The following is a 144,179-nucleotide window of genomic DNA, read 5'->3' as shown; positions in this document are numbered from 1 at the left end:
CTGTTTGCAATGGTAAGTTTGCCAATGCTGCCTGGATGTTCGGATGTGTGCATGCAGTGGAACAAACAGATGCATAGATAGATATAGATATGCCATTTATTGTCACTATACATGTACAGTGAAACTGAAAGCTGCTCGTACTCAGTGCATACATACAATTTAGCACAAAAAACAAGAAACAGAAAAACAAAAAACAGAAGGGAGAAGGGGGGGTGGGGGGGGGGGGGGGGGGGGGGGGGGGGGGGGGTAGGTGCACAATTCTGCGGCGCTACATACATATATACATATATACAGATGGAAGTCCGGTGTGTTGGGCTGTGTAGTCAGTGCATGTGTGAATTTGAATTAAGAGTAGTTATAATTCTCGGAAAGCAACTATTTCTGAGTCTATTTGTCCTGGATTTGATGCACCTATAGCGCCTTCCAGAGGGCAGCAGGTCGAACAGTCCAAACGCAGGATGGGAGCTATCTTTGATGATCTTCTTTGCCCTGCTAAGGCAGCGGGAGGTGTAGATGTCCATCAGGGAGGGGAGAGGGCAACCAATGATCTTCTGCGCTGTCCTAGTTACCCTCTGAAGCCTCTCCCTGTCTGCCATGGTGCAGCTGCCATACCATGCTGTAATGCAGTATGTCAGCAGGCTCTCGATGGACGATGGACATAGCATGGTAGCAGGACACCAAGGCCTCAACATCTCTTACAAGACCACCAACAATAAAGGAGGTAAAAGCAGGCATTCAAATGAATTCAAAAATGTTCCCAGCAAAGTGAAGTTCGCTTTTCACCTAATTCATAATGTGACTCGTGCTTGCTTGAATTATCCCAGCAACTTGTGCTTTGGATGAAGTCTAATCAAAGAAAAGGAAAGTCTTTTGGCGAATTCATGCACGCAGTTAAACGGACAAACGCAGACGTGAATTTCAATTAGAATCAAATTAACTCAACACTCATTTCGCACAAAGTCTCGTCGACAATCAGTTAAAAAACATGTTATTTCTTTTGTCATAAATATGAGAGAGAATTCCATCTTGCGGGAGCGCAGGGGGCTTTGTGTGGGTCGTGAAGAGGGATCAATGCTTTGGATAGACATAAAAAACTGTGGTAACTCAGCGGGTCACACCATAATTTAATGCGTGGTGGAATATTGTGTATTGGGCTTTTAATCTAAGAAAGGACGTACTTGTGTTGGACGGAACTACAGATGCTGGTTTACACTGAAGATAGATATGAAATGGTAGATTAACTCAGTGGGTCAGGCAGCATAGAAACATAGAAACATAGAAAATAAGTGCAGGAGTAGGCCATTCGGCCCTTCGAGCCTGCACCGCCATTCGATATGATCATGGATGATCATCCAACTCAGTATCCCATCCCTGCTTTCTCTCCATACCCCCTGATCCCTTTAGCCACAAGGGCCACATCTAACTCCCTCTTAAATATAGCCAATGAACTGGCCTCAACTACCATCTGTGGCAGAGAATTCCACAGATTCACCACTCTCTGTGTAAAAAACATTTTCCTTGTCTCGGTCCTAAAAGACTTCCCTCTTATCCTTAAACTGTGACCCCTAGTTCTGGACTTCCCCAACATCGGGAATAATCTTCCTGCATCTAGCCTGTCCAACCCCTTAATAATTTTGTAAGTTTCTATAAGATCCCCCCTCAATCTTCTGAATTCTAGCGAGTACAAGCCGAGTCTATCCAGTCTTTCTTCATATGAAAGTCCTGCCATCCCAGGAATCAGTCTGGTGAACCTTCTCTGTACTCCCTCTATGGCAACAATGTCTTTCCTCAGACGGGCAATTCAGCATCTCTGGAGAGAAGGAACGGGTGACGTTTTGGGTCGAGACCCTTCTTCAGACTGGAGCTAATTCTACTCCACCTGCCCCCATGTATGTTGGAGTGAAGGAAGTTGCTTCAGTCTAAGGCGTTGGGGAAGTGGATTAGCTATTAGTATTTAGGGATATCAACAGTAGTGCAAGAATTGGTATTGAGACTAGGGTTGCCAACGTTCTCACTCCCAAATAAGGGACAAACGGTCAAAATGCCGGACAATTTCCCGACGGCAATTCATTGACCTTCTCAGCCGTGGCTGGGTGAATGATGAGTTGACCCGGGAGCTGGACTGCACACAAAGCCCAGCCAGCGGGCCAGCTGAGGAGTTTTACCCCGGCCCACCACCCCATCCAACTCATAAACCGATGATCGGCCACGAGAAGGAGGGATGGTGGTGTCAGCGGTCAGCGAAGGTCCGAAGGTCGGACAGCTGGCCAGGCTGCCGACTGACGGGGGCCACGGGCGAGGCGTTGCCACAGCATCCCCACGGGCTGCGCTACGTCGGGACGGGTGAGGCGGTGTCGGACGCGGCGCTCTGACCCAACTGTCCCCTCGACCCGAGTAGTAGCCGACAAAGACGGGACAAAGGTGGTCCCGTACGGGACAAACCAATTTAGCCCAATATACAGGACAGTTGACAACCCTAATTGAGGCAGAGGGCTGGAGCAGGCTCATAGAGTCTGGCACCTTACTCCTGCTTTTATTTATACTTTAGACTTTAGAGATACAGTGCGGAAACAGGCCCTTTGGCCCACCGAGTCCGCGCTGACCAGTGATCACCTTGTACACTCGTGCTACCCTGCACGCTAGGGACAATTTTACAAATTTTAACCAAAGCCAATTAACCCGACAAACGTGTATGTCTTTATGTGGGAGGAAACCTGAGCACCTGAAGGAAACCCCACGAGGGTCACGGGGAGAACGTACAAACTCCGTGCGGACAGCGCCCGCAGTCAGGATCAAACCTGGGCTTCTGACGCTGTAAAGGGCCTGTCCCACCAGCATGCGACTGCATGCAGCGACTGCAACCAAACCTAAAGCGCGGGCTGCGCGGAGGTCCAGTGATCCCGTACGAGTTGACGTGAAGGTCGAGCAAAGTCCGCGGGAAGTTCGCGCTAGGCGTACGTGTCAAGGCGGTGCTTACGGCCTCAATGCGACTGCGGGCCGGCAGGCCGTTGCCGCGCGGAATTTTTGGACAGTGTCAGTTTTTTCGGAGCCCCGCGCGATGTCGGGACCAGCTCCGCACGACTCCATACGGCTCCGGCGATCGAAGTGGGACCGACCCCGCGAGGCCGTACGGCTCAAGCGACCACGTTAGGTCGCGCTTGCCGCATGCGACCGCTCGTGGGACCGGCCCTTAAGGCAGCAACTCTACCGCTGTGCCACTGCCCCACCATTTAAAAGCAGGTGGCAAAAAGAATTTGAGAACCAAAAATGAGGGAAAATATTACACGGTTGCCGTGTGTGCGTTTTGTGGGTGTTTTTAAATGGTGGAGAAGTTACAATGGAGGCAAGTGGAATGAACTCTGTCTGATTCAGAATTGATAGAGTGAGATCTAAAACGTCGTGTTGCCGATGGCAGAAACGTTTTATCAAAAGAGCAGAATACTGATTGAGGCAATGTCAAGCTCTACTCCACTTTGAAGGCAGGTGAAACTAAGCCAGGCAGCCCACACTTGTGAACAATGGCCCTTGTTTCACCAGCTACTGTGTACAACAAGGGCCGCAGCCTTTGATCACATTAACAAGTGACAGGTGACACAAAAGGTCTACCTTTCTTCAGCAGGAGATCAAAGAAAACTATAAAGCAGGTGAGAAGCCGATGATCCCGACTGTTCCCATGAGGGAATGACCTATTGCCAGATCCCTGGAACGAATCTTCATCTTATCGAGTCCACACATAGAAACATAGAAAATAGGTGCAGGAGTAGGCCATTCGGCCCTTCGAGCCTGCACCGCCATTCAATATGATCATGGCTGATCATCCAACTCAGTATCCCGTACCTGCCTTCTCTCCATACCCCCTGATCCCCTTAGCCACAAGGGCCACATCTAACTCCCTCTTAAATATAGCCAATGAACTGGCCTCAACTACTCTCTGTGGCAGAGAGTTCCAGAGATTCACCACTCTCTGTGTGAAAAAAGTTCTTCTCATCTCGGTTTTAAAGGATTTCCCCCTTATCCTTAAGCTGTGACCCCTTGTCCTGGACTTCCCCAACATCGGGAGCAATCTTCCTGCATCTAGCCTGTCCAACCCCTTAAGAAGAACACACAAGGTTAGAGGTTGTTCAGCCAGAGCTGAACACACGTCTCCGCATCTGCATACAATGGTGTCTGTCTTGTCGCATCCTGTACGTGGGGGTGCAAACAGGACCGCCACGTGTACGCTCTTTCCTTCACCCCCCCCCCCCCCCCCGAAACTAATAATGTTAGTGTAACCTGCAGCCTTGCATGACTTGAGTAGGAAGGAACTCCAGATGCCAGTTTACACCGAAGGTAGACAATAGACAATGGACAATAGGTGCAGGAGTAGGCCATTCGGCCCTTCGAGCTAGCACCGCCATTCAATGTGATCATGGCTGATCATCCCAATCAGTGGCCCGTTCCTGCCTTCTCCCCATATCCCCTGACTCCGCTATTTTTAAGAGCCCTATCTAGCTCTCTCTTGAAAGCATCCAGAGAACCTGCCTCCACCTCCCTCTGAGGCAGAGAATTCCACTCTCTGTGAGAAAAAGTGTTTTCTCGTCTCCGTTCTAAATGGCTTACTCCTTATTAACCATATAACAATTACAGCACGGAAACAGGCCATCTCGGCCCCACAAGTCCGTGCCGAACAACTTTTTTTCCCCTTAGTCCCACCTGCCTGCACTCATACCATAACCCTCCATTCCCTTCTCATCCATATGCCTATCCAATTTATTTTTAAATGATACCAATGAACCTTATGATACCAATGACATTCTTAATGCTGGAGCACAAAATGCTGGAGTAACTCAGCGGGACAGGCAGCATCTCTGGAGAGAAGGAATGGGTGACATTTAGGGTCGAGACCCTTCTTCTGACTCGAAGGGTATTAGCCTGAAACTTCACCAGTTCCTTCTCTCCAGAGATGTTGCCTAACCCGCAGAATTACTCTAGCATTTTGTGTCTATCTTCGGTGTAAACCAGCATCTGCAGATCCTTTCTACATAATCTTGGGGGACCTGGGCCGGCATGGGTGAGTTGGGCCGAAGGGCCTGTTTCCGTGCAGTATGACTCAATAACTCCCCACCCAGTTACACTGGAAGTGATTGGAAGCAGCAGTTAGTCTATCCACCCACATGTCTTTGGGATGTGGTTGAAAACCAATGCTCTCTGGGGGAGACACACATTAGAATCCTCAGATCCTGGTGAACTTCTACCGCTGCACCATCGAGAGCATCCTTACCAACTGCATCACAGTATGGTATGGCAACTGCTCTGTCTCCGACCGGAAGGCATTGCAGAGGGTGGTGAAAATTGCCCAACGCATCACCGGTTCCAAGCTCCCCTCCATTGAGTCTGTCCAAAGCAAGCGCTGTCTGCGGAGGGCGCTCAGCATCGCCAAGGACTGCTCTCACCCCAACCATGGACTGTTTACCCTCCTACCATCCGGGAGGCGCTACAGGTCTCTCCGTTGCCGAACCAGCAGGTCGAGGAACAGCTTCTCTCCGGCCGCTGTCACTCTACTCAACAAACGTACCTCGGTGACTGCCAAACCCCCCCCCCCCCCCCCCCCGGACACTTATTATTATTTTTTTTTATTCAAAATCGTTTGCTATGTCGCTCTTCAAAGGAGATGCTAAATGCATTTCGTTGTCTCTGTACTGTACACTGACAATGACAATTAAAATTGAATCTGAATCTGAATCTGAATGGGAAACGCGCACGCAGTTAGCATAGAGTCGCTCATCAGAACCCACCCAAAAGGTTTAAGGCGAAGGGGAAAAGATTTAATAGGAATCTGAGGGGTATGTTCTTTTCACAAAGGGTGGTGGGTGCATGGAACAAGCTGCCAGAGCAGGTAGTTGAGGCAGGGGCTATCCCAGTGTTTAAGAAACAGTTAGACAGGCACATTCTTCTTTTTGCGTCCATCATCTATGTGTCAAATGTTCGGCCAGACTCTTGCACAGTGGATGGCCTTCTAGTTTGCCACCGCTAAATGGGTACATTGATAGGACAGGTTTGGAGGGATATGGACCAAATGCAGGCAGGTGGGACTAGTGTAGCTGGGACATATTGGCAGGTGTGGGCAAGTTGGGCCGAAGGGCCTGTTTCAACGCTGTATCACTCTAAGACTCTAGTAGCAAGCAAGAAACACCTAAAAAGGGCACATTTCGTATTGACCTCATTCTTGCATTCATTGAAAGCAGGAAAAAAAAACCAGGAAACAATGCATCTGATCCAAATTTATCAACTTCAAACAGTTCGTAAATTGTATTATTTTTCAGCTTGGTCTAGTTCCACTGGCTTTTTCTAGAATGCGTAGCCTTAGGCAGAGAGGTTTGAGGCATTACGTAGTGTTTTGACTACTGAATTATTTAATAACCACACTACACTATCACAGGGACCCACTGCATTCAGGAAATCCCATGTCACCAGATACTCCTGGGTAAAGATCTTAAAAAGGAAAGAAAGTTAACACTATTTTTTCATTACTGTTTGCAGTCGTAAAGGTAATGTGTGGAAAATATTAGATGTGAGCATTTAGTTTGGAGTTACAGCGCAGAAACAGGCCCTTTGATCCACCGAGTCCGCGCCCGCCAGCGATATCCCGCACACTAACGCTATCCTACACGCGCCAAGGACAATTTACAAATATACAATTCGCCTACAAACCCGCAGGCCTTTGGAGTGTGGGAGGCAACCGGAGCACCCGGGGGAAACCCACGCAGGTCACGGGGAGGAGGACAGGATCGAACTCGGCTCTCTGGAGCTGTGAGGTAACAACTCTACCGCTGAGCCACCGTGCCGCTGCATTTCTGAAGTTTGTAAGGCATTCAACAATATCTCTTTGGATAGGCTCAAGATGCTGGAGTAACACAGCGGGTCAGGCAGCATCACTGGAGAGAAGGAATAGGCGACTGTTTCGGGTCGAGACCGTTCTTCAGACTGAGACTCAGGGGAGAGGGAATCTAGAGCTATGAAGATGAAGAGGGTCAAAGTACAAATGAATGAAAGGAATGCAAAAGGCCAAATCAAAGCCAGCAACGATGATCAAGGAAAGTTGGAGCCCACAATGGTCAATTGTTGGCTGTGGAGAAGGTGATAATGAATGAAACTAATAATGAGCGAAATAATGAAACTAAGCTGGGTGACAGTGAAACTAGTAGGATGACTAGGGTGGGGGAGGGGCAGAGAGTGAGGGAAAGCAAGGGTAACATGAAGTTGGAGCAATCAATTATTTCTCTTTGGTTATGTTTGGAGATACAGTATGGGAACAGGCCCTTCAGCCCACTGAGTCCACACTAACTATCGATCGCCCGTTCGCACTAATTCAATGTTATTGCACTCTCTCATGCACTCCCGACATACAAGGGCCTTCTATCCAGAGATGCTGCCTGTCCCGCTGAGTTACTCCGGCATTTTTGCGTCTATCCACCTATCACTTGCCAGCCAGCATCATCAGAGACCCACACCACCTGGCCACACGCTCATTTCACCCCTGCCATTGGCAAGAAGACGGAGGAGCCTGAAAAATGTAATGTCCAGGTTCAGGAACGGCTTCTTCTCTACAGACATCAGGCTATTAAACACTGCAACCTCCAAATAAGCTCTGTACTATATAGACGGGGACATTTGTTTTCCCACATAGACTCTGTGACTCCCATTGACAGTAAATACATTCCAAATCATAGCAACTCACAATGCGAAAAAAATCTCTTCTCATTGCTCCCCTGATTGCGTTGCTAATCATCTTAAATCCATGAGTTTAGATAATTGCGGCATAATTGTGGGCAGCACGGTGGCGCAGCGGTAGAGCAACTGCCTTACGGCGCCAGAGACCCGTGTTCGATCCCGACTACGGGTGCTGCCTGTACGGAGTTCGCACGTTCTCCCTGTGACCTGCGTGGGTTTTCTCCGGGTGCTCCGGTTTCCTCCCACACTCCAAAGACATACAGGTTTGTAGGTTCTTCCTCTTGCGTATGGCGTGCACAGCCTAAAGTTGAAGGACAACTTGTTCTATTCGATCTTATATGATTGTGCACGCCAGGTTGATTGCATTCGTCGAAACAGGGCGGACCGCGTGAAGGTTGCAATCTTCTTACCCCGTTTGTAGGTTAATTGGCTTGATGTAAATGTAAAATTGTCACTAGCGTGTGTAGGGTGGTGTTAATGTGCGGGGATCGCTGGTCGGCACGGACTCGATGGGCCGAAGGACCTGTTTCCGAGCCGTATCTCCAAAATAAACTAAGGTTTTAGAGATCTCTAATCTCTACACTAAAGTAAACTATCTGCTTTCTCTCCCTACCTACTCAGTGAAGAGGTGTCAACATTTTGGACACCTCTATAAAACCCTCCATGGAGGGGTAAAACAAGGGATTTAAGAATAAGGGGTAAGCCATTTAGAACGGAGACGAGGAAACACTTTTTCTCACAGAGAGGTCTGTGGAATTCTCTGCCTCAGAGGGCGGTGGAGGCCGGTTCTCTGGATACTTTCAAGAGAGAGCTAGATTGGGCTCTTAAAGATAGCGGAGTCAGGGGATAGGGGGAGAAGGCAGGAACGGGGTACTGATTGGGGATGATCAGCCATGATCACAGTCAATGGCGGTGCTGGCTCGAAGGGCCGAATGGCCTACTCCTGCACCTATTGTCTATTGTCTATAAATCACTAGTTCTCTATAAATTACTGATGATCCTCATCTCTGGGATTATTTTGGTACGTTTCCTTTGTGCTCTGTCTAAGGCTTCAATATCCTTCCTAATATAAGTTGCCAAGAACAGAACACAGAACACAGGCTTCCATTTGGATCGTAACTAACGGTGTATAAATGATTAGCAAAACTTCCTTGCTTGTGTACTCTTGGCCTCAGTGAGAAAGCACCAGGTTTAGTTCCCACCTTTTGTGCAGTGAGCTGAAACAGTGGTCAAATAACTACCCAGCGCCAGACAATGCCAACGGTCCCCAACCCAACCCTTAACCGTGACATATTGGGCGTCTTCCAAGCTGCAACCAGGGTGGCACGGTGTCACAGCGGTAGAGTTGCTGCCTTACAGCGCCGGAGACCCGGGTTCCATCCTGACTACGGGCGCTGTCTGTACGCAGTTTGTACGTTCCACCCGTGACCGCGCGGGGGGTTTTCCCACGGGCGCTCCGGTTTCCACCCACATTCCAAAGACCTAGAGGTTTGTAAGTTAAAGGTAGACAAAAATGCTGGAGAAACTCAGCGGGTGCAGCAGCATCTATGGAGCAAAGGAAATAGGCAACGTTTCTAAACGTCACTCAACAACATAACTCATTTCCAATCCTTACCCTTCCATTTTCTCAAGACTCCCTCTCCCCTGACTCTCAGTCGGGAGAAGGGTCTCGACCCGAAACATCACCCGTTCCTTCTCTCCGGAGATGCTGCCTGTCCCGCTGAGTTACTCATTCTGTGTCTATCTTGGGTAGGCAACTCATGGGTAGGATAGATCTAGTGTACAATTGATTGTTGGTTGGCATTGTCTCGGAGGGCTGAAGGGCCTGTTTCCACGCTGTAGGTGGCAAGATGCTGGAGAGAACGCCACAGGAGATCCTTCTTCCCTGTGGCTATCAACCTGTTCAACTCTTCTCCATTCTGTCGTGGGGTAGACTGACTCCCCCCCTCCCTCCCCCTTCTCCCCCCCTCCCACCCCCTCCTCCCCCCCTCCCCCCCCCTCCCCCCCCTCCCTTCCCCTCCTCCCCCATCCCCAATCTTTGCACACCCCTAAATCCCTTAATCCTTTCCGCTGGTCATTTCTATTTCACGTTCCATGTATTTTGCGTTTTGTATGACTGTTGGCAGACCAATTTACCCTGGGATAAATAAAGTTCTATCCTATAGTATCGTATCTCTCAAAACAAAATGGTAATACCCTCGTTAAATTAAAAAAAAAGTGGAAATAACAAAGGAGTTATGAAGTTTTTGCCCGGTTTTGAGCAGTTGATTTGCGGAGTGCTGAGGTCACAGCGCAGGGTGGAGGGTTTGGGCTTGGCTTAGTGTTGGGTGGAAGCACTGACCTCATGAGCGCAGGTACACTGTATGTATTGGAAACACAGTCTGGGTGCGGTTTCATAGATCTGACGATGTTTGTTCAGCGCTCCAGTAGTACAGGCTCCACACAAACGTCTCCACAGGAAGGCCATTTGTCAAAGGCTGATGCCAGCACATTATTGTCCTGATTTCTTACTTCCCTCCAAAAACAATCTAGAGAGGTTTTTGAAATGACTGATAACAGGAACTTCCAGATTACATTTATGGCTCAAATATATGGACATCTGGGACAATTCACCCGAACAAGACTCACTGCTCTGAGGAAAGGTCGCAAAATATGATTGAGGTCTTCGAATGCCCATAAATAAATTATTGCAACAAGATTTTGCTTCCAGCCATTCAGGCAACGTTGGATTACAAATGAATCTATGAATTCCCTGGTCAGTTGTCGGAACTAATGACACTCACGTTTGCATTGTGCGTGGGTCTATGATTCATTTTCCCCATAAAGTTAATCGGTCTTTATATCTGGGTTATGTAGAGAGGACACAAAGAGCTGGAGTAACTCAACAGTTCAGGCAGCATCTCTGGAGAAAAGGGATATGTGATGTGGTCTCGACCCCAGGGGTGGGGAACCTGCCTCCTTAAGGCTGCATGCCGCCTTCTAGGCCATTAAGTGCGGCCTTTTGAATGAATCCAAATTTTGAAGAACAAATCCTTTCATTTTCATTAATATGTTTTTGTTCGTCTTTTATTATTTAAATTTTAATCTTAAAATGAACGTATTTAAAATACCAAAGAGTGAAAGAAGATTCAACAAAATAATCCTCCCCGACTGACAGCCACAATTAAAACATTAGTAAGTCACGAGGGCTATTTTAACAAAATAATGTACATTTTGAAGTGTATGTAATTGAAGTTTCTTGGATGCGGCCTTATTGGATTACAGCTAACTTAATGCAGCATTCGAACATGAAAAGGTTCCCCACTGGTCTCTCCACAGATGCTGCCTGGCCCGCTGAGTTACCCCAGCTTTTTGTGTCTATTTTCGCATTGAGAAACCTTCTTCAGACTGAGAGTCAGGGGAGAGGGGAAACGAGAGATAGTGAAAAGGTGCAGCGCAAATCAGAGCCCGCAACAATCGCCAAGGAAAGGTGGAGCCCACAATGGTCCATTGTTGGCTGTAGGGAAGGTGTCACGTTCCCCGAAACGTCACCCGTCCTTTTTCTCCGGAGATGCTGCCTGACCCGCCGTGTTACTCCCGCACTTTGTGTCTATCTTGTACAGCTGGGTTGTCGAGGCATAAGAGGAAGAGTCATAAAAAGGAACTGCAGATGCTGGTTTATGCCGAAAAATAGACATGAAACGCTGGAGTAACTCAGCGGGTCAGGCAGCAACTCTGAAGAAAATGGATAGGTGAGGTTTCGGGTCGGGACAGTTCAGACTGGTTGTATGGGGGGGGGGGGGGGGGGAGAACTGGAAGAAAAAACCAGGGGCGGCAACAGATGACCTCAGGCGGGGAGGTTCTCTGATAGGCTAATTGTTAGCTTGAGATAGCGTGATCCCAAGATGGATGCATTGTTGTGAACTGTGGAACTGGTTAACCCACAGTTAGTGGAGGAGGAGGAGTGAGGGGGGGGGGGGGGGGGGAGAGAGTGAGGGGGGGGGGGGGGGGGGGGGAGAGAGGTGAGGGGGTGGGGAGGGGGGGGGGGGGGGGGAGGAGTGTTTGTAGGATTTACCTAAAATTAGAGAAGTCAACGTTGATGCTGCTTGGTTGTAAACCACCAAAGTGGAATATGAGGTGATGTTCCTCCAATTTGAGTGTGGCTTCACCCTGGCAATGGAGGAGGCCCAGGACAGAAAGGTCAATGTAGGAATGGGAAGGGGAGTTGAAATGGCTGGCAACCGGGAGATCCAGCAGACTTGGCCGAGAGCAAATGAGCAGCGAAACAAGAGGAAGAAGAAAGGCCGGGTCCCTCATTACAGGTAAATAGCCTGATTTTTACATCAATGCAATGAAGAAATGGAGAGAGGGCGAATCTCTGTTTGCTGCTGACACTGTTCAATGACACTGTAAGAAACATTGATGGGAGCAAGGAGATAATTCAGTTTAATTTAGCTTAGAGATACAGCATGGGAACAGGCCCAACGAGTCCACACTGACCCTCTATCACCCGATCATAGACACAAAATGCTGGAGTAACTCAGCGGGTCAGGCAGCATCTCTGGAGAGAAGGAATGGGTGATGTTGGAGCAGAAGTCCTTAATTCTCTTTAAGTGGGACATCTCGAGTTTGGGATTTAATTACGAGCAGTTTTTCATTTCCCTCAGTAATTGAACAGTTGCAAAGCTGTTTTGTCTTGAAGAGATGGCTCTGTAAATCTACGAATTAGGGCAGTAATAATCATATTTGGTATTCACTGAACCCAGACTGTGAGAAAGAAAGAGAGCTGTTCTCATTTCATTTGCCCCCCGATCAGTTCCGCTGTTATTCAAGTCACAGAGGCAGGGATCTGGTTAATTGCCTGCTTTAGTTCGACTGCCCTCAGACTGTGGGTTCAGAGGTGAAAGCCTTTGATTTTGGCAAATTAACTTAAGGCAGACTTTTAACAGTCACATGTTCAATCATTTAGTCTAGTTCAGCTCGGTTTAGTTTAGAGATACAGCGCGGAAACAGGCACTTCGGCCCACCGGGTCCGCGCCGACCAGCGATCCACGCACATTAACGCTATTCTCTACACACACACACTAGGGACAATTTACACATACACCAAGCCAATTAACCTACAAACCTGTACGTCTTTGGAGTGTGGGAGGAAACCGAAGATCTCTGAGAAAACCCACGCAGGTCACGGGGGGAATGTACAAACTCCGTACAGACAGCACCCATAGTCGGGATTGAACCGAGGTCTCCGGCGCTGCACCACCACTGCCAGCAGCGATACACTCTAAAAAAAAACACACAATACACAATAAAATTTACCGCAGACATCCACCACAGCATTCTTCACTGTGCTGGAAGGCAACAAAGTTCAGCCTTCCAACAAACCTCCTCCTTGTCCACCCTAGTGTGAACGGGTGATCGATGGTCAGGGTGGACATGGTGGGTTAGTGGGCCTATTCCCATGCTGCATTTCTATACTAAATTAAACTAAGCTACTCTAACTGAATTGAACTAAACTAAATTAAACCAAACTAAGTCCAAGACCTGACATCTGACAGCTGGTGATTTGCTACAGAACTGTCAGCTGTAAGTTGATTCATTTTGACTTAATGTATTTCCCTCCATGCATGAAGGGGACATTTCCTGACTTTGACTCCAGTACTTGTTCAATGACTAATGGGTGAACTTCATAGCAGCAGTCTATTTCTCAAAGTGAACACATCTTGTGTAGGATAAGGGCGGGTCAGGGCAGGTTAGAGTGTCACAGTGGCGCAGCGGTAGAGTAGCTACAGCGCCAGAGAGCCGAATTTGATCCCGACTACGGGTGCTGTCTGTGCGGAGTTTGTACGTTCTCCCCGTGACCGTGTGGGTTTTCTCCGGGTGCTCCGGTTTCCTCCCGCACTCCAATGACGTACAAGTTTGTAGGCTAATTGGCTTCGGTAAAAATTGTAAATTATCCCTAGTGTATGTAGGACAGTGCTTGTGCATGCTGGGGTGATCGCTAGTCGGTGCGGACTCAGTGGGCTGGGGGGGCCTGTTCCTGCCCTGTATCTTAAAGTCTAATCTTGGGGGGGGGGGGCAAATCAGACTTGGCCAGCATACCTCAATGTGTATTGCCGTTTACAAAAGGCTCAGAAAGAATAACAAAATTGTTTTCGGAAACACAAAAGTTGAGCAAGTTATTTGCTGCCAAAAGTTAATGGACAAATTGGCTGAGCTCAAGGGCTGTAGGGTGGCCTAACCTTCTGTGACCCTCTGATGAAACCGCATTGCCAAGACGCCGTCTCCACCATCATCTACAAGTCTCATGAAGTCATAAGGAATGAAGACGTAGACTATTTTCTAAATGGGGTGAGAATCCAGAAATCGGAGGTGCAAAGGGACTTGGGAGCACTGGTGCAGGATTCCCAAACAGTTAACCTGCAACTTGAATCGATAGTAAAGAAAGCAAACTCAATGCTAGCATTTATTTCCAAAGGGCTTATATACAAAAGCAGGGATGTAATGTTGAGGTCATAAGGTTAAGGTCATAATTGATAGGAGTAGAATTAGACCATTCGGCCCATCAGGTCTACTCTGCCATACAATCATGACTGATCTATCTCTCCCTCCTAACCCCATTCTCCTGCCTTCTCCCCATAACACCTGACATCCGTACTAATCAAGAATCTGTCGATCTCGGCCTCAAAAATATCCACTGACTTGGCCTCCACAGCCTTCTGTGGCAAGGGATTCCACAGATTCACCACCCTCTGACTAAAGAAATTTCTCCTCATCTCCTTCCTAAGGGAACATCCTTTAATTCTGAGGCTGTGACCTCTAGTCCTAGACTCTCCCACTAGTGGAAACATCCTCTCCACATCCATGTCTCCCATGTCTCTTTGTAAGATGTGCCATGTCACGTAAAATCTATTATCGTGCAGCTCGAGGGGAAACAGCATATTTCCATGTGTTGCTCGCACAGAAGACTTGATCAAATATCTTTTTTAAAAATATGTACCTGTTTGCCCAATAATCAGACGTTTGGACAGTTATCAAAGCAAAGACAGACACAAAAATCCGGAGCAACTCAGCGGGTCAGCCAGCATCTCTGGAGAAAAGGAATAGGCGATGTGAAGGGGTCGAGACCCTTCTTCAGTGTCTGAAGAAGGGTCTCGACCCGAAACGCCTCTTACTGTAAACCTTCTCTCCAGAGACATTGCCTGCCCTTATGTCTCTGGAGAGAAGGTTTACTCCAGCGTTTTGTGCCTGTCGAAACATAGAAGATAGGTGCAGGAGTAGGCCATTCGGCCCTTCGAGCCTGCACCGCCATTCAATACGATCATGGCTGATCATCCAACTCAGTATCCCGTACCTGCCTTCTCTCCATACCCCCTGATCCCTTTAGCCACAAGGGTCACATCTAACTCCCTCTTAAATATAGCCAATGAACTGGCCTCAACTACCCTCGGTGGCAGAGAGTTCCAGAGATTCACCACTCTCTGTGTGAAAAATGTTTTTCTCATCTCGGTCCTAAAGGATTTCCCCTCTATCCTTAAGCTGTGACCCCTTGTCCTGGACTTCCCCAACATCGGGAACAATCTTCCTGCATCTAGCCTGTCCAACCCTTTAAGAATTTTGTAAGTTTCTATAAGATCCCCCCTCAATCTTCTAAATTCTAGTGAGGACAAGCCGAGTCTATCCAGTCTTTCTTCATATGAAAGTCCTGACATCCCAGGAATCAGTCTGGTGAACCGTCTCTGCACTCCCTCTCTGGCAAGAATGTCTTTCCTCAGATTTGGAGACCAAAACTGTACGCAATACTCCAGGTGTGGTCTCACCAAGACCCTGTACAACTGTAGTAGAATCTCCCTGCTCCTATACTCACATCCTTTTGATATGAATGCTAACATACCATTCGCTTTCTTCACTGCCTGCTGCACCTGCATGCCTACTTTCAATGACTGGTGTACCATGACGCCCAGCTCTCGTTGCATCTCCCCTTTTCCTAATCGGCCACCATTTGGATAATAGTCTACTTTCCTGTTTTTGCCACCAAAGTTGATAACCTCACATTTATCCACATTATACTGCATATGCCATGCATTTGCCCACTCACCCAGCCTATCCAAGTCACCTTGCAGCCTCTTAACATCCTCCTCACAGCTAACACTGCCCCCCCCCAGCTTCGTGTCGTTGGTTTAAACCAGCATCTGCAGTTCCTCCGTACACAGTTATCAAATTAAACCCTTGCTCTTTCATCTGTCTTGGCCCAACTTTACAACATGCTGTGGTTGTATATTTGTCTTAATTGAAAGCCGGATTTGGATTTTACTGTTGCCGATGATTGTGTTCGACTTTTTTAAGACAGCTCTGTGTAAACATTAGAGATTTCACTGGGTCGCTCCCAAATATGGCCCTGTGCCAACTCCTTTGAGCCACATGCCGAGGCTGCCCAGAAACACAGCTCGTAAAGCTGTAGGAAGGACTGCAGGCGCTGGGTTTAAACCGAAGGCATTCTGAAGCAAAATGCCGGAGTAACTCAGCGGGTAAGGCCACGTCTCTGGAGAAAGGGAATGCCAAAGGGGTGACGTTTCGGGTCGAGACCCTTCTTCAGTCCGAGAGTCAGGGGGAAGGGAAACGAGAGATATAGATGGTGATACAGAGAGAGAAAGGACCAACGAATGAAAGGCATGGGAACAAAAAAGTAATAATGATAATGGAAACACGCTTTTGTGGTGCTAGGTGAAAACCAGTTGCCGACAATGAGACTCAACAGGACAACTTTGAAACGAGGGTACAACGACGGGTGGGGGAGGGACGGGGAGAGAGGGGATGCAAGGATTGGAGTTAGACAAATTAATATTCATACCACTGGGTTGAAAATCGTAGATGTCTTCAGCAGATGATGTGAATCTGGCAATCCAGCAATTATCTGTGATTCTGTCAGGAAAGGATATCAGCGATGGGTCACTTGGGACATACAGGAGGAGTAGAGGGCGAGGAAACTAATCAAGGTTCCTCCCCCGATTGTTCTCACAAGGAAATGTGTGTCTGCAGAGTCTAGGTGTGGACCGGATCAGGCCTGAATTAATGGGTTGAATTATACAATTATATTGATGGCCAATCCATCAGCACTCGCCAAAGTTAAATTAAATCACAATTAAATGAGGAAATCAGACATTAGAGTCATAGAGTCTTACAGCATGGAAACAGGCCCTTCAGCCCAACATCCCCACACCGGCCAACATGTCCCATCTACACTAGTCCCACCTGTGTGCGTTTGGCCCGTATCCCCCCAAATCTTTCCCATCCACGTCTACCTGTCGACCTGCCTCAACTACCTCCTCTGGCAGCTCGTTCCATACACCCACCACCACCCTTTGTGTGAAAAGGTTGCCACTCAGATCCCTATTAAATCTTTCCCCCCCCTCACCTTGAGCATCAGTCCTCTGGTTCTTGATTCCCATACTATGGGCAAGAGACTATGCGTCTACCCGATCTATTCCTCTCATGGTTTTATGCATTGTTGGAGTTCAGTAGAAACTGCAGGTGCTGGTTTCTACCGAAGATAGACACAAAGTGTTGGCGTAACTCGGAGGGTCATGCAAAGGATAGGTGACATCAATTGGAAAAACTAGAATTCTTGCCATAGGGAATGCCAGATCTTCATGGCCAATTGTCTACAAAAATCACATTAAGCGCTGCCCAGAATGAACACTCAAGGCCAAATTACTTTGGCTACAGAGTCTGTCAATGCTCATAGTTAGAGTGACCATTTGGATGAGGTGCTGGGTGGAGGCTAATGCATGTGGAACTTTTTAGTTTAGTTTAGAGATACAGCGCGGAAACAGGCCGTTCGGCCCACCGGGTCCGCGCTGACCAGTGAACCCCGCACATTAACGCTATCCTACACACACACACTAGGGACAATTTTTACATTTACACCAGGCCAATTAACCTGCAAACCTGTACGTCTTTGGAGTGTGGGAGGAAACCGAAGATTTCGGGAGACAACCCACGCACATCACGGGGAGACTGCGTAAAGACAGCACCCGTAGTCGGGATCGAACCCCGGGTCTGCGGCGATGCATTCGCCGTAAGGCAGCAACTCTACCGCTGCGCCACCGTGACCGCCCAAATTCTACCAACATCAACAAGAGTTAACAACGTCTGCACATGAGTAGGAAAGGAGAAGGGAGATCCCCCCCCCCCCATTCATCACCCCATTCTCCTTGTTTGAGAGGTCAACAAGCCGGGGGAAGTTCAGGATCAAAATGGAATCAAGGAAAATATTTTTTCGCTCAAAGAGCGGTGAAGGCATTATCCCTCACGACAGTTAAAGAAGTCAATGAATACCTGAAGGGTCGTAGCTTACAATGGAGCAGGAGCCTCACGTTGTAGGGGGCAGTACAACGGCGCAGCGGTAGAGTTGCTGACTTACTGCCTGCCTTACAGCACCAGAGACCCGGGTTCGATCCTGACCACGGGTGCTGTCTGTACAGAGTTTGCACGTTCTCCCCGCGACCACTTTGGTTTTTTCCGAATTGCTCCGGTTTCCCCCTCCAACACTCCAAAGATGTACAGGTTTGTAGGTTAATTGGCTTCGGTAAATTTGCAAATTGTCCCTCGTGTGTAGGATGGTGGTGGTGTACGGCTAATCGTTGGTCAGCGTGGACTCGGTGTGCCGAAGGGCCTGGTTCCGCGCTGTATCTCCAAAGTCTGAGGTCTAACGCTGACAAGGGACATCTATTTAAATGTTCTGGATTGGAAAATTGCTTCCAACTTTAGTTTTGTTGTCCCCGAGGTAGCATGGTCGGTGCGGTGGGCCGAAGGGCCTGTCTCCACGAAGTATCTCTAAGTCACACAAAACTAAATTTACAGACATGTTTGCACAAAAGCTGAGAGTGGTCTCTACATTCCCACACACAGCAGCAGCAGCAGCAGCAACAAGTTCCTAATTACAGCCATTTTCCATACTGGTGGCCCACTAAGGGTTATGAAAATGACACTGACCCTGAAAGGACACAATCATAAAATCTAGGCTGCAATGTGAAACACAAGGGTCACATACATTCATGGCATTGTAAATCAGCAGTATTTTAATCTATTAAAATGTTCAAAACACTTTTTCTCACAGAGAGTTGTGAGTGTGGAATTCTCTGCCTCAGAGGACAGTGGAGGCTGGTTAGAAACATAGAAACATAGAAAATAAGTGCAGGACTAGGCCATTCGGCCCTTCGAGTATCCAACTCAGTATCCCGTACCTGCCTTCTCTCCATACCCTCTGATCCCCTTAGCCACAAGGGCCACATCTAACTCCCTCTTAAATATAGCCAATGAACTGGCCTCGACTACCCTCTGTGGCAGAGAGTTCCAGAGATTCCCCACTCTCTGTGTGAAAAAAGTTCTTCTCATCTCGGTTTTAAAGGATTTCCCCCTTATCCTTAAACTGTGACCCCTTGTCCTGGAAGATACAGCATGGAAGCAGGTCCTTCAGCCCACCGATTCCGCGCCGACCAACAGCCACCCGTGTACTGAATCCTACACACACTAGGGACAATTTTACAGAAGAAAATTAACCCACCAACCTACAGGTGTGGGGTGGGGGGGAAACCAGAGCACCAGGAGAAAACCCACACGGTCACGATGAAAATGTGGAAACTCTGAACAGAGAACACCCATTGTCAGGATCGAACCCAGGTCACTGGTGCTACGAGGCAGCGGCCCTCCCACTGTACCACCGTGCCCCCCTCTCCTCTTCGGTTTGTGTTGAATCCACCAGAAATAGCTTTACTTTCAACGTTAAACTTTAGAGGTACATCAGGGAAGCACTTTGGCCCACCGAGTCCGCGCTGACCAACGATCGCCCCACACCCTGGCACTATCCTCCTACACACTAGGGACAATTTACAATTTTACTGAAGCCAATTAACCAACAAACCTGCACGTCTTTGGAGTGTGGGAGGAAACCGCAGCACCCGGAGAAAACCCACGCAGTCACAGGGAGAACGTGCAAACTCCGTACAGGCAGCACCCGTAGTCAGGATCGAACCTGGGTCTCCGGCGCTGTGAGGCGGCAACTCTACCGCTGCGCCACTGTGCCCCCCTGAATTGTATCCGGGCGACAGAGCCTGTTTCAGAACCAGAGACTTAAAATACATCTATTCAAATATTCCCCTATAAATGTCGGGATACTATTCATGGCCGATATCATCTAGCTGTTTTTAATAGGTTTCTACTATATTATTTATTGTTCTACTCGTTTCACTGAATGACAACTCAAATTATAAATAAATAGAAAAACTTTTAGACCATGTCTGGATGTGTAAACCTGTAGCCGGTCCGATTTCAGGAAGTCATCTGCAGATCTGTCAAATGATATTTATATTCTCGCTGCGGTTCTTTGACTCATTTCGGAGATGAACTGCCCGTGATGGTTCCTGAAAGAGTCAAGGCCAAAGGCAGGACTCTCCCTGTAAAAATGTTATCAGTGCCTTAAGCGCCTTTAATCAGGGAAAGAAAAACAATCTCCTCGCAAGATTTTCCAAATCCCGCCAGTGAAAGTTCAACCATTGTAGCACAGTGGAAAAAATGGCCAATCCCTGTTGGTCGGGTTAATTGCAATCATTTTCCTAGACCTCCGGGACTTGTCCCACCCAAGTTGGCATGAGATTGGCTGCAGTTCGGAGACATACCGGGTGCTTGACAGGAATTTTAGTTGTTAGACACAAAATGCTGGAGTAACTCGGCGGGAGAGGCAGCGTCTCTGGAGAGAAACATAGAAACATAGAAACATAGAAATTAGGTGCAGGAGTAGGCCATTCTCTTCGAGGTGCTGCACCGCCCATTCAATACTCATGGCTTTTCATCCAACTCAATTTAAACCAGTACCACAGTTCCTTCTCTCCATACCCCCTGATCCCCTTAGCCACAAGGGCCACATCTAACTCATCTAAAATATAGCCAATGAACTGGCCAAACACCCTCTGTGGCAGAGAGTTCCAGAGATTCACCACTCTCTGTCCGTGAAAAAACACTTCTCTCCCGGTTTTAAAGGATTTCCCCCTACCTGCGCTGTGACCCCTTGTTTAGAGATACCCTAACCAGAACCAGGCCCTTCGGCCCACCGAGTCCGTGCCGACCAGCGATCCCTGCATATTAACACTGGGGACAATTTACACTTAATACCATGGCAATTAACCGACAAACCTGTACGTCTTTGGAGTGTGGGAGGAAACTAAAGATCCCGGGGGAAACCCACACGGGTCATAGGGAGAGGGTGCAAACTCCATACAGACAGTACCCGCAGTCGTGATCGAACCCGGGTCTCTGGCAAAATTCACGTACACCTGCGTGGGTTTTCTCCGGGTGTCAAGTCAAGTCAAGTCAAGTCAAGTTTATTTGTCACATACACATACGAGATGTGCAGTGAAATGAAAGTGGCAATGCTCGCGGACTTTTGTGCAAAAGACAAACAACAAAACAACCAAACAAACTATAAACACAATCATAACACACATATTCTTTTACATAATAAATAATGGAAGGAAAAACGTTCAGTAGAGTTAGTCCCTGGTGAGATAGGCGTTTACAGTCCGAATGGCCTCTGGGAAGAAACTCCTTCTCAACCTCTCCGTTCTCACCACATGGCAACGGAGGCGTTTGCCTGACCGTAGCAGCTGGAACAGTCCATTGCAGGGGTGGAAGGGGTCTCTCATGATATTGTTGGCTCTGGAGTTGCACCTCCTGATGTATAGTTCCTGCAGGGGGGCAAATGAAGTTCCCATAGTGCTCTATGGATGCTCCGGTTTCCTCCCACACTCCAAAGACATGCAGGTTTGTAGGTCAATTGGCTTGGTAAAAATTGTCCCTAGTGTGTGTAGGATAGTACCGGGGTGCTCACTAGTCACGGAGGACTCGTTGGGCCGAAGGGCCTGCCTCTGCGCTGTATCTTTAAACTAAACTAAACTAAACTAAAATAAATGTGAAATAACTGTACACGTACTACCCAAAACCGCTGTGATTCGATGACTTATTCGAAAGATGCAGAGATGACGTATTTGTCCAGCACCCAGGGTACCAAGCTAAATGACCAGACCTGGATTAACAATCCAAAATAATCTCGGTTCAAATCCCGCCAAGGCAGCTATGGAAATAAATTCTGGTAATAATCAGGAACTAACGCAGTGATGGGAATACTAAGAAGTCTTGGCTTTGGTGGCTGGGTGGTTTTAAAACCCCTTCTCGTTCTTTAGTGACCTTTAGGGGAAGTAGATATGGCTACAAATGTCTCCCCACTCAGCCTAATGTGTTTGGATCTTAAATGCTGCCATAGTCATACAGCGTGGAAACAGGCCCTTAGGCCCGACTTGCACATCCCGACCAACATGCAGGCCCCGTCTACACCAGATGCCTCGTTGTCAAGCCTACACAAACCCATTTTGGGTTGTGTGTAGGAAAATGGTAGACAAAAATGTGGAGGAACTCAGCGGGTAGGCAGCATCTACGGAGAAAAGAAATATGCGACGTTTTGGGTTGAGAACCACCTTCAGTCTGAAGAAGGGTCTCGACCCGAAACTACGCCTAATTCTTCTCTCCGTCGATGCTGCCTCACCCGCTGAGTTCCTCCAGCATTTCTGTCTACCTTCGATTTTTCCAGCGTCTGCAGTTCTTCCTTCAACAACCAGTGTGGGGTGGAAGATTGCCACCTTCACGTGGCCCGCCCTGTCTCGACTAATGCAATCAACTCGACGTGCACAAACGGAAGATCAAATAGAACAAGTTGCCCAACAATGTTAGGCTGAGCACGCCACACAAAAGAAGAACAACTAGGGCCTGCTTGCATGCAGTGTCTCTAAAGTATGAAGTCTACAACCAGAGAAGCGTTATTGCCAAATTGAGAAATGAAAGGAGGTTAATTTAGAACCAAATGGAGCGAAATGCTTCATAAGGGGAGGCATTGATACTGATAGCAGCTTATTCCATGGTGATCTGTCATGCACTAACAATGTATAATGGTGTAAATATAACAGAGCAGGAAGCAGATGTTTGCTTATTAGAGGCAGGCAGTGGGTCTCTGCTCCTTTATTGTATCTCCATGCATCGAACACAAGGCTGATACTGTTGCTTGGAAGGCTACATTCCCCCGGTATTGTGCCAAGATTCTACACAGACCACAATAAATTCCATTTCACTCTGCAATCGTGGCCCAACAAAATATGTTACAGTGGTGCTCCCGCTCTTTATAGTGAATTAAATCTGGTTGCAGCGGCTGGCATCTGTACACGACACCGCTGTGCATTGTACTGCTGATATTGCTTGTCAGACATAATCAAATGCATGTTCCCTTTGATGCTGGAAGTTTGGTACTTAATTTACAGTTACCCACTCACTGTTTTAACAGCTTTTATCCCCAACTCTGTGTTCTACACAAGTCAAGGAGGGCAGATAACAGTCCCTGAAAATATTAAAGAATTATGTTGTGGATGGAAAATTAAATCATAGTTTTTAAATATCTTATCAACAATGCCAATAGAATCCAGCCTATAGAAACATAGAAAATAGGTGCAGGAGTAGGCCATTCGGCCCTTCGAGCCTGCACCGCCATTCAATATGATCATGGCTGATCATCCAACTCAGTATCCTGTACCTGCCTTCTCTCCATACCCCCTGATCCCTTTAGCCACAAGGGCCACATTTAACTCCCTCTTAAATATAGACAATGAACTATGGCCTCAACTACCTTCTGTGGCAGAGAATTCCACAGATTCACCACTCTCTGTGTAAAAAAATGATTTTCTCATCTCGGTCCTAAAAGATTTTCCCCTTATCCTTAAACTGTGACCCCTTGTTCTGGACTAACCCAACATCGGGAACAATCTTCCTGCATCTAGCCTGTCCAACCCCTTAAGAATTTTGTAAGTTTTTATAAGATCCCCCCTCAATCTTCTAAAATCTAGCGTGTACAAGCCGAGTCTATCCATTTTCCTGACATCCCAGGAATCAGTCTGGTGAACCTTCTCTGTACTCCCTCTATGTCTTTCCACAGATTAGGAGACCAAAACTGTACGCAATACTCCAGGTGTGGTCTCACCAAGACCCTGTACAACTATACTAACTGTTCGATTTTAGAGAATTATAATTTAAGTGTGGTTTTTCAAACGTATACTGAAAGGAGCTGGTATTTTTAGGCTGATGAAGGGAATGGAAAGCCGTCTACATTCCTTCCTCTGGCTTCACAATTCGCAGCTCTTCCATCCTTTTGTCTAACTCCATCCGTAGGGGATGGTAATGCTGAGGGTTTATAAGGCAATGGTCAGACCTCAGTTTTGGGCCCCATTTCTGAGGATGGATGTGCTGGCATTAGAGAGGGTGCAGGGGAGGTTTGCGAGAATGATGCCAGCAATGATTGGGTTAACGCTGAGCCGCTGGCCGCTGGAGTTTAGAAGGACGAGGGGGGGGGGGGGGGAACCTCAGTGAAACTTACCAAACAGCGAAAGGCCTGGATTGAATGGTACGGAGAGGATGTTTCCACAATCATGGGAGAATCAGAGGGCACAGCCTCAGAATAAAAGGATGTACATTTAGAAAAGAGACGAGGAGAAATTTCTTCAGTCAGTGGATGGTGAATCTGTGGAATTCATTGCCACAGATGACTGTGGAGGCCAATGGATATTTCAAAGGTCGAGATTAACTTGATTAGTAATAGCCCTGTCCCACAGTGCAAGTTAATTCCAAGAGCCCTCCCGAGTTTGCCCTGATTCCAACTCGGAGATTTACGTCGGTACTCGGGGCTCTCGTGGACATTTATCAATGTGTTGAAAAATCTTCGCGAGTCTTCCCGTGCTTACCTGCCGTTAGCGAGTCTTCCCGAGCTCCTGCCGTTAGCGTTACGAGCCGCTAAGAGACGTCCCCGAGCTCCGACGTACCCGCTACATTCATTCTCCGTGCTTACCACGAGTTTGATTTTTTTTTTAAACTCGGGAGAGCTCTTGGAATGAACTCGCACCGTGGGACAGGGCCATAAGGGGGTCAGGGGTCAGGGGTTACGAGGAGAAGGCAGGAGAATGGGGTTGAGAGGGAAAAAATAGATCAGTCATTATTGAACAGCAAACTTGATGGGGCCGAATGGCCTAATTCTGCACCTACAACCACCTGCCGAGTCCCTGGCCACGTAGTAAGGCAGCAACTCTACCGCGGCGCCACTGAGCCTACACAAACCCCCTCACTATTCCGCAAACTGGCTGCCAAAAAAAAAATTAGATTGCCATTTCCTGTAGGCTTTCCGATGAAGAAAATGACTGTCAATGCAGAGTCCAAAAGACACATTTATCTTCTTGCCGACAAATGGCTATGTGGGTGGAAAATGCTTTCTTTAGCCTGAGGTCAGAAATTCTAAGCCCTGGGTTTGACCTGTAGTACCTGCCCCTCGTTGAGATAAAACTAGGAAGACTGTAGAGCCCTGTGTAAGCACTGATAGCGGAGGCTTTGTCAATAGGACTTCCATGTGACAACCCCCCGAACAACACAAGCCGACCTCTTTTGCTTCCTTTCCTTTCCAGATGAGCTAATTGCTGTATACAATGGAGGAGATATTCACCCTATCAGTTTAAACTGCCCGGAGAAATAGCTGCCGACAATGGAGGTCGCTGGAGCTGACCGTCAGCCTGATGCAACCAAACCAAAAATAAAGCATGAAAGTGATAAGAAGGGTCCCAACCCAAAACATTACTTAAAGTCAGAGACTCATAGAGTGATACAGTGTGGAAACAGCCCCACCGACCCAACTTGCTCACGCCAGCCAACATGCTCCATCTACTCTAGCCCCACCTGTCCGTCTAAACCTGTCCTATTCATGCACCTGTCGAAATGTTTCTTGAACATTGTGATAGTACCTGCCTCAACTACTTCCTTACATCAGACAGTCCCTTTGTTCTCCCCGCCCCTCTCCCTTCTCTACCTGTTAAACGTTACACCGTTTATCCCGTATCCATACACTGTGCACGGCTGGATTGTAATCATGTGTAGTCTTTTCGCCGACTGGATGGCAGGCGATGAAAAAGCTTTTCACTGTGACAGTAAAAAACTAAACTAAACTAAACCCAGCGGGTCAGGCAGCATCTGTGGAGGCATAAATGTAATAGACATTAGTCCTGATGCAGTGTCTCGACCCGAAACGTCAACTGCTTTTGCCGTGCTGAGTTGCCCCAACAACTTGCTCCAGGTTCCAGCATCCGCAGTGTCTGGTGTGACACGAATCATTTAAAGTCACAAGATACAGATTTCCTGTATAGCCGATGGGGAATGTGGAATGAAACTTTTATTTAGCTATGGTTCAGAGCAGGTGACGGAGCACAGTTCCTGTCCACACATCTTGCCATCAGCTTTTATTCAGCATGTCCGCAGCCTGCTGTTGAGCTGAAGTGTGGCAGTGACGAGCTTTTTATTTCAGGTAAAACACTACTGGGCTGCACGGTGGCGCGGCGGTAGAGCTGCTGCCTTACAGCGCCGGAGACACGGGTTCGATCCTGACTACGGGTGCTGCCCCTACGGAGTTTGCACGTTTGCCCCAGGATCCTCGGTTTCCTCCCACACTCCAAAGACGTACAGGTTTGTAGGCTAATTGGCTGGGTATAAAATGTGTAAATGTAAAATGTCCCTAGTGTGTGTGAGTGTGGGATAGTGTTGATGTGCAGGAATCGCTGGTCGGTGCGGACTCATAGAAACATAGAAATAAGGTGCAGGAGTAGGCCATTCGGCCCTTCGAGCCTGCACCGCCATTCAATATGATCATGGCTGACTCGGTGGGCCGAAGGGCCTGTTTCGGTGCTGTATCTCTGGAACTAAAAACAAACTATAAAAGTAGTTAGTGTTTAAGAAGGAACTGCAGATGCTGGAAAATCGAAGGTACACAAAAAAGCTGGAGAAACTCAGCGGGTGCAGCAGCATCTATGGAGCGAAGGAAAAAGGCAACGTTTCGGGGCCGAAACCCTTCTTCAGGCTAGTTTAGATCTCAGCAGGAATACTGGATAAAACTTTGATCACCACATTACAGAAAAGGCATGAGATCACTGGAAAAGATGCAAAGGCGATCCGTAAAGTTGTGGTCACAACTGGGAGCTTGCAGCTGTGAGCAGGGGTTTCCTTGTACACTGAAAGGTGCAAGTACTCATGAGAATGAAAAATTAAGCTGCATTCATCAATACAACTGAGGTGTATAAAATTAGATTAATCAGGCTGGTAGACCTGCTGCCCCACAGCGGCATAGACCCGGGTTCGATCCTGACCTCGGGTGCTGTCTGTGCAGAGTTTGCACGTTCTCCCTGCAACCGCTGCGTGGGAATCCTCCGGGTGCTCCGGTTTCCTCCCACATCCCAGGGGCGTGTGGATTTGCAGGTTAATCTGCCCTCTGTAAATTGCCCTGGTGTGTACGGGGGGGGATGCGAAAGTGGGATAACATAGAACCAGTGGGAATGGCCGATCGATGGTCGGCATGGACTGGATGGGCTGAATGGCCTGATTCCTTGTGCAGGAAACATGTTTTTTTCCATCAGTGTACCAAGTTTGTGGCCTGGATATATTGGAAAAGATGGCATCCATCCAACAATTTGTTGCTAAAAAGGCCTCTTAATCAAATTTAGTCCTTTGGAACCAAAACATTAGCTCCTTTGATTTGCATCATGTGCTCTTTTGGCATTCCTGATTCATCCCAGTACATGGCCTATTTTATTCCACGCCTCCCCACTATCAATCTGAGATTACATCCATCATTTATTTAGTTTCAACTTTCAAGTTTTCTTTAATGCCCTTGATGCCTAGGGCAGCACTGTGGCGCAGCGGTAGAGTCGTTGTCTTACAGCGCCAGAGACCCAGGTTCGATCCTGACTACGGGTGCTGTCTGCACGGAGTTTGCACGTTCTCCCTGTGACCACGTGGGTTTTCTCCAGGTGCTCCGGTTTCCTTCCACATTACAAAGACGTGCAGGTTTGTAGGTAACATTGCCCCCTAGAGTGTAGGATAGAACTAGTGTCGGGGTGATTGTTGGTCAGCATGGCCTCGGTTCCACACTGTATCTCTAAACAGAACAAAACTAAGTATTTTGATATTCTAAGAGCATTACACTAGGTCTGGGTGGTTTCTGAGCTCAAGCATCCACAAACAAACAACAGGCTTCTAACTAAAGGGCCTGTCCCATCAGCATGCGATTGCATGTGTCTAGCGCGACCAAACGTGGTGGCTTGAGGCGTACGGCCTCGCGGGGCCGGTCCCACTTCCAACCGCGGAGCCGTCTGGAGTTGTGCGGGGCTGGTACCGACATCATACTCACCAATCAGCTGGGCAGGAGGCGGGACGACTGAATTTGGACGTCGCACGGCGCCGGGCGGTTACGTCATCGTGCAACGACACGCCAGGTGGTGATGTCATCGTGCAACGCCACGCGCTAGGTGTACACCGTCAAGATGCTGCGTACGGTGCCGAGACGCTGCGTACGCCCGTCGAAGCGCTGCGTACGGCTTTGATGCGGCTGCGGGCCGGCAGGCCGTTGCCGCGCGGAATTTTTAAACACGGTCAGTTTTTCGTAGCCCCGCGCGATGTCGGGACCAGCCCCGCTCAACTCCATACGGCTCCAGCGATCGAAGTGGGACCGGCCCCGCGAGGCCGTACGGCTCAAGCGACCACGTTAGGTCGCGCTCGCCACATGCAGTCGCATGGTCGTGGGACCGGCCCTTAAGGACAGCAACAAAGATTCAAATTGAGATAATAATTGAGCTGAATGGACACAGAGTGCTGGAGTAACTTAGCCGGTCAGGCAGTATCTCTGGAGAAAAAGGATGGGTGACCCTTCATTCGGTTCGGAACCCTTCTTCCGACCCATCCAGAAAAGTCACCCATCCTTTTTCCCCATAGACGCTGCCTGACCCGCTGTGTTACCCCAGCACCTTGTGTCTATCTTTGGTATAAACCAATATCTGCAATTCGTTTGTGCACACATTGAGTTAAATAAATGGATTAAAGCTAATGCCAAGTGCCGATGAAGCATCCATAATCGTTTCAAAGTACCTTTGATAAAAAGAAGCTCGTAAATCGGAACGACTGGCAAGTTGTTACTGATTTGACGAGACGTTCAAGGTTAGATATAATCGCGTTGGCTTTCCGGATGGATACACCTAATTCATCAGTATAATTAGCAGTGGGAATGCTTTGAATATGGAAGATGCATTGTTGAGTGAATCAGCTGAGGGAAATTTTCACTCATGCATTTAAAGGGAAAATTAAAAAAAACACTGTATGGGAGGAAAGTCGAATATAATGTTCCCCATTGTGATACAACATGATATCTCAACTAACTTATCCACTAACATTGGCAGAGTAGACTCAATGGGCCGAATATATATGTTTTAAAAACACATATATATATATATATTCTAAGGTCCCCTTCGGTCTCAGCTGACCATAGGTCTCCTGGGCGCTATTCCCTATATGGAGGACCCCTGTGCGTGATTTTGTTTAACATGGGGAGACTGGTGCACAGATGGTCCTTGGCAGATCTGGGTCAGGAGATTGTACACACACTGAACAGTTTTCCTCTCATTTATTATATTGTTTACAGTGTACTATGTTTACATATTCTGTTGTGCTGCTGCAAGTAAGAATGTCATTTTTCTATCTGGGACACATGACAATAAAACACTCTTGACTCTTGAGATTGGAAGTCGACCCAAACTACCCCGGTGAGCAGTGAAGATGATCAGGAAGACTGACAGGAAATGAGGCTAACAAACTCCTTCACTGAATGATATTAAATTTGACTCATCGGCGATGACTGATGAGATAGAAGGCTCACATGAATTATCACACAGAATTGTTTAATGGTTTAATCTCCGACCAGCCGGGCCGTCTCACTGACTTGCAAATTAAAAGCACGATGTGTCACAGGGAAAGCACAAGTTACATCAGGGGTAGGCGCGTTGACTAATATCTGTGGAATTTAGTACCAAGGAGGAACATGAAGGCAGACCACTCAATTAAAACTGAAAGCCCGACAGTGTTTAATGCTACAGTGGCTGGCTAACAAGATTGAGCAGTATTTATTGAAGTACTGAAATATCACAAATGTAGATTGTGTTTTAGGGGTGGATCTTACAGGGGAGACATTTAAGATGTTACAGGCCAGTGTTTTGAAAGGATGGGATTTGAAAGCCTTCAGTCTTATATAAGTAATCATCCTACCACAACTAGAGAGCAGCCCTGAACTACTATCCACCTCTTTGGAGACACTTGCTCGTACTAACACTAAACTTATTCCCTTATCATGTATCTGTACACTGTGAATGTCTCGGTTGTAATCGTGTATTGCCTTTCCACTGACTGGTTAGCACATGTCAATGGCATTTCGCTGATCCTCGGTACACGTGGCATTAAACTAAAACTGAAATTTATACGCATTCAGATTTCTGTCTTATTTTGCAGAAACAAGCAGCATTGGGCGGCACGGTGGTGCAGCGGTAGAATTGCTGCCTTACAGTGCCAGAGACCCAGGTTCGATGCTAACCGCGGGTGCTGTTTGTACACAGCTTGTACATTCTCCCCGTGACCGCGTGGGTTTACTCCGGGTGCTCCGGTTTCCTCCCACACTTCAGAGACGTACAAATCTGTAGGCTAATTAGCTTGGTGAAATTGTAAATTGTCCCTAGTGGGTGTGGGATAGTGTTAGTGAGCGGGGATCGCTGGTCGGTGGGCCAAAGGGCCTGAGTCCGTGCTGTACGTCTAAATTAAACTAAACTGAACTACAGACAGAATGAAACCAACATCCTTTGTGAGGACTGTGTGGGAAGGAACTGCAGATGATGGTTTACACCGAAAAAGGGCTCAACCCAAAACGTCACCCATTCCTTCCATCCAGAGATGCTGCCTGTCCTGAAGAGTTACTCCAGCACTTTGTATCTATCTTCCTTAGTAAAGACCGATGATTGTTGTTTACACAATCCAGGAGCTCATAGCACACTTTTTCTAGCCTAATCTTCTTAAGTAAATACCCTCATTATTAGTTTAGTTTAGAAAAACAGCTCGGAAACAAGCCCTTCAGCCCACTGAGTCCGCACCGCCCAGCGATCCCCACACATTAACACCGTCCTACACACATTAGGTACAATTTACAATTATACCAAGCCAATTAACCTCCAAACCTGTATGTTTTTGTGTTTAAGAAGGAACTGTAGATGCTGGAAAATCGAAGGTAGACAAAAATGCTGGAGAAACTCAGCGGGTGCAGCAGCATCTATGGAGCGAAGGGAATAGGCAACATTTCGGGCCGAAACCCTTCTTCAGACTGATGGGGGATGGGGGGGGGGGGGGGTTGGCGGGGGGGGGGTCGGGGGGGGGGGGGGGGGGGTGGGGGGGTGGGAGGAAACCGGACATCTCGGAGAAGATGCACATGGTCACGGGGAGAACGTGCAAACTCCGTACAGACAGCACCCGTAGTCGGGATCGAACCCATGTCACTGGCGCTGTAAGGCAGCAACTCTACCGCTGCGCCACCGTGTCGCCCTTGTGCAGATGAGTCACATCTACAGCATTCACACAAACAGATTCCCTGCCATATATCACTGTCAAGGGGTGAACGGTGTCAACCCGCTTGCAGGAAACTGTGAACTCACACACGTGAGGTGTCGTGGAGTCTTAATTACCACCCGGAGCTGCCACTGATAACACAGACTCACACCTCCTTAGCACTTGTGCCATTAAAGGGTAAATAGGTTGGAAGCAACTGCAGATGCTGGTTTAAACTGAAGATAGACACAAACATGCTGCAGTAACTCAGTCTCGGCGGCACAGGCAGCATCTCTGGAGAGAAGGAATGGGCGACGTTTTGGGTCGAGACCCTTCTTCAGGCAGAAAAGGTGCAATGGGTCAATGTTTCTTTATTGTCATGTATCATACATGTGACAGTGAAAAACGTGTCTTTGCACACAGCTCAGCAAGACTATCCCTGTACATAAGCACAATCACCTCAGTCGGTACAGTATGCACAGAACAGCCCAATGAGCCCACAATGGCTCGTTGCTGCCATCGCCTCCAGTTCCATGGTCCCGCGATCTGACGTCCCTCTCCTCAGTTAATTGGCTTGGTTAAATTGTAAATTATCACTAGTGTGTGTAAGATAGTTTAGTTCAGAGATACAGCGCGGAAACACCAGGTCCGCGCCGACCAGCGATCCCCATACATTAAAACCATCCAACACCCACCAGAGCCAATTTTTACATTTACCAAACCAATTAACCTATAAACCTGCACGTCTTTGGAGTGTGAGATGAAACCAAAGATCTCGGAGAAAACCAACGCAGGTCACGGGGAGAACGTACAAACTCCGTACAGACAGCACCCGTAGTCAGGATCGAACCCGGGTCTCGGGCGCTGCATTTGCTGTGAGGCAGCAACTCTACCGCTGCGCCACCGTGACCGGCCTGATGCTAGTGTAGGAAGAATGCCGGTCGGCGTGGACTAGTGAAAGGCCTGGATAGAGTGGACGCGGAGAGGATGTTTCCACTAACGGGAGAGTCCAGGACTAGAGGTCACAGCCTCAGAATTAAAGGATCTTCCTTTAGGAAGGAGATGAGGAGGAATTTCTTGAGTCAGAGGGTGGTGAATCTGTGGATTTCATTGCCACAGAAGGCCGTCAATGGATATTTTTTTACAGCAGAGATAGATAGATTCTTCCTTAGTATGTGGTGTCAGGGGTTATGGGGAGAAGGCAGGAGAATGGGGTTGGGAAGAAGAGATAGATCAGCCATGATTGAATGGCGGAGTAGACGACGGGCCGAATGGCCTAACTCAGCTCGTATGACTCATGGCCCGATGGACCGAAGGACCTGTTTCCACACTGCATCTCTAAACCAAACTTAACTGGATTAAAACTGACTCCATTGCAGTCCTTTCCACTGCATGTGTAATCCCTTTAGCACAATCTATCACTCATTTAGCAACATCTCCTCACCAGATAAAAGCTGTCCAGGGTCTGACCTCACCAGAGGAGCGTGGGTGAAGCCCAACAGGCTTGGTCCTGGAGTTGGGCGTTTCAATGCCAGCGTGTGGAGGTGGGGGCTCCCTCCGCCAGAGCCCAGCCTGAGAATGTGGAGCAGAACAACAGACAGCCAACCATGTCATCTCTGGGTGCCCCCTCTACCACCCACCAAATGGAGCTCAGGGTTTAAGAAGGAACTGCAGATGCTGGAGAATCGAAGGTACTATTTCCTTCGCTCCATAGATGCTGCTGCACCCGCTGAGTTTCTCCAGCTTTTTTGTGTACCTTCCAAATGGAGCTAAGGGCCTGGCAGACATTGACGCCAACAGAGGCAACAACCTGGCTGCCCAACACCCGGCTTGTGATCTAACTATTCCTTTGGTTGATGTTTCATTCGCAAGAAGAAGCACCATCTGAATGTTTTGTGAACGTTGCCCTTTCCAGTTGCGATGTTATCTGAAACGTATTGGGTCTTTACTGCTTTATTGACTATTGGCCCAAGTGATATTCTGCAGTTGCTAAATGTTCATTTATATTAAATGAAGGATTTAGTCATTGTCTGTGTGACTGGATGAGACTATTCTTGTATTGCAATGTGTTGTCATAGTTGTGTTTGGGATCAAGAAACACTGCCGTGTGTAAGAGCAGATCGTGGAAAAGATACCCATGAAAGGTGATTAGCAAAGAATGCGTTAATGTGCCGTAATACTGTTCCTGAACGTCGCCAGGATATACGGGCGCGATGCGTGGCCATCAAACAGAAGTGCGACTAATTGCCAGATATCAGATTGTCCAGAAAGGTTCGGTGAGCTTTTACACTCATTAAAAACTAACGACTTCAAAGCTGAAAGTTACCTCGTACCAAGTACGGCCTCGAAAGACAAAAACTACCCGGGTTTCTCCAGTTACACAAATGTGTGCAAGTCAACAGCGCTGCAAAGCTGGGGGGATATTCCATTTCACAGCCCAATATACGTGCTTCATGGATATCTGTAGCATGAACCAAGATGCAAGGAGAGAGGTGAGAGGCAAAGGGCAGGGTGACTATATCTCGTGTATATTTGTAAAGTGTATATTTACAAAGACCCTTTGTAAAGTCAGGGTCAAATTTTATATTTTATTTTAGCAAACACGTGTTTTGCCGCTTGCTACCATTCATAATTCATTTTCTTTAGACTTTGGAGATACAGTGCAGAAACAAGCCCATTGGCCAACTGAATACACGCCGACCAGCTGATCCTAACACTAGCGTTTTCCAATGCACAATTTACAATTTTACCAAAGCCTACAAACCTGCATGTCTCTGAAGTGTGGGGGGAGACCAGAGCACCCGGAGAAAACCCACCTGGTCACAGGGAGAATGTGCAATCTCCCTATACACAGCACCTGAGGTCAGGATCGAACCCGGGTCTGCGGCTCTGCAAGGCAGCAACTCTACCGCTGTGCCACCTGATATCCAGGCAATTTCTACACACAGATCAATTTTTCTAAACATTGCAGTTAAATAAATGAATATTCTTTTTCAGGACAATTATCCTTTGTGTTTATGGTTTACAGTTGTAGATACGCATGAAAACATAGACAATAGTTACACAAAGGGCTGGAGGATGGATGACAGTTTGTTCTGCGACCCTTCTTCATACATGGAGGCAACGTCCACTATTGGCAATGGGGTGAAGGTGAGTGAGACAATACCTTAACTTACAGTAGGACTGTCCAGTGACCTGATGATTACAGAGGGCGAGAAACAGTTCCTGAATCTGATGGTATGGGCTTTCAAGCTTTTAGACAATAGACAATAGACAATAGGTACAGGAGTAGGCCATTCGGCCCTTCGAGCCAGCACCGCCATTCAATGTGATCATGGCTGATCATCCCCAATCAGTACCCCGTTCCTGCCTTCTCCTCATATCCCCTGACCCTGCTATTTTTAAGAGCCCTATCTAGCTCTCTGTTGAAAGCATCCAGAGAACCTGCCTCCACCACCCTCTGAGGCAGAGAATTCCACAGACTTTTGTGATGGGAGAGGGGAGAAGAGGGAATGGCCAGAATGGAAAATGGCCCTCGATTATGTTGGCTGCTGTTTTACCGAGGCAGCATGAAGTGTAGATGGAATCCATGGAAGGGGAGTGTTCCGTCTGCATGATGTGTGTGGGAAGGAACTGCAGATGCCTGTTTACAACGAAGGTAGACACAAAAGTGCTGGAGTAACTCAGCGGGTCAGGCAGCATCTCTGGAGAAAAAGGATGGGTGACATTTTGGGCAGGGACCCTTCTTCAATCATAGAGGCAGTCTTGAACAGCTTTAGTAGTCTACACTAAATGCAGCCAACTCAAGAAGAAAAAATAAATGTAATTCATTACTACTTCTTTCAAAATTAATATCCTGTTGGTTTCCTCTTTCATTTACACCATGGTCTTTGTGAACTTTTTGCTTCTTTGTTTATTATTTTTAATCATTATTTCCCTTTTCATCTTTTCCTGAACCTTGTGATTAAAAGGCCACACAGCAAATTGCAGAACTCTGATTTGGTGATGTGCTTTACATCCAGTTTGACTTTCCTTTCTTTAGACATTAGAGATACAGCGTGGAAACAGGACCTTCGGTCCACCGAGTCCGTGCCGCCCAGCCATCTCCCCGTACACTAGCGCCACCCTACGCACGCTCTAGGGACAATTTACATTTTACAGAAGCCAATTAACCTACAAACCTGTACGTCTTTGGGATGTGGGAGGAAACCGGAGCAACCCGGGGAAATCCCAAGCAGGTCACGGGTGAGAACGTGCAAACTCCGTTCAGACAGCACCCATAATCAGAATTGAACCCGGGTCTATGGATCTGTAAGGCAGCAACTCGACTGCTGTGCCACTGTGCCCCCCCCCCCCCCCCCCCCCCGATTAGGGGGGAAGGTTTGGAAGATAGGAGATGGGATGGGGATGCTGTGGGGGTGGGCTATTGAACTCCGACTGCCATTTTACTGTAAAGCTCAGGAACGCTGGGAACTCGCATGGCGCTCGTCACCATTTAGTGACTCATCCCTGTGGCCACTATGATGGTGCGTGTGAGAATCAACGACATCTACAGCAAACAATGATTCCATCCCCTTCTCATGGCAAACATCATTCTAACAGAGACTCACCATTGTGAAGTAAGCATAAAAGGTTAGAAACAAGGAACTGCAGTTGCTGGTTTACACAAAAAGACACAAAGTGCTGGAGTAACTTCGCGGGTCAGGCAGCATCTCTGAAGAAGATAGATAGATGGATGGATGGATGAGTAGATGGGTAGATAGATAGATAGATAGATAGATAGATAGATAGATAGGCAGATAGGCAGATAGGCAGATAGGCAGATAGGCAGATAGGCAGATAGGCAGATAGGCAGATAGGCAGATAGATAGGCAGATAGGCAGATAGGCAGATAGGCAGATAGGCAGATAGGCAGATAGGCAGATAGATAGATAGATAGATAGATAGATAGATAGATAGATAGATAGATAGATAGATAGATAGATAGATAGATAGATAGATAGATAGATAGATAGATAGATAGATAGATAGATTATACACTAGTGTGTAGGATAGTGTTAGTGTACGGGATGATCACGGGTCGGCATGGACTCGGTGGGCCGAAGGGCCTGTTTCCACGTTGTATCTCTAAACTAGGGCCAATTTACAATTTAAAGAAGTCAATTAACCTACAAACCCATACGTCCTTGCAGTGTGGGAGGAAACGGAAGATCTCTGAGAAAACCCACGCAGGTCACAGGGAAGAACGTACAAACACTGTACAGACAGCACCCGTAGTCAGGATCGAACCCTGGTCTCTGGCGTTGTGAGGCAGCAACTCTACCGCTGCACCACTGTGCCCTCCTTAAACATGCAAACAATTCACAGCAGCCATGCGGACTCATAGAAACATAGAAACATAGAAATTAGGTGCAGGAGTAGGCCATTCGGCCCTCCGAGCCTGCACCGCCATTCAATATGATCATGGCTGATCATCCAACTCAGTATCCCGTACCTGCCTTCTCTTCATACCCCCTGATCCCCTTAGCCACAAGGGCCACATCTAACCCCCTCTTAACTATAGCCAATGAACTGGCCTCGCCTACCCTCTGCGGCAGAGAGTTCCAGAGACTCACCACTCTCTGTGTGAAAAAAGTTCTTCTCATCTCGGTTTTAAAGGATTTCCCCCTTATCCTTAAGCTGTGACCCCTTGTCCTGGACTTCCCCAACATCGGGAGCAATCTTCCTGCATCTAGCCTGTCCAACCCCTTAAGACTCATTCCTGTTCCTCCTATTTCATTAACAACACATCTAATTTGTAAAGTCACCATATGGCACCCATAAAGGGACAATTGAATGATTTTGAGTAAACAAACAAGAATTGAAAGGAGAAATTTTGAAACTTAATTGAGGACTGGGATCGTTTTAATAATAGTCCCAGGGGGTGGGCTGGACATGTGTTGTTACAGCCTTTATACAAATAGTTCTGGGGATTGTGGAGGTGGGTGTTTTGGCCTTCTTGGTGCACTGGGCTGGGCTGTTAATTTGTGGCTTCCTGTTAATGTCCTTGGGAAGTGCTGTGGTTTGTGTGGGAGGTGCATGGCTCATGCAAGCTTTCAGGGAAGGGCTGTCGCCTGCTTGGTATGTTTCACCCAATATATCCCCATCATCTACTGTGACTGGCAATATGCCTCACAGATGTTGAACTGACTATGTGGTCATTTTGTGGAAGGTTATACTGTGTCACGGAGAGAGGGGGAGAGGGGGACAGAGGGGGAGGAGCGGTGGGGAGAAGGGGGAGGGGTAGAGGGAAGGGAGAGGAAGAGGGTGAGGGAGAGGGAGAGGGAGGGGAAATGGGGAGGGGGGGGGAAAAGGAAGAGAGAAGACCTATTTTTTTTGTTTAGGGAGGAACTGCAGATGCTGGTTTAAACTGAAGAATGCTGGAGTAACTCAGCGGGACAGGCAGCATCTCTGGAGAAAAGGAACAGGTGATATTTTGGGTCAAGTCCCTTCTTCGGACTGAGAGGGGTTGTGAGGGTTGAGGGGTTACGGGGAGAAGGCCTAATGGGGCTAAGAGGGAACGATAGATCAGCCATGATTGGATGGCGCAGTAGACTTGATGGGCCGAATGGCCTAATTCCGCTCCTATCACTTATGAACGTATCACTTATGAAAGGGGAACGGAAATGTGGATGGTACTTAGGACAAATGAATGGAAAATATGCAGAAAGCAACGATAATCAGGGAAATGTGGAGCCCACAATGGTCCGTTGTTGGCTGTGGGGTAGGTTATAACGAGTTAATATGGACAATGTATCTGTTGTCTTTGTTTTCTTGTCTTGACTTGTATGTAATAGTCAATATGCATTCTTGTTAGGTTCTGAAGAGAAAGTGTTGTTGCCTCTTTTAGTTTAGTTTAGTTTAGATCAGAGATACAGCGCGGAAACAGGCTCTTCGGCCCACCGAGTCTGCGCTGACCATCGATCCCCGCACACTAACACGATACCAAGCCAATTAACCTACAGACCAGTACATCTTCGGAGTGTGGAGGAAATCGGAGCACCCGGAGAAAACCCACGCAGTTGCGGGGAGAACGTACAAACTCCGTACAGACAGCAGGATTGAACCCAGGTTTCTGGCGATAAAAAAAATTGTCCCTAGTGTGCAGGATAGTGGTAGTGTATGGGGTGATCGGCGCGGACTCAGTGGGCCGAAGGGCCTGTTTCCACTCTTAACTCTGCAGGCCGAAAGAGCTAGAGTAACTCAGCGGGTCAGGCAGCACCTTTGGAGAAAAGGAACAGGCGAGGCTTTGGGTCGAGTCACTTCATCGGTATCTGTAACTGTAGATATTTTTTAAGGAGATTGTACAATTAATAATCGCTAAAGCGATTATTAATTGTACAATCTCCTTAAAAAATTGCCTTTAGAAACTAAAAAAGCATCAAGTTTGTGCAAAAGATGCGGCTTTCGTCGAAGACACTAGTGTTTGGGCTGGAGTTAAGTGGAATGTTATGTTCAACGATATCACAAGCAAGTTGATCTGTGGAGGTGGTGACACCTCCTAGATCATTATGTGGTCAGACAAGGAAGGGTTTGGTGGGAAACACGGCCTTTGTGTAAATGATGCCCTTCTGAGAAGTCGAGCAGCTTTCTGTAAGTTACCGAGGTGCTATTTGAAGCGCTCATCTCCGGGATTAGCATGTAATTCAACCCACTGGATTCAGTGTGACATCAATTCCAAGTGACTAGAGATTGCTAACAAGGCCCATGCCCACTGAAAGCGAGCATATGCACGTACAAAGCCTGCTTTTGCCCTTTAATGCTCTGTGAAATTAATCTGAAAAGGGAAGATCCTTCTGGCTTAGTAAAAGGCGGTGGATGGTGAATCAGCTGCCGGTTCCCTAGCCACCATGATTTGTGTGGCCATTGAGGCTGATGGTCAGGGTGGGCGAGAGGATTGGAGAGTGGGAGGGGGAATCAGTGCGGGTTGTTGTCAGGCAACTGAATCAACCGAACACAACTTGAGAGCAGTCCTGAACTACCGCCTACCTCATTGGTGACCCTCGGACTATATATGATCGGACTTTGATGACTTTACCTTGCACTAATGTTCCCTTGTCATGTATCTGTACTCTGTGGGTGACTCGATTGTAATCATGTGTTGTCTTTCCGCTGATCGGATAGCATCGGGTAACAAAAGCTTTTCACTGTACCTCGGTACATGTGACAATAAACTAGACTGAACTGAACTGCAAGACTATGATGTGAAGCTCTGATTATTCTTAGTAGCCCCCAAGGCAGCAGTTCTGTCCACAGAGAGTGAAGGGTCGATGATGCTGATGCTAAAAGCGTTGTACTTCCCCATGCAAATGACAACAAACATAGAGACTGGATACACAAAAAAGCTGGAGAAACTCAGCGGGTGCAGCAGCATCTATGGAGCGAAGGAAATAGGCAACGTTTCGGCCCGAAACGTTGCCTATTTCCTTCGCTCCATAGATGCTGCTGCACCCGCTGAGTTTCTCCAGCTTTTTGTGTAACCTTCGATTCTCCAGCATCTGCAGTTCCCTCTTAAACATAGAGACTGGATAGATGCCTTAGTCCTGGCTGCAGTTTCTACTTTAAGATGCGATCCACTGGGATAATTTGGGGATAATTTTATCGGCATAAAATTGGGAGAATAATGTCATGGACCAACAGCACAGACACAGGCCCTTTGGCCCGCTTTGCCCGTGCTGACCAAAATGCTCCATCTAAACTCGCCCCATCTATCTGCATTTGACCCATATCCCAGGAGAACAATGTATTGTACGTATTTTACAATTGCACCTGAAGTAATGGTATACTCACTCTCGTATTTCCAAAATGATTTCAAGTACATAAGCGTGAACCCCTCAATATTGTAAATCTTTCAGCATTTTTGTTTCAAAGAAGTAAACTGCATTTCTATCAGTAAATAGGTCTTTTGAGTGTTGATTTCTGCATTGAGCATGACGGTGGTGCAGCGGTAGAGTTGCTGCCTCACAGCGTCAGAGACCCGGGTTCGATCCTGACTACGGGTGCTTGTCTGCACGGAGTTTGTACGTTCTCCCAGCGACTCGCGTGGGTTTTCTCCAGGATCTTCGGTTTCCTCCCACACTTCAAAGACGTGCAGGTTTGTAAATTAATTGGCTTGGTGTAATATGTAAATTGCCTCTAGCGTGTGTGGGATAGTGTTAGTGTGCGGGGATCACTGGTCGGCGTGGACTCGGTGGGCCGAAGGGCCTGTTTCCGTGCTGAACGAAACAAAATAAAAAATTATATGCAGAGCAAGAACGGTGCAAAAACGCCTCCGACAATCTTAGCAGCTATACATACATTAGTTAGCGTTGAGTTTGTTAGTGTTCGTAAAACCATCATTTGCTCTTGCCGGTTAGAATTGCTAGCTAAGTGATAAAGGCTCAAATTGAATAAGGACCTTCTCTTGTAGCTCTGTTGCACCTTGATGTTTGTTCCATGTGTGCATGAGTAATGGGGTAACCATATGTGTGCCTTTATTTTTACAAGGTGTACAAAATTCGACACTTCTCGTATTACAAGTAATTTCCCAGACTTTTCTGTTTCGTAGGGTTTCGGGATCAAAGATGGAGTTTGATGACTTTGATGTAGTTTGTGACGGAATTAGAATGGGATGGGTGTATGTGCGGTTAGATTGCTCTGTCCCCCCCCCCCCCCCCCCCCCCCCCCCCCCCCCCCAACCTAACAGAGTCAAATGAATGACTTGGCTCTGTGAGCTGATAGCTAGGGCAAGTATTATCCCAACGCGATCCCAGGGTGTAGGGTTCCATTTGCCTGAGGCCACTTTTGCCATCTGCTCCAGTACATGCCTCAAGGGTCAGGTTCTTGGTTAGTGTTTCACCCCATTGTCATTCCCATTTGGAGCGTGAACTGGCCGTACTCCACTGCTTACTGGGACCGGGATACATGCGTTCAGGGACCCGACCTAGTTCTCAGTAACCCTTTCAGAAAATAAAACACACTGTAAAGGTCACATCAAATACTATTGGGATATTTGATCAGGGGCTGCCTGACAGAGATCAGGTAATTTACCAGCAACTTCCTTCAGCTGTTGATAAAACTTTCCGAATTGCATTCAAACTTTGAAAGAGTCCAACTTGAACAATAGGCACAAAATGCTGCGGTGACTCAGCGGGTCAGACAGCATCTCTGGAGAGAAGGGAAAGGTGATGTTTGTTGTGGATGGAGAGAGCCTTCTTCAGACTGAGAGTCAGGGGAAAGCGAAACGAGAGATACACAGACGGTGATCTAAGGAGGTGTAGAACAAATGAAATGAAAGAGATGCACAAAGGTAACGATGATAGAGGAAACAGGCGATGTGGGCTAGGTGAAAACGAGTCACAGACAATGAAACTCACCGGGACGGTAACGACTAGGATGGGGGAGGGGCGGAGCGAGTGGGGATGCAAGGGGCACTTGAAGTTCGGGAAATCAATGTTCATACAGTTGGCGTGTAACCTGCCCAAGAGAAATATGAGGTGCTGTCCCTCCAATTTGGGTTTGGCCTCACTGTGACATGGTTACCGATTTACAATGTGCACCACGATGTTAAGCTGCAACATCCAAACAAACAGAATCCAACACGTTAGAAAGCCATTAAACCCAAACCAGGTCTGAATAGAGCAATCACATTCATCCAGCTCCTCTTAGTCTGATTGCCTTGTTTACCTACAATTTACAGTATTATCTCTCGTGCCTTGGCAATTTGATTATTTTCCACCCGCCTACACTAAGGGGTGCAAACCCGTGCGCCTTTGGAGTGCGGTAGGAAACCGGAGCGCCCGGAGAAAAACCCACGCAGGTCACGGGGAGAATGGCCAAACTCTGCACAGACAGGACCCGTGGTCAGGATTGAACCCGGGTCTCTTGCTGATCGCTGTGAGGAGGCAACTCTACCGCTGCACCCTGAAACACCAGGCTACTTTTTCCCCAGTTTTCAAGATCAACTTCTGAAGTGGTTCCTCTCCAAGAAGACGACATTTATCATCTTCACCTCAATTACAACACTGATGACATTCCAAAGGTGCTTAATTTGCCAGCCATCTCCCCGAGGCTTCAGCAGAATGCTAATCTCCCTTGATCATGACTAACTATTGTTTTAAGTTTGCTTTCCGCATCTAAAGCTGTTTGACACGGGCATGCCGAGGCAGAGGGAGATGTTTCACATTATCCGACTGTATCTTGTTCAGATCGACCGTGAAGCGCGATCACTTCACAAGGTTCATGCTGTTCAGGGCCGCTCCTCGCGCGGCCTTTGTGTTGAAAGTCCCGCTAGATGACAGCCCCCTTTAATCTGGGATAGATGGGAAAAACATACTGCCCTACAGTGCCAGGGATCACACACTACACATGGATGGGCTTTAGTGGATTAGCAGAAAGGAAAATAACAAAAAACCGAGTTAAGTAAAGAATAAAACATATATAAAACAAAATAACAATGGTGCTAAACAATGAAGTAGCTTCATTACACCACACAAACTATAACTTATTAAACAAATCCAAATTATTATATTGGCTGAAAATCAGTAATATCATAGAAACTAGGTGCAGGAGGAGGCCATTCGGCCCTTCGAGCCAGCACCGCCATTCATTATGATCATGGCTGATCGTCCCCTATCAATAACCCGTGCCTGCCTTCTCCCCATATCCCTTGACTCCACTAGCCCCTAGAGCTCTATCTAACTCTCTCTTAAATCCATCCAGTGACTTGGCCTCCACTGCCCTCTGTGGCAGGGAATTCCATAAATTCACAACTCTCTGGGTGAAAAGGTTTTTTCTCACCTCCGTCTTAAATGACCTCCCCTTTATTCTAAGACTGTGGCCCCAGGTTCCGGACTCGCCCAACATTGGGACCATTTTTCCTGCATCTAGCTTGTCCAGTCCTTTTACAATTTTATATGTTTCTATAAGATGCCCCCTCATCCTTCTAAACTCTAGCGAAAACAACCCTAGTCTTTTCAATTTTTCCACATATGACAGTCCCGCCATCCCAGGGATCAATCTCGTGAACCTACGCTGCACTGCCTCAATCACAAGGACGTCCTTCCTCAATTTAGGAGACCAAAACTGTACATATCATAGAACATTTAAGTTTAGTTTGGTTTAGTTTAAGTTTAGTTTAGTTTAGTTTATTGTCACGAGTAGCAAGGTGCTGTTGAAAAGCTTTTTTGTTGTGTGCTACCCAGTCAGAGGAAAGACTATACATGATTACTATCAGGCCGTCCACAGTGCACGGATACAAGGTAAAGGGAATAACGTTTAGTGCAGGATAAGATTGTGTGACACATTTGATATCACTTGGTATTGGAATTGATTTATTATTGTTGTGGAACCGAGACACAGTGAAAAGCTTTGTTCGTGCGGTTCTCAGTCAAATCACCCTGTACATGAACACATTCAAGCCACATACACAAGTGAGAGAGAGAAAAATACCAGAGTGCAGAATACACTCATTTTCCATGACAGTTACAGAGAAAAATTGCAAGGTCTGCAGTGAGGTAGGTTGGAAGATCGAAGATTGGAAAATCTACTTTCGATTTTTTCAGCACCTGCAGTTCCTTCTTAAACATTTTGTCTACTCCACTGTGAAATCTCCTCCAGGCATGCCTACTTTGTTCTCCTCCTCTCTCCGAAGACAGTTTAACAACCTACCCGAAACGTCACCTGTCCCTTCGCTCCATAGATGCTGCCTCACCCGCTGAGTTTCTCCAGCATTTTTATCTACCAAAGGTCTGCAGTGAGGTAGGTTGGAAGATCGGGACTACTCCCTAGCTTATGGGAAGGATTGTTCAATAGGTTTAGGTTGAGGTTTAGTTTTAAGTTTATTATTGTCACTTGTACCGAGGTACAGCAAAAGTTTTGCTTTGCATGATATCCAATCAAATTAGATAAAACTACACATAAATATAATCAAATCAAACTCAAGTGTAGTAGGTAGAGCAAAGGGAATTGATACCGAGTGCAGAATATCATTCTCCATCTTGTAGTGTACAGACAAAGTCTGTAGACAAAGTCTGTATCTGCAATAGGGCAGAGGTGAATGGGACAATACCTAACGTCCAGTAGTACTGTTCAGTGACCTGAAACTGTTCCTGAATCTGATGGTACGGACTTTCAAACTTTTGTAACTTCTGTCTGGTGGGAGATGGGAGAAGGGGGAATGACCAGAATGAAAATGGTCCTTGATTATGTCTGTCCATATGATGTGTGTTGGAAGGAACTGCAGATGCTGGTTTAGAAACATAGAGACATAGAAAATAGGTGCAGGAGTAGGCCATTCGGCCCTTCGAGCCTGCACCGCCATCCAATATGATCATGGCTGATCATCCAACTCAGTATCCTGTACCTGCCTTCTCTCCATACCCCCTGATCCCTTTAGCCACAAGGGCCACATCTAACTCCCTCGTAAATATAGCCAATGAACTGGCCTCAACTACCTTCTGTGGCAGAGAATTCCAGAGATTCACCACTCTCTGTGTGAAAAATGTTTTTCTCATCTCGGTCCTAAAAGATTTCCCCTTTATCCTTAAACTGTGACCCCTTCACTTCCTGGACTTCCCCAACATCGGGAACAATCTTCCTGCATCTAGCCTGTCCAACCCCTTAAGAATTTTGTAAGTTTCTATAAGATCCCCCCCTCAATCTTCTAAATTCTAGCGAGTACAAGCCAAGTCTATCCACTCTTTCTTCATATGAAAGTCCTGACATTCCAGGAATCAGTCCGGTGAACCTTCTCTGTACTCCCTCTATGGCAAGAACGTCTTTCCTCAGATTTGGAGACCAAAACTGTACGCAATCCTCCAGGTGTGGTCTCACCAATAGATTTGCAATAGAATAGAATGGGTGCATTTTGAGTTCGTGCTGTGAGAATAAATAGTCCATAATGGTTCATCGTCTTCACTGTCATTCATAGAGCTATCTATCAGAAATAATTTCCCTTTAAAATGGGATGCTTTGTTCTGCGTCCAACTGACTCAGAATTCAGATGAATGATATGACAATGTCAGGAACAAAACTGCAATCAATTTATTTTAATAAGATACAGATCATCCAGGAAATATTCCAGTTTGAACACAAGGCATCTCAACTGGCTCTTTATTGCCACATGTACCTAGATACAGTGACGTTATTTTATATGCATACCATTCAGTAAAATTCTACTATACACAAGTACATTCATAAGGTCATGTCATAAGTGATAGGATTAGAATGAGACCATTCGGCCCATCAAGTCTACTCCACCATTCAATCGTGGCTGATCTATCTCTCCCTCCTAACCCCATTCTCCTGCCATCTCGCCATAACCTCTGACACACGTACTAATCAAGAATCTATCTGTCTCTGCCTTAAAAAATCCACTGACTTGGCCTCCCTCCACAGCCTTCTGTGGCAAAGAATCCCACAGATTCACCACCCTCTGACTGAAGAAATACCCAAGTAAAAGAGTGTAAGAACAGTGAGACAGTACACAAGAGTTGTCACATTTGTGGCACCATCTTGTACCCTTCAAGATTCAAAGTCCTCAACAATGTTGAGTCATAACTTGGCCTTAAAGGTCATCTTTCAATTTTGGTTTGATTTTCATTCCTGATCAAGATACAAGATACAAGATACATTTATTTGTCACATGTACCAGTTGGCACAGTGAAATGTGTGGTCGCCATACAGCCATACAATAAAATGAAGAACTCAACACACGATAGAGTTCAACATGAAACATCCCCACACAGCAGAATCAAAAGTTTCCCACTGTGAGGGAAGGCACCTTCCTCTGATGTTCACCCGTAGTCGGGGCCTCCGGAGCCGTCCGCAGTCGCCGCTACGGGCAGCCCGCCGCTCAGGCCCGTTGGAACTCCGAAGTCGGGACTGGAAATCAACCTCAGCGGCTTGGACCTCCGAATCGGCCGTTTCCTACCGGGGTCCGCGGCTCCCGACGTCCTAAGGCCGCGCCGGGCGGAGATTCACGCTGGCGGCCCTCGGCAAAGGGCCCCAGGACTCCGCAATGTCGGTCAGCGCCGCCCGCGTTGGGAGCTCCACGAACCACAGCTCCTCGATGTTGGAGCGGCGGGCCCAACGCACCGGAGCTCCAAACGGCGATCCAGGTAGGCATCATTAACTTGCCGTCAAATCACATCAACATCACGTCGCCCAGCTGTGGAGGTCATTGATATTTGCAAAAGAAAATTACTTTGCACAGAGACAGAGGAAGAGAGAGAGAGACAGAGACAGAGAGAGACATGGACAGAGGCAGAGATGGAGAGACAGTGAAAGTGGGGGAGAGAGAGAGAGAGACAGCAAGACAATCTATCAGAACATTTGCCAACAAGAAACAGTAGAGCTACAGCCTTACAGCGCCAGAGATCCGGGTTCGATCCTGACCACGGGTGCTGTCTGTACGGAGTTTGTACATTCTCCCCGTGACCTTCATTGGTTTTCCCCGGGTGCTCCAGTTTCCTCCCGCACTCCAAAGGCGTACAGGTTTGTAGGTTAATCGCCTTCGGTAAAAATGGTAAATTGTCCCTAGTGTTCAGGATAGAACTGGTGTGCGGGGATCGCTGGTCGGCGCGGACTCGATGGGCCGAAGGGCCTGTCTCCCCGCTGTATCTCCAAGCTAAGCTAAACTAAACTAAACACTCAAATAGCCAGTGATTTGTCCATCCCTCTCCCCACTTACAAGCAAAATGCACGACACATTATCAGTCGTCCAGGGAATGATCTACAGCTGGAGAATCTCATTGAACTGAGGCCCAAAGCACAATATCAAGTTCTCGTTGTGCCAACCTGTTCCTGCATGAATATCATTCTCGGCTGTCTACGTGTTGGGTAGGAATGCCCAAGGGGAGTGGAGGCAGATCTATGACATACAACAAGGACACCTACAGCCAAACTAAGACCAATTGTTGAGTGATATTCAAGGTTGCTAAAGCATCAAGGAATTCTCCCACCACCTCATCAGCACAGCCCGGGATATCAGCTGTGATCCCAGTCCACAGATACACTTTAAATGGATTACAGCTGTCAGGCACAAAATGCTGGAGCAACTCAGCGGGTTTAAAGAATTAAGGGACAGAAGTTTAGGGGTAATATGAGGGGGAACTTCTTTACGCAGAGAGGAATGAGCTCCCATGGAAGTGGTGGAGGCCATTGGTATCATTCATATGGAGCCAGGCAGGTGGGACGGGGAAAAAAAAAAATTGTTCGGCATTCAATGTGCCTGTTCATGGTAATTGTTATCATGGTTATATGGTTATATGGTCAATAGACAATAGACAATAGGTGCAGGAGTAGGCCATTCGGCCCTTCGAGCCAGCACCGCCATTCAATGTGATCATGGCTGATCATCCCCAATCCGTACCCCGTTCCTGCCTTCTCCCCATATCCCCTCACTCTGCTATCTTTAAGAGCCCTATCTAGCTCTCTCTTGAAAGTATCCAGAGAACCTGCCTCCACCGCCCCCTGAGGCAGAGAATTCCACAGACTCACCATTCTCTGTGAGAAAAAGTGTTTCCTCGTCTCCATTCTAAATGGCTTACTCCTTATTCTTAAAGTGTGGCCCCTGGTTCTGGACTCCCCCAACATCAGGAACATGTTTCCTGCCTCTGGTGTGTCCAAGCCCTTAACAATCTTATGGGTCAGTCAATATCTCTGGAAAAGAAAGGAATAGGTGACGTTTCATGTGTCATTCCTAACTATCACTGTATGTCATGTTGTCTCTTGCGGGTGGAGCACCAAAGCAAATTCCTTGTATGTGAATACTTGGCCAATAAACGTATTCATTCATTCATCATTCATTCTTCAGACTGACAGTCAGGGGAGAGGGAAACTAGAGGTATGAAACAAATTCTTGATTAGTACGGATGTCAGGGGTTATGGGACGAAGGCAGGAGAATGGGGTTGTGCGGGAAAGATAGATCAGCCATGATTGAATGGCGGAGTAGACTTGATGGGCCGAATCGCCTCATTCTGCTCCTATCACTTAAGGACATGAAAAGGTTCAGAACAAAGCTGAGCTGGCACCGATGACCAAGGAAAGGTGGAGCCCACAATGGTCCATTGTTGGCTGTGGAAGAGGTGACAACAAAGGGACGTATAGATGCGATGACTGGAACTAGCAGGACAACTAGGATGGAGGAGGGGCAGATAGAGAGGGAATGCAATGATTACTTGCCCCACGGGTCAGGTGTAGGTATGATCAGCTATGTGTAAGAAGGAACTGCAGATGCTGGTTTAAACCAAAGAAAAGTTCTGGTGTGACTCTGCCGGACAGGCAGCGTCTCTGGAGAGAAGGAATGGGTGACGTTTCGGGTCGAGACCCTTCTTCAGACATTTTGTGTCTATGCACAATATATCTGCTTATTGGCCACCATCTTGGATGAGAGTCATAGAGTGACGGGAACAGCACGGAAACAGGCCCTTCGACCCAACTTGCCCATGCCTACCAAGATGCCCCATGTACACTAGTTCCACCTGTCCAAGTATGTCTGTGTGTGTGTATGCACGTGTGTATGTGCATGTGTATGTTTGTGTATCTGCGTGCGTGTGTATGTTTCGGTGTGCATGAGTGTTTTGTGCGTGTGTGTGTTATGTTTGTGTGTATGTTTGTTTGTGTGCGTGCATGAGTGTGTGTGAGTGTGCTCGTGAGTGTGTGTGTGTGTGTGACTGTTTTGTGTGTGAGTGTATGTGTGTGAGTGTGTGTGTGTGAGTGTGTGTGTGTGAGTGAGTGTGTGTGACTGTGTGTGTGTGTGTGTGTGTGTGTGTGTGTGTGTGACTGTTTTGTGTGTGAGTGTGAGTGTGAGTGTGTGTGTGTGTGTGTGTGTGTGTGTGTGTGTGTGTGTGTGTCTGTGTGTGTTGTGTGTGCATGCATGAGTGTGAGTGTGTGAGAGTGTGAGCGTGAGTGTGTGTGTGCGTGTGTGTGTGTGTTGTGTGTGTCGTGTGCGTGCGTGTGTGCATTTGTGTGTACGTGCGTGTGCAACCATGCACACATTCGAGTGAGCACAGACTGCACGCAGGACAACCCACGACTAATTCCACATCAAACACTGTTCTGCCGTCACTCACTGATCAACCTTATCATTCGAAGCAGAGATCCAGGCGGGAACAATTCCGTGGAGAATCTGATCAGTGTGTTTGTGACCTGACCCGACCCTTATAGTCTCTCACTGCGTGACTGCCAGCTGCCCTTTGGCATTCCATCTCTGCGTTTCATAGTGTTTGAAGGAATTTTAACCAGGTTGCCTTTATTTTCATTATATATAAAATCTTCCTTTCTTTTAAAATATTTTTATTCGTTTTTTTCAAAAGCAAAAACAAATCAAAGGAGAAATGATAAACATTACAGTGATAGTGACACATAGGGATCAGGGTTACATTAATGGCAGGTATAACCTAAATATGAGACCAGTGTCAAACTACACATTGAATATAGACCTCCCGGTCTCTATGTAAATATAGTTAAGTGTTTACAAGAGAACTTGTATGTATAAAAACAAAAAGATAAAAAGAAAAAAAAAAAAAAAAAAGAAAAAAAAAAAAAAAAAAAAAAAAAAACGAAAAATCAAAACCCCCCCCAAACTAAAGGGAAAAAAAAGAATCTGGGCAGCAAAGAGTTTCAACAATTTAAGTGTTTAAGAAGGAACTGCAGATGCTGGAAAATCGAGCATCGAAGGTATCGAAAATCGAAGGTACAAACAGGGACTTAAATTGTTGAAGGTACGCAAAAAAGCTGGAGAAACTCAGCGGGTGCAGCAGCATCTATGGAGCGAAGGAAATAGGCAACGTTTCGTCCCGAAACGTTGCCTATTTCCTTCGCTCCATAGATGCTGCTGCACCCGCTGAGTTTCTCCATCTTTTTTGCGTACCTTCAACAATTTAAGTCCCTGTTTGTCGTCAAGTCCGTTCCACCGTATAACAGTATAAAAAAAATGATTATAACAGTTGGAGAGTGGACAGTTTATGTCATATGAAAATGTTGAATAAATCTTCCCCAATTCCTATCGAATGTAACCGAGGGTTCAACAATGTCACTCCTAATGTTTTTTTCTAAATTTAAACATGATATTGTTTCAGAGTACCAATGGGGTGTGGTCGGGGGATTAGAAGATTTCCATTTAAAATAAAATAGATCTTCTGGCAATTAATGTGGCAAAAGCAATCAGCCGATTATAAAACATATATAAAAATCAACCCAACTTCCTCAAATGGGAGTGGAGAAATCTTCAAAGTGATGGTCGGATGCAAAGTTTATGATTCCAAACTTGCTTTCCTGCATGCTTCTTTGAAGATGTTTGGTTTGCTATGTCTGCCACCATTCAATCCGTCTCCACTTTAATAGCTAACTTTGAACAAAAGCTATTCATTACGTTCGGCTGTGCCCCGTTCTAACTGTGCAGTTTTTGTCGGGATTATTATTGTCGCTTGCACTAAGATACATCGGGAAACTTTGCTTGTGTAATCTCCAGTGAAAATCATACTGTACATGAGTACAATCAAGCCATACAGAGTACAACAGGTTAAGATACTGCACCAACATACCTCCGGCACGGTGGCGCAGCGGTAGAGTTGCTGCCTTAGAGCTCTTACAGCGCCAGAGACCCCAGTTCGATCCCTACTTCTGTCTGTACGGAGTTTGTACATTCTCCCCGTGACCACGTGGGTTTTCTCCAAGATCTTCAGTTTACTCCCACACTCCAAGTAGATTAATTGGCTTGGTGTGAATGTAAAATTGTCCCTAGTGTGTGTGTAGGACAGTGTTCGGGAATCGGTGGTGGGTGCGGACTCGGTGGGCCGAAGGGTCTGTTTCCACGCTGCATCTCTAAACTAAGCTAAGCTAAACAAAGGACAAGTACATTCAATGTACCCAGTGTAAGACATGGGCACTGCACTGTAAGGGCGTCAAAGGTTATGGGGAGAAGGCCGGAGAATGGGGTGGAGAAGGAAAGATAGATCAGCCATGAGTGAATGGTGGTGTGGACTCGATGGGTCGAATGGCCTAATCCTGCCCCTGTGTCTTATGGTCTTGTCACATGAAAAGGAGAGGTTTAGAGGAAAATGGGCAAAACACGACCAGGTGGGACTTGTATGGATGGGGCATCTTGGACGGTATGGACAAGTTGGGCCGAAGGGCCTGCTTCCATGCTGTAGGAGTCTCTGTGAGTCTTTGTTATTGTAATTTGCCCCATCAATTTTTATCATCGCATTTTCCGCGCTCTCTAAAGGGCTTACCGTAACTGTGCCAGACGTCTTTTACCTTCCTGTTCATCGCGGGCGTGAATTTCAGACAGCGCTCCCCCACTTTCCTTGGCACCCGCCTTTGCGATGTGTGTGTGTGTGTGTGTGTGTGTGTGTGTGTGTGTGTGTGTGTGTGTGTGTGTGTGTGTGTGTGTGTGTGTGTGTGTGTGCGCATGTGTGTGTGTGTGCGTGTCTGTGTGTATATGTGTGTGTGTGCGTGTGTGTGTGCGTGTGTGTGTGTGTGTGTGTATGTGCGTGTGTGTGTGTGTGCGTGTGCGCGCGTGTGTGTGTGTGCGTGTGTGTGTGTGGTGTGTGTGTGTGTGTGTGTGTGTGTGTGTGTGTGTGTGTGTGTGTGTGTGTGTGTGTGTGTGTGTGTGTGTGTGTGTGTGTGTGCGTGTGTGTGTGTGTGTGTGTGTGTGTGCGTGTGTGTGTGTGTGTGTGTGTGTGTGTGTGTGTGTGTGTGTGTGTGTGTGTGTGTGTGTGTGTGTGTGTGTGTGTGTGTGTGTGTGTGTGTGTGTGTGTGTGTGGTGTGTGTGTGTGTGTGTGTATGTGCGTGTGTATGTGTGTGTGTGTGTGTGTGTGTGTGTGTGTGTGTGTGTGCGTGTGTGTGTGCGCGCGTGTGTGTGTGTGTGTGTGTGTGTGTGTGTGTGTGCGCGCGTGTGTGTGTGTGTGTGCGCGCGTGTGTGTGTGTGTGTAGACGGTGTGCTCGTGTCATCGCTGACGGTCGATCCAGCTCGAGGTTTTTCAGGCGAGTGCCCTCGAGCTTGAAGGTGGAATACAGTCGCTGAAAAGTCACGTTAGTGGGACAGGCCCTTTAAGAGTTTTGTTTTGCATGCTAGCCAAACACATCAGATGTACCACACATAAATATAATCAAGTCAAACTCAAGTACAATAGATGGAGTGAAGAGGGAGACACAGAGAATATAGTTGTCAGCATTGTAGTGCACCAGTTCCATAGACAAAGTTCAACATCCTCCATGGAGTCGAGGACACACCGTTCTTCACTAATTGTAGGAAGGGGTGAAGAAGCTAGAGGAGAGAGGGGCAGGACAAACCATCTTGTCTTGGCCTTCTCTTCTAACTTTCTTTCCCAACCCCCCCCCCCCCCACCCCCACCCCCCCCACACCTCCTCCCCCACAATCAGTCTGAAGAAGGCTCCCAACCCAAAATGTCACCTGCCCATGCTCCCTGGAGACGCTGCCCGACCCGTTGAGTATCCAGCACTTTGTGTCCTCCATTGGTTGGCTGCAAGTTCATCTTTCGTCCGAGGGTGGTGAATCTGTGGGATTCTTTTTTTTAAATCAAAATCTTTTTAATTTAGTTTTCAGGACATAACAAAGTGTAAAGTTGTCTATTTGTTACAGACAGAGTGTACGAAACTGTACGAAAAGAATAAATAATAAAACAACTTTTGCTAACGTATAACAAGACAACAACAATAAAAGAAAAATGAGATACCAAAAATAATCCCTGCCCAGTCACTGCCAGCGAGCATATGCAAATATCAGACTGTCGCAACAATAATCCACGATAAATGAATGGGTAGACTGTTAAGGTGTTAAACTGTGCTTGATGATCAAGCATTTATAAAGTCTGGAATGCATTTAACAAAAGTCTGTGGGATTCTTTGCCACAGAAGGCTGTGGAGGCCAAGTCAGTGGATATATTTCAGGCAGAGATAGATAGATTCTTGAATAGTACGGGGTGTCAGAGGTCATGGGGAGAAGGTAGGAGCATGGGGTTAGGAGGGAGAGATAGATCGGACAAGATTGAATGGCGGAGTAGACTTGATGGGCCGAATGGCCTAATTCTGCTCCCATCACTTATGACCTTATGGTTCAGGGAACTAAAGGTGCATACAGAGGCAACCGATTATAGCTGCATTTTACAGGAGTCCCTCTCCTCTGAAGGAAGGTGTCAAGGTTTATGTGTTTAGTGGGATTCACACTTAAGGACCAAATAGATTTACAGGGAGAATATTCAGTTTGACTGTATAAAGTAAGAAGACTGCCACTGTCAACGGCAGGTATATAAACTGCCCCTCTGTGTGTCCTTCTTAGCTACGACAAAACTATGCCTGAAATGTGCCCCTTGCCCTTCTTGAAAGGCTTGCAATGGGTTTCAGATTATCACGCTGTCATTGACTGCAGGCAGAGTCAATTATGTGGCTTGTTTTTTGGGAACGTTTTTGCAGGGTCTCCGGAGACACGGCCTCGGACTGCACCGTCCCGGCAAACCTTTAATTGCCCCGGCACTCCCCGCCCATCGGTCACCGCGGAGAGACCCTGAGTTCTGTTTGAATAGCCTTGAGCAAACAAACACAGGCAACTCAGAAACAGAAGTAATATAGCAGATGGCAGAGCCTCCGTGATGTGACTTGTCGCGATAGACGCACGCATTGTGATCGAAATAAAACGCTGCTAATTTAATTTGCAAAAGTAATGAAGTCGGCACCTGGGAAAGAGTTATCCCGAATAATAATTGATTCATTACTCGGGGAGTTATGGGTTTATACTGATGGAAACAGGCCCTTCGGCCCAACTTGCTCACACTGACCAAGATGCCCCATCCACACTCGTCCCCACCTGTCCGCGTTTGGCCCATATCACTCTAAACCTTTGCTATCCCCATGTAACTGCTTAATATGCCCCCGTCCCACTTAGGAAACCTGAACGGAAAACTCTGGAGACTTTGGGCCCCACCCGTGGTTTCCGTGCGGTTCCCGGAGGTTGCAGGTGGTTGCCGGAGGTTGCAGGTAGTGGAGGCAGGTAGGGAGACTGACAAAAACCTCCGGGAACTGCACGGAAACCTTGGGTGGGGCGCAAAGTCTCCAGAGGTTTCCGTTCAGGTTTCCTAAGTGGGACAGTTTAAGAATAAGGAGTAAGCCATTTAGAATGGAGACGAGGAAACACTTTTTCTCACGGAGAGTGGTGGGCCTGTGAAATTCTCTGCCTCAGAGCGTGGTGGAGGCAGGTTCTCTGGATGCTTTCAAGAGAGAGCTAGATAGGGCTCTTAAAGATAGCAGTGTCAGAGGATATGGGGAGAAGGCAGGAACGGGGTACTGATTGGGGATGATCAGCCATGATCACATTGAATGGCGGTGCTGGCTCGAAGGGCCGAATGGCCTACTCCTGCACCTATTGCCTATTGTCTATTGTCACTAATTAACTAATTGTCGCCTGCAGATTTTATTTTTCTTATATTTAAGATGACTTTACAAGACATTATCCCTGATAATTCAGTGCATTATCCCGACCCTGTTTCACATTGTTCTCACTCTGCAAGCAGATCACTATAAAAGCTGTCGGAGGAACTACAGTCGCTGGTAAACCCCGAAGACAGACACCAAATGCTGGAATAAGGAATCAGCGGGCCAGGCACCGTGTTCTATTGATCAAGGAGCAGAATTAGGCCATTCGGCCCATCAGGTCTACTCCTCCATTCAATCATGGCTGATCTATTTTTGCCTCTCAACCCCATTCTCCTATCATCTCCCCATAACCCCTATCACCCGTACTAGTCAAGAATCTGTAATTCGCCTCCTTACAAATATCCATTGACTTGGCCTCCACAGCCATCTGTGGCAATGAATTCCACAGATTCACCACCCTCTGACTAAAGCATCTCTGCCAAAGAGAAATAGGTATCAGTCTGAAAAAGGGTCTCGACCGGAAACGTCACCCATTCCCTCTCCCCCGAGATGCTGCCTGTCCCACTGAGTTACTCCAGATTTTTGTGTCTATCTTCGGTTTAAACCAGCATCTGCAGTTCCCTCCTGCACAAGTACACTTTGATACTCATCCAAACTTGAGAGGGTCTCTGGTCTTTCTCAGGCTGGGGACAATTAAATATCTATTTATTGGCCGAAAGATGTGCCAACTAAGAATGCAACCTCTCTCCCCATTCACACGCACATCACTCTCATTATTCTCCGCAATAACACAGAGATAAAGCAGGATCCATGGTCATAGAGAGATGAAACAGACTCAATCAATGTTAAAACATGCTTTGGTTCATCTTCTGTCTCTCACTCCTGACGTTTGGGCACCTTGTTGATGAACGGGGGGGGGGGGGGGGGGTGGGGGGGGGGGGGGGGCAGCACGGTGGCGCAGTTGTAGAGTTGCTGCCTCGCAGCGCCAGAGACCCGGGTCCAATCCTGATCTGGCTGCTGCCTGTGCGGAGTTTGTAAGCTCTCCCCGTTTAGAAGATTGAGGGGGGATCTTATAGAAACGTACAAAATTCTTATGGGGTTGGACAGGCTAGATGCAGGAAGATTGTTCCCAATGTTGGGGAAGTCCAGAACAAGGGGTCACAGTTTAAGGATAAGGGGGAAATCCTTTAGGACCGAGATGAGAAAAACATTTTTCACACAGAGAGTGGTGAATCTGTGGAATTCTCTGCCACAGAAGGTAGTTGAGGCCACAGTTCATTGGCTATATTTAAGAGGGAGTTAGATGTGGCCCTTGTGGCTAAAGGGATCAGGGGGTATGGAGAGAAGGCAGGGATGGGATACTGAGTTGGATGATCAGCCATGATCATATTGAATGGCGGTGCAGGCTCGAAGGGCCGAATGGCCTACTCCTGCACCTATTTTCTATGTTTCTATGACCTGTGCGGGTTTCCCCCGGGTGCTCTGGTTTCCTCCCACACTCCAAAGGCGTACATGTTTGCAGGTTAATTGGCTTTGGTGAAAAATTGTCTAATAGTGCAGGTGATTGTTAGCTTCTGCTACTATTACACCGTTCTTTGAGGCAATATAAGGTCATGCTTGTGCAGAACCTTTACCTTTAAGACATCAATTCTTGCTGAACAAACACACACACACACACACACACACACACACACACACACAGAAAGCAAACAAAGCCTTGTAATCTGTACTCTTTATTGCCTGAGCAGATGGCGAGTGAAATAATGCAATAAAATTCCCTGGGACAAACAGCTAAGAGTCCTGTGGTAAGGCTAGGATCCATTAGCACAAACCCCCCTCTGTTGACTTTAGCAGTCCTACTGTGGTGACTCTGAATGGAATACCTAGACTATCACCGAGCTGATATACTAATCCACAGATAAGGGAACTATGCCCAGCATTAAAACAACAGCAATTAATCTTAGTGCCAAGAATTTATTAATTGTTCCACTGTACCTTCATGCTTTTAGAAATGGCTCGAGAATTACAAATGGAACTTTCATACCATTAACCCTTCTCCACGTCTTATTTTAATTTTTAGTTTAGTTAAGATATACAGCCTGGAAACAGGCCCTTCGGCCCAGCGAGTCCGCACCAACCAGTGATCACCCTGTACACTAACACTATCCTACACACACACTCAGGACAATTTACAATTTTTACCGAAGCCAATTTACCTACAAAAAAACCTGTACGTCTTTGGAGTGTGGGAGGAAACCGGAGCACCCAGAGGAAACCCACGCAGGTCACGGGGAGAACGTGCAAACTCCGTACACACAGCACCCGTGGTCAGGATTGAACCCAGGCCTCTGGCGCTGTAAGGCAGCAACTCCACCATTGCCCTATAAACCTGCATTATATAGCACTTAAAATGTTTACCTGAGAAACATCACATCTAACATGACCGAGCCAAAAAGGAAAGTGTTCGAATGGATGACCAAAGATTAGTTACATATATCATAAGGTCAGAAGAAATAGGCAGGAATAGACCATTCGGCTGAACATTTTCCCCTCTCAATCCTGCCCTCCCCACAACCTTTGACGCCCTTACTAATCAAGAACTATCAATCTCCGCTTTGAAAATACCCAATGACGGCCTCCAAAGCCACCTATGGCAATAAATTCCACAGATTCGCCACTGCCTGGCTAAAGACATTCCCCTGCATCTCCATTCTAAAGGTACAGTATGTCCTTTTATTCTGAGGCTCTGCCCTCTGGTCCTCGTTGTCGTGGTGGCTCTCCCTTGAGGTCGAGGATGATGGTCTATGCTCTGTTGTTTTTATGGACTCTCAGGTGGCTTATGAGTCCAATCCTGGCTTTGAAAGTTCTTCGGCATTCAGGACAGGTAATTCTAGACGGCAGATCGGGTTTTGGTTGTTGCTGCCTCTCCTTCCGTTTTCTTCTCTTTTCTTCTAATTCTGCGTATCTCTTGGTTTCGAAGGTCACTGTTCCTTCTTGGATGATGGTTCGCCAGAGTTTCCTGTCCTTGTGCATTGGTTTCCCAATTGTCGATGTCAATTTGCACATTTCTTCATGTTGGCTTTTAAGGCGTCTTTGAATCTCTTCTTTTCCATCTGCCTTCTTTAAGCTGGGAGTTAAAGGTTTGCTTTAGTAGACGCTCGTCCTCCATCCGAACAACATGACCAACCCATCTTAGTTGGTTCTTGATGACGAAGACTTCGATGCTAAATGTTTTCACTTCAGTCAGCACGTTGACGTTGGTTCTTCTGTCTTCCCAGCTGATATTTAAGCTGCTTCTAAGACATCGTTGATGGACCTTCTCAAGTGTTTTCAGATGGTGCCGGTATGGCGTCCAGATTTCTGATGCATACGGGAGCGTTGGAATCACCACTGCCTTGTACACTAACATTTTGGTGTCTGTTCGGGTGTCACGATTCTTGAAAAACTCTCGTTCGAAGACGTCCAAAAGCTGTTCCAGCACACTTAAGATGATGTTGGGCCGTATCATCAAGGTCAACATCGGAGGAGAGGTGACTTCCAAGGTACGGAAAGTGATCCACATTTTCCAGGGTTGTTTCACCAAGTTGAATTGACGGTTCTTTCCGATTTGTCTCAGTTGGTGATGATTGGGAGATAACCTGAGTCTTCTTGGAGTTGATGGTAAGTCCAAGTTTCGTGTATGCAATGTTGAAGGCAGTCGGGATCTGTTGCAGATGATTTTCTGAGAGAGCTGCAACACAGTTGTCGTCTGCGTATTGGAACTCGATGTGGGAGCTCGCAGATGTCTTTGTTTTGGACTTGAGATGGGCAAGATTGAAAAGTCTGCCATCTGTTCTGTAGACAATTTCCATTCCTGGATGATTGTCGCAATGACGATGGTGAACAGTGTTGGGGCAATCGCACATCCCCGTATCACTCCGGATCTGACTTGAAACGGCTCCCAGTTGCTGTTGTTGGCCATGTCTTTGGCAAGCATGTCATCGTGGAGGGGTCTCAGGATTCAAATGTACTTTTCAGGACACCCAAAGGTGGATAGGACGTCCCATAAGAGTTCCCTTGATACCGAGTCGAAGGCCTTAGTGAGGTCGATGAATGCCATGTACAAAGGTTGAAGTTGTTCACGACATTTTTCCTAGTCTCTCCCACTAGTGGAAACATCCTCCCCACACCCACTCAATCTCTAGGCTCTTCATCATTCGCTAGGTTTCAATGAGATCTCCCCCCCCTCATCCTTCTAAAGTGATGAAACACAATGTTCAAGAAGGAACTGCAGATGCTGGAAAATCGAAGGTAGACAAAATTGCTGGAGAAACTCAGCTGGGAACGGCAGCATCTATGGAACAAAGGAAATAGGCAACGTTTTGGGCCGAACCCCTTCTTCAGACTACCTTGTGATGAAACACCTCCACTTAGATCTTGATACATTCCACAGATATTAATTCTACGGCTTATTTTATTTAGAATTAATCCTTCCTGCCTCTGCCAAGCCTTTAGAATTAGAGCCTGGCTTTTGACTAGTCCCAGCTTGCCTTTTAATGGGAGGAATAGATGGTCACATTCTTTGGAGAATGAAGTGAGACAAATGTAATATCTCAAATATTGGCCTGAAGACACAATACAAAATCATCGCCCTCTAACCTTTCCCGCAACCCAGCTGAAATTACAATTTTTCCTCTCTTCTGGAAAATCCTATTAAGTTCGGGCAGCAGTTCCAACAAAGTTGTTGATTGACCCAAAGTTCAGTCTGACTTTACTAGGGCTGTGTCTTGAAAAGCAATTACGTTTTGAGTTTGACAAAATATAGCGGAGACCAACTTTTCCTCCTGGGATAAATAGAGTTCTATCGTATATACGATATCAATTGTATATACGAGACGATATCAATTGTACTTACAAGCATATGGTGCAACAGAACCGTAGAAATTAACTGTTTCAGGATCGGGTGAAGGGTGGTCAATAGCTATTTCTCCTTCAGTCCCCTGTTTTCTCTCCTCTTTTTCTCTCTCTATTTTCTCTCTTTTCTTCTTTCCTTCACCTCACTGTTCGATATTTTTCCACTATTCTCTTTCTTTTCTTCCACTTTCTGCGGAAAAAAAAAAAAAAAAGAAGTTGTACGTAAAATGTAACATGTCAATATATATTAGGTATCTACAAGGTACCACATTATTGTACTTACTTCTAATCTATATATATATAAAAGTCTGTGGCTGGCGCCTGCCGTCCGGCTGCCAGCTGCCTTTCTTCCTTTTGATTCGCTGCTCCTTCCTGTCAGCTTCCAACACACTTCGAAACAAAGTTGCAAGACAGGAACACTGAACTTTTCACTGCTGCAGCAGGCAGCGGAGGTGCAATTGAGGGAGGCAGGGGAGTGCTGGAAACTTACATTTGGCAACGGCTTCAGTTCCATTGGAGGAGACGGGTGCATGGTGGAATATTGGGTTGGGGGAATCACACCATTGGGGGAGCAGACCCAACGGGTCTGCACTTGGTCTAGTAACATTTAAAAATATATATATATATATATATATATATATATATATATATATATATATATATATATATATATATATACCGAGCGGCATGGTGGCGCAGCGGTAGAGTTGCTGCTTTACAGCGCCCGAGACCCGAGTTCGATCCCGACTACGGGTGCCGTCTGTACGAAGTTTGCACATTCTCCACCGTGACCTGCGTGGGTTTTCTCCGGGTGCTCCGGTTTCCTCCCGCACTCCAAAGACGTGCGGGTATGTAGGGTTAGTTGTCTTCGGTAAAATTGTAAATTGTTCCCTAGTGTGTGTAGGATAGTGTTCGTGCACGGGGCGATCGCTGGTCGGCGGGGGCTCAATGGGCCGAAGGGCCTGTTTCCGCGCTGTATCTCTAAACTAAACTATTACACGCTGTTCACCCTAAATTTGAAAAATAAATGGAAAGGCACAGAATCAAAATGTTCATCACTAACTAGTTACATCACAGGCCTATTTCAAACAATTCAGCACAGATTGATCAAGCCTTTTGGCCCATTCCATAGTGAATTAATTGTGTGTGCACACGCAGGAAACGTTACCTCACCCTGTCATAGTTAAAGCAATTTTGGGGGGTGAAGGAAAATGGAGAGTGTGAAGTATTTGCTTTTTCATAATATCTATCACAAGCTCAGAACATCCCAAAGCCCCATCCAAGATATGTAGGTCGCCACGATGCAAGCCGGTTCACAGAAGGTCACACCACCATGACGGTGATAATGGACACAAGTTCTGATTCATGTTCATAAGTTCATATGTGATAGGAGCAGAATTAGGCCAATCGGCCCATCGAGTCTACTCCGCCATTCAATCGTGGCTGATCTATCTTTCCCTCTCAACCCTATTCTCCTGCCTTCTTCCATAACCCCTGACACCTGTACTAATCAAGAATCTATCTATCTATGCCTTAAACATACTATGTACATTAACCATATAACATATAACCATATAACAATTACAGCACGGAAAGAGGCCATCTCGGCCCTACAAGTCCGTGCCGAACAACTTTTTTTTCCCTTAGTCCCACCTGCCTGCACTCATACCATAACCCTCCATTCCCTTCTCATCCATATGCCTATCCAATTTTTTGTTTTTCTACAGAATTCCACAGATTCATCATCCTCTGACAAAATAAAATTTTCCTCATCTCCTTCCTAAAGGAACGTCCTTTTATACTTGTGTATTCCATTGCAGTAGTTTTGCTTGGGGGGGGGGGGGGGGGGGGGGGGGGGGTGGGAGTGATGTTTGCCTTACACTGGGACAAAGCTTCAGCACTTTTTTAAGCAATAGAGTAGAGAAGAACTCTAACGGTAGAGGTGCTGCCTTACAGCGCCAGAGACCTGGGCCCGATCCTGACAAAGGGTGCAGACAGAGTTTGTACGTTCTCCCCGTGACCACGTGGGTTTTCTCCGGGTGTTCCGGTTTCCCCCCACATCCCAACGATGTACAGATTTGTAGGTTGACTGGCTTTGGAAATAAAAAGGTCCACTGCCCCTAGTGTGTCGGGGGTAGCACTAGTGCACGGGGTGATCGCCGGTTGGCTCGGACTCGGATGGGCCGAAGGGCCTGTTTTCGTGCTGTATCTCTAAAGTCTAAAGGCAGAAAATGCTCTTTTTCTAAACGGGGAACTATCCGAGTGGGTGGCACCTACATACCGGGGAATCCACGTTTGCATTTAATTAACGGTGTCCATTTTGCTCAGAATTACACTGCCTTCCAGCGTAGTGTTTGTCTACAATTTGTAAGGTGAGCTCAAAGTCTACAAACCACACACTTTTCCAAACCCAGACAGACACACCCATCCCGTCTTCTGTAATTATACGGAAGTGGCTTCACACAGACTAATCTCGGGCACAACACAGTTCAATATATCTGAAGTTGTGCCAGACTTCTCATCCCCAATATTATTCCTCAAACCATGTGGTAACAGAAACTGCTAATTAACAGAGAGTCTGCGCATACCCAAAACAGTCTTTGAAAAAATCTCACCCTTGTTCTTCTGAAGTCTGTAAAAATAACAATTGTGTACCAGCAATTCTTCTGGCCTAAGTTGGTGGGTGAGGGGGGGGGTGTGCAAACCTGTAGAATGTTATGTGATAGAAGGTTGTGAGATAATTTCCCATAGTCTGCATCAGTCGTTTAAAGTGATCAATGAATAGGTTTCAATAGATTCAATGAACAGTCTGAAGAAGGGTCTCGACCCGAAACGTCACCTATTCCTTCGCTCCATAGATGCTTCCTTCACCCGCTGAGTTTCTCCAGCATTTTTGTCTACCTTCGGTTTTTCCAGCATCTGCAGTTCCTTCTTAAACCTGTTCAATGTGTAGGAAGGAACTGCAGATGCTGGTTTACACCGAAGACAGACACAAATTGTTGGTGTAACTCAGGGGGCCCGGCAGAGAAATGAAATCGGTGATGTTTCGGGTCGAGACAACCTCATTGGCCTGATCAATGCTTTGGCTCGCTGCCGCTGTGTGTTACCTTAGCAGTTTGACACAACAGGTTGGAGATGCTTGGCCGATCAAAGTCTGAAGAAGGGTCTCGACCGGAAATGTCACCTGTTCCTTTTCTCCAATATAATTAGAAACATAGAAAAAAAGGTGCAGGAGTAGGCCATTCGGCCTTTTGAGCCAGCACCGCCATTCAATATGATCATGGCTGACTGATCATACCCCGTTCCTGCTTTTTCCCCATATCCCTTGATTCCTTTAGCCGTAAGAGCTAAATCTCTCTTCAAAACGTCCAGTGAATTGGCCTCCACTGCCTTCTGTGGCAGAGAATTCCACAGATTCACAACTCTCTGGGAGAAGAGGTTTTTCCTCATCTCAGTCCTAAATGCCGTACCCCTTGTTCTTAAACTGCGACCCCTTGTTCTGGACTCCCCAAACATCGGGAATATTTTTCCTGCATCTAGCCTGTCCAACCCTTTAAGGATCTTATATGTTTCGATACGATACCCTCTCATCCTTCTAAATTCCAGTGAATACAAGCCCAGTCGACCCATTCTTTCATCACATGTCAGTCCCGCCATCCCGGAAATTAACCTGGTGAACCTAAGTTGCACTTCCTCAATAGCAATAACGTCCTTCCTCAAATCAGGAGACCAATACTCCAGGTGCGGTCTCACCAGGGCCCTGTACAACTGCAGTTGGACCTTCTTGCTCCTAAACTCAAATATGATAATAAAACAGTCTTGGCTCTTGACTAAATTGCCCCTTGCGTGCGAATGAGAAAGTGGGATAACATAGAACAGGTGTGGAGGGGTTCGATGTGGACTCTGTGGGAAGAAGGGCCTGTTTCCATGCTGTATCTCTAAACTATAATGAATGAAATCGCCTTGCCAGCGATATCCATGAATGAACGGTGAATGAAAACCAATGTTGTTTCGAATCAAAAATTCCATTTCAACATATTCATCTAATCTTTGTCGCCCTGCCGCAAGCCAGCCAGGGGTAATAAAATGCTATTGTACATTTAACAACACGTTGTATAATCTGCTGCAGGTGCCTGGGTCTTATCGATGCTTTGGCCGGTTGCCGCTGGCTGTTATCTCAGCGGTTTGATACAGAAGGTCGGAGATGCTTGGTTGGGTCTGATGTGTAATCGGAGCTGGCAGTTGTGAGGCAATAATCGGGCTATCTGGTTCCAATGGCGGCGGCACACAGTTTAATCAAAGCTCAGTCAAGTGAGATAGGGTTGGTAACACGCCCCACAAACACTGCTGTGACTCACAGGCATTCAAGTCTTATCAGCCTTGACACACGCTAGGAGTCTGCTCAATCACTGCAGTGGACAAGACTACAGGGGTGTTGCCTGCCATGTGTAGATTATAGTTAACCATTACATTTCAAAAGCCCTGATCCGCAAGTGGGTTGTTTCCAGAGCCCAGGCCAAGAAATTCCACAGGGTTTGATGTTAAGCGGTAATAATTACACGTCGATTTCACTGATCTACAGATGGCAGGACTTCCCAGCTGTTGTCAGGCAACTGGACCATCCTACCACGAGAATATAGAACGGTACTGTGCAAGAACAGGCCCTTCGGCCCACAATGTCTGTGCCGAACATGATGCTGAGACCATCACTTATCTACCAGCACATAACCCATAACTCTCCGTTTTTAAGAGGGAACTGCAGATGCTGGAGAATCGAAGGTTACACAAAAAAGCTGGAGAAACTCAGCGGGTGCAGCAGCATCTATGGAGCGATGGAAATAGGCAACGTTTCGGGCCGAAACCCTTCTTCAAACGGAAGTCTGAAGAAGGGTTTCGGCCCGAAACGTTGCCTATTTCCTTCGCTCCATAGATGCTGCTGCACCCGCTGAGTTTCTCCAGCTTTTTTTGTGTAACCCATAACTCTCCGTTCTCTGCATATTCATGTCCTTATTCAAAAACCATCTCCACCTCACGCTGCCTCGGCAAGGCCAGCAGCATAATCAAGGACGGGCCGCACCCTGGCCACTCCCTCCTCTCCCCTCTCCCATCAGGCAATAGGTACAGAAGTGTGAAAACAAACGCACACCTCCAGATTCAGGGACAGTTTCTTCCCAGCTGTTATCAGGCAACTGAACCATCCTACCACAACCAGAGAGCAGTGTTGAACTACTGTCTATCTACCTCATTGGTGACCCTTGGACTATCCTTGATCGGACTATGCTGGCTGGCTTTACCTTGCACTAGACGTCATTCCCCTATCATGTTTCTGTACAATGTAAATTGCCCAATTGTAATCGTGTTTTGTCTTTCGCTGACTGGTTAGCATTTGTACACGGGAAAATAAACAACATTGAACTGTACAGAACAGGACATGTTTAAAGCAACAGACTAGTTATAACTGTGCTCCTAAGTTAAGCCACTCCTCACACAACTGACTTCCAATATCCCCAGCCTCTGTGGCCAACACTTACTTCATCCTTGAGTGTTGGAAAAATCAAAAAGGAGATATGAACATTTATATTCTGTACCTTTGCGTGTGGAACAAGTTACTAACATGTTAAAAGGACGTCGTACCTTTTTGAAGTAGTTCAGGAGGAATTTATTTTGTCAGAGGGTGGTGAATCGGTGGAATTCATTGCCACAGAATGCTATGGAGGCTACGAAATTGATGTTCTTAAGGTAAAGATGACACATTCTTGATTAGTACGGGTGTCAGAGGTTATGGGGGGGAAGGCAGGAGAATGGGGTTGAGAGGGACAGATAGATCAGCCATGACTGAATGGCGGAGTAAAACGGATGGGCCGAATGGCCTAAATCTGCTCCCATTAACTTATGAAGATGATAATAACATGTTTAAAGTACGTACCTTTGGGAAGGCGATAAGGAGGAATTTATTTAATCAGAGGCTGGTGAAACTGTGGAATTCATTGCCACAGACGGCTATGGAGGCCGTCAATGGATTTTTTTAAGGTGGAGACTCCTGATTAGTAAGGATGTCAGGGGTTATGGGGAGAAGGCAGGAGAATGAGGTTGAGAGGGAAAGATAGAATGGTGGAGTAGACTTGATGGGACGAATGGCCTAATTCTGCTCCTATGACATATAAACTTATTTTATTCCCTCCCTATCCACGTGTGCGTTCATACTTCGATTGAAAATGGAGAGGGGAAGCATTTAGAGTCAGAGAGTCTTACAGCGTGAAAACAGGCCCTTCAGCCCATCCTGCCCACACCGGCCAACATGACCAGCAGCAATGTAGAATTATCTCAGACATTCATTTTTTACCGAGTGGCCTACTCCTGCACCTATAGTCTATGTATCTATGTAATAACGTTTATTCACCCGTTCCTTCTCTCCAGAGATGCTGCCTGTCTAGGTAAGTTACTCCAGCTATCCGTATCCACAGTATCTTCAGTTTAAACCAGCATCTGCAGGTCCTTCCTACACAGATGAATGAGAAGACAGTCTTGTCATTCTGATGTGCTGTACAAGTGAAAGAAGCACATCTCCTTGGCAGGAGTGAGTCAGATTCAGATAACATGGGGACACATCCACACTTGCCAAGCAAGACTAGAGATGTTTTGCTTTAACAATGTTGTACGGGGAATGGGAAGACCACTTTGATCCGAGACCATTATAAACAGCTGAACGCTGTGTGCTTGAGATAAGCATTCAAAAGCAGAGCGAGACAATTAGTAAAGTATACAATTTCATCCAGGAACTTCTCCTTGTGTGGCAGGTTTGGCGCCAAGCCTTATGCGAATTCTTTGTGTATAGAATGGGATATGAATGAATTCAGTCAAAACCTCTGATCACACAAAACCTCGCGTTGAAAACTGCTCGTAAGTTTGCTGTGTACATGGAAATGGCATCTGAGAATGCACGGTGGCGCAGACCCGGGTTTGACCCTGACAACGGGTGCTTGTCTTTACGGAGTTTGCACGTTCTCCCCGTGACACGCGTGGGTTTTCTCCAAGATCTTCTGTTTCCTCCAACACGCTGAAGAGGTTAATCGGCTTGGTATAAATTGTTTAAATGTAAAATATTGTCCCTAGTGTGTGTAGGGTAGTGTTAATGCGCGGGGACCGCTGGCCAGCGTGGACTCAGTGGGCTGAAGGGCCTGTTTCTGGGCTGCATCACTAAACTAAATGCAGCAGAATTTTTCACTGCCCATAAACGGTATGGCTGTTTAATCTTTAGTTTAGTTTAGTTTATAGATAGAGTGCGGAAACAGGTCCTTTGGCCCACCGTGTCCATGACGACCAGCGATCGCCCGTACGCTAGTTCTTTCCTACACACTCGGGGCAATTTACAGAAGTCAATTAACCCGCAAGCCTGTACGTCTTTGAAACGTGCGAGGAAACCGGAGCGCCCGGAGAAAACCCACGCAGGTCACAGGGGTCGGTTCAGGCAGCACCCGCAGTCAGGATCGAACCCGTGTTTCTGGCGCTGTAAGACAGCAACGCAACCACTGCGCCACCGTGTCCCACCGACTGTAGTTTACAGTAGCGGTCTGGATGATAAAACTACCCAAAGTATTTGGGGGACTTGTCCTCATCACAATGACCACCATTTACCACAGCCAGTGAAACATTGTGAGGCGGGTCTCAGCTTTCAACTAACCCGATGTGATGTGTACATTGGGCCACGATTACACAGGACTGACGGCCTTTGGACATATGGCCATACCTTGCCAACAAATACATGTTCCTATGGTTCCAATGTGTCGAGGTGCAACTTGAACTGATCGATGAAATTATACTGTTGTATCTGCAAAACCACATCATAACATAGAGTCTTAGAAACAAGCACTTAGCCCCACATCGACCAACACGTCCCATCTACACTAGTCCCACCTGCCTGCGTTTGACCCATATCCCTCTAAACCTGTCCTATCCATGTACCTTGTTTCTTAAATTGTTTCTTGCAATAGCTCCCGCCTCAACTACCTCCTCTGGCAGCTTGTTCCACCTCATGTGTGAAAAAAGTTACCCCGCAGATTCCTATTAAATCTTTCCCCTCCTCACCTGAAACCGATGCCCTCTGGTTCCCTGACTCTGGGCAAGAGACTCTGAGCGTCTACCCGATCTATTCCTCTCATGATTCTGTACACCTCTATAAGATCACCCTCATCTTCCTGCGCTCCAAGGAATAGAGTCCCAGACTGCTCAACCTCTCCCTATAGCTCAGACCCTCCTGCCCTGGCAACGGCTCAGCACTGTTTAAGATGTATTTATTTTTGTTAAACTAAGGTTAAAAGATGTAGTTTTGCTGGCGCATTGGGTTTTTAGAATAATTATGGATCTAACTTTTGTCTCATTATGTTCCGAGTGAATAGCCTTGACCCTTGATTGTGCTGGGCCCAGGTCATCACCATGGCAACCAGCTTTAAACAGGCCTCAACTCTTCTTATAATGATGAAGCCTGCTGCCCCACTCTGACAAATGTCACGGGCGTTCGAATCCAATGGGCGACTGTTTAACCAACGATAAATCCCAAAACGTAGCGGTCAAAGTGGCAACAGCCTTGAACAACTCACAGACATGAACCACAATGGGACAACCAAAGCCATTCAGCTTCACTTTGAAAGATGGCTCGGCATTCTTTTGGTTCTTTTGTGCCATCTTGGGATCACTCTCGATCCTCAAGGCATCTCACTCCCCAGCCCCTTAGACACCCCCGTGTCCAGAGACCTTCAGTCTCCTTCATTGTGCTCAGAGGAAGACCCAAGGTCCGTCTGTTCCGCACCGCCTGTTACAAAGGAGACGGCAGGTACGTGGAACGCACTGGGTACTCGTCCCACCAGCCCACATTGTTTATTCCCATTTCCAGCAGCCACGTTAAGGACATGGATAGACAAGGACACGGGCCGGGACCCTTCTCCTTCAGAAGAAGAGCGACGGGGAAGATACACAGTGAAGAATATAGTTCTCAGGTAGATTAAAAATGATGGAGTAACTCAGCGGGGCAGGCAGCATCTCTGGAGAGAAGGAATGGGTGACATTTTGGGTTGAGACCCTTCGTCAGACTGATCCGTCTGAAGGCCATATGAGTGAAGAAGGGTCTGGACTCGAAACGTCACCCACTTCTCCCCAGAGATGCTGCCTGTCCCGCTGAGTTATTCCAGCATTTTGTTTCTCCTTCGATTTACGGCAGCAACTGCAGTTCTTTCCTACACAATATAGGAACGCAGCGTCGCAGCGCACTAGATCCAGAGACTAAAGGGTCTGTCCCACTTGGCCGTCATTAGCGCCTCTATTACGCGCCATATGTAAAATAGGTCGACGCGTCGTTACGCGCGATGTCGTGTGCAAATCACGCGTCATCACGCCGTCTGTTGCGCGTGCCGTCGTTAGCATACCCTGCGCGGCGCGGCGATGTAACCATGCATCACCACGCGATACACGTGAGACGTCGGGACGCCAGCGTGCGACGCCAATCTGTCAGCATGCGTACGCGATGCGTCACGCAGGTAGCGCACGAAGATTTCGTTACTCTACGAAATCCTGGAGCGCCGCGCCATACCGCGCGCCACCACATGCGATCCCACGCCTCACCATGCGCAACGCATGCGCACCCCACGCGTCACGACGATTTAGCAAGAGTAAGGGGCGACACAGTGGTGCAGCGGTAGAGTTACTGCCTTACACCTCCAGGGACAGATTCGATCCAGACTACGGGTGCTCCCTGTACGTTCTCCCGGCAGCTGCGTGGGTTTCCCTCCCACATCCCAGAGACGTGCGGGTTTATAGGCCAGTTGGCTTCCGTAAATTGCTCTTAGTGTGTGGGATAGAACGAGAGTGCGGGTGACCACTGGTCGGCACGGACTCGCCGGGCCGAAGGGCCTGTTTCCACGCTGTATTTGTAAAACTAAAGAGTATTGCCGGGTAACATTTGGCATGAGCCCAGGGTAAGGTCTGTGGATAGGTGGAAGAAATACTTTAAAGAAGGAGGGAGATGCCGGGAGCAGACAAAGTTGACAATGACAATCTGCCACCGTTTATTACTGAGAGGAGAAACATTTCCTGTTGAGTGGTGCCCCCTGGTGCCGAAGGTGGGAGTTTGACTTGACAAATATAATTAAATCTCTCATATTATCCTGACCTGTAAACTCTGCTGGGTTTCTGCCGATTGGTTGGCAAAATTATTGAGAGATATCTCTGCAGACTTATAGACACAAAGAACTGAAGCTGGAATCGTGTGTGTGTGTGTGTGTGTGTGTGTGTGTGTGTGTGTGTGTGTGTGTGTGTGTGTGTGTGTGTGTGTGTGTGTGTGTGTGTGTGTGTGTGTGTGTGTGTGTGTGTGTGTGTGTGTGTGTGTGTGTGTGTGTGTGTGTGTGTGTGTGTGTGTGTGTGTGTGTGTGTGTCTGTGTGTGTGTGTGTGTGTGTGTGTGTGTGTGTGTGTGTGTGTGTGTGTGTGTGTGTGTGTGTGTGTGTGTGTGTGTGTGTGTGTGTGTGTGTGTGTGTGTGTGTGTGTGTGTGTGTGTGTGTGTGTGTGTGTGTGATGTGTGTGTGTGTGAGTGTGTGTGTGTGTGTGTGTGTGTGTGTGTGAGTGTGTGTGTGTGTGTGTGAGTGTGTGTGTGTGTGTGTGTGTGTGTGAGTGTGTGAGTGTGTGTGTGAACGTATGCATGTGTGTGTGTGATTGTGTGTGTGTGTGTGTGTGTGTGTGTGAGTGTGTGTTTATAGTTCAGTGTATATTATATATATATATATGGATATGGTAATCATAGATAATACAATACATAAATGCTTCCAACTCGGGTAGAATGGAACAAAGGGAAAGATTCCGAGCACCCAATACAGTTCTCAGCATTGTTTATGTTCATAAATCACAGGAACAGAATTAGGCCATTCGGTCCATCGAGTCTACTCAGTCATTCAGTCGTGGCTGATCTATCTTTCCCTCCTAACCCCATCCTCATGCCTTCTCCCTGTAACCTATGGGCTACTCCTGTACCTATTGTCTATTGTCTATTGTCTATTCTCTTGCCTTCTCCCCACAATCCCTGCCTCCCTTACTAATCAAGAGTTTGGCAATCTCTGCCTTAAAAATACCCAATGGCTTGGCCTCCACAGCCGTCCGTGGCGATGAAGTCCACAGATTCACCACCCTCTGACTACAGAAACTGCCCCTCGTCTCCTACCGAAAGGTACTTTGTAGTGCATTACTTCCAGAGACAAAGTCCAATGTCCATAATGGAGGTGCAGGAGAATTGGGCAGTACCCGATCCCATCCATTGAATGAATGAATGCATGAATGAAGAGTCATAGAGTGATACAGTGTGGAAACAGGCCCTTTGGCCCAACTTGCCCACACCGGCCAACAATGTCCCATCTACCCTAGTCCCACTTGCCTGCGCTTGGTCCATAACCCTCCAAACCTATCCTATCCATGTACCTGTCCAACTGTTTCTTTAACGATGGGATAGTCCCAGCCTCAACGATCTCCTCTGGCAGCTTGTTCCATACACCCACCACCCTCTGTATGAATAAAATGACACTTTAATCTTTGTTCTGCATGCCACACACAAGGTTCGCAAAGAATCGCCATGTATAGAGTGTCGACAAAGTTACAACATGTTCAATGTAGACCCGACAGCCCCTCTTTGTTCCCTGAGTGACCACCCCATACCGAGTTCCTCTTTGTTCGGCTCATCCTCGACCGACCTCTGGCACTCACCTGGCCCCGCCCTATCATAGGTAATGTTTGCCCAGTCCCATTATTCATGGTTCTCGTGTGTTTCCCTTCCTCCACGGGCCACACGGTGGCGCAGCGGTAGAGTTGCCACCTTACAGCGCTTGCAGTGCCGGAGACCCGGGTTCGATCCCGACTACGGGTGCTGCCTGTACGGTGTTTGTACTCTCTCCACGTGACTGCGTGGGTTTTCTCCGAGACCTTCGGTTTCCTCCCACACTCCAAAGACGTACAGGTTTGTAGGTTAATTGACTTGGGTTTGTATACTTGGTACAAGTGTAAATTACCCTTAGTGTGTGTGGGGTAGTGTTAATGTGCGGGGATCGCTGGTCGGGGCAGACCCGGTGGGCTGAAGGGCCTGTTTCCGCGCTGTACCTCTAAACTAAACTGAACACTGCTACCCTGTGCAGAATGGGCTGTTGGAAAGTCTGGCTGTTAGTGTTAGGTCGCACTCCGTGTTGTCTGAATCCACAAGCGTAGGGAAGCCAGTTGGAAGAATTAGTGTAGGAAGGAACTGCAGATGCTGGTTTAAACCAAAGATAGACACAAAAAGCTGGAGTAACTCAGGGGGACAGGCAGCATCTCTGGAGAGAAACATAGAAGGAATGGGTGACATTTCGAGTCGAGTTACCCTTCACCAGACTGATTCTCCAAACTTCCCTGGATAAATTAGTTGACTGAGCAGCTGCCTGAGACCCAGCTTCGATCCTGACCTGTCTGTGTGGAGTGTGCACGTTTTCCCTGTGACCACGTGGGTTTCCTCCAGGTGCCCTGGTTTCCTCCCACATCCCAAAGACGTGCAGGTTGGTAGGTTTATCAGCCTCTGTTAACATTGCCCCTAATGTGCAGGGAGTGGATGAGAAAGGAAGGTAACATTGAACTAGTGTAGACGGGTGATCGATGGTCGGCACAGACTCGATGGGCCGATGGGACTGTTTCCATTCTGTTTCTCTAAACTAAACTAAACTAAACTAAACTAGATACAAATTGAAAATTAATTCACAACTTGCATGCAGCACTATACAAAACAATATATATTAATTAATTTAGTTGGGCATTTTTGTGTATTTAGGTGTAGGTTGACAATAATGCAAAATGAATCTTATTTTGTGATGTTGGCTTCAGACTAATTGCATTTGTTTCCTTCCCTGCAGCACCAATAAATGATTACAGCACACACTGTAATTTGATAATATTGGATGTGTTTTAGTTCGTGCTAGAGGTAAATGTGAGACCAAATTCGGTTACAAAACAATTCAATCGAACTAACTCATTGTTGTTTTTACGGAGCCTATCATAATGTCACGGAGTTTGTACGTTCTCCCCGCAATCTGTGCGTGTTTTCTCCGAGATCTTCGGTTTCAATAGACAATAGGTGCAGGAGCAGGCCATTCGGCCCTTCGAGCCAGCACCGCCATTCAATGTGATCATGGCTGATCATCCCCAAGCAGTACCCCGTTCCTGCCTTCTCCCCATATCCCCTGACTCCGATATTATTAAGAGCCCTATCTAGCTCTCTCTTGAAAGCACCCAGAGAACCTGCCTCCACCGCATTCTCTGAGGCAGAGAATTCCACAGACGCGCCACTCTCTGTGAGAAAAAGTGTTTCCTCGTCTCCGTTCTAAATGGCTTACCCCTTATTCTTAAACTGTGGCCCCTGGTTCTGCACTCCCCCAACTTCGGGAACAAGTTTCCTGCCTCCAGCGTGTCCAAACCCTTAATAAACTTATATGTTTCAATAAGATACCCTCTCATCATTCTAAACTCCAGAGTGTACAAGCCCACACTCCCACACTCCAAAGATGTACAGGTTTGTAGGTTAATTAGCTTGGTATAAAATGTAAAATTGTCCCTGGTGTGTGCTGGGTCGTGTTAGTGTGCGGGGATCAATGGTCGGCACGGTCTCGGTGGGCCGAAGGGCCTGTTTACGCGTTGTATCTCTCAACTAAAAAACTAAACTAAGAGTGTTATTTATTAATAGATGTTAATTGAAGACCCACAATCGAAGATCGGTTGGAGACAAATTATAGGATGATTAAAGAATTAGTCCCAGGTTATTTGGAGAATAGCAGTAAGAGTTGGTGGATTCAAGATAGATTTATGAATGGTAAATCTCTTAAGAGTTTTGAGTTAGCAACTAAAGAAATACATTAGGGTTCAGCAGTAGATGTGATATACTTGGCTTTCAGAATGCATTTGATCACACAAGGAGTTAACAAAAGCTGTTATCCAGACTGCACTTTTCATAATAAGTGTTAGTGTGCAGGAATATAGGATGATAGATAGCACAGGGCAAGAAGGATGGATCATCCGGTCTATCTCTGGTCAATGGGTTTATGGCAATTGTGTTCAATTTTGGGGTGACAATGCAAGCTTCGAGACGCCGTCTGGAAACAGGCCCTTTGGGCCCACCGACCAGCCATCAACCATACGCTAGTTCTATCCCACACACACACTGGGGGCAATTTACAGAAACCAAAAAAATTATAAACCAGCACGTCTTTGGAGTGTGGGAGGAAACTGGAGATCCCAGAGGAAACCCACGCAGGTCACGGGGAGAACGTGCAAACTCCACATATACAGCACCCGGGTCTCTTGTGCTGTAAGGCAGCAGTTCTCTTGTGCCGCCCCATAAGCTGCAGAAGCTTGCGGCAGGTTGGGATAAGAGCTGATCAAGTGGCAATCATTCACTGCCCTGCAATTCCAACGCTACAAACATGACATTTTTTCTTTAGTTTTAATTTATAGGGTGATTTCACGAAAGGTCACTGGAGCGTAGATCCGCACCCACGTGACTGAAAATCTCAAGTGGAGGACATACTAGACATCCGGTACATGTTAGTGGATGGGAAAACACGCTCCAGAGACTTTTCGTGAAATCACCCTATAGATACAGCATGGTAACAGGTCCACTGAGTCTGCTCCGAACAGCAAACGATCACTAACATTATCCTACACACTCAGAACAACTTACAGAAGCCAATTAACCTACAAACCTGGGGTAGACACAAAATGTTGCAGTAACTCAGCTGGTGAGGCAGCATCTCTGGAGAGAAGGAATGGGCGACATTTTGGGTCGAGACCCTTCTTCGAGTTCGGGTCGAGACCCGAAATGTTGCCCATTCCTTCTCTCCAGAGATGCTGCCTCACCCGCTGAGTTACTCCGGCAATTTGTGTCTACCTTCAATTTAAACCAGCATCTGCAGTTCTTACTTACACACCTACAAACCTGTACGTCTTTGGAGTGTGGGAGGAAACTGGAGTACGTGGAGAAAAACCCACGCAGGTCACAGGGAGAATGTACAAACTCCGTACAGACAAGCACCCGTGGTCGGGATCGAACCCACATCTCTGGCGCTGTGAGGCAGCAACTCTCCCGCTGCGCCACCGGACCGCCCCTCTTAAATGTTTAAAAAAGAAAACAGGGGGCAGGTTTAAAATATCTCCGTCTCCTGGGCCATCTGAACAGTGGCTTTGCAGAACCTCGAGGGTGAGATGGATTATGACAGGGGCATCAAGCAAGGTTGCAATTCAGTATTTTCCTCCCTGGCCTCTGACTATAATAATCAGAAAAGAGAGTTTCATGCTGTTTTCGAAACATCATCGGGCATTCATTTTATAAAGTGCTCTTTTTTGTAAGGTTGGTTTTGCAACTCTCCTGTGCAAGTTCTTTCATTTGTGACCTTTGCTATTTGCAGGATTGGCATGGATGGAAATACTTGTGTCATTTGCATTATTATTCATTTATTGAAAATGGATAATTCCACAGGGATGGGGAGGAAAGGGAAATTGTACAAGGACACCAAAAATAGCAAAAAAAACACGGATATTTTTGGAAACTAGAAAATAAATTCCTGCCATTGCAGTGTGAAATTGGAATCATATTCTGCAGAAATATCTCCACATTTTTAATATTATTTCAACAAAAATGAGTTTCACTCCCATATTGTCATCATCGGTGGTCACTCGAAACGAGTGTGACTGTCCTGTTTTAGGAATCCTGTGCGTGGCTTTGTTTAACGTGGGGAGACTGGTGCACAGACAGCCACCACACGGTCCTTGACAGATCTGGGTCAGGATCCAGTGGCATGGAGTCCAAGATGACCGGAGACCCTTTTCTGCTGCAGCCTTCATCTGCCTTCCCAGCCGTTGTGACGTTAGCTCCACTAAGGTCAGCCATCGTCCTCCGCCTGTTCCACCGTTGAGGTCTTAGTTGAATTGCTCTATGTCAGAGACCTCCCCCCATCGACCTTACCGCCATGGGTGGCCCTACCGGGAGCATAGCTCCAGACGGCATCGCTCTCAGGATCTCAGGTCCACACGAGCTTCTCCACCACGACAAGGTGACAATCCACGGAGAAGTCACATGGATTGTCACCTTGTACTTACAAGATACAAGATACAAGATACATTTATTCGTCACATGTGCCAGATGACACAGTGAAATGAAATTCCCATACAGCCATACAATAAAAAAAGGGACACAACACACTATAGAATTTGACATAAAACATCCCCACACAGCAGAATCAAAGTTTCCCACTGTGTGGGAAGGCACCAAAGTCAGTCTCTTCCTCCACTGTTCCTTGTGGTCAGGGCCTCCCCAAGCCCTCCGCAGTTGCAGCTACGGGCAGCCCGATGTCCAGGACCGCTCGCCGGGGTGATACAAGTCCGACGTCTGGGCTGCGGGACGTCCTCAGCGGCGTGGACACCAGAGTCGGCCCCCTCCTACCGGAGTCGGCGGCTTCCAACTTGTGGTGGGTATATGGAACGAGCTGTCAGAGGAGGTAGTTGAGGCAAGTACTGGAACAGCATTTAAAAGACACTTGGACAAGTACATTGGTAGGAAAGAGTTAGAGGGAGATAGGCCTCTGATAGGCAGGTGGGACTAGTGTAGCAGTTTAGTCTATTGGCGGGTATGGGCAAGTTGAGCTGAAGGGCCTGTTTCCATGCTGTATCACTCTATGACTCTAAACAGGACTAGCTTAGATGGGGCATCTTGGTCGGCATGGATGAGTTGGGCCGAAGGGCCTGTTTCTGTGTTGTATGTGTATATCTCTGCGCTTCCCATTGGAGCCACAGGACTAGTTTTGAACAAAGTCACAAAATGCTGGAGTAATTTTTAATTAACCATAACTTCAATACTTCCAACAATAATCAATTCAAACATGACAGAAGTCGCTTTGCATTTTCATTGACAGACGCAAAGTGCTGGAGTAACTCAGCGGGTCAGGCAGCATCCCTGTGGAAAACGGAGAGAGGTTTCAGTTTCAGTTTAGTTTATTGTCCCGTGTAAGTGAAACGCTTTTGTTGCGCGCCAACCGGCCAGCGGAAAGACAATATGTGATTACTGATTGGGGGAAATGAAATTCTCTCTGCTTTCTTGTCACAGACAGTGGAGTTACGAATTCTAAGGACTTCAGGAAATCCAACAGCGCCGTCGAACCGGCTATCGTGGGTCCTGGAGGGAAATCATTGTTTGTTTCCAGTAATGTGAATAAAGTGTCCTTGTCTGCCAAGATTAAAAGCCCAACATCCAGAACCTAAGTGATGCAGTGGTGGAGTTGCTGCCTTACAGCGCTTGCAGCACCAGAGTCCCAGGTTCAATCCCGACTACGGGTATGGGGTTTGTACGTTCTCCCCTTGACCCGCGTGGGTTTCCTCCGAGGTCTTCGGGTTTCCTCCCGCACTCCGAGGACATACAGATTTGTAGATTTGGCTTGGTACAAATGTAAATTGTCCCTAGTGTGCGTGGGACAATGTCCGTGTAGTGTTAATGTGCGGGGATCGATGGTCAGCATGGACTCGGCGGGCCGAAGGGCCTGTGTCCGCGCTGCATCTCTAAACTCAAAAGATCAAAAATAAAGATTTGGGTTAGAGTCTTGAAGCGGTGCTCCCCGGTATCGTACAGGACCAGGCCTTTGCTCCTATCGTTCTGGAGTGTCACCTCATGCAAGCTGTAAAATGGATGTCACATGCAACAGTCTGTGCTTTATCATTGAATTGAACCAGAATTAGCAGCTCCCCACTTAATCCTGTCGGGGAAGATATTCTAGTCAGGGCTTTATTCCAAAAGCCTTCATATCATTAGAGAGAAATTATTTCTCACATGGGATGTTGATTGAATAGCCATTACAAATAACGTCTCTGTCTATACTCATTGTATCAAACATCAAAACCAATTCTGAAAAATTATCCAATCTATCTTTTTTAATGCCTTATTGTAATTCATCTAAATTGAGTCTGTCTTGTCTTCATTGCCAGCATATAGACTCACTGTCTTATTTTCCACAATTTAAAAAAAAAATCTTTTTTATTTAGTTTTCAGGACATAACAAAGTGCAAAGTTGTCTTCGAGCCTGCACCGCTAAAGTGCAAAGTGCAAAGTTGTCTATTTGTTACAGACAGAGTGTGTGAAAAGAATAAATAAAACACAACTGATGCTAACATATAACAGGAAAACAACAATAAAAGAAAAATGAGATACCAAAAATAATCCCTCCCCAGTCACTGCCAGCGAGCATTTGCAAATATCAGATTGTCACAACAATAATCCACGATAAATGAATGGGTAGACTGTTAAGCTGTTAAACTGTGCTTGATGATCAAACATTTATATAGTCTGGAATGCATTTTAAAAAGGTCCCCACGCTTTTCCACAATTTTAATCAAGATATTAAGAGGGGGTCAGATTCTGGCATTTTTAATCTATTAATAACTCCAATCCAGTTTGTATGCTGAGATCCATATTTGAATTTGTGTGCTTAAATTAGTAAATAAAATGAGGGGCATAGATAGGGTAGACAGTCAGAACCTTTTCCCCAGGACATGTCCTACACTAGAGGGCATAGCTATAAGGTGAGAAGGGGAAAGTTTAATGGATCTGAGTGGAGCAAATCTTTTTATACAGAGGGTGGTGGGACTGGAACACACTGCTATGGGTGGTGGTAGAAGCAGATGCAATAGTGGTGTTTAAAAGGCTTTTGGAAAGGCACACGGCAGTGCAGGGAATAGAGGGATTTGGTAGATCATGGACAGGTAGATGAGATTGGTTTTACTTGGCATTATGTTCAGCACAAGCGCTGTACTGTAGTGCGCTATACGGCTCGATGTTTTATGTTCCATCTTCCTTGCTGAGCCTCTGGTGGTAGCTAGAATCCATCACTTCATTGCTTGATCCCAGAAGGCTTACAAAGTGTTCTCGTCCCTTCGAGCACTTAAGTGTGGAGCTGCTGGGAGGAAACTGTCCCTGAATCTGGAGGTGTGTGTTGTCACATTTCTGTCCCTCTTGTCCCTAGTGTGTAGGATAGAACTAACAAATGGCTTGGTGCAACTAGGTGGGCCGAAGGGCCTGTTTCATGCTGTATCTCTAAACTAAACTAAACTAAACAGGCAGCTAGCATCAACATTTTACGGCTCCAAGCACTTAGAAACATAGAAACATAGAAAATAGGTGCAGGAGTAGGCCATTCGGCCCTTCAAGCCTGCACCGCCATTCAATATGATCATGGCTGACTTCATGCTTTAATCCCTCTGTAGTCATAAGGTCATAAGGAATAGTAGAATTAGGCCATTCGGCCCATCAAGTCTACTCTGTCATTCAATCATGGCTGATCTATCTCTCCGTCCTAACCCCATTCTCCTGCCTTCTCCCCATAACCTCTGACACTTGGCCACGTTCCTTAAGCATGGAACTGCATTGACACTTGTAGACATGTCCGATGGAATCCGACGCTCGCTTGCAGATTACACTTCAGCAACCGAGAGATCCAGCAGTCCTTGGCGGACAGAGTGCAAGAGTTCGTCAGGCTGGGGGCTGCCTGCACCGTGCATACAGACGCTGTCCTTCACACCCTATGTGTTTGCCTGCTTCAGGGGGCGCTGCCGTGCCAGGTCCCCCAGCTGTGCCGACGTTTCATAGTTCTCTAGTCACCCGTTATACTGATCTTTACACTTTAGAGACATAACGCAGAAACAGGCCCTTCGGCCCACCGAGTCCATGCCGACCAGCGATCGCCCATTCTTACTGGTTCTATTCTATCCCACTTTCTCAGCTGCTCCCTACACACTGGGGGCAATTTACCTGCAACGTCTTTGGAAGGCGGGAGGAAACCGGAGCACCTGGAGGAAACCCATGCAATCACAGGGAGAACATGCAAACTCCACACAGAAAGGTCAGGATCGAGCCCGGGTGTCTGGATCAGCTTTTTTTTGTTTAGTTCAGTTTATTGTCATGTGTACTGAGGTACAGTGAAAAGCTTTTTGTCACTTCCTATCCAGTCTACAAATACATGTTTTACAATCGAGCCGTCAACAGTGTACAGATACAAGATAAAGGGAATAATGTTTAGTGCAAGATAAAGTCCAGTAAAGTCCGATTGAAGATAGTCCGAGGGTCACCAATCAGGTATATGGGAGGCCAGGACTGCTCTCTATCACAAACTAGAGAGCGGCCCTGAGCTGCCATCTACCTCATTAGAGACCCTTAGACTATCTTTAATCAGACTTTACTGGACATTAACTTGCACTCAATGTTATTCTATTCATTCACAATAACTGGCACAGTGGCGTGTTTAAGAAGGAACTGCAGATGCTGGAAAATCGAAGGTGGACAAAAATGCTGGAGAAACTCAACGGGTGCAGCAGCACCTATGGAGCGAAGGAAATAGGCAACGTTTCAGGCCAAACCCCTTCTTCAGACTGAACCTGAACACATTGAGTCTGAAGAAGGGTGTTGGCCCGTTTGGCTCCATAGATGCTGCTGCACCCGCTGAATTTCACCAGCACTTTTGTCCACCTTCGATTTTGCAGCATCTGCAGTTCCTTCTTAAACACATGTCGCCAGGGGTCGCCTGTATGGTTGTGAGAGGTCTCCTGTGGTTGTGAGAGGTCCCCTATGGTTGTGAGAGGTCTCCTATGGTTGTGAGAGGTCTCCTATGGTTGTGAGAGGTCTCCAAAGAGTCGTAGCGCCTTTCTGGTCGCCGCTGAATTTTCGACACGTTGAAACTTTCTGCGACCGATCGCGGGTGCCAGCAGTCGCCCGTAAAGGTTGCGTAAGTGGGACAGGCCCTTTAGTGCTTACATAGTCAGACAATCGGGAGCATCAGCACAATGTGAAGTTGGATGATGCCATGTCCTTTCAGAATGAAGGAAAATCAGCACAAAAAGAAAAATACTGCTAGTGTGGAGATTTTTTTTTTTGCGGGTGACACTGTTACAAATGTCAGGCTTTGGCAAGCATTTGTACACAAGCTGCGGCTTTATGGTGAGGCGCTCGTGTGTGATGCTCAACAAAGCCAACGCTGCAGGGTGGAAAATATGATCAGACATAAGGACAATAAAATATCTCCGACGGGGAAAAAGGAAAAATCAACGACGCGCCAGGCAAAGTGCTCGCACAGCGTGAGAGCAGCGGTGATTAAAGTCATCCGCTGCACTGTTTGGGGCAACACTCACACCTATGCGGTGGTCTGCAAAATAAATTATAGTCGACACTGCCCCTCGTGAACAAAGAATCACTTTGCAATCTATCATGGTTAGCGTGCACAGGAAGGCATTAGTTTAAAACATAGACAGGTTCCTTGCATCAGTTTGAAGAAGGGTTTCGGCCCGAAACGTCGCCTATTTACTTCGCTCCATAGATATTGCTGACCCCGCTGAGTTTCTCCAGCATTTTTGTGTACCATCGATCTTCCAGCATCTGCAGTTCCCTCTTGAACTCCTTGCACGGCCCAGTTGCCTCTGAACTGCTCAGAGTGAAGGAAAGCTGAGAAGATTTGGCGTGAATCCCCAGAGCTCTGCTGAGTCGGCATTTCTCTCTGGGATGGCTGATGAGCATTGTATAATCGTTTGTAGACAAAAATGCTGGAGAAACTCAGCGGGTGCGGCAGCATCTATGGAGCGAAGGAAATAGGCAACGTTTCGGGCCAAAACCCTTCAAACGTTGCCTATTTCCTTCGCTCCATAGATGCTGCTGCACCCGCTGAGTTCCTCCAGCATTTATGTCTACCTTCGATTTTCCAGCATCTGCACTTCCTTCTTGAACACATGGTTGTTTAATGGTTTATATAAGTGTTTTAAGAATAAGGGGTCGGCCATTTCGGACTGAGATGAGGAAGAACTTTTTCACCCAGAGAGTTGTGAATCTGTGGAATTCTCTGCCACAGTGGGCAGCGGAAGCCAATTTACTGGATGTTTTCAAGAGAGAGTTAGATTTAGCTCTTAGGGCTAACGGAATCAAGGGATATGGGGAAAAAGCAGGAACGGGGTACTGATTTTGGATGATCAGCTGTGACCATATGGAATGGCGATGCTGGTTCGAAGGGCCGAATGGCCTACTTCTGAACCTATTTTCTGTGTTTTTTTGTTTCTATGTATGATTGATTCCCAGTCACCGTTCCCAACCACTGGAATGGAACAAATACGTTGCATGGAAGATAGACGCTAAATGCTGGAGTAACTCAGCGGGTCAGGCAGCATCTCTGGAGCGAAGGAATAGGTGATGTTTCGGGTCGAGACCCTTCTTTGGACTGAGAGTCAGGCGAGAGAGAAACTAGAGGTATGGATGGATTCATTGCACGGCTACAGGTCGGGAAAGCATCAGGTTGGACTGAGATCTCACTCGCTTGTCATTTTAAATTGTTAACATTTGCTATCTGGCCATGTAGTGCATTCCGTTAATTGAACAGGCAGGGCAGCACAGTGGCACAGCAGTAGAGTTGCTGCCTCACAGCACCAGAGACCCAGGTTCGATCCTGACCTCGGGTGCTGTCTTTCCAGAGTTTGTACGTTCTCTCTGTGACCTCGTGGGTTTTCTCCGGGTGCTCTGGTTTCCTCCCACACCACAAAGACGTGCAGGCTTGTAACGAAATTGACTTCACTAAATTGTCCCTAGTGTGCAGCAGAGAATTAGTGTATGGGTGACCGCTGGTCAGCATGGACTCGGTGGGCCGACGTGCCTGTTTTCATGCAGTATCTCTAAACTAAACTAAACTAAACAGGCAGCAAGCAACCATCACGCGTTATTACCTGTAAAATTTAACCTCGAAGGAGCTTGCAGGAGAAAAGGCTGTGGAGGCCAAGCCAGTGGACATTTCTAAATCCAGAGATAGATAGATTCCTGATTAGTACGGGGTTATGGGGAGAATGGGGTTGGGAGGCAAAGATAGATCGGCTATGATTGAATTGGTGGAGTAGACTCGGTGGACTAATTCCGCTTCTATAACTTATGAGCTTACGAATTGCAGATGGTCTTTCACAAAAAAAAGATCCAAAGTGCTGGAGTAACTCAGCTGGTCAGGAGGTACCTCTGCAGAACATGGGCCGAATGGTCTACTTCTGCTCCCAGAACTTTGGAACTTAGACTTCCCAGTGAGAGGGATAGTTTATACTTTATTTATTAATTTCTACCTATCTGGTCTATTTATTTATTTATTTATTTAACCGCTTATTTGTTCATTTATTTATTTATTTAACCGCTTATCTATTCATTTATCTATCTATTTATTTATTTATTTACTTACTTATCCCACATATTTATTTGTTTGTTTGTTTGTTGGGGGGGGGGGAATAGGTATGAGGAGCGGTCTTCAATGGAGACCCACTCTCTACTATCCCTCTACTGGTAGGGTGCCGTGTCTGAACCAAAGCCATGGGATAGAGAGCTTTCCTGTGCTTAGCATATATCCCCATTTGCTTTGTGTAAGAAAGAACTGCGGATGCTGGTTTAAATCGAAGGTCTTTCTCTCCTACTTTCTATCCTTCAAAAAAAAACTAGAAGCAGAACCAATCCATAATTGATAATATTAACAATGTGCGACTGATATACTGTACATGAAATGTTTATAATATGTGTTTGCTTCTAATAAAACATTTAAAAAAAAATAATAATAAATCGAAGGTAGACACAAAATGCTGGAGCAACTCAGCAACATGTCCGGTGAGACGGAATGGGTGACGTTTCGGGTCGAGTCCCTTCTTCAGACCTTTTTTTTGCTTTGTTAGCTTCTGCTTTGTTCGGCCATTAATCCAGGCTCACGTGGTCTCAATCCCTTTGTATATCTGTTTTCCAGCTGGAACTGTTGTTCATCCAGAGACGCCTGTGCACGGCTAGAACGTACAGTAGCAAACTCAATGGCCTTAAGGGTGAGTATGAAGTGTTTAATATCTTCTGCTCCACAAATGAATTGCTTACTAAGAATCTACTTTGTCCCACCGGCGTTTTTTGTCTCCGCATGCATTGTTCGATGAGTAATGTCATGAGATGTACTCCACGATAGGAATGAATGAATGAATGAATGATTGATTGAATGAATAGGTTTATTGGCCAAGTATGTACACATACAAGGAATTTGCCTTGGTGCTCCACTCGCAAGTGACAACACGACATACAGTAAACAATGAAGAACAAAACATAAAACATTAAAACATTAAGAATAAAACATTATAGTTCAAACAGGTGAATGACATAAAATACCAATCTTTTCCTCTCACAAGCCTTAGCGTGGTGAGTCTGTGGAATCTATCGCCACAGAAGGCGGTGGAGGCCAAGTCATTGCATATTTTTAAGGCAGAGATAGATAAATTCTTGATTAGTGCGGGTGGCAGGGATTATGGGGAGAAGGTAGGAGAATAGACAATAGATAATAGGTGCAGGAGTAGGCCATTCGGCCCTTCGAGCCAGCACCGCCATCCAATGTGATCATGGCTGATCATCCCCAATCAATACCCCGTTCCTGCCTTCTCCCCATATCCCCTGACTCCGCGATCTTTAAGAGCTCTATCTAGCTCTCTCTTGAAAGTATCCAGAGAACCGGCCTCCACCACCCTCTGAGGCAGAGAATTCCACACTCACAACTCTCTGTGAGAAAAAGTGTTTTCTCATCTCCCTTCTAAATGGTTTACCTCTTATTCTTAAACTGTGGCCCCTGGTTCTGGACTCCCCCACCATCGGGAACATGTTTCCTGCCTCTACAATGTCCAAATCCTTAACAATCCTATATGTTTAAATAAGATTCCCCCTCATCCTTCTAAACTCCAGAGTGTACAAGCCCAGCTGCTCCATTCTCTCAGCATATGACAGTCCTACAATCCCGGGAATTAACCTTGTAAACCTACGCTGCACTCCCTCAATAGCAAGAATGTCCTTCCTCAAATTAGGGGACCAAAACTGCACACAATACTCCAGGTGTGGTCTCGCTAGGGCCCTGTACATCTGCAGAAGGACCTCTTTGCTCCTATACTTGACTCCTCTTGTTATAAAGACCAACATGCCATTCGCTTTCTTCACTGCCTGCTGTACCTGCATGCTTACTTTCATAGACCGATGAACAAGGTCCCCCAGATCCCCTTTTCCCAATTTGACGCCATTTAGATAGTAATCTGCCTTCCTGTTTTTGAAGGTCCACTGCATAGTTGGGGCCGTGAAAGGGGCGAGGAGAAAATAGCAGATGCTCAAAAGAGACTGCCTTATAAAAAATATTTACGAAAGAACTGCAGAACTGCTGGAAAGAAAATCGAAGGTAGACAAAAATGCTGGTGAAACTCGGCGGGTGAGGCAGCATCTATGGAGCGAAGGAATAGGTGACGTTTCGGGTCGAGACAAAAATGCTGGAGAAACTCAGCGGGTGAGGCAGCATCTATGGAGCGAAGGAATAGGTGACGTTTCGGGTCGAGACAAAAATGCTGGAGAAACTCAGCGGGTGAGGCAGCATCTATGGAGCGAAGGAATAGGTGACGTTTCGGGTCGAGACCCAAAACGTCACCTATTCCTTCGCTCCATAGATGCTGCCTCGCCCGCTGAGTTTCTCCAGCATTTTTGTCTGCCTTATAAAAAATATAAAGGTTTGCATGCCATCATTGATTATACAGCCGTGTAAAAACAACAGAGGCAGCAAGTGTCTCAGTAAAATAATATCAAAATCTAACAGCAGGGTGAAAATTAGACATTGATTTGAGAGCTACATGTTGGTGGATTTATAGCTTCTGAATAAACAAAATGATGCCCACTTCATGGAAAACAACCTGTTGGTGAGAGTAAATGGTCCGTGTCGTTTTCCGCAGGTAAGACATACATAGAATACAAACATCCATCAAGATGATTGAGTGTGCCCTTATACACATAAATTAAGCATAGCCACAGACGCATTCTCCCACATCCACGCTCCTTTCCCAGTCTAAAATGTCCAATATATTGGAGTCAAACAACATGGGACTAGGCTCACAGATAGACACAAAATGCTGGAGTAACTCAGCGGGGCAGGCAGCATCTCTGGAGAGAAGGAACGGGTGACGTTTTGGGCGGAGACCCTTCTTCAGTCCATCACCCGTTCCTTCTCCCCAGAGATGCTGCCTGTCCCGCTGAGTTACTCCAGCATTTTGTGTCTCACTTTGGTGTAAAGCAGCATCTGCAGTTCCTTCCTACACATGGGAATAGGCTCTTCAGCCTAACGCATCCATGCCGACCAAGATGTCCCATCTAAGACAGTCCTACCTGCTTGTGCTTGACCCAGATATAGTCATAGGGTGATACAGTGTGGAAACAGGTCCTTCGGCCCAATTTGCCCACACCGGCCAACAATGTCCCAGCCACACTAGTTCCACCCATGCATTTGGTCCATATCCCTCCAAACCTGTCCTATCCATGTACCTGCCTAACTGCTTCTTGAACGTTAGGATAGTCCCAGCCTCTTTTGGCTTAATGGACAAACAAGAAATTTTTGTTAGAATATGGTCTCCATTCATTGACTATTCGAAGGGGTAGATCAGTCCAGCACAGGAACCTAACCGAAGCTTGAACTCAGGATTAGATGAAAAGTTACACTTTATAATACACAAACCTATCTCCAAAGATGTATTATTAGTAAATCATTCCATTCTTTTTTTTAATCTTGACATTTGTGTATTTTGTTTTTTCCTTTCTCTCTTACTTTCTATCTTTAAAAAAAAAAACTAGAAGCAGAACCAATCCACAATTGGTAATATTAATAATGTACGACTGATATACATGAAATGTTTATAATATGTGTTGGCTTCTAATAAAAATATTTTTAAAATAAATAAATAAAAATAAATGTTTCTTAAATGGTGTGACAGTCCCAGCATATTGTGTCTATCTTCGGTGTAAAACAGCATCTGCAGTTCCTTCCTACATGTATCTTCCACAGATGCTGCCTGGCCTGCTGAGTTACTCCAGTACTTTGTGTTTTATTTTTTGTAAACCGGCACCTGCGGTTCCTGTGTCGTCATTAACCTTTGTCTTCCTGTTTGCGGGCAGTTTGAAGCCGAATGTCCCGAGGGCCTGTGTCCCGGTTGGAACGTGACTGTGAGGGGTGAACCAACCTCAGGAGCCAAAAGGTAATCGGTGGTGTGGTGTCGGCTGCCGTGATCATTGTTTGTCCCCATAGAGACATGTTCCTTGAGGGAAAGTAGACTATTATCTAAATGGTGGCCGGCTAGGAAAAGGGGAGATGCAGCGAGACCTGGGTGTCATGGTACACCAGTCATTGAAAGTAGGCATGCAGGTGCAGCAGGCAGTGAAGAAAGCAAATGGTATGTTAGCTTTCATAGCAAAAGGATTTGAGTATAGGAGCAGGGAGATTCTACTGCAGTTGTACAGGGTCTTGGTGAGACCACACCTGGAGTATTGCGTACAGTTTTGGTCTCCAAATCTGAGGAAGGACATTATTGCCATAGAGGGAGTGCAGAGAAGGTTCACCAGACTGATTCCTGGGATGTCAGGACTGTCTTTTGAAGAAAGACTGGATAGACTTGGTTTATACTCTCTAGAATTTAGGAGATTGAGAGGGGATCTTATAGAAACTTACAAAATTCTTAAGGGGTTGGACAGGCTAGATGCAGGAAGATTGTTCCCGATGTTAGGGAAGTCCAGGACAAGGGGTCACAGCTTAAGGATAAGGGGGAAATCCTTCAAAACCGAGATGAGAAGAACTTTTTTCACACAGAGAGTGGTGAATCTCTGGAACTCTCTGCCACGGAGGGTAGTTGAGGCCAGTTCATTGGCTATATTTAAGAGGGAGTTAGATGTGGCCCTTGTGGCTAAGGGGATCAGGGGGTATGGAGAGAAGGCAGGTACGGGATACTGAGTTGGATGATCAGCCATGATCATATTGAATGGCGGTGCAGGCTCGAAGGGCCGAATGGCCTACTCCTGCACCTAATTTCTATGTTTCTATGTTTCTAATATGATCATGGCTGAACATCCAAAATCAGTATTTAAGAAGGAACTGCAGATGCTGGAAAATCGAAGGTACACAAAAAAGCTGTTCATCCATTCGGCCCTTCGAGCCTGCACCGCCATTCAATATGATCATGGCTGATCATCCAACTCAGTATCCCGTACCTGCCTTCTCTCCATACCCCCTGATCCCCTTAGCCACAAGGGCCACATCTAACTCCCTCTTAAATATAGCCAATGAACTGGCCTCAACTACCCTCCGTGGCAGAGAGTTCCAGAGATTCACCACTCTCTGTGTGAAAAAAGTTCTTCTCATCTCGGTTTTGAAGGATTTCCCCCTTATCCTTAAGCTGTGACCCCTTGTCCTGGACTTCCCTAACATCGGAACAATCGTCCTGCATCTAGCCTGTCCAACCCCTTAAGAATTTTGTAAGTTTCTATAAGATCCCCTCTCAATCTCCAAAAATTCTAGAGAGTATAAACCAATTCTATCCAGTCTTTCTTCAAAAGACAGTCATGTCAACCCAGAAATCAGTCTGGTGTACCGTCTGTGCACTCCCTCTATGGCAATAATGTCCTTCCTCAGATTTGGAGACCAAAACTGTACGCAATACTCCAGGTGTGTGGTCTTACCAAGACCCTGTACAACTGCAGTAGAACCTCCCTGCTCTTATACTCAAATCCTTTTGCAATGAAAGCTAGCATACCATTCGCTTTCTTTACTGCCTGCATACCTACCTTCAATGACTGGTGTACCATGACACCCAGGTCTCGCTGCATCTCCTCCTTTCCCAATCGGCCACCATTTAGATAATATTTCCTTCGCTCCATAGATGCTGCTGCACCCGCTGAGTTTCTCCAGCTTTTTTGTGTACCTTCGATTTTCCAACATCTGCAGATCCTTCTTAAATACTGATTTTGGATGTTCAGCCATGATCATATTGAATGGCGGTGCTGGCTCAAAGGGCCAAATGACCTACTCCTGCACCTATTTTCTGTTTCCATGTTTCTATGTGCTCCTGTTTCCTCCCACGCTCCAATGACGTGCAGATCTGTAGGTTAGTTGGCTTTGGCAATGTTGTAAAATTGCCCCTAGTGTGTGCAGGTTAGTGTACGGGATGATCGCCGGCCGGCATGGACTCGATGGGCAAAGGGCCTGTTTCTGCATCTCTTTCTCTAAAGTCTAAAACTGATCTCCTCTACAACACGTGACCAAAATCAGACACATTGCCAAAGATGGGCACAGATCCCTAACCCTGACCAGGTGTGCACTCCTAGCGGGCAGGTGAGGGTGGACATCAGGTGAGAAATGAAGCAAATCTTAGTCCAAAATTCAACCTTCCAGTTGAAAAACAATTGTAAATGTAACTGTCCAGCAAGCCCCACATCTTTCACCATTTGCTGTGTCTCTTCAGCTCCCTCTGCCTTTACTCCTCTGAAATTGCTCCTTTTCTACAATGCAATACAATACCACTACACGACAATACATAGAAACATAGAAATTAGGTGCAGGAGTAGGCCATTCAGCCCTTCGAGCCTGCACCGCCATTCAATATGATCATGGCTGATCATCCAACTCAATACAATACAATGCAATACACTGCACTGCACTGCACAACACTACACTACATGACACCACACCACACTACACTATCCCTTCGGCCCACCGAGTCCACGCCAACCAACAATCCCCTGCACATTAACACTATCCTACACACACTAGGGACAATTTACATTTACACCAAGCCAATTAACCTACAAACCTGTAGGCCTTTGGAGTGTGGAAGGAAACCGAATATCTCGGAGAAAGCCTACGTGGTCACGGGGAGAACGTACAAACTCCATACAGACAGCGCCCTTGGTCAGGATCGAACCCGGGTCTCTGGGCACTGCAAGCGCTGTATGACAGCAACTCTACCGCTGGGCCCCCGTACCGTCCTATTGACAGGACTTGAGAGCCTGAGCTATGGGGAGAGTTGGAGCAGGCGAGGAATTGCCTCACCTAATTCCTCTGGCAGGTAGACAAAAGTGCTGGAGGAACTCAGCGGGTGCAGCAGCATCTATGGAGCGAAGGAAATAGGCGACGTTTCGGGCTGAAACCCTCCAAAGATGCTGCTGCACCCGCTGAGTTTCTCCAGCATTTTTGTCTACCTGTGTTAATGTAATCACCAGTTTCATCAGCTATGTATTCTGTGTATTAACTGACAATTTGAAAGCCTATTTATATCTTATGCGTCAAGATCCCAGTGAAATTATGCAGCGAGAAGGTGAACTATCCATGGGGTGTTAATCTATAATTCACACTGTGCAAGGCATTTATGTGGACCACTAATTGCTTCATGCTTTAGATCGCATGGGATCCAGGTAGAGCTAAGCTAACTAGTCAACAGTGTTCTCCGGCTCCATCAGGAGGTGGAACGTGTTTCTAGCTTCAGGTTCCTGGGAGTCAACATCTCCGATGACCTCTCTTGGACCCACAATACCTCTACTCTGATCAAGAAGGCTCATCAGCGTCTCTTCTTCCTGAGGAGACTGAAGAAGGTCCATCTGTCTCCGCAGATCCTGGTGAACTTCTACCGCTGCACCATCGAGAGCATCCTTACCAACTGCATCACAGTATGGTATGGCAACTGCTCTGTCTCCGACCGGAAGGCATTGCAGAGGGTGGTGAAAATTGCCCAACGCATCACCGGTTCCTCGCTCCCCTCCATTGAGTCTGTCCAAAGCAAGCGCTGTCTGCGGAGGGCGCTCAGCATCGCCAAGGACTACTCTCACCCCAACCATGGACTGTTTACCCTCCTACCATCCGGGAGGCGCTACAGGTCTCTCCGTTGCCGAACCAGCAGGTCGAGGAACAGCTTCTTTCCGGCGGCTGTCACTCTACTCAACAACGTACCTCGGTGACTGCCAATCACCACCCCCCCCCCCCCCCGGACACTTATTATTATTTATTCAAATCGTTTGCTATGTCGCTCTTCAAGGGAGATGCTAAATGCATTCCGTTGTCTCTGTACTGTACACTGAATAGAATAGAATAGAATAGTTTCTTTATTGTCATTGTAACATGAACCATGTACAACAAAATTTAAAATGTCAGCCAGTCAGTGCACCATTCAAACATTTCTAAAAGCTAACGATACATACAAGGTAAAATATTAAAAGATAAACAACTAAATAAATATCACAAACAAAGCACGCATACACCCCCAACCCTCCATCCTTCTGTCGATTCCACAGCGTACCACAGTCCCTTAGTCTGTATCGCCCCTGCGTTCCTTGGCGGCTACATTTAGTGCTTTTATAGCAGTGGGGTAAAAACTGTTTTTTAGTCTATTTGTCCTTGTCCTTGTAGATCTGTACTGTCTGCCTGACGGCAACAGTTCAAACAGGGAGTGTCCGGGGTGGGAAATGTCCTTTATGATATTCTGGGATTTTTTGGTGCAGCGGGAACTGTGTAAGTCCTCCAAGGTAAGGAGAGGGCAGCCGACAATCCTCTGGGCGTTGTCAATGGCCCTCTGGAGCGCTTTCCTCTGAGCCGCTGTGCAGCTGGTGTACCACACGCATACACAGTATGTTAGTATGCTCTCAATGGAGCACCGATAAAAGGACAGCAGCAGTCTCTGAGTGATGTTATTCTTCCTGAGCACCCTCAGGAAGTGCAGTCTCTGCTGGACCTTTTTCAGCAGCGCAGTGGTGTTCACGCTCCACGTCAGGTCCTCCTCAATATGGATTCCCAGGAAGCGGAAATCCGCCACCCTCTCTACACAGTCCCCTCTGATAGTCAATGGTACCATGTCCGTTTTATTCTTCCTGAAATCTATTATTACTTCCTTTGTCTTTAAGGTGTTGAGGAGCAGGTTATTTTCTTCACACCACACTGTCAGCTGCTCCACCTCATCCCGGTAGGCGTACTCGTCCCCCCCGGAGATGAGTCCCACCACCGTAGTGTCATCCGCAAATTTGACAATGGTGTTGCTGTGGTGGGCGGGGGTGCAGTCATGTGTGTAGATGGTGTAGAGCAGGGGGCTCAGTACGCAGCCCTGTGGAGAGCCGGTACTGAGGCTGAGGGCCGTGGATGTATGATGGCCCACTCTGACTCTCTGGCTGCGACCCGACAGGAAGCTATTTATCCACGTACAGGTGGAGTGTGGAAGTCCCAAGTCCCCCAGTTTGTCCACCAGTTTGTGGGGAAGGATGGTGTTAAAAGCAGAGCTGTAGTCCACAAAGAGCATCCGCACGTAGCTCCCCCGCTGCCCCACTGACAATGACAATTAAAATTGAATCTGAATCTGAATCTGAACAGGGATTGTCTTTGTGGTAGGAAGTAGACTGTGGACGTGGAAGGTTGGTACTTTGGACTGGAGACCTGTAAATAGGCGTACGCCTCAGCAGGCATGGAAATCGCTCTCAAAACAGTAGAGGTGACATTCCCTCATCTTCAACATAAAAAAAGATAGATGCTGCCTCACCCGCTGAGTCTCTCCAGCATTTTTGTCTACCTTCGATTTTTCCCGCAGCTGCAGTTCCTTCTTAAATAGTTCGAAGATTAGTTGGTGTTTGTAGTGTTCCCTTCAACCTCGAGGTTGTGGGAAAGAAACGGTTTCAGAACCTGGAAGGCGCCTCTTTCAGACTCCTGTACTTTCTGGCAGGAGTGAAATGAGAGCGTGGCCAGGGTGGTGAGGTTCTCTGATGATGCCTTTATGAGGCAGCACATCCTGTAGATCCCTTCGATGGAGGGGAAGTCAGTAGCCGTGATGGGCCAGGCAGTGTCCACCACTTTTGCAAGCTCCCGTGTTGCTGGGAGCTCGGGGCGGTGAAGAAGGGTGTTGGCGCGCTGGCCTTCATCAGCTGGGGAATTGAGTGCAGAATGTTACAGCTGCGTTACAGTTGTTCTTCAACGACTGGTGTCATGGTACACCAGTCATTGAAGGTAGGCATGCAGGTGCAGCAGGCAGTAAAGAAAGCGAATGGTATGTTAGCTTTCATTGCAAAAGGATTTGAGTATAGGAGCAGAGAGGTTCTACTGCAGTTGTACATGGTCTTGGTGAGGCCACACCTGGAGTATTGCGTACAGTTTTGGTCTCCTAAGCTGAGGAAAGACATTCTTGCCATAGAGGGAGTACAGAGAAGGTTCACCAGACTGATTCCTGGGATGTCAGGACTTTCATATGAAGAAAGACTGGATATACTTGGTTTATACTCTCTAGAATTTAGAAGATTGAGAGGGGATCTTATAGAAACTTACAAAATTCTTAAGGGGTTGGACAGGCTAGATGCAGGAAGATTGTTCCCGATGTTAGGGAAGTCCAGGACAAGGGGTCACAGCTTAAGGATAAAGGGGAAATCCTTTAAAACCGAGATGAGAAGAAGTGGTGAATCTCTGGAACTCTCTGCCACAGAGGGTAGTTGAGGCCAGTTCATTGGCTATATTTAAGAGGGAGTTAGATGTGGCCCTTGTGGCTAAGGGGATCAGGGGGTATGGAGAGAAGGCAGGTACGGGATACTGAGTTGGATGATCAGCCATGATCATATTGAATGGCGGTGCAGGCTCGAAGGGCTGAATGGCCTACTCCTGCACCTAATTTCTATGTTTCTATGTTTCTATGTTCAGGCTGTACTTGGAGTATTGTGTTCCACCTTGGTCACATTGCAACAGGAGAAATGCCATTAGGCCAGAAAGACTGCAGAACAAATTAGACATTGGACAATAGACAATAGGCGACCTGATACGTCAGTCAATTATGCCGGCAATCGCCAAAAAAATCGCCAAATGGGACAGGCCCTTCAGAGGTATATGGGTCAAACGTCAATAAATGGGATTATCTTAGATGGATATCTTGTTCGGCACGGACGAATTAGGTCACAGAACCTGTTTTCTTGCCGTATCGTAGAAACAAAGTACTGCAGATGCTGGTTTGTACACACAAAGTGCTGGAGTAATTCAGCGGGTCAGGCAGCATCTCTGGAGAACAAGGATGGGTGACATTTCAGGTCGGGACCCTTCTTTGGTATAAATCAGCATCTGCAGTTCTCTGTGTTACGGAAGGAACTGCAGATGCTCGTTTGCACCGAAGAGAGACACAAAATGCTGGAGTAACTCAGCGGGACAGACTACATCTCTGGATTCCTTCTAAACAGAGATGCTGCCTGTCCGGCTGAGTTACTCCAGCGTTTTGTGTCTATCTGCAGTTCTTTGTTTATCCACCTATCACTTGCCAGACTTTGTGAGTCTGTGGAATTCTCTGCCTCAGAGGGCGGTGGAGACCGGTTCTCTGGATACTTTCAAGAGAGAGCTAGATAGGGCTCTTAAAGATAGCGGAGTCATGGGATATGGGGAGAAGGCAGGAATGGGGTACTGATTGGGGATGATCAGCCATGAATGGCAGTGCTGGCTCGAAGGGCCGAATTGCCTACTCCTGCACCTATTGTCTATTGTCTATTGTCTATTGGCCTGCCACAACTTCACTCTTTCAGCTTTCTAACCCCTCCCCACCGATCAGTCTGAAGAAGTCTGAAAAATTAATCTTGCATCCTTTTTCTCCAGAGACGCTGCCTGACCCCAGGTTTCTCCAGCACTTTGTGTCTATTCGTGCTGTATTACTCTCTGATCTAACAGACAGGCATTTACTTCAGGAGACCAGGGGTGAGATGGGAATCAAGGAAAGAGAATGATGATAGATTTTGACCTCATGAAGGATTAACGAGGTAAATCAGCCAAGACGTTATAAAACATAGAATCAAATGCAAACTAATTTTATGATTTCTTCACTTGCAGATTTGAAATCAATTTCCTGTGTGACAGAAGTGAAGCAATTGCATTTCATTTTAACCCGCGCTTTGCGGACTCGTTGCTGGTGTGTAATTCCTACCTTGCAAATGAATGGGGCAAAGAGGAGCGGTCAGCAACATGTCCACTCGAGGCCGAGGGACTATTCCAGGTAATTGTTCACGTGCGTTTCCTCCGGGTGCTCCGGTTCATTGTCTCCCGTAAATTGTCCCTCGGGGGTTGGATTGAACTAGCGTACGGGGATCGCTGGTCGGCACGGAATCGGTGGGCCGAATGGCCTGTTTCCACGCTGTATCTCTCTGAACGAAACTATGCAGGTAAGGGCAGACACGGTGGCGCAGCGGTAGAGTTACTGCCTTACAGCGCCAGAGACCCGGGTTCCATCCTGACCACGGGTGCTTGTCTGTATGGAGTTCAGACGTTCTTCCCATGACCTCGTGGGTTTTCACTGAGATCTGCGGTTTCCTCCCACACTCCACAGACGTATGGGTTTGCAGGCTTAATTGGCCGGGTAAAAATGTAAAAACTGTCCCTGTTGTGTGTAGGGTCATGTTAATGTGCGGGGATCGCTGGTCGGCCCGGACTTGGTTTCCGCGCTGCAATTCTAAAATAAACTAAGCTAAACTAAAAGGTGATGGCTGGAGGCCCCGTAGAAGCCTGGAGCTCGCCTGGGTAGAGGGCCGCTCCATACGACCTAACGCTTGGACCACACTTTGGAACTTTAGAAATGGTGCCAAATGTAGCAACTCGAAAAAGATGTTCACTGTGTGTTGCACATGTGACAACAAAGCATCATTGAATCATTGAACTGAATTGAATTAAAAGTTGTCGCCTGCCAACTATTTTTTAAGTATCAAGTACACTGGATCAGTCTGAACAAGGGTCAAGACCCGAAACATCACCCATTCCTTCTCTCCAGAGATGCTGCCTGACCTGCTGAGTTACACCGGCATTTTAAGTGTCTACCTTCGATTTAAACCAGCATCCGCAGTTCATTCCTACACACTGGATTAAATTACAGCCTTTAGTTTTGAAAGGTAAATTCAGCAAGGGTACCACTTAGAGATTAAACTGATATAATTTAATCTGAGGAGGAATTTCTTTAGTCGGAGGGTGTTGAATCTGTGGAATTCTTTGCCACAGACGGCTGTAGAGGCCATGTCAATGGATATTTTTAAGGCAGAGATAGATAGATTCTTGATTAGGACGGGTGTCAGGGACTATGGGGAGAAGGCAGGGGAATGGGATTAGGAGGGAGAGATAGATCAGTCATGATTGAATGGTGGAGTAGACTTGATGGGCCAAACTCGCTAGAATTTAGAAGATTGAGGGGGGATCTTATAGAAACTTACAAAATTCTTAAGGGGTTGGACAGGCTAGATGCAGGAAGATTTGGGGAAGTCCAGAACAAGGGGTCACAGTTTAAGGATAAGGGGGAAATCTCTAAGGACTGAGATGAGAAAAACATTTTTCACACAGAGAGTGGTGAATGTGTGGAATTCTCTGCCACAGAAGGTAGTTGAGGCCAGTTCATTGGCTATATTTAAGAGGGAGTTAGATGTAGCCTTTGTGACTAAAGGGATCAGGAGGTATTGAGAGAAGGCAGGAACGGGATACTGAGTTGGATGATCAGCCATGATCATATTGAATGGCGGTGCAGGTTCAAAGGGCCGAATGGCCTACTCTTGCACCTATTTTCTATGTTTCTAAATGGCCTAATTCTGCTCCTATCACTTATGATAACTTCCATGAATACAAGGAGTTCACCAACTTTATTTTGCTTTTGCAATAGGTTGAAATATATTCCGATGAAGAATATTTCCACGTTTTGCTTGACGGGACTGCAGTTTGTCAGTTCAAGCATCGGGTGGACAATCTGAAATCCATCACCAGATTACAAGTCTTGGATGATGTCAACATCTCCTCAGTGGAAATCACCAAAAATACCTACATGTGATGCCGTGAGGAACCCCAGAGCTCAGACACCTCTTGTCCGTGGAGGTGCAACTGAAGCGGAGATCAGAGCCTGGTCAAAGAAAATAAGCTCATGTTGGCAACCTTAATGACGGCTATCCTCCAAACCAAAAATCTAATTACTGGTCCAATACCCAAGTGAACTTTTCAGAAGGTCTACAAATGTTTATGATTCACGAATTTCTGATGGAATTCTTGATGTGACCACATTTTGCCACCAGTATAACAAATTTAATTATTGAATAAAAGGCCTTCAAGAGAAAAATGTCTCCTGATTCCATGAAAAGACAAAATGAAACACTGCGACAGACATTTAACAAATAACGTGGCGTTTACGAATAAAATGAAAGCTAAAAATGAAGAGGCTGAAGCAATTTGGGTTTAGGACACTCCACTGAGCAGCGAGCTCGGGTTACGTGTGAGATCAGGAGATAAGGATGGAAGAGGTGCAAATAGTGAAGCCAGAGGAAGGGATAACGGGAGCGGCACAGCGGTAAAGTTGCTGTCTTACAGGGCTTGCAGCGCCAGAGACCCCGGTTCGATCCCGACCACAGGTGCTGTCTGTATGAAGTTTGTACGTTCTCCCCGTGACCTGCGTGGGTTTTCTCTGAGATCTTCGGTTTGCTCCCACACTCCAAAGACGTACAGGTTTGTAGGTTAATTGGCTTGGTATAAATGTAAAAATAATGGCGCTAGTGCGTGTAGGAAGGCGTAAGTGTACGGGGATTGCTGGTCGGCGCGGACTCGGAGAGCCGATGGGCCTGTTTCTGCGCTGTATCTCTAATAATAATAATAATAATAAATTGAATTTATATAGCGCTTTTCAGGGACTCAAAGCCACTTTACAAGGCAAGGCAAAAACTAAACTAAACTAAAACAAAGGTGGAAGTGGACTGTGATAAGTGCACTGTCAGTTGGATTCACTTTCATTTCATTCTTCTGCCATTTGAGGCAGCTCAGTGGATGAGAATCATTTGGTGTTGGTTTAAAATGAATGATAGTGGTTGGCAATGGTATAAAATGGATGATGCAATTTGACAACAGAAATTCCATCTGCTGAGATGGGAGAGAAGTGATGAGGTTTAAAATGGGCTGCCATTTCACAATCACCAATTGTTTATTGATGTTATCGAGAAGAAAGGATACATTTCCTGCTGTTCCAGTGACTCTGGTGCCCACGGGCACTGATCCAACGGCAGATTGCTTATCCATTTCAGTGTTCCTTGCCATGACAAATAGATGCTTCAGGATACTTGGCGTGAAAATAGAGAATGCCAAATGGGTTTTGGAGCTTTGGTAATAATTCCTGAACTGATTCTATGCGATGCTTTTCACTTACTGGAATGGGTGCCGAGAAGATTTATGAGGATGTTGCCAGGACTCAAGGGTCTGAGCTATAGGGAGAGGCTGTGCAGATTAGGACTTGGAGCGTAGGAGGGAGGATGAGGGGTGATCTTATAGAGGGACACAAAATTGTGTGAGGAATAGGTCGGGGAAACGCACAGAGTCTCTTGCCCAGAGTAGGGGAATCGAGAACCAGAGGACATAGGTTTAATGTGATGGGGGAAAGATTTAATATGAACTTTGTTCTCTCGGGGGAAAGTTCTGATGGGAACTTTAGGAGCTTATATATAACTTGTGACATCTACATTACAAATGTTCAACCCTTGGCTCAGGCTTGTTGTCCAGCTGCTGACTTGTATTATTGGGATAGCTCTAATCTAATCCTGTTTTACTAATGTTTTTAACCTACTTTTCGATTCACATCAGCACACACGCCTGTTTTCCATTTTGTTTTCCTATTAAGTTCATGCCGTCTTTTGCAAAATACCGAACAGCCCAAGAAGATCCCAAAAGCAGATTAAGGACATGAAAATGGAAACACTTTATTGCAGTTAAACCCTCCCGTGCTCATTATTCCTTAATCTTCGTCTCAAACGCTGCAAATTAAAAGCCAAACGTGAAATAAAACCATTCCAGGTATTATTAACTTACTTTTGATGAAATTCAGCGAGCAAACGCGATAATTCCCGATATTTTGGATCTTTAAATCTCCACGGCAAATGTCGGCTGTTCACTTCCGCTGTTTTCCACCTTCAGTTCCCTCTTGTAATTACCTTACTTTCTATCTTTTTTTTTGCCTGAAAATTTAGGTCGCTGTGCTTCACGGTCACCCCGACTAGCACAGAAAATTTCAGCTCACAAATCGGCCGTTTTCCATGTTTTTAACGGGTGGGAAAGTGCGTGTTTCCCCATTCACTAACATGTACCGATGTGACATATGTCCTCCAGTTAAAATTTTCGGTCACGTGAGGGGGGATCTACGCTCATTTGACATTTGGTGAAATCACCCTATAGATAAACAAGACCAATTCTTAACGAGTTGGTCTCCATTTATTGATTTCTTGGATTCATGTGGTGCAACAGTATCGTAAAAATTAAAAGTTTCAGGTCTGGGTGAAAGATGATCAAGAATATTAAAAATCATCTCCTTGCGGCGATTTGATAATCTCCCTCCTGCTTTCTTTTCTTGCTTATTTCTTTTCCTCACTATCTCTTTCTCCCCCTTTTTATTCACACACACACTAGACTTTCCTCTGTTCTTTACTATCTCTTTTGTTCTTATTTCTCTCTTTAAAAAAAAAATTAAAAAATGAAGTTGTACATACAGAGAATGTATAACGTTAACATAATTTTGGGAACCTGTAAAAAGGTATTGTACTTACTTCTAATAAATAAAATTATTTAAAAAATATATATATATAATTTCACTCGTGGCGCAGCGGTAGAGTCGCTGCCTTACGAGACCCGGGTTCGATCCTGACCACGGGTGCTGTCTATGTGGAGGTTTTAACGTTCTCCCCGTGACCGCGTGGGTTTTCTCCGAGGTCTTAGGTTTCCTCCCACACTCCAGGTCTGTAGATTAAGTGTCTTGGTGTAAATGATCGCGTTAATGTACGGGGATCGCTGGTCGGTGCGGACTCGGTGGGCCTAAAGTAACCAAAACTAATCATCTGTCTGACAGTGAAATAGTAAACCACTAGATTCAATAATCCTTATCCATGCAGAAGAAAGCATCAGAATAGCTTACCTCAGTATTAACATTGTATGTCATTTCATGGGTTGTGCTGAACAGTTTAATCCTGTTACTGCAATGCTGTGGGATTTTAAAACTACATTGCTAATGTCACAAAGCACAAAAACATTACACGTCTGCATTTTAAATGCATGGACATCAAAGTACAGGACTAAAATGAGGAATAAAATGATCAAAGCTGCAGTCCCTCAGTGACGTTCTGTTACTCATCTCCACTTACTTGCCTTTGAAGATATTCCCCGACACGTCAACAATAATATATCAAACTCATGATTTCGTTTAGTTTAGAGATACAGCGCAGATGTTGGCCCTTTGGCCCACCGAGTTCTCACTGGCCAGCGATCCCCGCACACTAACACTACCCCCCTACACACATTAGGGACAATTTACATTCATACCAAGCCAATTAGAAACATAGAAACATAGAAAATAGGTGCAGGAGGAGGTCATTTGGCCATTCGAGCCAGCACCGTCATTCAGTGTGATCATATGGCTGATCGTCCCCTATCAATAACCCGTGCCTGCCTTCTCCCCATACCCCTTGACTCCACTAGCCCCTAGAGCTCTATCTAACGCTCTCTTAAATCCATCCAGTGACTTGGCCTCCACTGCCCTCTGTGGCAGGGAATTCCATAAATTCACAGCTCTCTGGGTAAAAAAGTTTTTTCTCACCTCAGTCTTAAATGACGTCCCCTTTATTCTATTTGCACCTTTTGGTGTTAATTCGTTGTTACAACTTGGTAATTTGCTGGGTTTTCTTATTGAGCTTTCTCCGAGGTTGTGTCAACAATTGACATCTGAAGATGCTGCCTTACTGCTGATCAGGATTCTCTGTATTGAAGAGGACAGCAATTCAAAAGAAAACTTCCCAGTCAATATTTGAATCGTTCATCCAATACATAGCACAGATAATTTATACAGTGTCGACTAGTGTTAACAAAACAGAACATTATCTTGTTGAGATTAGATTGAAAGATTTGCTTTTCACAGAAGAATTGAACACTGTCAGTCATTCTTTGTTAAAGGGAACCTCAGGCTAGAAATGGTTCCCTTCCAACCCGTCCCCACCAATAAGGCGTGTAAAGAGACACTGTTTTTGGGGGGGGGGGGGGGGGGGGGGGGGGGGGGGGGGGGGGGGGGGGGGGGGGGGGGGGGGGGGGACAATACCTCCTTTGTGCATAAACTCAGTAGTTCAATGAGGGGGGGACTGAATAGTGAAAGGCCTGGATAGAGTGAATGAGGTAGAGGATGTTTCCACTCATGGGAGAGTCCAGAGGCCACAGCCACGGAATAAAAGGACGTGCCTTTGGAAAGGAGACGAGGGGGAATTTCTTTAGTTTAGAGGGTGGCGAATCTGTGGAATTCATTGCCACAGACGGCTGTGGAGGCCAAGTCGATGGATATTTTTAAGGCAAGGATTGACAAATTCTTGATTAGTACGGGTGTCAGGGGTTGGGGGGGTGAAGGCAGGAGTTGAGACGGAAAGATAGGTCGGCCATGATTGAATGGCGGTGTGGACTTGATGGGCAGAATGGCCTAATTTTGCTCCTGGAACCTATCTTATGGAGTCCCACAGCACGGAAACAGGCCCTTCGGCCCAACTCGTCCCTGCCGACCCAACACCGGGTCGATGCTAGTCCCTTTTAGCCTGCATTTGGCCCATATCCCTCTAAACCTTTCCTATCCTTGTCTCTTCTGCCTGTACATGATCCATGTTCATATCTAAAAGCCTCCCAAAGCCACTACCATATCTGCCTCCACCACCATTTCAGGCCCCCACCACTCTCTGGGTAAAACACTTGCCGCTAACACCTCCATTAAAATATTTGCCTCTCAACGTATCGTTATGCCCTCTAATGTTGCACATTTCCACCCTGGGAAGAAGGTTCTGACTGTCTACCTTATCTAATTTTATGTACTTCTTTCTATCAAGTCTCACCTCAATCTCCGACATTCCAGGGTAAACAATACCAAAATGGACACAAAGTGCAGGAGTAACTCAGCGGGTCAGGCAGCATCTCTGGAGAAAAAGGATGGGTGACATTTCGGGTCAGGAGCCCTTCTTTGAACCTCAAGGGCCACCGGATCTGCGGATCCCGTTACTGGGGCCTGGGTTGGCGTCATGGAGGCCTCAGGAGGGGACCTGGCGGCGATAGTGGAGAGGTCGGAGCGGCGGTCAATGTGGGCGCCGACCGACGGACGAAGACGGACCACGTGGAAGTGAGGACGGCGCTGCCGTGGGGAGGAACAATGGAGGACGCGGCGTGGGGGGACCGCTGTGAGGGAAGGGGGAGGGTGCAGGATACTTTGTAACTCTGTACGTGCCCTTTATGTGGTGACTATTCGCATACCCTGGGTACGCACGCAAAGAATTTCACTGCAAATTTCACAGTGAAATCAATCAATTAGTTAATTAATTAGTTGTTTAATTCATTCAAATGGCACAAGTTTGGTATCTGCCAATCAACCAAAACACAACCGCAAGTGATTTATCCAGACTACTGAACATTTGTCAACTATTTTAACCTTTGGCGTAACGTTTCAGAATCGCTCTCTCTTGTAACGCTGTCACTGCAGTATGATTTATTTAACGTTGTAGCTGAAATTCCTAGACGTCCCTTACATTTCCTCTGCTCTTGTGATGATGTGGTCCCTGGCAGCAGCCTGCAGTGTAATACTGTAGGTCTGGCAAGTACAGCTTGAATGGCATAGAATAAACAGAGCACGAATGCTGGGGCTTTCAAAACAAGTTCTGCCCATCTACAAAGTACCAATGTGCAGGAAGTAACTGCAGATCTTAAGGGCATAAGTGATAGTAGAAGTAGGCCATTCAGCCCATCAAGTCAACTCCACCATTCAAACATGGCTGATCTATCTCTCCCTCCTAACCCCAGTCTCCTGCCTTCGCCCTATAACCTCTGACACCCGTACTAATCAAAAATCTATCTATCTCTGCCTTAAAAATATCCACTGACTTGGCCTCCACAGCCTTCTGTGGCAAAGAATTCCACAGATTCACCCCCCTCTGACTAAAGAAATTTCTCCTCATCTCCTTCCTAAAAGATGCTGGTTTACACCGAAGATAGACAAAAAATGCTGGAGTAACTCAGCGGGATTGGCAGCAGTTATGGAGAGAGGAAATGGGTGGTGTTTCGGGTCGAGATCCTTCTTCAGACTGAGAATCAGGGAGAGGGAGTCTGGAGATAGGGAAGGGTAAGGTGTGAAAACAACTGATCAAAGCAGATGTTGATGAAGGAAATGTAGAATGGTTCACTGTTGGCCGAGGGGAAGTTGACAACGAGGCATACAGCAGTAAAATTAATCAGGAGGAGAGTGAAACTAGGCGGAGAACTAGGGTGGGGGAGGGACGGAGAGAGAGGGAAAGCAAGGGTTACTTGCAGTTAGAGAAATCAATATTCATACCGCTGGGGTGTGAGCTGCCCAAGCGAAATATGAGGTGCTGTTCCTCCAATTTTGCGTTGGGCCTCACTCTGACAATGGAGGAGGCCCAGGACAGAAAGATCCGTGTGGGAATGGAAGGGGGAGTTAAGTCAAGTCAAGTCAAGTCACTTTTATTTCTATAGCTAAAGTGTTTGATGGTTTACATGCCATCATACCATTACTGTGCACTTAATGCCCCAGGGATTATTACAAGCAATCTTCCACATTTCTATCAAAGGAAATATTGCCATCATGCTTCTACTTAAATTTGCTCTTTTAGGTTTTATCAGCCTTTTTGGTTTTTTTTCCTCCGGCTCTCTTGAAGATTCCGATATCAGCTTGAGCTCCAGGGGGAATGTTGGCACTGCTATTTATTGTTCGCGACTGCAAGGGAACGTTTCGAGAAATCGGATTACATCTCCAGCTCCAACCTTGATACCAGTTAAAAATTTGTGGAGTCGAAAGCTTAGAAAGACAATGCATAAGTAGAAGGTGGATATAAGCAGATTAACAGGCATGTTGTTGTGACAGGGCCTTGTTTAATGCTCTGACATGCAAGGAGGACAAGGTTTTCAAGAGAGAGTTACTTTCACGACCTAATTCACCACCTCTGCCGAGTTTGCTCTTGACTCATACTCGCTGCATGGTCGTCACAAGGTCGTAGGTAGGTCGTAGGTAGGTCGTAGGTAGGTCGTAGGTAGGTCGTAGGTAGGTCGTGATGCTAGTCGTAGGCACTCGTGGCATCAAGTACAGAGTTGATGTGGACAAGCTTTTCCCTTTGAGAATAGGGAAGATTCAAACAAGAGAACATGACTTCAGAATTAAGGGACAGAAGTTTAGGGGTAATATGAGGGGGAACTTCTTTACGCAGAGAGTGGTAGCGGTGTGGAATGAGCTCCCAGTGGAAGTGGTGGAGGCAGGTTCATTGGTATCATTTAAAAATAAATTGGATAGGCATAAGGATGAGAAGGGAATGGAGGGTTATGGTATGAGTGCAGGCAGGTGGGACTAAGGGGAAAAAAATTTGTTCGGCACGGACTTGTAGGGCCGAGATGGCCTGTTTCCGTGCTGTAATTATTATATGGTTATATGGTTATATAAGTAGGTCGGGGCGTTTTCCTAGCCTGATGAAAAATGTCCACGAGTAAAAAAGGTCATGAATTAGGTCGTGAATGTGGGACGGGCCCTTTAGATGTAGCTCCTAGGGCTAAAGGAATCAAGGGATATGGTGGAAAAAACATTTTGGATGATCAGCCATGATCATATTGAATGGCAGTTCTGGCTCGAAGGGCCGAATGGCCTACTCCTGCACCTATTTTCCATGTTTCTATGTAAGAAAAACAATGTTAGCAAATGTATTGCATGATGAGGACTTTGAGGCTTGTGTATGATGCAAAATTGTGGATTGGTCATTGTTACCGATCAAACTATTAGGATGAGCGGAAGAAACCAATAATATTTGCGTCTATGCTTCCAATAAGATTGAAACATAGAAACATAGAAAATAGGTGCAGGAGTAGAGGCCATTCGGCCCTTCGAGCCTGCACCGCCATTCAATATGATCATGGCTGATCATCCAACTCAGTATCCTGTACCTGCCTTCTCTCCATACCCCCTGATCCCTGTAGCCACAAGGGCCACATCTAACTTCCTCTTAAATATAGCCAATGAACTGGCCTCAACTACCTTCTGCGGCAGAGAATTCCAGAGATTCACCACTCTCTGTGTGAAAAAAGGTTTACCTCATCTCGGTCCTAAAAGATTTCCCCCTTATCCTTAAACTGTGACCCCTTGTTCTGGACTTCCTCAACATCGGGAACAATCTTCCTGAATCTAGCCTGTCCAACCCCTTAAGAATTTTGTAAGTTTCTATAAGATCCCCCCTCAATCTTCTAAATTCTAGCGAGTACAAGCCGAGTCTATCCAGTCTTTCTTCATATGAAAGTCCTGACATCCCAGAAATCAGCCTGAACAGAGTTGTGTCAAGATAGAAAAAGATGCACCAGTCCTCATTTTTGAATTGAAGAAAGGTCACCAGGTCATTTGAAAATATTTTTTAATTATGTCTGTACGGAGTTTGCACGTTCTTCCCGTGAACGCGTGGGTTTGCCCCGGGTGCTCCAGTTTCCTCCCACACTCCAAAGACGTACAGGTTTGTAGGTTAATAGGCTTTGGTAAAGATTGTAAATTGTCCCTGTTGCGTAGGATAGCGGTAGCATATGGGGATTGCAGGTCGGCAAGGACTCGGTGGGCCGAAGGGTCTGTTTCTGCACTCTATCTCCAAACTAAACTAAACTAATCTTTACAACGAGTGAATGTTGACTTTCTGGTCAGAAATCCACAGAATTATGGGACTGTCCCACTTGGGCGATTTTTTTGGCGATTTTTTTGGCGATTGCCGGCGACTGTCATGGTCGTAGCAGTCGCCGAAAAACCGGAGCCTGGACTCCCCTACGACAATGTCTACAACAACCTGCCACCCAGTTGACGTCCAGCTACGGCAAGCTACCGACAACCGGCGAGCCATTAGTCCGCCAACAACCACACCTACAACAACCCACGTCCACCCGCGACCAGCTACGACAAGGTAAAATAATTCAGTCGCCGGTTGCCGTACATAATCGCCAATGGAATTCACCGAAGTCAGCACTGGCGACAACCTACGACAGAACCTACGCCAAGCGATGTCAAGCAACGCTCATTGGCCTCACGCCAACTGTCACCGACTGTCGCCGAAAAGTATTAAACATTTCAAAATCCAGCGGCAACCAGAAAGACGCTACGACTCTTTGGGCGACTGAGGAGACGACTCACGACCAGACGGGCAACACCCCGGCGACCATGTGGCAACAGCCTAGTCACCTGTAGTCGCCTAAAAATATTGCCTAGGTGGGATAGGAGCAATTCGCTTCAGAATTCAAGTGCATAATGGGCCAGTATAAACGTGTCACAAATGCAGATATATATGCAAGGTTTACAATAAATGAATCGAATTAGCCACTGAAGCAGTTGCAAGGAATAGTTAGTTACTCAATGGCTGAGGGAACAGACCTACATTAATAACATGCTGGACATATTATCTCTGTAAGTATGAAGGCTTCTGCCAAGACGCTTTAGATATTGAACTGGTTGGTATCAGCAAATTTCCAAAATGTTTTGAAGGCAATAAATGTAGAGAGCAGAAGACAATCACCGATATCGCTCTTCAGCAGTGGACGAAGCCAACACAGATATTTCAAAGAATTCACATTGATTTTTGTCAGAAAGGCAACAAAAATATTCTGGTCCCAAACGATGCGTTCTCTAAATTTATTTTATTTCAAACACCATTCGGCCAATTCGGGCCCATGTTGCCTCACAGAGCAATTCCATTCTTTAGACTTTTAGACTTAAGAGTCCGTGTCGGATAAAGACCTCATCGCTATTTCATTCTATTTCATCACTTCTCACCACCTTTAAAGTCATTACCAAGGAAACCTTGAAAGGAGACATTGCAGTTAAACCATAAATTATCATTCAGCTAACTTCATATTCGACCTAATCGAGCGCGGTACAATGCTGAGAAAATGGTTCGGAAAATTACCTATAAAAAAAGAGAGGAGCCTTTGTAAACTGCTGACTCAGCCACAACTGGAACACTTCTGAAGTCTCACCGTTAGAAAAATGTACGTTTGTTCTCCCCGTGACCGCGTTGGCTTTCTCCGATTGCTCCGGTTTCCTCCCGCACTCCAAAGTTTAGTTTGTTTTAGTTTAGAGACACAGCTCAGAAACAGGCCCTTCAGCCCACCGAGTCCGCACCGACCAGCGATCCCCGCCCGCACACTTACACTGTCCTACACACACTGGGGACAATTTACATTTTGACCAAAGCCAATTAACCTGCAAACCTGTAAGGCTTTGGAATGTGGGAGGAAACCGAAGATCTCGGAGTAGACCCACGCAGGTCACGGGGAGAACGTACAAACTCCATACAGACAGCACCCGTGGTCGGGATCGAACCGGGGTCTCTGTAAGCGCTGCAAGGCAGCAACTATACCGCTGCACCACCGTGTCGCCCTTACATGCAGGTTTGCAGGCTCTCGACCCAAAACCTCACCCATTCCTTCTCTCCAGAGATGCGCTGCCTGTCCCAACTGAGTTACTCCAGTATTTTGTGTCCATTTTCATTGTAAGTTAATTGGCTTCCCCAAATTGTAGATTGTCGATGGCGGGTAGGATAGTGCTAGTGTGCGGGGTGATCGCTGGTCGGTGCAGGCCCAATGGGTTGAAGGGCCTGTTTCCACGCTGTATCTCTAAAGTGTAAAGTCTAACGTAAACTAAAGTCAACATTTACAGCCTCTCCCTAATACTCGGGGAACTGAGGACTATTTTAGTCATCCAGAGTGACATTTAAGCAGGAAGGCAGATTCCCGATCCACAGGGCAATAGTGACCCTGATCCGTTACTACAATTCGGTAGTTGTTTCCAGTGACATTGTCTCAGACACTTTTCCCTGGAGTGGCAGAGTCCAAAGCCAGAGGGCATGCGTTTAAGGTGAGAGGAGGGAAATGTAAAGAAGATCTGAAGGGCTTGTTTTTCACACAGAGGGCAGTGCAATGATTAGCCCAAGGAAACGATGGAGGAAGATAACATTACAAGAATTAAAATGCACGTGGATAGGAAAGGAGCAGAGGGATAGGGATTTCTGCAGGCAAATGGGATTAATAGAGTCTATGGAGTCGTGGAGTGATACAGTGTGGAAACAGGCCCTTCGGCCCAACTTGCCCACAACCGGTCAACATGTCCCAGCTACACTTGTCCCACCTGCCAGCATTTGGTCCAAATCCCTCCAAACCTGTCTTATCCATGTTTGAAGAACATGAATGTTCAGTCTGTGGAAGGGTTTCGGCCCGAAACGTTGCCTATTTCCTTCGCTCCGTAGATGCTGCTGCACCCGCTGAGTTTCTCCAGCATTTTTGTGCACCTTCGATTTTCCAGCATCTGCAGTTCCTTCTTAAGCACTTTGTCTTATCCATGTACCTGTCTAACTGTTTCTTAAATGTTGGGATATTCCCAGCCTCAACTACCTCCTCTGGCAGCTTGTACCTTTGTGTGTAAAAGTTACCCCTCAGATTCCACTCAGACACTGCGCCTGAATTCTGTTGTATACACCACTACACTGGCAATAAAGGAATAACATAACATAAATCTTTTCCACTTCACCTTAAAGAGGGTTAAATTGTTCATGACTGTATTTTAATTTTAATTGCTATTTATTTTGTAACGAAAACTGAACGGACACTGGTTGAGAAACGTTTTTTTGTTTCCTCTGAGTATGCGAATACTCAGGAAATGACAATAAAGATTTACAAATTACAAATTACAAATTACATAATGTATCATGGTTGGCACAGGTGCCTTGGGCCAAAGGGTCCATTTATGTGCTGTACAACTCTGTGACGCTCTCCGACTCTGTGAGACGTTGGAAAACTTGGTCAATCACACACAGTAAGAAAAACAAACTGCTGGAGGAACTGTTGTTGTTTGCTCAAGGTTTCACCATCTCTGGGGTCACCACATCTTGGTCGGAGTTGGGCAACTTGGTCGAGGGGCCTGTTTCCGTTACGTCCCACATGAAAGCGCCGGCGGTGGCAGGCTTTTCCCTTCGGGCTCCGCTAAAGATGTCAGTTCCTGCCAAGTTCCTCGTCATCATTGTTTAAGAAGGAACTGCAGATGCTGGAGAATCGAAGGTACACAAAAAAGCTGGAGAAACTCAGCGGGTGCAGCAGCATCTATGGAGCGAAGGAAATAGGCAACGTTTCGGGCCGAAACCCTTCTTCAGACTGATCGGGGGCGGGGGTGGGCGGGGACAAGAAAGGAAAAAGGAGGAGGAGCCCGAAGGCTGGGGGATGGGAGGAGACAGCAGGGGGACTGAGGAAGGGAAGGAGACAGCAAGGACTAACAAAATTGGGAGAATTCGATGTTCATGCCCCCAGGATGCAGACTCCCCAAACGGAATATGAGGTGCTGTTCCTCCAATTTCCGGTGCTGCTCCCTGTGGCCATGGAGGAGACCCAGGACAGAGAGGTCGAAGACGGAGTGGCGGGGGAGTTGAAGTGCTGAGCCACCGGGAGGTCAGCTTGGTTATTGCGGACCGAGTGGAGGTGTTCGGCGAAACGATCGCCCAACCTCCGCTTGGTCTCACCGATATAGATCTGCTCGTCATCATTGTTTGCTGGAAGAACTTAAAGAAGGCCAAAAAGTAGCAGGTGATGGGAGACAGTGAGTTGGGGCCTCGAGGATGGTGAAGATACAACACTCACACAATGGACAGGAAAGATTATTGGGCCACCCAGGACTTGCTTTGAAAACAGAATATATAGCCTGAAAATAGAATGAGGAAGTAAATTCTTGCTATTGAGGGAGTGCAGCGTAGGGATTCCTGGGATGGCGGGACCGTCATTTGCTGAGAGAATGGAGCGGCTGGGCTTGTGTACTCTGGAATTTTGAAGGATGAGAGGGATTCTTATTGAAACATATAATATTGTTAAGGGTTTGGACATGCTAGAGTCAGGAAACATGTTCCCAATGCTGGGGGAGTACAGAACCAGGGGCCACAGTTAAAGAATAAGGGGTAATGCATTTAAAACGGAGACGAGGAAACACTTTTTCTCACAGAGAGTTGCGAGTCTGTGGAATTCTCTGCTTCAGAGGGCGGTGAAGACCGGTTCTCTGGCTACTTTCAAGCGAGAGCTAGATAGAGCTTTTGAAGATAGCGGAGTCAGGGGATATGGGGAGAAGGCAGGAACGGGGTACTGATTGTGGGTGATCAGCCATGATTACATTGAATGGCGGTGCTGGCTCAAAGGGCCGAATGGCCTACTCCTGCACCTATTGCCTATTGTCTAAATGTCCAGAGAAAGCTCCAACTGTTAAACTTGTAACAAAAATAAATATGAATGGAATCAACAATTCCAATGGAATGCTGGATTCATGTATCAAAATGGCAAATTTCCTGTAGTAGTAAGGCTGTACTTCAAGACCTGCGGCCTATGATGACGCAAAGAGAATGTGAAGACTTCACAGCCTCCTGAAGGTCAAACTTACAGCAATTAATTTTAATTGATTCAAAATCACTTCCCACAACTTCACTTCTTGTTGCTGTCAAAATTCAACGATAATTAACATCCACTAAAATAGAAAAGAAGAATAAAAGGAGAAGAATATGGGCATGTGGGCCTAGTGTAGATGGGGCACCTTGGTCAGCATGGGCACATAGGGGGGCAATGGCCTGTTTCCATGCCTTCTCCATGACCCTGGTATCACTGGAATCAGCAGTGGTCACAACAAGGCAAATAAAACAAATATCTCCCCTTTCAAATTTGTTATAGACTATTCGAGTCACAGCATGGAAACAGCCCAACTTGCCCACACCAGCCAACATAACCCTTTCTCCACTAGTCCCACCTGCCTGCATTTGGCCCATGTCCCTCTAGACCTGTGCAATCCATGTACCTGTCCAAATGTTCCTTGACCTTTGCGATAGTCCCTGCCTCAACTACCTCCTCCGGCAGCTCGTCCCATGCACCATCCACCCTTTGTGTGGAAAAAGTTACCCCTCAGGTTCCTATTGAAAACTTCCCCCCCCCCGCACCTTAAACATTTTTATTCTGTAACAATGAAAAGCAACAGCATAAAAAGTAAAAGGTGGAGTGAAATATCTACCAATAAATGAGAGGATGATGGGCGATGAGTCGATACATCGATCAGCGCTGAAAATGGTGGGGGCATGAGGCCAGACTGTATCCCATTGAAGGTGGATACAAAATGCTGTAGTAACTCAGAGGGTGAGGAGAGAAAGAATTGGCGACGTTTCAATAGACAATAGACAATAGACAATAGGTGCAAGAGTAGGCCATTCGGCCCTATGAGTCAGCACCGCCATTCAATGTGATCATGGCTGATCATCCACAATCAGTACCTCGTTCCTGCCTTCTCCCCATATCCCCTGACTCTGCTATCTTTAAGAGCCCTATCTCACTCTCTCTTGAAAGCATCCAGAGAACTGACCTCCACTGCCTTCTGAGGCAGAGATTTCCACAGATTCACAACTTTCTGTGTGAAAAAGTTTTTCCTCATCTCCGTTCTAAATGGTTTACCCCTTATTCTTAAACTGTGGCCCCTGATTCTGGACTCCCCCAGCACCGGGAACGTTTCTGCCTCTAGAGTGTCCAAACCCTTAATAATCTCATATGTTTCAATAAGATGCCCTCTCATCCTTCTAAATTCCAGTATACAAGCCCAGCCGCTCCATTCTACAAGATACAAGATACAAAATACAAGATACATTTAATTGTCATTAGGACCCCTTGAGGTCCAAACGAAATGCCGTTTCTGCAGCCATACATTACAAACAAATAGACCCAAGACACAAAACAATATATTTCACATAAGACATCCATCACATCGCTGTGATGGAAGGCCAACCATAAACTTATCTCTCCACTGCACCTCTGCACCCCCCCCCCGATGTCAGAGTCAAAGTCAAAGCCCCCCTGTTCTGGCGATGGCGATTGTCCCGCGGCCATTAAAGCCACGCCGGGTGGTGCAAGGTCACACACCGGGTCTTGGTGTTAGAGCCCCTGGCGTGCGCTCGCAGAGTCCCGCGGCCATTCCAAGCCGCGTGGGGCGGTGATGTCAGGCCCCGCTCCAGGAGCTCTTCGACCCCGCAACTCGGGCGGGGGAAGTCGCCATTGCGAGAGCCCTGAAAAGCGGTCTCCCTCCAGGGACCCGCGGGCTCCCGGTGCCGCCGTCCACAGACCCGCAGTAGCAGCCTCCGACTCTACGGTCGGGCCGCAGCACAAGCAGCAGCAGCAGCAGCAGCAGCAGCAGCGCTCCTCCACCGCTCCACCCGCTCCGGACTCGGCCAGCTCCGCGACGGTGAGGTGAGTCGGCACCAGAGTCCCCGGTCTCTTCCTGTTGGAGGCCGCTCCTCGTTGCAGCCCCAACGATAACGGAGACCCGACGAGAAAAGGTCGGGTCTCCCGTGCAGGGAGAGATTTAAAAGTTTCCCCCTCCCTCCCACCCCACCCCCACCCCCGTTCACATGGTTTACCCCCCAACAAAAAATAACAAAAACTACATAAAAACATAGACAGAAAATAATAAAACGCGGACGGGCTGCAGAGGCCGCTGCTGACGAGAGTCGCGCCGCCCACCGGAAGATATCAACATTCTATCAACATATTCTATCAACATATGACAGTCCCACCATCCCGGGAATTAACCTCGTGAACCTACGCTGCACTCCCTCAATAGCAAGAATGTCCTTCTTCGACCCGAAAAGTCACCAATTCCTTCTCTCCATAGATGCTGCCTCGCCTGCTGAGTTTCTCCAGCATTTGCTGTCCACCATTGACTTTACCAGCAGCTGCAGTTCTTTCTTAAACACTGTTTCCCATTGAGTTCTGCTCTCAGGAGCAGAAAGGTCAGAACTCTTCAATTGGGACAATGGAGAAATGAACAGGCAGCATCTCCCATGTCCCTCACGGACCTGTTGCTGTCCTGTTCTATGTTCTATGTTAATGAATTGATTTCTATTGCAATGCATAATAGTCGCAAAATAAATAAGAATAAAGGAGTTTTGTTTAGAGATACAGTGCAGAAACAGGCCCTTCGGCCCAACAAGTCCGTGCCGACCAGCGATCCCCGCACATTAACACCAGGGGCAATTTACAATTTTTTGCCGTCAATTAACCTGCAAACCAGTACGTCGTCTTTGGAGTGTGGGAGGAAACAGGAGCACCCGGAGAAAACATAGATACATAGAAAAGAAGTGCAGGAGTAGGCCATTCGGCCCTTCGAGCCTGCACCGCCATTCAATATGATCATGGCGGATCATCCAACTCAGTATCCTGTACCTGCCTTCTCTCCATACCCCCTGATCCCTTTAGTCACAAGGGCCACATCTAACTCCCTCTTAAATATAGCCAATGAACTGGCCTCAACTGCCTTCTGTGGCAGAGAGTTCCAAAGATTCACCACTCTCTGTGTGAAAAATGTTGTTCTCATCTCAGTCTTAAAAGATTTCCCCCTTATCCTTAAACTGTGACCCCTTGTCCTGGACTTCCCCAACATTGGGAACAATCTTCCTGCATCTAGCCTGTCCAACCCCTTAAGAATTTTGTAAGTTTCTATAAGATCCCCCCTCAATCTTCTAAATTCTAGCGAGGACAAGCCGAGTCTATCCGAGAACACCCAAGCAGGTCACGGGGAGAAGGTGCAAACTCCGTACAGACACGCACCCGTGGTCAGGATCGAACGCGGGGTCTCAGGCGCTGTCAGGCAGCAACTTTACCGCTGCGCCACTGCCGTGCCGCCTCTGAGTTAACGCGGAGATAAGGTGGAGTGGGGAGGAGAGCAGTTAACAAAGGGAGCGCAGAAGGAGCACGTTAAGAAGGAGAAAGTATAATAACAGGGAGTTGAGCACCGTGACAGAAAGATGAAATGGGGATTTGATAATAGTTTTCATTACAGAAAGCGCCTGATTCCTGTAATTGGAACAGCGGGAGATACATTCATGTTGCCGGAGAAATTAAGGGTTAGCAATGAAATGATCATCGGGGAAGTGGTGAATTTGAATATTCATGGGACCACAGATTCCGATGGAATGGATCCAAGGGTAGTCGAACCTATTAGGGCAGAAGTGGGTGAATTGTGCCAGGAATACTACAAAGCTCGTTGCATACAGGAACTGCGATCAGCAAATTTGGAGGCAAGTTAATCCTGTCCAACGCTTCCAAATGACAGAAGCAGTGATCAGTGGAATTATAAGGTTGTTAACTTTACATTTTATGATGGGAGCGATATTCAGAGCAACTCAAGCACATCTAATAGCAGCCTATGAAGTAAATTCTAATCTATTCAGAAGATCTTGGTCGGCATCCCATGAAACAAATGTCGCTGCCATTCTCCGAGTGTGGAGCAACCTCAGCTTAGTGCAGATGACTGCAATGTGGTAATGTTATATATCTTTACATTGGCTCAAGAGGCACCATTGATAATGAAGACAGATTTTAGGAAGATGTTCAAGATCTCTGCAACCCTATCCTAGCCTCACCCTGTTCTCCTAAATCACCCCATTTGTTTCTGGACTTATTCGCTGCAAAGAAGACAATGTGAAAACTGCTAAGGGATCGTAAATAATCACTGGTAGACAAAAATGCTGGAGAAACTCAGCGGGTGAGGGAGCATCTATGGAGCAAAGGAAAGAGGCGACGTTTCATTGCCTCTTTCCTTCGCTCCATAGATGCTGCCGCACCCGCTGAGTTTCTCCAGCATTTTTGTCTACCTTCAATTTTCCAGCATCTGCAGTTCCTTCTTAAGCATAAATAATCGCTATTAGGATTTACTGCAATGTACACCAGCCATTGAAAGTAGGCATGCAGGTGCAGCAGGCAGTGAAGAAAGCGAATGGTATGCTAGCATTCATAGCAAAAGGATTTGAGTATAAGAGCAAGGAGATTCTACTGCAGTTGTACATGGTCTTTGTGAGACCACACCTGGAGTATTGCGTACAGTTTTGGTCTCCCAATCTGAGGAAAGACATTCTTGCCATAGAGGGAGTGCAGAGAAAGCCCACCAACTCTACGCTGACCAGCAAACACCCCATATACCAGACTGATTCCTGGGATGTCAGGACTTTCATATGAAGAAAGATTGGATAGACTCGGCTTGTACTCGCTAGAATTTAGAAGATTGAGGGGGGATCTTATAGAAACTTGCAAAATTCTTAAGGGGTTGGACAGGCTAGATGCAGGAAGATTTGGGGAAGTCCAGAACAAGGGGTCACAGTTTAAGGATAAGAGGGAAGTTTTTTAGAACCGAGATGAGAAAAACATTTTTCACACAGAGTGGTGAGTCTCTGGAATTCTCTGCCACAGAAGGTAGTTGAGGCCAGTTCATTGGCTATATTTACGAGGGAGTTAGATGTGGCCCTTGTGGCTAAAGGGATCAGGGGGTATGGAGAGGCAGGTACAGGATACTGAGTTGGATGATCAGCCATAATCATATTGAATGGCGGTGCAGGCTCGAAGGGCCGAATGGCCTACTCCTGCACCTATTTTCTATGTTTCTATGTTTCACTCAATGTATGAAACATTGGGATAAAGTGAACTTCAAGCAAATAACATTGTGCATAAGAGCCCTGGTATGGTAATCCGTGTTATTGAAGTTTTAAACTTATTATGACAAGAACAAGAGTAATGTAAAGAATATATTGGGCTCTGCATGAAATGCATTATAAATTAAAATAACTTGTACGAATGTTGTATTAATGCACATTAATCCAAGCACAGAAGGTTTAAAGTATTTTATCGATCAGTTGGGGAATAAACATATCATTCAATAAACAATAGACAATACACAATAGGTGCAGGAGTAGGCCATTCGGCCCTTCGAGCCAGCACCGCCATTCAATGTGATCATGGCTGATCATCCCCAATCAGTACCCCGTTCCGGCCTTCTCCCCATATCCACTGACCACTATATTTTAAGAGCCCTATCTAGTTCTCTCTTGAAAGCTTAAAATTGCTGAATGCAGCAAGAAGTCCTTATCGTGTGACAGAGGAACGTCTAAGACACGACCTTGCAGCCATATACAGAACGTTACTGCTAAGGTTTAGAAGTCTGAAAACACACACCTCCAGATCCAGATTGGGCAACACGGTGGCGCAGCGGAGTGTGTTGTTGCCTTACAGTGCTTGCAGCGCCAGAGACCCGGGTTCGATCCTAGCTACGGAAGCTATCTGTACGGAGTCTGTACGCTCTCACACGTGACTGAGCTGGTTTTCTCTGAGATCTTCCGGTTTCCTCCCACACACCAAAGATGTACGGGTGTGTAGGTAAATTAGCTTGGTATTAGTGTAGATTGGCCCAAGTGTGTGTAGGGGATCGGTGGTCAGTACACACTAGGTGGGCCGAAGGGCCTGTTTCCGCGCTGTATCTCTGAAACTAAAAAATAAAACTAATATTCAGGGACAGTTTCTTCCCAGCTGTTATCAGGCAACTGAATCGTCCTACTACTGACCAGAGAGCAGTGTTGAACTACTATCTACCTCATTGGCAACCCTCAGACTATCCTTGATCAGACTTTGCTGTCTTTACCTTGCACTAAACGTTATTCCCTTATCATATATCTTCACACTCTGAATGGCTGGGTTGTAATCATGTATTGTCTTTCCACTGACTGGATAGCACTGGGCCCTGGTACACGTGACAATAAACTAAACTGAACTGGACTGAAGGACTATGACATGAAGCTCTGATTGTTCTCAGCAGCCCCCAAGGAAGCAGTTCTATCCACAGAGACTACAGGATCGATGAATTTACCTTGAAGTGTCTAGCGCTGAAAATATAGTTCTTACTCATGCATGACAACAAACATAGTGACTGGGTGCCTTAGTCATGGCTGCAGTTTCTACATTAAGACTCATTTTCAGAATGTTATACCTCCCGTAGACTAATTTTGAATTTAAGTATAACAGTGGCTACTTATCACTCCATTTATTAAAGTTTGCCATCGTACCACTGACTACATCCATTTACTCATGGGTCGGGGCATCACTGGTAAGGTCCATGCTCATTTTCCTTTGCCTGTTGTCGAGAAAGTGGTCCAAAGCACGTCATCTTGCAGATGCAGACACAAGGAACTGCAGACGCTGGATTCTTGCGTAAAACACAAAGTGCTGGAGTATCTCAGCGGGTCAGGCAGCATCTTCAGACTTGACTTTGGACTTTCAAGATACAACGCAGAAATAGACCCTTCGGCCCACCGAGTCCATGATGACCAGCGATCACCCCGTACACTAGCACCATCCTACACACTTGGGGACGATTTACAATTTTACCGAAGCCAATTAACCTACGAACCTGCACGTCTCTGAGGTGTGGGAGAAACCCGGGAACACCCAGAGAAAACCCACGTGGTCACAGGGAGAACGTACAAACTCCATGCAGTCTACACCCATGGTCAGGATTGAACCCGGGACTCTGGCGCAGCGAGGCAGCAACTCTACCGCTGCGCCACCGTGCATCCCCGGGGATGAGGCAGTGCCTCTACTAGCTGTGCCACAATGCTGCTAATAGATGAAATGATAAATGTCACAACCCTTCCCATCCACCACTTCCACTGCTCTGAAAATATACATCACCTTGGTCTGAAGAAGGGTCTTGACCCGAAACATCACCCATTCCTTTTCTCCATGGATGCTGCCTGTCCCGCTGAGTTACTCCAGCATTTTCTGTTTATCTTCAGCCTGATGTAGATTGCCAGATTTCCTTTCCTGAAGAACATAAGGGGCCGGACAGGATTTTACCACAGTCTTGAGGTGCCATGATCAATTGCAGGCTAAACTTTTATAACAGAATACCTAATGCAACTAACTGAATTTAATCTACATATGCTATGGTGAAATTTACGCAGGACTATGGATCTCACAGCTAAGACTTCTAATTAGATTCCTTGTAGTGGTAACAACAACTCAGTACTTCCTCAATGTAAAAAAGTGCGGCACGGTGGCGCAGCGGTAGAGTTGCTGCCTTACAACGCCAGAGACCCAGGTTCGATCCTGACTGTGGGTGCTGTCTGTACAGAGTTTGTACCTTCACCCTGTGATCGTGTGGCTCTTCTACAGGTGCTCTGGTTTCCTCCCACCATTCCAAAGACACGTAGTTTGTATGGTAATTAGCTTCTGTAAATTGTTCCTTCATGGTGTTAGTATAGAAACATAGAAAATAGGTGCAGGAGTAGGCCATTCGGCCCTTCGAGCCTGCACCGTCATTCAATATGATCATGGCTGATCATCCAACTCAGTATCCTGTACCTGCCTTCTCTCCATACCCCCTGATCCCTTTAGCCACAAGGGCTACATCTAACTCCTTCTTATATATAGCCAATGATTTCCCCCTTATCCTTAAACTGTGACCCTTTGTTCTGGACTTCCCCAACATCGGGAATAATCTTCCTGCCTCTAGCCTGTCCAACCCCTTAAGAATTTTGTAAGTTTCTATAAGATCCCCCCTCAATCTTCTAAATTCTAGCGAGTACAAGCCGAGTCTATCCAGTCTTTCTTCATATGAAAGTCCTGACATCCCAGGACTCAGTCTGGTATATGGGGTGTTTGCTGGTCAGCGTAGAGTCGGTGGGCTGAAGGACCTGTTTCCACGATGTATCTCTAAAACGAAAAAACGAAAACATAACACTCCAAGGGCAACACAGCAAAAGCGCTGGAAATTTTCACTGGGGCAGGGAGCATCTGTGGAAGGAATGGGAAGGTGACGTTTCGGGTCGGGACCCTTCTTCTATTCCCTCCGCAGATGCTGCCTGACCTGCTGAGTTACTCCAACACTTCTTGTATACACTTTTATACACCGCATCCTTGTGTCTCCCTATTACTTCAGGGACTTTTGGAGTGGTGTTTCCTCACATGGGTAAGACTTGGTGAAGCAAAAATAAAAAAAATATCTGCAGATGACCTGAAAGCCGAAACAAAAACAGAAAATGATGGAAACACTCGGCTGGTCAGGCAGCCTCAGTGGAAAGAGAAGTAGCGTTAAGACCGGTGACCCATGATCAGAACCAGACTGATTTTATAGAAATGTGAAAACGCACACCTCCAGATTCAGGGACTGTTTCTTCCCAGCTGTTATCAGGCAAATGAACCACCCTACCACAACTAGCGAGCAGTCCTGAACTATTATGTATCTACATCATTTGAATGGAATTTACAGTCTTTACCTTGCCCTAAACATTATCCCCTTTATCATATATCTGTACACTGTGAATGGCTCGATTGTAATCATGTATTGTCTTTCCACTGACTGGATAGCACACAAGAAACCATTTCACTGTACTTAGTGCACGTGACAATAACCTGAACTAAACCAGGATACCAGTAAGATCAGTCTGAAGAAGGGTTTCGGCCCGAAACGTCGCCTATTTCCTTCGCTCCATAGATGCTGCTGCACCCGCTGAGTTTCTCCAGCAATTTTGTGTACCCTCGATCTTCCAGCATCTGCAGTTCCTTCTTGAACACATACCAGTAAGGTTGCCTACTCCTTTCAAAGCTTCTGATTCCCATTAATATAATTTATTTATTTTCTTTTTACACCTATTGATTTGCAATTCATTTACTTCTCAAAAGCAGTCTGCTGAGCTCCAACTCTTTGTGGATGAAATAAAAGACAAACTTAAATCTTGTCTCATTGATCACATTGGAGGTATAATTTACTGCAGGCAACAGGAACTGATGATGCCGGTAAAATAAAACACACACAATGTGCTGGAGTAACTCAGCGGGTCAGACAGCGTCCCTGGAGAACACGGATAGGCAACGATTCAGGTCGGGACCCTTTAGTTCTTCAGACTGATTGTGGTGGGGGTGGAGAAAGCTGGAAGAGAGGTGGGGATGGGACAAAGCCAGGCAAGTGATAGGCGGAGCACAAAGGAACTGCAGATTCCTCTTTATACCGAAGATAGACACAAAGTGCTGGAGTAACTCAGCGGGTCAGGCAGCATCTCTGGTGAAAACAGGTGACATTTGGGATCAGAACCCTTCCACAGTCTGAAGACTGAAGAACTCTGAAGAAGGGCTCCAACCTGAAAAGTCACCTATTCCTTTTCTCCAGAGATGCTGCCTGACCCGCTGAGTTACTCCAGCCTTTTTGTGACTATCTTCAAGTGAGGTGGGTACAGGTGAGGGAGGTATCGATTGGCGGATGGTTGGACAAAGGCCTGAGATAAATAAGGCAAAAAGGAGTCAGAAAAGGAGGAGAAGAGGTGGAGAAGTGTGAAGCTAGAGGGAGGAATATAGGTGGAAGTGGTCGGGAGGAAGGAGAAAGGGAGAAATGGGGATTTTGTATGAACAAGTATCTAGTCACTGCACTGCAAACCATTGAAGAGATAGACATAGACAATAGACAATAGACATTAGGTGCAGGAGTAAACCATTCGGCCCTTTGAGCCAGCACCGTCATTCACTGTGATCATGGCTGATCATCCACAATCAGTACCCCATTCCTGCCTTCTCACCATATCCCCTGACTCCACTATCTTTAAGAGCTCAATCTAATTCACTCTTGAGAGCATTCAGAGAATTGGCCTCCACTGCCTTCTGAGGCAGAGAATTCCACAGATTCACAAATCTCTGGGTGAAAATGTTTTTCCTCGTCTCCGTTCTAAATGGCCTTACCCCTTATTCTTAAACTGCGGCCCCTGGTTCTGGACTCCCCCAGCATCAGGAACATGTTTCCTGCTTCTAGCGTGTCCAAACCCTTAATAATTATATGTTTCAATAAGATGCCTCTCATCCTTCTAAATTCCATAGTATACAAGCCCAGCTGCTCCATTCTATCAACATATGACAGTCTCGCCATCCCGGGAATTAACCTTGTGAACCTATGTTACACTCCCTCAATAGCAAGAATGTCCTTCCTCAAATTTGGAGACCAAAACTGCACACAATGCTCCAGGTAAGGTCTCACTAGAGCCCTGTACAACTGCAGAAGCACCGATTTGCTCCTATACTCAACTACTCTTGTTATGAAGGCCAACATGCCATTAACATTCTTCACTGCCTGCTGTACCTGAATGCTTACTTTCAGTGAGTGATGAACAAGGAACCCCAGATCTCTTTGTACTTCCTCTTTTTCCAACTTGACATCATTCCTGTTTTTGCCACCAAAGTGGATAACCTCACATTTATCCACATTAAACTGCATTTGCCATGCATCCGCCCATTCACCCAACCTGTCCAAGTCACCCTTCATCCTCATAGCATCCTCCTCACAGTTCACACTGCCACCAAGCTTTGTGTCATCTGCAAATTTGTTAATGTTACTTTGAATCCCTTCATCTAAATCATTGATGTATATTGTAAATAGCTGCGGTCCCAGCATCGAGCCTTGTGGTACCCCACTAGTCACTGCCTGCCATTCTGAAAGGGACCCGTTAATCCCTACTCTTTGTTTCCTGTCTGCCAACCAATTTTCCATCCATGTCAGTACTCTACCCCCAATACCATGTGCTCTAATTTTGCCCACTAATCTCCCATGTGGGGCCTTATCAAATGCTTTCTGAAAGTCCAGATACACTACATCCACTGGCTCTCCCTTGTTCATTTTCCTAGTTACATCCTCAAACTAATCTAGAAGATAAGTCAAGCATGATTTTCCCTGCGTAAATCCACGCTGACTCGGACCGATCCTGTTACTGCTATCCAAATATGCGGCTATTTCATTTTTTATAATTCACAGCATCTTCCCCCATCACCGATGTCAGTCTAACTGGTCTATAATTCCCTGTTTTCTCTCTCCCGCCTTTCTTAAAAAGTGGGATAACATTAACTACCTTCCAATCCACACGAACTGATCCTGAATCTATAGAGCATTGGAAAATTATTTCCAATGCATCCACGATTACTAGAGCCACTTCCTTAAGTACCCTGGGATGCAGACCATCAGGCCCTGGGGATTTATCAACCTTTAGTCCTATCAGTCTACCCAACACCATTTCCTGCCTAATGTAGATTTCCTTCAGTTCCTCCGTCACCCTAGATCCTCTGGTCACTAGTACATCAGGGAAATTGTTTGTGTCCTCCTTCGTGAAGATGGATCCAAAGTACCTGTTTAACTCATCTGCCATTTCCTTGTTCCCCATAATAAATTCACCAATTTCAGTCTTCAAGGCCACTTTGGTCTTAATTAATTTTTTCCTCTTCACATACCAAAAGAAGCTTTTACTATCCTCCTTTATATTCTTGGGTAGCTTACCTTCGCACCTCATCTTTTCTCCCCGTATTGTCTTTTTATCTTCTGTTGCTCTTTAAAAGTTTCCCAATTCCAAGGCCACCCGCTCATCTTTGAACCAATCTCCCAGTCTGGCAGTTTTATTGTCACCAGGTGTTGCCTCTGATAGTATCTCCTTAATGTCCCCCAGGTAGCGCCAGGTCCATGCAAGCTCATAGACTATCAGCATCCGAGCAGATTTCTATTCTAAGCCTGTAAAAACACTTGAAAAGATGACTTTAAAATCTGTTTATCCTTTGGACATACCCCGGAGGTGCATTTGTAATTATGTTGTGCAGTTTTTAAAGGTTATGAAATAATCCGTGCGTTCCTATTTTTCACTGGAAGAAGGCAGAATGCCAAACAAAAGAAGCAGGCCATCTCTGATTCATATACAGAATAAGTATTCAAACCAGGAAGAATTGAAAAATAAAGTTGAAATACTTAGCCGGTCAGTTAGCTTCTGTGGAGAGAGAAACGGTGTCGACATTTCAGCTTAACGGTAATGCTGCTTCCTCACAGCGCCAGAGACCCAGGTTCGATCCTGACCTCAGGTGCTGCCTGTGTGGAGTTTGCACGTTCTCCCTGTGACCGCGTGGGTTTCCTTGTGGGTGCGCTGGTTGCCTCCCACAGTGTGGAAGGGTTACCAATGGTCACGTTGACTCGGGGACCCATAGGGCCTGATGCCATTCTGTATCTGTAAATTAAATTATTTTGTCTATGCAATGAATTGTTTAATTAAAAATGGATTTCGTTTTTTTAGTTTAGGCTAAAGGGATCAGGGGGTATGGAGAGAAGGCAGGTACAGGATACTGAGTTGGATGATCAGCCATGATCATATTGAATGGCGGTGCAGGCTCGAAGGGCTGAATGGCCTACTCCTGCACCTATTTTCTATGTTTCTAATGTTTATATAGGAAGGAACTGCAGATGCTGGTTTAAACCGAAGATAGACACAAAAAGCTAGAGTAACTCAGCGGGACAGGCAGCATCTCTGGAGAGAAGGTATGGGTGGCATTTTTCAAGCATAAAACATCAGCCATTTCTTCTCTTCAGAGATGTTGCCTGGCCCACTGAGTTACTCCAACCTTTGATGTCTATCTATGGATTTAGTGAGGACTGGTCATGACTCTCCAAAGTGTTTTACATCCATTGTAGCAGCTTTGAGGTGTAGTCAATGTAGATCCCGCAATCACTTAGGGCTAACCTTTTCACACAGAGGCTGGCAGGTACATGGAACGAGCTGTCAAATGAGGTAACTGAGGCAGGTACTATAACAACACTTATAAGACATTTGGACAGGCGCTGGATTGGAACGGTTTAGAGGGATATGGGCCAAACATGGGCAGGTGGGGCTAATATAGATGGGGCATCTTGGTCGACGTGGGCAAATTGGGCTGAAGAGCCTGTGCCCATGCTGTATGACTCTATGACTATCTTGGTTGGCATGGACAAGTTGGGCCGAAGGGCCTGTTTCCACTGTATGACTATGACTATCTTGGTTGGCATGGACAAGTTGGGCCGAAGGGCCTGTTTCCACTCTGTATGACTATCTTGGCATAGGCAAGTTGGGCCGAAGGGCCTGTTTCCACTCTGTATTAGTCTATGACTCTATCTTGGTTGGCATGGACATGTTGGGCCGAAGGGCCTGTTTCCACTCTGTATTACTATATGACTATTTTGGTTGGCATGGACATGTTGGGCCGAAGGGCCTGTGTCTGTGCTGCATGACTATGACTACGTGACACTAGCACAATCCGTCTACATCAGCTGTGTTGGTGAAGAGATATCTACGGCGCTCCCCACCTCTATCCTGCATCGAAGTTGTTGGAGGACTTTCACTTGAAAGACCCGTGTGGCAGATGGCAGGCAGTCCTAGCGGAACCCACTGCCCGTGGCAGTGAATGGAGTCGAGTCTCAACCGCCTGTCGCCCGGCCAGAGTGAAGGCACAGCTGACGCCGCGGCTCTGGGTGATATTTACAACCCATCCACTCCTCCAGTCTGATGCCCGTCTGATGCACCTTCGCTAGTGCTGGAGCCGAGACGGGCTGAGACTGGAGAACGGACTGTGTCTTAAACCCCCACCCCCTAGGGCCAAAGGGGACAACCAGTCCTCACCCATTCCAGCCTCAACAGGGAACCCGTGCGGAAAGAAGAAGGGAAAAGTTTTCCAATTGAACAGTTGCTGCTCAGATCGCTCGACTATCAGCAACCAGCGAGTTGGCAGCGACTGTGACTATACACGCACCGTACTTCGGGCTGAACTTCCGACCTCTTTGTCTGGGCTAAAGATTTTTTTTTTCTCTCGTGTGTTTCGTTTCATTCGCCCTTTTTGAGTGGATAATAACCTATTGCTGAGACGAGGCGTGGAGTTGCTCGCACCCAGAGCGCAGGAGACGGAGAGATACGGGAAGAAGGTCTGGTGGAGGAGAGGGATAGACAAAGGAGAGATGAGCCCAGGTACTCGGAAATAGAGAGGAGTTTAGAGCGAAGACTGAATCTGGGCGAGCGGGGAGGGGGTCGGGCGGGAGCAGGGAACACAAGAGGAGGCGAAGAGAACACATTAGGAATTGTTGGTTGAGCGGGAGAGGGGGAGAGGGAGGGAGGGGGAGAGAGAGAGAAGAAGGAGAGAAAGGGATAGAGAGAGAGAGGGGGGACAGAGAGGGAGGGAGAGAGAGAAGAGAGGGATAGAGAGGGAGAGAGAGTGGAGAGAGATAGAAAGAGGGATAGAGAGAGGGAGAGGGAGTGAGAGAGGGGGGGGAGGGAGGGAGAGAGTGGAGAGAGAAAGAGGGATAGAGAGGGAGAGAGAGAGTGGAGAGAGATAGAGAGAGAGTAGGTGAGAGAGAGAGGAGAGAGAGAGAGAGAGTGAGAGTGGGTGAGAGAGAAAGAGAGAGAGAGAGAGAGAGAGAGAGAGAGAGAGAGTGGGACAGTTTGAGAGAGAGAGAGAGCGAGAGTGTGGGTGAGAGAGAAAGAGAGAGGGAGAGAGAGAGAAAGAGAGAGGAGGGGAGGAGATAGAGAGAGAGAAAAAGGGAGGGGAGAGGGGAGGGAGAGAGAGAGGAGGGGGAGAGAGAGAGAGGGAGAGAGGTGAGAGAGACAGTGAGGGACAGAAGGAGATAGAGAGAGGGGGAGAGAGGTGAGAGAGACAGTGAGGGACAGAAGGAGATAGAGAGGGGGGGCGGAGAGGGAGGGAAGGAGAATACACCAAGAGGCGAACCAAGCCAAGCTGAACTGGACAATTGAGAAAGGAAGAGTGAGAGATATCCGCCTGATTCGGATGGGAAGCGGCGGGGAAGTGGTAACGGACGAGGCTGAACCCGAGTTTGCAGAAGATGGATGTGGTGGGAAGTGAAAAGGGAGCGCACTAGTTTCTACCCGGCGGGTGTGAAATGGGGGAGACGCCAGCAACTTCTTCGCCGCGTTTGTGTTGTGTGCTTGTGTTGGCGGTGAGAGCTGGCGAGGAGCAGCGGCGCTGAGTCCTGGTCGCTGTCCTTTCAGCACCAAGTAGCCGAAAGCAGCGAGCGAGAGGGCGGGCGGCGTCTAAAGCCACCCCCTCCCTCCCTCCCAGCCAAAGATTTCAACTATCAACATCGCAGTAAGGAAGGAATATCTTCCTATCCAACTAAACCAACCGTCTCTGAATCGTTTGGCAAAAGAGGCACAAGTGATGGGGAGTGACAGGGCGGCGGAGTTAGCCCCGGCAACATTCTGCCTCTGAAGATCTGGGCCAAAGGGAAAAATGAATTCTTCCCAAAGCTTCCCCTATCCACTCTTCCCAACCGCGGAACACCTCGCCGGGAACAACATTTCCTTCTACATCCACGGGGACCTGGGCGATCTGGAGAACATTCTGCTCACCATCCGAGAACCTGCCACCATCGCCCTGACGGTCATGTACATTATATCTTTCGTCGTTGGGTTCATCGGCAACGTAATGTCCATCAAGGTCCTGACCAGCAAGAGGAACACCAGGATACCCGGAGTGAGCGCCACTCGCAGCTTGCTGATCAATCTCGCCGTGTGCGACCTGATGGTGGTGTGTGTGTGCATGCCCACCACTCTGGGCTACCAGATATACAAAGCCTGGATCTACGGCGACTTCATGTGCCGGGCAGCCCCTTTCACCCAGGCTGTGTCCGTCTCTGCTAGCGTCCTCAGTATCACCGTTATCAGCGTCAACAGGTACTACAATGTACACAACCCGTTAAATGCCCGATCATTCTTCACGTGGAGAAAAATCTTCTGGACTATCCTGGTGGTGTGGGTCGTGTCGTCTGGGATCTGCATGCCTCTGATCTTCATGAACAAGGTGAAAGAGATTGATCCCACAATCGGGGTTCCTTTCTGCAGTGAGGTTTGGTCCCAGGTCAAACTGAAGCAAGCGTACAACTTTATCCTCTTCTGTGCCCTGTATGGCTTGCCCGTGCTCTTCAACCTGGTGATCTGCTTCCTAACTTGGCGTAGACTGTGGAGCACGTCCAGCCACTTCAAGGAGTGTGACAGCAGGAACCAGACCCTTCCGGCGTCCAGGTTGAAAATCCGCAAAAAGATCGCCAAGATGGTGGTGGCTTTGGTCCTCCTCTTTGCCCTCTCGTGGCTGCCCATCTACCTGGTCGATATCTGGGTGGATTTCAACTCCGAGGTCGCTTCGAAGGACGGCGGGGCATCGTCGGTGTGGATCATGCACTTCCGACCATTCGCCCAGTGGCTCAGCCTCACCAATTCCTCCCTCAACCCGATTTGCTATTGTTTCGTCGGGGATCTGTACAGGTCGGCCAAGGAGATCAAAAGTAAATACAGAAGAACACTGGTTTCTCTCTTCAACTATTCCTTATCCGAAGGGTCCACGAGGTCGACCATCCCCAAACTACTTTCCTACAAGGAGTCTTGTCGGATATCCACAAAGGAAGTCAACTTTGTCGAGTCCAAGGAGAGGAAGGTGAAGGACTGCCGTGCACCCCAGGGCATTTCCGAGACTTCACTGAGTACATGCCACCCTCTTCCAAAACTTACTGTTGGCATGGACAAAAATGACCCAAGCAACAACAAATAGATAATCTGCTATGTAGAGATTGACATTGCATTTGGCATGGAATTAACATTATTGTCACTATTTAATCCATTGGTGCCGTGTTCAATTCAAACAAAATGTTGGACCCAACGCAGATGAGAAGAATCGGCTTTGTTCGATGGCCTCTTGCCACAACAGGCACAGAGTTGCATAAAGTCAAAGATTGTGATAAATGTCTGACTTCACATCATTCACATCTTGGAAAACCCAACATCATTCATGAATGACCATGGACCACCTTAGCTGTGTATGTCCTTTGTACATAGGTTCGCACTGTCTGAATTGGTAGACCAAGCTTGTCTCAATGCTGGGTGGTCTTCATTCCTGTCTTTGCCTGGCCATCATTCAAGCATTACTCTGTACCATTAATGGTCGTGTGCTTTTCAACCTTCAAAAAACCCATCATGTAAGCTCTTCTTAGCACCAAATCCGTGCATGGCCGGTGAGAATGCGAACACCCTTTCCGCTCTCCGATATTCTGAAATTAATGTCTGGCTCCCTGGCTGCTGTATGAGGTGAAATCAAATAATTCAATATGCTAATGTACCTGGTCTCATATGTCTGTTTGGCTCAGTGTTCAAATATATATCTTTAGTAGGCTCAGTTCACGCTGAGACCTCAAGAACACAGCAAGTGTAAAAAAAACATTAAGATTCAGTTAATTGTGTACATCCTAACAACCATTCTGATGCATATCTATAATGACTATCTTAATAACATACAGCTTTCATTATTTTTTTTCTTTCTGAAGCAGATGTTTTATGTTACATTGCGTATGCAGTGTGGCTTTGATTTAGAACAAAGTTAACGCTTCATTTGTTTTTACATTTCCAACTCTCCCCCAAAAAAAAGAACTATTGCTTTTTAGAATAAGTCAAATGCATTTGATTTTGCTGTTTGTATGGCCTCGTTGTTACGTTCCCCTCAGCCAGCAATGAACCATTGTACATTTCCTCGATCACCATCTGCTTTGATCAGTCCTTTTCACGCCTCACATGCTCTTTGTACCCTTCCGTATCTCTCGATTCCCTCTCCTCTGACTCTCAATCTGAAGAAGGGTCTGGACCTGAAGCAGCGCCAGAGATGCTGCCTGACCCGCCGAGATGCTCCAGCATTTTGTGTCCATCTTTGGTGTAAACCGGCATCTGCAGTCCCTTCCTATGCATTATTTTCCCCCCTTTGCTCTTCATAGCTTGGCATCTATAGATTACAAACTCAATGTGGCACCTCATCCATAGGAATCAAGAGTCGAGAGTGTTTTACCATCAGATGTCCCAGATAGAACAATGAAATGCTTACTTGCAGCAGCACAACTGAACATGTAAACAACAGAATATGTAAATACGTCAATAACATAAATATTAACAATTGACAATAGACAATAGGTGCAGGAGTAGGCCATTCGGCCCTTCGAGCTAGCACCACCATTCAATGTGATCATGGTTGATCATCCCCAATCAGTACCCCGTTCCTGCCTTCTCCCCATATCCCCTGACTCCGCTATTTTTAAGAGCCTTAGGGAAGGAAGTGGTTTTATGGGTGACTGTAATTTTGATCTCTCAATGTACAGATATTGAAATACAATATTTTTCCAGCAGTCAGCATTCACAAGAAACTCAAAACTTGGATGAGTTCCCCTTTTGATCATAACATCAAATGCTTCTTTCAGCCCTAATGCCTCTATGGTCAATATTAAGCTAATTCTATACATGTTGCCAATTCAGTGACGTTCTTGTGGTCTGTATCAATATATTTCAGACATTGGTGCATCCAGCAATGTTCAGCACAAAATGACTTTACCTTATAGAGAGTGTCGATCACAGAAATAAAAAGCCGAGAATGCCCTCGGGGAAAGCTCAGTGCTAATTAAGTTTATGCCTGAACTGAAATGTCACTTGGTATCATGACTGTTTTTATTGTAATTGTTTATGAAATGTTGACTTTCCCCATAAATTTCTAAATCAATGGGAAAGTTAGGGGCGGCACAGTAACGCAGCGATAGAGCTGCTGCCTCACAACGCCAGAGACCCCGGTTTAATCCTGCCCATGGGTGCTGTCTGTACAGAGTGTATACGTCCTTCCTTGACCGCGTAGGTTCTCTCCGTGTGCTCCTGTTTCCTCCCCACACTCCAAAGACGTACAGGTTTGTAGGTTAATTAGTTTTGATTAAATTGTAAATTGTCCCTTGTGTGTAGAACAGTGTCGGTGATTACTGGCCAGCACGGACTTGGTGGGCTGAAGGGCCTGTTTCTGCGCTGTATCTCTAAAGTAACGTCTAAAGTCTACTGATTACAATTGTTGATAGCTGTGACAATTCATAGCTAAACATCGAACATAATAAAGATGGTTTGCAACAGTTGAAAACCTCTTTGTGTTTCCTTTCCTTGTACAGAGTTTGTATGTCCTCCCCGTGACCGCATGGGTTTTCTCCGAGATCTTCTTGATTAGTAAGAGAATCCGAGGTTATGAGGAAAAGGCAGGAGAAAGGGGTTAGGAGGGAGAGATAGATCAGCCCTGATTGAACGGCGGAGTAGACTTGATGGGCCGAATGGCCTAATTCTACTCCTATCACTTATGATCTTCGGTTTCCTCCCACACTCCAAAGACGTACAGGTTTGTTGGCTTGGTGTAAGCGTAAATTGTCCCTAGTGTGAAGGATAGTGTTAATGTGTGGGGATCGCTGGTCAGCGCGGCCTCGGTGGGCTGAAGGGCCTACTTCTGTACTGTATCTCTAAGCTGAACTAAACCAAACAATGCTAGATACAATGATAGCAAAAATAGTATCTCTGAGACGATTAACATTTTTAAACTAATATGTCATGGATAAAAAAATGGCGTTTTATGGTAATTCTCTTTCTGTCCGTTTCTCTCTTTCATTCTGTAGTCTATCCTCCTCTCTGCTCTTTACTCACTCCTGTCTTCCCTGCATGATTCTGAAATAAATTTGTCCACAGTTTTCTGCATCTCTCATTTCAAAGAGATTCTTGTAATGAAGATAGAACAATAATATTGGGAGACTATTTAATACATTGACTGGTCAAATGAAATATTTATACTACATATTCTTTTTTCTGCATATAGCAAATGCCGACCCGAAACATTGCCTAACCATTCCCTCCCCAGATGCTGGAATATGGAATGTGGAATACTTTATGGAATATGGAAAATGGAATATGCGCAGTGAAATTCTTTGCTTCCATACCCAAGGTATGCGAATAGTCTCCATATAAACAGCGCTGATAAAGTTCCTGACCCGCTCAGTTCCTCCAGCACTTTGTTTCCGTATCTCTAATGTCTAAAGGCTAAAGTTATGTTCATTATTTCTTAACCTAATTCATCTGAAATATACCTTGCCCCATGCATCTGTGGATAGGGAAAGTAATGTGAACCAAATTGAAATGTCTGCTTCTCCAGATTACCAACCTGGAGTTGAAGAAAAGCATGGCAGAAACGCAGTGTTGATTGTGTTTTTGTTACCTCTGGAGCATTGTAACATACGATGGGATTGGAACCATACGATGGGACCAGACTAAAGTTGATAGATTCCATTGGCAACAAGAAATGCCGGGGCCGCAGTAGAGATGCTGCCTCACAAGGCCCGTGACCCAGGTTCAATCCTAACCTCGGCTGCTGTCTGTGTGGGGTTTGCACGTTCTCCCTGCGACCCTGTGTGTTTCCTCTAGGTGCTCCAGGTTTCCTCCCACATCCCAAAGACGTGCAGGTTTGTAGGTGAATTGGCTTCTGTAAATTGTCCCTAGTGTGTAGGATGGAACTAGTGTATGGGTGATCGCTGGTGGGCATGGACTCGGCGGGCCGAATGGCCTGTTTCCACACTGTATCTCTAAACATAGAAACATAGAAACAGAAATTAGGTGCAGGAGTAGGCCATTCGGCCCTTTGAGCCTGCACCACCATTCAATATGATCATGGCTGATCATCCAACTCAGTATCCCGTACCTGCCTTCTCTCCATACCCCCTGATCCCCTTAGCCACAAGGGCCACATCTAACTCCCTCTTAAATATAGCCAATGAACTGGCCTCAACTACCCTCTGTGGCAGAGAGTTCCAGAGATTCACCACTCTCTGTGTGAAAAAAGTTCTTCTCATCTCGGTTTTTTAAAAGGATTTCCCCTTTATCCTTAAGCTGTGACCCCTTGTCCTGGACTTCCCCAACATCGGGAGCAATGTAAACTCGTAGAAACCCTACCAACAAGTACAATAAAGACCCATTCACCAAATCTATTGATTTAGCAATTAATGATCGCTCTCAACATCTCATATCAAATATAACAGCAAAGCAAAACAGCTTGACTGTTCTGGCATAAATATAATCAGTATTGAGTTCCCCTTCAGGGCACTTTTGGCTTCTTGCTTCCACATCCAACATTCCAATCTAAAGGCATTGTTACAATGAACATTGAGTTATCAGGGTATATCTGTAATTGGCTCGTTCTACATCATTGGCTGTGCTTTCAGAGTCAATGCAGAATTCAGTCAAAGTAACAATGGGAGTTATTGATCTATCAGAAGGTGTGATATCTTATTGGAACTTTTAAAAAACACCGCAGTTATCGTTTCCTCCTCGATGATACGATGGCTACTTTAAGGAGGAGACGCAGAGATATCCACGAATTGTGAATTTCTTATCCATTATCAATAAGTGTAGCTGAGAAGATGGGAAGATAACTCGGTGTGGCTTCGAGATTTAGCTTTCAAATGGTAACTTATACGGTGCATTTGTCTTCCAGTTCATACCGGCGATTATATCTCAGTTACAGATCTTAAAACTAGACAGGCAATTTGAGTTTAATGTGGTCCCACTCATATAACACAATCTTCCATAGAGTCACAGTGACACAGTGTGGAAACAGGCTCTTCGGCCCAATTTTCCCACCACGCCCAACACGTCCCATCTACACTAGTCCCACCTGCCTGCTTTTGGCCCATATCCCTCCAAACTTGCCCTATCCACGTACCTGTCTAATTGCTTCTTAAATGCTGTGATAGCTCCTGCCTCAACTACCTCCTCTGGCAGCTTGTTCCATACACCCACCACCCTCTGTGTGAAAAACAATTGTATCATTTTTATGATTTTATCATTGTGAATGATTTTAAAACTCTGCCACAAGCCTATTATAGGGCAGCACGCTGGCGCAGCGGTAGAGTTGCTGCCTTATAGCGCCAGAGACCGGGTTCAATCCTGACTACGGGTGCTGTCTGTACGGAGTTTGTACGTTCTCCCTGTGACCTACATGCAGTTTTCTCCGAGATCTCAGGTTTCCTCCCACACTCCAAAGACGTGCAGGTTTGCAGTTTAATTGGCTTGCTATTATTGTAAATGATCCCTAGTGTGTGTAGGATAGTGTTAATGTGCGGGGATCGCTGGTCGGTGGGAACTCGGTGGGATGAAGGGCCTGTTTCCTCATTGTACGTCTAAACTAAACTATTCCATTCTAGACTTTAGTTCTATGGGACCCTCCTTTTAACCATTTTCCATGATATTATTTCAGCTGGAAGGAATCTAGGCTAAAAGCATCTCTTCATATTTAACATGGGTATAATGATACAAGCAGGTTTCAGGGATTCCGATCAATGATGGGGAAAGAACATTTCAACCAAATGAAATTAAAAATGAAACACTTATAACGATAAAACACCAAAAAAGCAACAGGGAGTCTTACACCTTTCTATTGCACAGTGGGGACTCCTTATGTGATAGTAGAATTAGGCCATTCGGCCCATCAAGTCTACTCCGCCGGCTCAACCATGGCTGATCTATCTCTCCCTCCTAACCCCATTCTCCCTCCCCATAACCCCCGACACCCCATTCTAATCAAAGTACCTTCTTTAGCGGCCTGGTCTAGATGCCTCGAGGGTCTTGGCACAGTTTCACATCCCGGTCCAAAGTGACCTAATGTGCTCACTGGATCCATGTGTTTACAGACTCAATCATCTCACTCTGAATCTACATGAATCTACAGACAGCAGTCAACTGTGGTTTCTTTGATAGGCACCAAGTGTTGGAGTAACTCAGCGGGTCAGGCAGCATCTCTGGGGCGAAGGAACAGGTGACAATTTGGGTCGAAGCTAAATCTCGGGAGTCTCTGGGGAGAAAACGGGTGGTAGAGTTGCTGCTTTACAGCGCTTGCAGCGCCGGGGACCCAGGTTCGATCCCGGCTACAGGTGCTGTCTGTACGGAGTTTTACATTCTCTTTGGTTTCCTCCCACACTCTGAAGACGTGCAGGTTTAACCATGTAACAATTACAGCACGGAAACAGGCCATCTCGGCCCTACAAGTCCGTGCCGAACAATTATTTTTTTGGTTTGTAGGTTAATTGGCTTGGTGTAAATTGTCCCCAGTTTGTGTAGGATAGTGTTAATGTGCGGGGATCGCTGGTCGGTGCAGACTCGGTGGGCCGAAGGGCCTGTTTCCGCGCTGTATCTCTAAACTAAACAAAAAACTAAAAGTTTGTCCTGTCTCCCTGCATGATCCCAGGCTTCACGATTTACGAGTTCTTCCAAGGACGCCAAATTATTTTCCTAAGGGGACACCTAATTGTTTTAATTGTTTTTCTACAGCGAGCCTGCTTGTTCAATTAACGCTGTTGGCAGACAACTCCATTCTTCACGAGAAGCCTATTTTAACCCTTGCATTACAATGGGAGAAATCGCAATTCATTCACACAAGACTCTACCAAAATAGGATAAATTCAAATGGATTTATGTGATTGTAGCCACTTGCATCTTCCTTTAATATGTTGAAGAAATGCTAAAGGATGAACAGTTGGAGAGTTGCTGAACTGCCATCTTTTCACAACTTCACCTCCTTCCCTCCGGCTTTACATTTCACTCGTTCTCTCCTCTCCTTATCTGACCCTCCTTCTCACCAAAGATCCTACAGCGAGCAAGATAGATCACTCGACGAAAAAGACGTAGTACGGTCATGGGCAGATTCATCGGTAATTTTCGGCCCCCATTTCCGTAACCGGCTTCCGTCTCCGCACCAAAGATCCCGTAGTGGAGCAAAGATAACTAGCGCGCAGACGGAAACCGGTTACGGAAACATCCTCGTAAAAATAAAAGTTATTTGGTAAAAATCTTCTCCTCATTTGCAGAATTTTAACTTATTAACACAAACTGTTCCCCCGCAACGTTGATTACACTGCGAGTCGGGTCGGGTCGGGTCCGGTTACTAAAATGGATGAAAAAAAGGCCCACGTTCCGTTCCGTTGCGTACTACACGTCAGCCCATTGCATTTAACAGGAGTGATCTATCTTGCTTCGCTATAGGATCTTTGCTTTTGACACCTCTTCACCTCTAACCTTTGTAACCTTCTCTACCCATCTGCCAATCACCACCTCCCCTTACCCGTATCCACCTATCGCTCGCCAATGTTTGTCCTGGCACTACCTCTTTTCCAGCCTTCTGCCCCATACTTCTAACAGTATGAGGAAGGGTTGTGACCCGAAACCTTGTCTAACCATTCCCTTCACGGATGCTGCCTGACCCGTTGAGTTTCTCCAGCACTTTGTTCTTTGATCGGTTAAGGCATTAATTTGTGAACCAACAATGTAAAAATAACCATGGTAGCTTCTACATTTTGTTCTAGAATCCAGCATCTGCTCGTCTTTGTGTCTCTGTTTTCATTTTGTCTGTCAGTCTTCGGGCATTTAACATAGAAACATAGAAACATAGAAAATAGGTGCAGGAGTAGGCCATTCGGCCCTTCGAGCCTGCACCGCCTTTCAATATGATCATGGCTGATCGAACCATTAAGAATCATTCTTGCTGATCCCATTAAATAACTTGGAAATAAAATGTGTAATTCTCTGCCACAGAAGGCAGTGGAGGCCAATTCACTGGATGTATTCAAGAGAGAGTTAGATTTAGCTCTTAGAGCTGAAGGACTCAAGGGTGTTGGGGAAAAAAGCAGGAATGGGGTACTGATTTTGGATGATCATATTGAATGACGGTGCTGGCTCGAGGAGCCGAATGACCTTCTCCTGCACTTATTTCCCATGTTTCTCAGTTCTCAGATTGGTGAGATGACTATTTGTCATGGTTCGCCAATCCTTAAAACACCAAATTTAAAAAAAACATTTCTTTAAAACATTTAATGATGTTGACGATCAGTTGCAATATCACCGCCATTTGCACTATTTTGTAATAACCTAACCAAGCTATGAGTGAAAGAATCTTGAGACAAGGCATCGCGACCTCAGTGGTCACTGTGATACATTAGCTGTGTCTTGCCTTGGACTACACCCTCATTTGGGTAAAGCCAGGAGAATAACTGATGTCCCTCTGCTGAAATGTACCCTGTTTTTGACAGGGGCATAAATAACAAATTGTGATTTCTCCTACTTTAATTACAAAGCATAGATTCTTTACAGAGTTGTCGCAGAAGGAAGAATGCAATTGCCCCATGATCTGTGAAACATTATTTTATAGAATTGCTTAAGTTTCTCAGTAGACTCATGACAGTAGCGTACCATCATGTGTATAATGTCATAAGTGAAGCTGGTCATTTATCTGAGCGTGCCATTCCTAAAATCTAGTTTTAAGAGCTGGGACCAATATTTAATAATTAAAGTGGCATTTAGTTACTGGCCAATTGCTACATCTAAAGCTAAAGCCACACTACTAGGCTTCATGTGTAGGAAGGAACTGCAGATGCTGGTTTACACCAAAGATAGATTCAAAAAGCTGGAGTAACTCAGCGGATTAGGCAGCATCTCTGAAGAGAAGGAATAGGTGATGTTTCGAGAGCAATAGAAGCTACATAGAACATGTTTATCAGCCATTGGAGTTATTGTTCTGTGTAGGTTTCAGAAGGGCGCTGACCCAATACCTTTAGTTTAGAGATACAGCGTGGAAACAGGCCCTTCGACCCACCAAATCCACGGCCACTATTGATCACCAGTTCACACTAGTTCCATGTTATCTCACCTTTGCATCTTACACATTAGGGGCAATTTGCAAAAGCAATTTAAGCTGCAAACCTGAATGTCTTTGGAACGTGAGAGGAATTTTGTCTGGACATATCTTGCACTAAACGTTATTCTCATTCTTCCCTATATCATGTAACCTGTTCGCTGTGGACGGCTCGAATGTAATCATGTATTGTCTTTCCGCTGACTGCTTAGCACGCAACAAAAGTTTTTCACTGTTCCTCGGTACACGTGACGATAAACTAAACGCAAACTCAGCTGGAGCACCCGGAGAAAACTCACGTGGTCATGGGGAGAACATGCAAACTCCTTACAGACAGCATCCATAGTCAGGATCGAACTCGGGTCTCTGGTGCTGTGAGGCAGTGGCTCTACTGCTGTGCCACTGTGTCACCTATCTATGTTCTCCAGAGTTGCTGCCTGAGCCGCTGAGTTACTCCAGCACCGTGTGCACTTTTTTGTTCTGTATGATATGTTTATTCTAGAATTTCTTTACATCTTCTCCCTAAGCTGATGGTTCAACCACATGTAAAAAGAAAATGAAAAGTGCAGGAAGAAACTACAGATGCTGGTTCAACCACAAGATATACACAGAAAGCTGGAGTAACTCAGCGGGGCAGGCAGCATCTCTGGAGAAAAGCAATAGGTGATGCTTGGGTCGTGACCCTTCTTCAGACTTTATTCCTTCTTCAGTCTGAAAAAGCATCTCGACCCGAAACGTCACCTAGGCTTTTTCTCCAGAGATGCTGTCCGACTCACTGAGTTACTCCAGCTTTTTGTGTCTATCTAACAGGATTTGAGTATAGGAGCAGGGAGGTTCTACTGCAGTTGTACAGGGTCTTGGTGAGACCACACCTGGAGTATTGCATACAGTTTTGGTCTCCAAATCTGAGGAAGGACATTATTGCCATAGAGAGAGTGCAGAGAAGGTTCACCAGACTGATTCCTGGGATGTCAGGACTGTCTTATGAAGAAAGACTGGAGAGACTTGGTTTATACTCTCTAGAATTTAGGAGATTGAGGGGGGATCTTATAGAAACTTACAAAATTCTTAAGGGGTTGGACAGGCTAGATGCAGGAAGATTGTTCCCGATGTTGGGGAAGTCCAAGACAAGTGGTCACAGCTTAAGGATAAGGGGGAAATCCTTTAAAACCGAGACGAGAAGAACATTTTTCACACAGAGAGTGGTGAATCTCTGGAACTCTCTGCCACAGAGGGTAGTCGAGGCCAGTTCATTGGCTATATTTAAGAGGGAGTTAGATGTGGCCCTTGTGGCTAAGGGGATCAGAGGGTATGGAGAGAAGGCAGGTACGGGATACTGAGTTGGATGATCAGCCATGATCATATTGAATGGCGGTGCAGGCTCGAAGGGCCGAATGGCCTACTCCTGCACCTAATTTCTATGTTTCTCTGTTTCTATGTTTCTATCTTCAAAGAAAATGAAAACTATGATTAACAAAAAAATCCCACTAAGATGTCGCAACTTTGGATGTATAAAAGCCGCAACTAATTGATTTGCAGAAAGCGATATATTTAATTCAATTCAGCATTGAAAGTGAGAAGATACTGTACAAGCTGAGAGAATACAATGTCTTTAACTTCCATGGGCAGCTCAGCAGTTTTGCTATTTAATTTTTCTAGAACAGTGTCCGTTGTCCAGGCAAATTAAACAGAATCAGTCAGTTGTAGCATCCTGTTACAGTACATGGGCACATTTTTAAAGACTGCTACATCTTACTTTGGTTAATGAGGACAGTGTTATGCATTCCTTCATGCCCACAAGCCTGCATTATGATAGAATTATTAACAAAAGCAAATGGATATTTTTAAGGCAGAGATAGATAGATTCTTCAGTGGTACGGGTGTCAGGGGTTATGGGGGAGAAGGCAGGAAAATGGGGTTGAGAGCGAAATAGATCAGCCATGATTGAATGGCGGGTTGGATGATGGGCCGAATGGCCTATCACTTACGAACATATGAACAAAAATAATCTAATGGCAATTACAAGATTGAAAGTTTTAAATTAAGTTCTGGAGTAAAAACAATGAATAGTTTACGTTGTAATAAACAAGTTTCAAGATATACTGAACAAATCATTTTAATGCATGTGTCTACTAACATGAACTAAATACAACGTGTAGATTGGAACTGCAGATGCTGGTGTATGCCGAAGATATACACAAAGTGCTGGAGTAACTCAGCGGGTCAGGCAGCATCTCTGGAGAAAAAAGGATGGGTAACGTTTCGGGTCTGAAGAAGGGTTGGGACTTTGTCTCTGGAACTGGTGTGCTATGATGCTGAGAATTCTATTCTTCACTCTGTATCTTCCCCTTCGCTTTTCTTCTGAAGAAGGGTCCCGACCCCAAAACGCCACCCATCCACGTTCTCCAGAGATGCTGCCTGGCTGATGCTGACTTACTCCAGCACTTTGTGTCTGTCTTTGAGGCGAATATGATGTTGATATTATCGAATGTGTCGCGGATGTGTTGCCAACTCAGATTTCTAAACCAAATTTAAAACAGCCTCACATTATATCCATCTCTGCTATATTTGCAGTGCAAGCGATGTATCTAAATTAATAAACTTCCTAAGTAACCTACGGCACCAAGGCATGTCATGCTTAATTACAAGACGTGGTCAAATAATGACATTAATTTATGAATAAAATGAGCTTGTCATGTTTAATCAGAGGTAAATATTTTGTACAGCTGAAAATCATGAAATAACGTTTTGCAAGGTGATGTATGTAACTTCTGATCTCCAGCTAGAGTCATAAATCAGACAGCACACACACTCAACCATGTGGTTTATCGTGCCTGCGTCTAGTTGCAATATATGCATTCACCGCTAGGTGTAAAACTGATGTGCAATGTTTCTAAAAGTGAATGGCTGTAATGCATTGTTCCTATCTGTACAAATAGGGTGACATTGGTGCCATACGCTGCACAGGTCTTCCCTTAGGCGAAGGTGTGGAAATAACACCAGGAATATCATCGGTATTCGGACGACAAGTCATTATGGAACCTTGTCCATCTTCAGTAGTCCAACATATGACTAACGTCTTTAAGAAGGAACTGCAGATGCTGGGAAATCGAAGGTACACAAAAAAGCTGGAGAAACTCAGCGGGTGCAGCAGCATCTATGGAGCGAAGGAAATAGGCAACGTTTCGGGCCGAAACCCGGAAGGGTTTCGGCCCGAAACGTTGCCTATTTCCTATTTCGTTACCTGCTACGGAACGTTGCCTATTTCCTTCGCTCCATAGATGCTGCTGCACCCGCTGAGTTTCTCCAGCTTTTTTTGTGTACCATATGACTAATGTCTCCATGAATGCAAATTTGTATTATTAGCATTGCAAAATGATGAACCAGTGTTATAACCATGCATTCAATGTGCTCCTCTGTGTCAGTATTTTTTCACAGAGCATAGAACATAGAGGTGGTGCAGCGGTAATGTTTCTGCCTTACAGCACCAGAGACCCGGATCTTATCCCGGCTACGGGCGCTGTCTGTACAAAGTTTGTACATTCTTGCTGTGACCTGCGTGGGTTTTCTCCGGGCGCTCCGGTTTCCTCCCACACTACAAAGACGTGCAGGTTTGTAGGTCAATTGGCTTCTGTAAATTGTAAATTGACACTAGTGTGTGTGTAGGATAGTGCTAGCGTCTGCGGTAATGGCTGGTCGGCGCGGACCAGAGGGGCCTGTTTCTATGTTGTAGTCGAAAGTCTAAAAAATACAGCACAGCCCCACGGCCCACAATGTCTGTGCCGAACATGATGCCATGTTCAACTGATCTCATGTCCCTGTACACAGTCCATGCAAAATGAGCCTTTCCTGGGATTTAAGTTAATATAAATAGATACATTTTTGACCACTGCCAAGGAGGGTAGATTAAAAGTAACGTTTTAAACTACATTTGCAACACATCCCTTGCTGGTTCTTTCATAGAAACATAGAAACATATAAATTAGGTGCAGGAGTAGGCCATTCGGCCCTTCGAGCCTGTACCGCCATTCGATATGATCATGGCTGATCATCCAACTCAGTATCCCATCCCTGCCTTCTCTCCATACCCCCTGATCCCGTTAGCCACAAGGGCCACGTCTAACTCCCTCTTAAATATAGCCAATGAACTGGCCTCAACTACCTTCTGTGGCAGAGAATTCCACAGATTCAACACTCTCTGTGTAAAAAATGATTTTCTCATCTCGGTCCTAAAATACATCCCTCTTAAATCCTTAAACTGTGACCCCTAGTTCTGGACTTCCCCAACATCGGGAATAATCTTCCTGCATCTAGCCTGTCCAACCCCTTAAGAATTTTGTAAGTTTCTATAAGATCCCCCCTCAATCTTCTGAATTCTAGCGAGTACAAGTCTCAAGATGTGAGGGTCCCTATTGATGGATCACACCAGGCAACTTAATTACACACACGACGTGTCGCATTTGTAAAAGGTTCACACATATTGTTATCAGCTTTGAAATCTGTTCTCTCACATTGGATCGGAGTGCTTAAACATCTGCGGTAAATTACTCCGTGGTAAAGTTCAATTGGAAATGGTCATTTTAACTCCTTGTGATATTGATTCACATCAGTTTGTACAGTGAAAGATTTATTGCTCTGTAACATTGAATATCTGTAAGTGATGTGAAAATAAAATGATGTCTGTGTCTGGCATGAGATGTAATATTGTCTTCTTTTTTTAAATTCTCAATTAGGAAATTAATTGCATTTCATTAGTTCAACTCAAACAACGCATTCACCACGTCTTTATTCTCGCAGTTATCTTTAAGTCATAATAAATTGAAAGTCACAATGAAGAGTATATGTAGAACCCCCCCGCCACGGGTACCATGTAATCCCGTGCTACCTGCTCCATGGTCGGATAGTCGGCGACTAAACCGTCTCCCCCCACGTGGTTTGCCAGGTGAGGAGGGGGCTGTGGACCCCCAGCAGGACCAAAAACAAGAACTGTCAAAGGGCGGATGAGCTCCTAGCGAGCCAACGGCCATCCGCACGTCAGTAGAAGTTGCGATCACTGTCGTACACGGCATTGTAAGGAATGATGATGAAGCACACACACACACCAAAATCCGTTACTGCCAGCGGCGGAAGTCCGCAGGATCTGGAGGACGGAGATGTGTGGTGCGTCCGTCACCGTTCCCGTTGGAAACCAGCACCACTGCGTCGCTAATGTTTTCAACGATGTTGACTCGATGAATGAAGAACCGTCAGAAGATAATTTTGCCATAAAATTGTCCGTTACTAACAAATGTCCAAATAGAAAAATCGCATTTTTGATTGTGCGCTAGTCAGGTGTAGCATGATGTGAATGTGTGTGTGCGTGTGTATGTGTGCATGTGCATGTGTGTGCGTGTGTGTGTGTGTGTGGATGCGTGTGTGTGTGCCTGTGTGCGGGTATGTGTGCATGTGCATGTGTGTTATAGAGTCATAGAGCCATACAGTGTGGAAACATGCCCTTTGGCCCAACTTGCCCACACTGTCCAACATGTCCCAGCTACACTAGTTCCATCTGCCTGCCTTTGGCTTATATCCCTCCAAACCTGTCCTATCCATGTAACCTAAAATGCTGGAGTAACTCAAAAGAGCAAGCAGAGTTACTCCAGCATTTTGTATCTATCTTCGGGTTAAACTAGCATCTGCAGTTCCTTCCAAGTCAAGTCAAGTCAAGTTTATTTGTCACATACACATACGAGATGTGCAGTGAAATGAAAGTGGCAATGCTCGCGGATTTTTGTGCAAAAGACAAACAACAAATCAACCAAACAAATTATAAACACAATCATAACATACATATTCTTTTACATAATAAATAATGGAAGGAAAAACATTCAGTAGAGTTAGTCCCTGGTGAGATAGGCGTTTACAGTCCGAATTGCCTCTGGGAAGAACCTCCTTCTCAACCTCTCCATTCTCACCGCATGGCAACGGAGGCGTTTGCCTGACCGTAGCAGCTGGAACAGTCCGTTGCAGGGGTGGAAGGGGTCTCCCATGATTTTATTTGCTCTGGAGTTGCACCTCCTGTTGTATAGTTCCTGCAGGGGGGCAAGTGAAGTTCCCATAGTGCGTTCGGCCAAACGCACTACTCTCTGCAGAGCCTTCTTGTCCTTGGCAGAGCAATTCCCAAACCAGATGGTTTGATTCCAACACCATCCATATGCCTGTCTAACTGTTTCTTAAATGTTGGGATAGTCCCAGCCTCAACTACCTCCTCTGGCAGCTCGTTCCATACAACCACCACCCTTTTTGTGTGAAAAAGTTGCCCCGCAGATTCTTATTAAATCTTTTCCCCTGCAGCTTAAGCCTATGTCCTCCGGTCCTCGATTCCCTTACTCTGGGCAAGAGACTCTGTGTTGCTGACAAATTAACACTTCTGTGACATTTCTAAAAGGAAATTTGTCAAACTCACATACAAATAAAACCTCATGGGCAAAATGGGAGATTGCCTTCAGGACAGATGGTGAGAGGAGAGAATGAACACGATAAAAAACAAGGAGGCAATCCAGAAAATAAATCCAATCCATATATACGGAAATGTGGAAAATATGAGTTAGATGAAGAACTCTGAAGCATCAATTGAATGTTCATTAAAACTCCAAATATAATATGGACTCTTAAATGCTGTTCATGGGACCACTGTGATCTTGAAACAGAGAGGGGTGGCATGGTGGCGCAGGGGTAGAGTTGCTGCCTTACAGCATTGCAGCGCTGGAGACCCGGGTTCGAACCCGACTACGTAGTTTGTATGTTCTCCGCGTGACCTGCGTGGGTTTTCTCCAAGATCTTCGCTTTCCTCCCACACTCCAAAGGTGTGGAGGTTTGTAGGCTATTGGCTTGTGTTTGTACACTTGATACAAGTGTAAATAAGTCTCTACTGCGTGGAGGCTTGTGTTAATGTGTGGGGATCTCTGGTTGGTGCGGAATCGGTGGGCCCAAGGGCCTCTTTCCACACTGTATCTCTAAACTAAACTAAACTAAACTAAAGATTCGGGGGACAGCCTAATAGCAATCACCAGCTCCATGGTATTCACTCCAAAGGAGGCTTCCACTTGTTTAAGAAACCCTTTTGCAAAGTTGTGGTGCCCTGAAAGTTGACTGCAACTATCAAACTAAGACAACCAAGGAAACGTGTTGTATAAAAAAGACGAGAGACCGAACATTGGATTTACATTATAACTTCCTGAGCTGAATTTGAGACACCAAACCTGTCTCTTGTTGACTCATGGGCACTTTTAGGTTATTGCTGGAACTCGTGGATTACTAGTCCAGCCACATAACCTCACCGCAAGACCGTTCTGTTTGATTATGCAACTAAGGACTCACGGTGATCAGAGTTGACTTGGCTCAACTGAAAACCAATTTCACAGAGAAACGTGACAGACATACAAAATTCCCCCCCTTACATAACTCTGACCATGCAAGTTAATGAATCTCTGTCACAGGTACTTTGTTCTTCACTTGCAATGTGTTCTGCAGAAGTAAGATTGTTTTTGAAGTAATGAGCCAGTAATGTGCATTTTTTTTTGCATTGATCCTAACATCACTGCCAGACAGATTACACAGAAAGAGTATTCAGTGAACTATCACCCCATTTTAACTTCCTTGTTCTCCTTCAGTTTCCCTCTCAAAACAAAGATGACGTTGGAATGTTGCGACTCACATTTTAGTTTAGTTTAGTTTCGAGATGCAACGCGGAAAGAGGCCCTTCGGCCCACGGAGTCCGCACCGACCAGCGATCCCTGCTATGCTACACACACCACCAGGGACCATTTTTTTATAACGTTGATACATTCATACCCAAGCCAATGAACCTCCAAACCTGTGGGAGGAAACCGGAGAACTTGCAGAAAACCCACACAGGTCATGGGTAGAACGTACAAACTCTGTACAGCCAAGCGCCCGTAGTCAGGATCGAACCCGGGTCTCTGGCGCTGCGCCACCGTGCCGCACATAGAGCCTCGTGGAGTTATAGAGTCACGTAGCGTGGAAACACTCCCTTTGGCCCAACCTGCAAATAAATGGTGGATTTTATGAAGTGGTTTCAAAGGGGAAAAGAGGTGAGTAGATAGTCGTAGCGTGGAAACACTCCCTTTGGCCCAACCTGCAAATAAATGGTGGATTTTATGAAGTGGTTTCAAAGGGGAAAAGAGGTGAGTAGATAGAAAGGATGGCATCATCAGTGAGAGTACACAATTGAGTGTAGAAGTTGGGAGGTCATGTAGCAGTTGGATAAGACGTTGGTGAGGAAACATAGCAACATAGAAATTATTGTGTTCAGTTCTAGGCCCCATGTTATAGGAAAGACGTTGCCAAGCTGGAAAGGGCGCAGAGAAGATTTACGAGGATGTTGCCAGGAATTGGGGGCATGAGCTATAGGTAGAGGGTTGAGCATGGAGGACATAGGGGGAAAAATTTAATAGGAACGTGAGGGGAAACCTTTCCACACAAAGACTAGAGGGTGTATGGAACAAGCTGCCAGAGGAGGTAGTTGGGGCAGGTACTATCGCAACATTTAAGAAACCTTTGGACAGGTACATGG

At 46.4% G+C, this 144,179-nt stretch overlaps 2 protein-coding genes across 4 annotated transcripts; both read left to right on the top strand.

Annotated features, from left to right (window-relative positions):
• Nucleotides 1-34,307: 34,307 nt before the first annotated feature.
• On the top strand, nt 34,308-98,417 carry grifin (galectin-related inter-fiber protein). 3 transcript variants are annotated; one of them, XM_055651127.1, is made up of 5 exons: nt 34,308-34,371; nt 83,354-83,426; nt 86,557-86,636; nt 94,253-94,415; nt 96,057-98,417. In XM_055651127.1, the coding sequence occupies exons 2-5, from the start codon at nt 83,415-83,417 to the stop codon at nt 96,219-96,221; spliced, it is 420 nt and encodes a 139-aa protein (XP_055507102.1). In that variant the 5' UTR covers nt 34,308-34,371; nt 83,354-83,414; the 3' UTR covers nt 96,222-98,417. The 3 variants fall into 3 exon arrangements, with proteins under 3 accessions (XP_055507102.1, XP_055507101.1, XP_055507103.1); XM_055651126.1 differs by lacking the exon at nt 34,308-34,371 and adding an exon at nt 64,926-65,269; XM_055651128.1 differs by lacking the exon at nt 34,308-34,371 and adding an exon at nt 76,425-76,901.
• A 26,788-nt stretch (nt 98,418-125,205) lies between these two features.
• LOC129706715 (QRFP-like peptide receptor) lies at nt 125,206-130,772 on the top strand. The gene has a single exon (XM_055651125.1). It carries the CDS (start codon nt 125,336-125,338, stop codon nt 126,647-126,649), a length of 1,314 nt encoding a protein of 437 aa, XP_055507100.1. The 5' UTR covers nt 125,206-125,335; the 3' UTR covers nt 126,650-130,772.
• Nucleotides 130,773-144,179: the final 13,407 nt, after the last annotated feature.

This window comes from Leucoraja erinacea, chromosome 20 (assembly GCF_028641065.1).
Source record: "Leucoraja erinacea ecotype New England chromosome 20, Leri_hhj_1, whole genome shotgun sequence".
Classification (NCBI taxonomy): Eukaryota; Metazoa; Chordata; class Chondrichthyes; order Rajiformes; family Rajidae; genus Leucoraja; species Leucoraja erinaceus.
Note: the sequence above shows the minus strand (reverse complement) of the source record. Positions and strands in the feature narration are given on the sequence as shown.

Coding starts and splice junctions, on each gene's coding strand:
- grifin (XM_055651126.1), top strand. CDS start 65,241: ATGGAGGCTACGAAATTGATGTTCTTAAG. Junction 65,270..83,353: donor ACGAAATTGATGTTCTTAAG/GTAAAGATGACA, acceptor TCTGTTTTCCAG/CTGGAACTGTTGTTCATCCA. Junction 86,637..94,252: donor CCAACCTCAGGAGCCAAAAG/GTAATCGGTGGT, acceptor CTTCACTTGCAG/ATTTGAAATCAATTTCCTGT.
- LOC129706715 (XM_055651125.1), top strand. CDS start 125,336: ATGAATTCTTCCCAAAGCTTCCCCTATCCACTCTTCCCAACCGCGGAA.